Raw genomic sequence first — 116,203 nt, 5'->3', positions numbered from 1 at the left:
TGGATTTCTAATGGGAAGAAGGTTGTTCCAGTTAGTGAGTAGACTAACTGACGAGATACCTGTTTAAGGATTATTGTATCTATGCCACTTGGTAACACTAGAATCTGTCCATTACCCTCTCATTTATGTGCTTTTCTACAATTAAAAAAAAATAAAGCTGTAAAATGTTTAATGCTAGGATATAAGTTATTCTAAAGCCTTTACCAAAACAAAGCAAAATAGAGAGTCCACTGAGTTTTGAGCCTCGATTGTGGTGAAGTTACACTTTCCTGGATGCTCAGGACTGCAACTGCTTTTACAAGCAAAGGCCAATAGCAGGATTTCCCCATGGGTTTAAAAACATGATTGCACTAGTGATAGTGCAAGTCATGTAGCTTAAATGCAGTCAGGAGTGCCTATGAGGATGTGGCAGGCTCTCTAGGACAAAAAGTTTTGAATGCTAGAGAGAAAGAAGTTGGTAAAGAAGTCTTTATACTTCTAGTTGAGGGGGTTTGTTTTGTTTGGTAAGTAAAATGGAAGAATGTCCTATATTGGAAATAATTTTTAAAGCAGACTGAATATGAACCTGTACTAGCTAGGAAGCTGGCCATTTACTAGATGTTTAAGTGTGTTAGAACAGAAAAATGATGTAATGGGAAACTGGGGACAGGGAACTGTGCTGTATTAAGACAAATACAGTCACTTTCCAATCCAAATAGAAACTCTCTGGAGCTTGGCATCTTAAACTACTTAATTATATCATCTATTTGTGTGAGCGTTGGTTCCTTGTGTTCAAGAGCTTTCTGGTCTGTCAGCTAGGAATGTTTCTATCAGCATAAAGAGCTACACAAGGTGCTTGCAAAGTGGGCTAGCTTCTCCCTGACGCTGCTATAAGGTGGTGGTGGTTGTTTTGGGGTTTTCTTTTTTTCCTTTTGTTCCCTTCCCCCCCCCCGCCTTGCATCAGACCTTACTTCGTTCTGACTGAGGGCTACTTGTTGGGGCTGCCACAGCCCATTCTCTTTCCTATGCCTGTTTATCAATCAGATCTATCAGATGTTTCAGCCTCCTAGCCCCTGCTGGATGAAATCCCAGTACCTTGGAAGCTCCGAGTTCCTGTGAAAGATAACCTGTTCTTTTCCGTGAAAAGCTCTGTCCTTGAAAAGACTTGAACTTGATGCTTGATTTTCTCAAGCATGTGTTGAGCTTTTGGCAACTTGTTTGCTGTACTATTTTTCTATCAAGATATCCTCTTACTGGTGATGACATCCGTCATCAGGAGGGGAGAGAGAGAAAAGCTGTTATAGTTAATTCTTACCAAGTTCCATGCAAATGCATCTTAGTTCCTTCTTCAAGAAGTTATGTATTTTATCTTCCATGGGGAACAACAAATCTTCTGTCTTCTCCAAGTCTAAGATCTTCTTTACACTCAGGGCATACTCTTCAGGAAGTAAGTCCTTCAGAAAGCTCCCAGTCTAGTTGAACTGCTATTTCATAGTCATCATCACGTCCATATTGAAGAAAGATAACAGGATCTGTCTAAGGCCTGCTACAAGACTCCTGAGGCAGAAACCCCAAGCTCTAGAGGCAGCTGCAGCATTGCTGTTGTCCAACCCCTGTTGCAGTTATTTAAGGAAACAAGTTCAAACAGTGGCAGGCAGGGGGGAAGGGGAAATTAAGATCTTCCCTTCCTACAGATCTCTGCACGCCTGTGGTGGTTAAAGCAGTCTTCTAAGTAGTAAGGCAAAAGTTACGTTTTGTCCCTTTCCCCCCGTAGAGAGGGGATTAAATTGCTTATAACCTGGGTGACTGTTCTAACCTGTAGAGTGCATATTATGTTTTGAGTGAATAGGTATGCTTTGAGATCCTGGCTGGAACACTGACTTGGTGTATCCTGCTGAGGCTTCAATGAGTAAGAGGCTGTTCTGCCCTGTCAAGATCTAAAATGCTTCTGCAAAAGCACAACAGCAGATGCTTAAGTGGTTTTAGGTCCCTCTCGCTCAAAGTAGCCATTGCACAGCAACTCTGAGGAGTTTTGAATGCATACATAGATCTGAAATGGAATAGGGATTTGGGAACTGGGACTGCAACCCAATTCTAGAGGTACTTAAGCTCTGCAGGAAATTCAGGGTTTGTGGTTTGGTTTTTTTTTTAAATCAACTCTCTATGAAACTTTAAAGTTCTCCTCTTGTACATACCTTGAAACAAGTCTCAATTGTTCAGACAACCTTTACACCTTATTTTTGTCTGAGCCCAAAAATTGAGCATTCTCATGTGTAAGCTTTTGGAAGTTTCAAACAGGGAAGTGTGCTCTGAAAACGCGTATGACATACCTACTGCAATGTGATCCAAATACAGTGCAACAGGCAACTCTGATTTTATTTTAAAACATGGCTCAAGATCTCCAACACTATTTCACAATTAAGTCGCATAGCTGAAGAAATCACCGGGGCTGTGAGAAAAGGTTCAAATGCCTACTCTAGTGAGGGAACAGTCATGATTTTTCTTTGGGTATGAACTACCTTAATAGCTTTCAAAAAGAAAGGCTTCAAAAACAGGGACTGCCTTAATGCCATCCCCAAGAAGTCTAGATCACATCCTCTCCTAGGCCTTCAATTCACTTTTTACAACTCTCCCCAGGCAGAGGATATTAAAACCATACCTTCGGTGTCCTGGATAGGTGCTTTGACCTTTGAACTGTGGATGGAGGACAAATCAGTGGGAGCCATGACTGGTTTTCCCCTCATTTTTACAGAATGGGGTTGGCTTTTTCTCAAGTGAAATGATGTTATAAAGGCTGAACACCAGGTGCCACTCACCTGTACCTGAAGCAGTGTAGGATGTAGAACAAGTCCTGCCCTCAGCTCCTTGCTGTTATCTTTAAAGATGTATACTGTTAAGCAGGTAACTCTGCTAATTAGGACATGATCTAATCCAGGGTCCTAGGTTCCACAACAGGTGCTTTAAAAATTGTATTTTCATTACAGGTATTCCAAATCAATTTTAAACACACAAATAAATTTCAGTAACCCCTCTATGCAATAGATAAAAGCACTTTTTATTTAAGAATTTGTTGCGATGCTTTTTTTGTCCAATTTTAAAAACTAAGTGCTACAAGAGCAATTTCTGGCTGAAGAAATTCTCGGGTTATTGCATCAGTGTAATAGTTGGAATGCTGAACTAAGGGGAAGTATTTTCATTTCATAGCAAAAGCTTTGTGAAGAACTTCCAGCTAAACACCTAAAGAGCTGATACGCAGCACTTCAGCCTTTAGGTCAACTATATAAAGTCCTTGCAGATATGACAGACTTTGCAGGTTTCGTCTGCTGATCACAGCGACGCACTGTTAATGCTAGCTGCTGTGTCTTAGTACTTCTTTGCAAGGCAACTGCTCAAACAAGGGCTTGCTTCTGAGAGTTCAGTACAGACTGCACAAAAAAAAAACCCCAAACAACCCACCCCATCCAAAAGCTGAAGAATGACCATCTCTATGGCAACTAAAGCACTTAGCATGCTCGTGGCCAACATAAATTGGCACAATTTTACAAATGAAGTTGGTATAATCAGGGTGCAAGTAATTTGAGAAAAGTAACTAGAGACAGTACAGAATATTCCAGGTGTAACACTGAAACCATTGTCTGTTACTAATTTTTATTGTGTGGGGGAAGACTGTACAGAGAGCAATATAACACAGCGATGTGGGTGGAGAAAAAAAAAAAAAAGAGACACACAAATGGCTGGCTGCAGTTGCCTGTCTCACCATGGTGCTAGGGTAGTCAGGTGACTAATAAGCTTGTCAGGTTGATTACCCAGAGCTAACACCAAGTGTAGCATTGGGTAGGGAGGGGGAGAATAGGAAGTGACACCTTCACCTCTTGCGTAACTTCACCCTCAGGTTATGTATTGTTCTACAGCTGAGCTAGCAGACTGCTGCCACCAGGCAAAAGTGATGCACTCTCCTTTACAGTTGTCTTGTCTGATTACAAGATAAGATGATCCAATTCACTCACCCAAGCAAACAAAGAGCATGCACTCATCTCTTTTCACCCATTAATTTTTCTGCTAGTTGAAGTTAATACCACTATCTTGTTAGGAGAGCTAGCTGACAGCAGGCTTTCAGATGTGCTAGCATTAAGTATGCAGGTGAGTACAACCTTGGTAAATAGCTTGCTTGCTAAACAACACTGTCTTGAGGATCTTCACTTTTAAGTCAGTGCTTCCACAGAGAGAGTATGCCACCAAGGAATTTTAACCTCTTTGTCATCACTAGCCCTCACTATTATTGCTATTTCATTTAGAAATGCATTAGAAAAGCAACAGCCCTCAAGACTAAGAAAAGAGTTCTAGTTATTTTGCTTTAGTGTAAGCTTTGACCAATTAAAAAACCCCTGCACTTAACTCCAGAAGAAAGCACTGCTGAGAGCACTGTTCAGAGCTCTTCTATACAACTACACATAAGATGTGGTCCCTTCCTGTGAATGAGGCAGCCAGCAGCAGCATTTAATCCAGTTACGCTAAGGGGTAAGCCTGACCTACCACACAATCATAAAGCAGTACATTAGGAACAAAGCAACACAGCTTCCTGTAACAGTGAGACACTTAATCGAGTAGTAGAGTATCTTCCAGGAGACTGTCACCTAATACCATTCTATGCAGGTTTTAGTGTATAAGCTTTTTACAAGATTATTACCTAACTTAAGGTCCTGAAGTTACGTACCACAGATGATAGCTAGTTTTTCAGTGTACTTATTCAATAAATCTCCATGAAGAAGCTTTGAATTCAATAGTTTATTTATAATTGTAAAAGCATAAATGTTACATACATTGAGTAATTGCATATTTTTTAGAATCGTACCTACTCAGAAGATTGGTGTGTGCAAAGACAAGACAGTCATGCTTAGATTTCCCCCCAGTAGTTTGTGGCTTTACTATTTATTCCCCCCTTCAGTTCAGTAAAATTTCCATAGAAATAGAGTGAGGAAATATAGATATGCAATAGCTAGAGTTATTGAAGTGTATGAAGACAGTTTGACAACATCACACAGGCCCTTTAAAACTATTGAAGGTAGAGATCTGCCCAGTATTTAAAAGGGCAAAGGCTGGACTAGGCAAGAGTTACAGCAAACAGGCAACAAGCCTAGTCACAGTTCACTCAAACCATTTGTATTTATAGCTTGTTATGAACAAGAGAATTGGTGTCAACTTTATCACATCATTCTAGAAGATATCAAAGGGGTATGTATACACACACATTTAAAAAAAATACACGTATGTATATACATTTTTTAAATAAGGCAGGTATTTATTTCAGACTCTTAAAACATTTTTCAAGCCCCTTTTCCTATTAATACAGCATGTGTTGCCATTTTATTGCTAAAGAAAGCGTACCATCATTGCAAGCAGAACAGCATCAGCACTGGCTTTAGTTAGCAGTCCAGTTGAGTTAAGGTTCAAGACATACATCATTACTATGGAAGAATTACTGTTACAGAGATACAGAAGACTAGTTGAATTCTATTTAGATCACACCAAATCATTCTCTTCACATAGTCTGTAGTTAACAGTATACACTAAAAAGCAGAACAGCACCATTTTGGAGCAACAGAAAGAGATACCTAAAATACTACTTCCCCATCTTTTACTAAGTTGTTATATTAAAAAAATACACAAGGGAAGGATGAGGACACAACAGACTTAATCTGCTGCTCTAACAATGCTTTCTTCTGTAAGAAAGGATGCAGGCTTTTGAGCTCATCCAAATTTAAAACCTAATATGAATGAATATGCACACCATTATCTTTGCTTAACCAACAAAAGTTACTTGTTCGTATGACTTACAAGGTGCACTCTCGAAGTTTTTTGTCAGCCTGCTTCAGGGAGATCCAGGTGTTTAACATGTTTGATCGCAGTTTGGCCCACACCAAATGGTTGTTTAACCCAAATATCTGGGCAGCAAACTGGGCAGCTCCTTCAGGTGACAGAGTAGTAGGACAGCCAAGACCTGCAGAGAAGAGTGCCACTTGAAGCATATTTTATAGTCAAACAAAACACTGCCTCTTAAGAACAATTTAAGACAACATTTGTTTCAGCCTCCAGGAACCACATGATCTAGTTTTAAAGCTACTAAAGTGTCATGTGTTCCACTACTTCTAACATGACTGCTTCATGGCATTTTAAACCAAAAGCCAGCATACCAAATGACTCTCCTTATAGAGAGGCAACAGAGTTCTGGGCCTCCTAGTTGCCAAGCATCCATTCAAGTCACTAACAAAGTTAAAAATCATACCGGTAGCAATGCACTGAAGTAATAGTTAGAGTTAAGCTCTTACCTACACTGATTGTAGAGAAAGATATTTTTTGATCTTTGATCATAAGGAAAATGCAGCTCTCTAACTGAACAAAATTCAATTATTTACATCCCCAATAATACTAATTCCAATTTCAAACTGGAATGTTTAGCAAGGATAAGCCAAGGTTTCTATTTTTCTAAAGATTATTCCTATGTAATCTTTGCTCTGTCTGTTGGACTTTTTGCCATCAAAAAGTCAAAGACTGCATGCAAGATGTTTCTAAAGACTTTGTTCAGTACTGATCCAGGTACTTTTCCAGTGTTTTGCCCTGTCTGTGTTTGTATGCGTATGTACACTAGAACAACAACAAAAATAGAGCTCGGTCAGAACAAGAGCATGAGTTGAAGATCATCTTACCGCTGGGTAGTCTGAGAGAAGACCACACATCCTGAGTACCCCAGTCAGCTGAGAGTGGAGGACAGTTGACAACTGGGTAAGCAGTGTTACCAGACATTACTGGCCCCAAACCGTTGCTTCTGCCAGCTACTGCAACAAACACTGTTGGGATTCCATCTCCTGGGGGGGGAGGAAGACATTCAGAAATAAGCGATCCACCTTGTTCTCTACCACTTGTTTTGTGGGAACTTTATCAGAGTCCACAATTCCGTTTGCAGTTATTTTGTCAATTCCAATACACAGCACTACAATTTTGTGTCTAACTTCCCCTTTTACAGAAATATATTCTAAATCTTGCAGCCTTAAATCCCAGCTACTGTTTACCACAACTGAAGTTAGCATGTCTTACTCTGCCTCTGAGGGGAAGTCTCAGTATCAGAGGAATAGGTGCTGCTTAGCTTTGTAGAGAACATAGCCATTAAACCTCTGGCATCTTTAAGTGTTCCTCTCCTTAAATCTTACACAGTTCACCTCAAAATAAGTGTTTCTCAACTATGGTTACCACATCTGTAGTTTCACCAAGTAGAAAGTATAGTCCCACAAAAATAAATAGCTCTTCTCTCTCCTCTGCTAGGCTATAAACACTTTTGAAGAGATGTCAAGTTTTCTTGGTAGAGATACGAATTTAAATCAAGTATCTTTTTCTCATGGCATCTAAAATAACAAGCAAGAATATTTTCACAGAACAGGCAGAAAACATGATGGGAGCAACATCTGCCTTGTAAGTAACACATAAGAATATTCAGAGTCAGCTAGAGAAACTACCACTCCTCCTCATTTCAGAGGGGCCAGCATCACCAGCAAGATGCTACAGTAAGTGTATTAACATGATCAAGGCTTGGGCAAAGTAGTTCTGGTACTGGAATAAAAGCAGAGGTTAGACTTTAAGTAATGGAGTTGTGGCTGGGCAGTAGGATGATACATTACTCCGTAATTGCTTAGTGCGGTCTATAACCTGTCATTATGTAATTAGCAACAGCATTGTAACAGCTTGGTGTTCTGTTTAACAAAAAATGGAAAAACCCCACACAAATCCTTAAGTTGCGAAGTCATTCTTGAACATGATACTGTTTCAATCCAAATCAGTAGTTCTTTGGCATTTACCTTCATATTCTGCTTTGATCCTCAGGGTTTCATCTGGCCCTTTGTGAGCAGAGGTCACTCTTAACTCACAAGGAATTCCAAAGGTTGCACATGCCTTTTTTATTTTTTCACAGTGACTAAGGTCAGAAGGAGATCCCATCAACACCACAACTCTACCTTGGCTCTTTGTTTTCAGAAGCAACTAGGGAAAAGAGTGAAGGGGGGCGAGGGAAAGAAAAGCAGTCAACAGGATTGAAGACATGCAGTTATCAAAGTCTAGATAAGTTGTTCATAAAAACAGATACCTCCACTCTTTCTGCAACCCATTCAAAGTTTCTCTTAACCATTTGCAGTGCTTCAGGAGTCACTTCTTTCAGGTCCCGGTAGGACTGAAAAAAGGAAAAAAAAAATACTGAAGTTAACGTGTTTTGGGCACACAAAGCACTCATTTTGCTACCATAACTGATAAGAATACTCCAACTGAAATATTTATGCAGTTTCGAGCAATTCCACAGGAAGGAGAACAGAGATTGGTACAGATATAGGAGAGAGTGTATATGGAAGCAAGGAAGAGGTATTTAATGAGGAACCATCTCAGTAGGTGTAAACAGCCTTCTACATTACAATTCATGGCCATGTGCAACATGAAAGGCTTTTAGCCACGAGGTTATCAAGGTTTTGGAAGCTTCCCAAAGGGTAAGTTTAAGGAAAGACATACAACTTTTTTTTAAATTGGATTTGTAATGACATGATTGCCTGCAGTAGCACTGCACTAAACATCATGCAGAACCTAGGTTGGCACGTACCTTATTTTAGGGAGATGAGCAAAAGCACTGTCAGAGCAATTCACTCAAGCATGCTACTACATAATTCAGGTAAAGTAAACAATACAGCAGTTCTGCTTCCTAATTTAAAAGTAATATCCCTCCTCCCACACACACACACTTTGAAATCTTCCCCTGTGGCTTACAGCTACTTTCTCTCACAGGGTCTCTGTTACTAGTCTTAACGACTGTCACAGAAGCTCCGTGGCAGCAGCATTCCCAAACTGGTTCTTTCACAACTACTTATCTGGTAATTCAGAGATACTTGACAAGTTTAACTGCTACAAGTTTAAATACAGGACAAGTTTTATTTCAGACTTGTTTGCAGCCCTCATGTGGGCACAGTCTGTTAGTAACACTTAGAGACAACTGAATATTGAATTCAAGCTTAACCAAAATAAATAATGAAGAAAAGCATCCTCCCTGCAGATTCCTCTTATGTAGATCACCAGATCTCTACTAGTAGAGGATACCACTCTGAATAAACAGAGAAACTTGGAGGCAGACCTGGGAATCAAAGCTTCTATTCTTCCTACTGATTTGCTGTCCAACTATTTTATTACCTGCACAACAAGTCAGAAATTCTTATTACCCCAGAAGCTCCATGCTTCATTACAATAGCTCCAGTCAATAGTGCTGTTGGGCATTCCTACTGAAGATATACAGGCAGAGGATTTTTTTCTACCATAAACCAGATATCAACTATTTAATGAGAACAGGACTGGACATTAGGTACCCTATGAGTTACTCTGTAACAAGATAAGACTATCTAGAAAAAGCCACTCTGAAAGCAGATGTTTAACTGTAGGGTTTACTTTTTTCATTCTCCTTCCCAACTGACTTAGAAGGTAAAGATCAAAATGCTACCTGTTTGTCCTTCTGCTGGCTTCTGTCTCCTGATGGCCACAGTCTCCATGAATCATTATCAATAACATCAGCAAGAACAATTTCTTTTGTCAGAATATTAACACCAAATTCAATCTAAAAAAAACCAATAAGAATCCTATTTTAGGAACTATACAGTGATATATTTTCTGTCAGGACCATGAGAAATCAGATTCTTATACCTTCAGGTCTACCAGAGTACAGTTTTGGGGCTGCCATGATTTTTCCAGGATCTCAAAAATAGCTTGAGTAGAACGAGCCATAATATCCACTTCAGTCTGGCCAATAGTAAGTCCAGCAAAACAGAATTTTGCTTCAATCAGCTGCTCCTCAGACCACTGCGGATCATTATTAGCATCATCCTGTTAAGAAAACCAAAACGTATACATCATGTAATTTAAGCTTGCTATAAGAGGAAAATAACCATTAGAAGAAAATACTAGGTTTTGTTTGGCTGTTTTTCAAGAAACAAATACAGGCTTCAAACCAGTATTTTATGATTAGCACTAAAGAAAGTGACAGCAACATTGAAAACACTTGCTGTAACACCTGAACATCTTTAAAAGCACTTCAAGTTTGGACAGTGCCACAAGAGTGACAGGGTACACTACAAACAACACTTTAGGTCATAGTTCACAAGACACTTCTTGCGGCACGCATTCCCAAAGAAGTTCAGAATCTTAAGTGACTAGCTAGCTATTCACCCTCACCATGCAAGTACTGTTTATTTTAATTTCTTCATATATATCAACACATCCATTTCAACTGATGTGTTAGGCTTATGCCTAAAAAGGCCTTATACCTTATAAATAAAACATTTTTCTATTTTATGTACAGTTAGACTTGTTATTCTTTGATGGCCCTATAAGCCAGTATTACATTGTATGCACTTTAGACAAAACAGCTGTTGGACAAGAATGCAAGAAAACATTAAGATGGCAAAATTACCAATCCTAAGAGGATTGGTCAGCCATTAGCGCTACTTGCTTTATTTGTCAGCATTTTTAAGGAGATAATACAGAGTTCTAGGTCTGCTTAAGTTTGATTAACATCACAGGAAAGGAAACTTACCTTGTAAAACATCTCAATTTTGGGTGGGTAAAACTTATATCCTTCTTTGACACCAGGATTTCTTTTGAGGAAGGAGCCAGTAGCAATTCTTCTGCACACCCATTCAATTGGGATCATTTCACAGTGAGCTGCTATGAATGCTGTGTCACTCTGTTTCCTGACAAAAGCTGTTTTGATTCCTAAATATAAAGACAGCAGCTTAGTTCCATTACTAGGCACACTCCACAGTTGAAACAGGAGTCCCAAACATCTTTAAGTACAACTGAATCTTGTTCTTCTCTGGACTTAAGGGGCACACTGAATCTCTTCAGGGTATTTTAAGCCCGCTCTGGCCTTGCAAAAGGCAATCAATGCAGTTATCTTCCACAAGTCATTAGTTTTGCCAATTTTATCATACAATACTCACTTGTAGCTCAGAACCTTACGCTCTGGTCAGAAACCCTATTCTTGCAAATAATTTTGTTCACAGAGCTTTAAAAACAAACCATTGTGAGGGACACATTTTTTAAAACAAAAGTTAGCAGCAACCAAGTACCCAACCATGCTCTCTGGTGGAAGATCCATTATACATGGAACAGTAACTGGGGGTTTTCAAAGGAGTTAGGGAGCATAGTAGTCTTTACTACTTTGTTTAATAAAGGACGATGGGGCAGGGAAGAGAATGACTTAGTCCTCCCTTTCATTACAAACTAACGTTTATTTAGGGCATTAGATCTTAGTGATTTGTTAGGCAAAAGACATTAAGACTCAGAAGCACATGCACACATACAAACCTGCTGCAGCAAGTCAACCTTCTTACATAATTCTAAGATGACCCCCTATTAAACAGGGACAGCCCACACGAGCAGATAGGCACTGTAAGTGCAAAATGGCTCTTTTTTCAATTTCACTCTTGAGGAAAGTCCCACCTTTCTCCCCCCAGGGCAAGACAACTGCCAGAAACAAGAAAAAGGAGCTGCATCCAGTCAAACCAAGAAGTAGGTCTATTCCATTCCACTTCCAGAGGCATAAAGGAAGAATTGAAGTCTTAAAATATAGTGTTAACATTGACCCTTCAGATTTTGTTGCATTGCCCTCAAGGGCAGAATGATTTAAGGAATCAACTGCACATTAAGTCACTTCTAAATCCAGGCATTAAGGCCTCTGCGTGGTTTACTGCTACATTTTTCCATCAGTGCAGACACGTGCTTTTGAAGGGCTGACATTAGCTCTATTATAAAAAGGAGAGAAACTTTAACAGAACTTTGTAAATCATCACCTTTCAAAGAGTAGGTTAAGAAGAGTTGCGCAAAGCAAACAAACTACTTTTACAATCAGGCATTCACATTATCTGCAGTTTATGCCAGTCAAATAAGCAAACTGGAGAAGAACCCTGAAAGTTCTTATGTTGGTTTAAAATGCAGCTGCAGTTTACTCTGTATATTTTTCCACAGCACCTAAAGTTACTGAGTACAAGCCATTTAAGAATCTTTGAGAGGTCTACAGCATGGCTTCCTCACATTTAAAGTTCGTATCTATAGGATATTAAGTATTTTGATTGTTATCTTAACTATTGCCATTTAAGAATTAGGCAAAACATCTCATTAATTGTTCCTAAATGAAAAGTGGTAGTTTTAATCAAATGCAAATATACTCAGAAAGACCTTGGAGGCTTCTTTGTACTGTATGTACAATAGGTTTTCCAAGAAAGCCAGTGACTGAGGATTACACTGAATGACTTGATACGTCTTTTTCTCAGCCCATATTTTAAGAACTACTTGCACAGAAATATAGACAGATACAACTCTACAGAAACCATCTTTCTCTTCCCCACATATGAAACATGCTAGGACTTTACTGTCTGAGAAATATTGCTACACCTTATAACAAATAATACAACTTTTAGAGTAACTCAGCTGGTACTTGAGGCAATCTTTGTGTGAATGCTTCAAAGTGCACTGAGCACGCAGCTATAAGCGGTCTTAACCAAGTTTACTGGTGCTTGTATTATAGTACTGTTTGCAGACTCAAGTTAAAAACCCACCAGCACAAATTCCTCTTTGCAACTTGCAAACTTCTCAGTCAAAGACACTTCAAAATGCTTTCTCAAAGCAAAGATACTAGCTCCATTTTTGGAAGTATGGTGCAAAACTTACTTGAGTGATTCAAGTTAGGTACTCCATGAAAGCTCGCTTCTAGCATCAGAAATATTTTGAGTCTTTTGAAGTAAACATTAAGTTCCTGATACATTCAATACAGACCGATACATGTATTTGTAATATAGTCCTCATAAGTGTTTAAGTACAAAGAAACTTTACATTGATATAGCACACACAACTGAGAGGGTAAAAGAAAAAAAAAAAGAAGATACTCTAATTTTATCTTTTAACATTCACACACAAATTTCACACAGCTTAGACATAGTCTGGTAGTGCCACTAGCTAGCAGTGACTTCTATGCACTTAGATGTAGTAAGAAAGGTGAGATGCATCCAGTCCGGTATTACAGGCAAGGGGGCGTGGGGATAGCGAAGAACTGACAAAAGTAGAGGGGAGGATTAGGGGTGTGTCCAAACAAGCAAGAGAAACTACTGCAGTGTTATCTGCAATTAAAGATTGATACTTCAGATAGTCTCATGTTTCAAATGAACAAGTCGCCCACCCAGCTCTGTAGTACCAGAGGGAAAAGTGTAACTAATAGAAAAGACACTCAAAAAAACCCATCAGAGCCTCAAGGCAGGATAAACCAATATATAGAAACAATATTGTTTTGTAACAAAATCTGTAACACGCAGGCATGTATTCTACCCTTTAAATACTTACCAGCTTCTTGAAGCAACTGAAACACACAGCTAGTTGTTGTATTGGAAATGGCAGCCTTCCCTTCCATTCGGTCCTTTCTGGCTGCATTTCCCGCTGTTATTTGGTCTTTTGACTGCATGAGAACACATCCTGGGATATCTGGCAGCTCGTACACTTCTTTCGTTTTACCTTCATTAACTTTTTTACCAAGTTTCAGGTCTAGAGAAGTAAAAAAAAAAAAAAACAACCCATCAGTTTTAGATTGAAAGAAATTTTTTACTTCTGCATGTAAGCCCACCAAGTTCGCGTACTTTATCAGTTGCGTGCAAAGTGAGACCCAGCAGGATCCCACGTTGCAGTCAGTGACCACGAAGAGCACGCTAAGCCCCAAACCTCCAGGTTTCCCTCCGAGCAGTGAGGGCGAAAGCAATCGCTCACAACTTCTGCCTACGCGACTCCGTCGCCACGAGGGATGCGCCAGTTAAACGCGGGCAGCTGCTCGCTGGAAGCAGCGGCGCACTCCTTCGGCTACGCTGGCCTCCACGCTACCGCAGGTTTTCACTCGCCGCGGGCGGTCGGGAGCTGCCGCCTGAGGCGGTGCCGGCAGAAGCCGCGCCGCTATCACCGATTTTTTTTATTATTTTTTTTTTTATTTTTTTTTTTAAGCTTCGGGACAAATCCAAAGCTCAGAAAGCCAAACGGCGCGGGTCGGCAGCGGCAGCCGCCCGGAGCATCCTCCGCCCGGAGCGGGTGATGCTTGAAGCTTCGGCTCGAAGCGTTCACCTGCCCCTCGCCGCCTCTCCTGCGGGACGGGGGGCAGCCGTGCCTCCCCCTCAGGCTGGGGCGCGGCCACACACACACACAAAAAAAAAAAAAAAATTAAAACTTTGCGCGAAAAAAGTTCGCTCCCAAGCACCTACGCCCCGAGCCCGGCTGAGCGGGCACCGGCCGCTCGGGAGCGGCGCCCCCTGACCCACCCCCCATAACCGTTACCGGCTCCCCATGGCGCCCAACGGCCGTGGCGCGCGGGCCGTGTCCCCCCCCCCCCCCCGCGGCTTGCCCTGCCGGGGGGCAGGCAGTTACCTGATGCTGCGGGGGCCATGGCTATGGCGGCGGGAACGGGAGCAGGCACCTAGGGCACAGAAGAGAGGCTCAACACACGCCACCGCGCCCCGCCGCCGGGGTAAGAAGGGGCCGGCGGAAGGGGCGGGCAGGCGGGGCAGCGGGCAGCGGCGCCGCCCGCCAATCGCCGCCCAACGCGGCGGGGACGGCCCGCGCCCCTCTCCGCCCCGCCAAGCACCCCGGGCGAGCCCCGGCCGGCCGCCCCCCCGCCCCTTCCCGTGCAAACACGGCCCCGGCCCACTTGCCGACCAATGCCGGCGCCGCGCCCGGTCCACGACTCCCCGCGCCCCCCACCCCACGGGCAAACAACCCCCGGCCTGTTGCGCCCCGCGGGGGCAGCGGGTCCGGGGTCGCGGGCCTGGATGGAAGCGGGGGAGGGGGCGGGGAGGGGACGGGCGAGGCCGCGGTGTGGGGGCCGGGGGCGCCCCCCCGTATGTAAATGAGGGAGGCCGCGCCGGCAGGCTACCGGCGGCCCCGCGCGGCGCGGCGCTGTTGGCTGCGCGCGGCGCCGGCAGGAGCGCGCGGGAGCCGCCACAGCGGGGCCGGGACCGGGACCGGGGCCGGGGCCGGGGCCGGGGCCGCCCGCCGGGGCCGCGCCGCCCGCCGCCACGTGCCGCCCGCGCCATGGAGCTGGAGGAGCTGGGCATCCGGGAGGAGTGCGGCGTGTTCGGCTGCATCGCCTCCGGCGTGTGGCCCACGGAGCTGGACGTGCCCCATGTGATCACGCTGGGGCTGGTGGGGCTGCAGCACAGGTAAGGGGGCGGGGGGCACGGGGGTCGGGATCGGGCTGCGCGGGGCCACCGTCCGAAACCGGCGTTTCCGTGGCGGGCCGGGCCGCGGCGGCTGCCCCGGCGGCCGGTCGGGGCCCCGCGCCGGCACGTGCAGCCGGGAGGGCCCCGGTTCGCCGCCGCCGGCGGAGGAAGGAGCGAGCTGGGAGGGGAGCGGCGCGGCCGGGAGCCTGCCCGCGCCGGAGCGTCCCGTCCCGTCCCTTCCTCCCGCTCCGCGCCGGCGGGGGAGCCCCGGCAGCATCCCGGTGGCGAAGCGCGAGGACCGCCCCGCCGCCTCCCGCCCTCCCGGGCCGGCCCCGCCGACGGAGCAGCTCTCGGACGCGCTTTAGACCTCGGCTGCATCTCGCTTAAGTCGCATCCGCCCCTGCTGCCGGCCGCCGCCGGGGGGGCCGCGCCGCCGGCCGGGACGTGCGCACGTCCCGCGCTGCCCGGGAGCCTCCGGGCGGCGGGGGTGCGCCCCGCTCGGCGGCCGCTGCGCCCGCCGCCCCGTCCCAGCCGCCCCGCCACGCCGCGGCGGTGTCACACGGGCGCTGACCACCTGCCCGGCCGTCATTGTCGGCGTTACTCGAGGTGCTTGTGTTAAAGTGTAGTTCACACAAATCGAGGCTACCGAAACGGGGTGGTTCTTAAGCATTTTTAGGCTCCTACTAGCCATAGTTGTTTAGATTCATCACCATGATATAATAAAACTTCTTTTCTACCTGACATGCCTATGGCGATGGAAAACAGGCTAGATTCACTGTGATCCATGTGGATGCAGAGCTGCAAAATGAAGTTTGGGTTCTGCTTCCGTTTGGTATTCAAAGCAATAATGTTACGCACTGACATATACTAATCATTTTTTTCAGTGGTGCCAGAAAGGTATATCCTCCTTGTGGGAACACATGCACAGCCAAACACGCGCATGCTAGTTTTGTAGTACATGCTAGGCTTCTGTAGTACAAACACCTATATACTATGCTTAGGTTTCCATTTGCAAAAAGTGGGCTAAATAATCACATTCCTGACAGCCTGGGGAGGCTCTCTCAGTATACATGCACTGAATAGATAAAGTCATACATTCTTTGTATTTTTGAGGTCACAGACATGTAAAGGTTGTTGTGAAATTGTTTTGGACCAACAAGAGAAAATTGTTTATGTTGAGATTTTCTGTTTATTATAGCTGAGTTTCATATACTTTTACTGGTAAAACACTACATCCCTACATGACTGTCATATACTAATAATTTTCTTTGGGTTGCAGGTGTATCATTCATAAACTATATATATTTGCCAGTGTCCATCAAAAACGTTTTTAGTGGGAGCGATAGAGCTGCAGAATCCAAGGAACAAAGCCATGTAATGAATAGTCTCATTTTAGGTTGCGCCATTTTTCTGTGAAGAGGCTGGGAAAAAATCTTACCTCATTTGTGCTTATGCCGTTATACTGGTGGACCTGGCGTTTCTTAGTTGTAAATAAAATGACTGATGTATTTTTATTACTTTGCATCTTATTATCTCAATTTTCATTGCAACCTTATTTCGTGATTTTTCAATACACATTTTTTTCTTCTTTTTTTTCTGATGGGCACTTGACAAGTATATTTGATTTCCATGAGCTCTTTAATATCAAATATCCCCTGTGGAGGACACAACTGTAGACAATAATACTAATGTTGTGATTGAAACTGTAAGCAATTCACAAGTTCTGCAGGAAGATACACACCTAAAGGCATACATGCACTACCTCTGATGCTGATCTAACTCAATAATTGTCAAAATTTTTAAGGGATGCTTTCTTAGAGACATAAATATTATTGCATCTGTAAAGCAATACAGTCTGTTCAATTAGGTATACCTTTGCAAGCACTCAATAAAATTCTACTAAATAGGATGTTAATGTTCCCATTTCCTTCTTTAATGTTTCTCTCTAACCTCTTTGCATTTTTCTTACTGTGAGGTGTAGAAGAGGAGGCATCCCTATCAGGAAGTAAGAGGATCACAACTATTTTTCTTCCTTCTTTTTGGAATGTCTCTTGAAAACCAGAATTAAGATTTAGCATTAACTGTGTCAGTAAACTTCATTAAGCCTGTTCTTTTAAACTTAAAAACTAAGAAGTGTCTCTTAACAGTATTCCTTTAAAAATAAGTAAATATGAAAGAGAAGTATGGTAAACATTAATGGGCAGTCCCAATCAGGCCTAAGTGACTAACAGGAATTTGATTGGCCACTAGAAAATACAGTCCTTAGACTTCACCTTCAAATTAGTAAGGATGTTTAGGTAATCACTACTGGCCTTAGATACTCATAGGCATGCTCTTTTATATGCAAATTAGTCCTGTGCAATAAATCAAATTACAGAATTTGGCCCTTAATTCATCTTGGATTTTAAAAATCAGAGTATTCAAGCATGGCATTGTATCAAACTGCATTTTTGAGATGACTGATCCACAAAGAAGAGGCAGCTGTTGGGAACGTTGTAATTTCTAATCGTTGAAATTTTATCTGTATACATAAAGATCCAGAGTATTTGTTATGTGCCACAAAAACATGCAGCATAAATTCTTTGTGCTTTATGTTCTGATATAGCTGGTTGCAGCAATGTGAAGGACTTTGCTGTTTCTGATAAATGGCCTAAAATGAGGTGATAGTGTGTATTACGGTGTTAAAAAGATACTACGGCACTGGAGAGATTTACTTCAGTGAGGATGTTTGTACCTGAAAACTTGAAACTTCATACGCTGGATCAAGCCACCAAAATATTTAAGCATGTATTCAACGGCATGTGTTTGAGTAGTGCTGATTGTTTCACTGAAACTATTCTGCATGAAAAATTGTTGTGTATTTGTAAGCAAGGTTCTGGAGCGGGCCCACAAGTAGGCATATCATGACAGATACAAGATAGACTTGGAATTTCACTATCTTGACATAAGCAACAACTTTAAAACGTTTTTTTGTTTTTGGGTTTTTTAAATTAAAAAGCAGCTGCTAGATTGTTGAGGCTTAAATTCGCACTCCTTTGTAGCAGAAGTTAGAACATGGCTTTTTATTGGCTTTTACTTTATAATGGTGAACTGTGAATTAAAATGAAAACCAGTACATCCTACTCACAGGCTAATCAAGGCCTTCCACACACTAAGAACATTGTACCAATTTAAAAGTGATTTTAATTTGGTTTTAACACATTTTACAGCTACGTTAGCAGTGAATTCTCATTATGTTTGAAACTTTAAAGCTGCTAAAGCTAATGCTGTTACTCTGGCGTCAACATTAACAAGGCTTAAAAGTGGATGTTCTAAATCATCTTTACAATTTGTAAGCCAGGGAACAAAGTCACTGCAAAATCCACTGACAGCATGCCAAAATAAAGTCAGAGGATATTGGTAAGGAGAGGACTTTCTTGGGGGCGGTGAGGGAGGGAGGAGGAGTACTTTGAGTTACAAATCTATTAAACGTCATTTGAGTCCTTGACCAGGACAAACTTGCAAAGTTAATCTTGGAACAAGTGTGATTTCTGTTAACTTTTTGCAAAATTCCCTGGAAGATATTTTGGCAGTAATACTGTGTACTGAAACCTGAGTGTATCCAGCTTTGTACTGATTTTTAGAAAAGGTCTTTAAAAGGCCTCTTCTGTGCAGGTGGAAGTCCTGTTAAGTCAGGGAATACTCCTTGTCCCAACTCAGCTGGGTCTATGTATGGAATTTGTTATGAGAATCAAAGTAAATGGAGAGTGGAGGCTTGGCCAGCATGCTTTTTTGATACCTTCCCTGTTACTGTCCACTATTAAAACCCACACAAACAGAACCCAGATAATCAGCAGTGTAGGAACCTACATATGAATTTTTACCTACATGAATTTTTACTTCTCTTTCAATCTAGTAAAATTACTGGTTGCTTCCCATTAGCCATCCTTCCAAATATCTATGCTCAATAAAGCATAATGAAAGTGTTTATCTACATTATATACAACCTCTTGGCTACAAGATAGATTTTTTAAAAGGCTATTTAGCAAGCTATTGGTATCCTGTCTTACACCATGAATCTTTCAAACAAAAAGCTTGAAATTGCAATAGTATTTGGATGGGAATTTTCTGAGGAACATCGATATGCTACAGGTAATGATCCTGATAATTTGGTATGTAACATATTTACCTCTTCATTTCATCTCAAGAACCATTATGGGTTCAGCAGATCCCCCATCCCCAGATGCAAGAACTGCAGTGTTAAATGTTTTAATTGTCTAAATGCCAAATTTTGCGATTAACCATATTTTTATGTAAATTCCCTGTGGAATATACTGGGTAAGATGTTTGTCTAGCTAGTGATTGAGTCTGTATGCTGTTTTACTAGAACATTCATGCTGTATGTGCTGGTAAAACATTCCTGAGTACTTTCAGAGACGCTTACTGAATGTGGATATAGTAACCCTTTATCTTTTAGTTCTATCTTGTTTTACGTTTATAGGCCATTCTGTGCTGCTAGGTGCTGACAGCCCAGTTTAATTACATGCCACAAAGCTTACTCCTGCAGGAAGAGAGGAGGAGCGAGATCTTTTTGCTGTGGTGAGCTGTTATATCCGCTCGGCTGTTTTACCTAACTTCCTGCAGGGCTCAGGTTCCTGCATGCTCATTTTCGGAAAGTGAAGATAAGCCAGATTTCCATTCTAACCAAGTTCAAATCTCTTAGATGTAGCTGTCACAAAATGCAGTTCGGTCTCAGCTCTTATCTCTGGATGTAGAGTAACCAACTGGAATGAGATAACGTAAGAAGGAGTGGAAAAAACAGGAGGGAAGTGGTGCCAAAATGTATATACAAAAGGACGTTTCAGAGACAGCCATTATGTTTATTGTGGCCAACAGACTTTCCATTACATTAACCTATCCATAGAGTTGGCGTGAGACTGTTCGTTTTTCTTCACATTGACTGTAGTTAAGTCATCCGTGTAGGCATGATACAGCTCTCCAGTAATATTCACAGGATTGCTCTGTTGGCTTGTCTGCCCATACCTTAAATTTGAGCCTCATGCATGGAGGGAAGGTTGTACACAGCATGGGAGGTTCACGCTGGGTAGTTCAGTTCAAATAAACTGTCCTGGCTGCTCTTTCTGCCGTGTTTTGCACTACTTTCCTTGACTTTAAAAAAAGCAGAGTTGTTTGGAGGGGCTTTTTATTAGGTTAGTTTTAATTTAAATCAGTTAAATCAGTTCTGTCAGTTGGTTAACCACTTGGCCACAGGAGTGCTTGTGCCAACACAAAGGAGACCTTGCTTCAGAAGGAACAAAGGGTGAGAGTCTGGAGGGAGAGTCTTTTAAGCCGACAGTGATGCTGATAGTGCTTGTGGATCCACCAACAATGCAAGCATTTCTGCTCCCTGAAGCTCATTTTCCACCCATTTGGCCCAAATATAGTTTGGTCTACCAGGAAATAATTTAAATGGGGCATTCAGAGGACTTTCCAGGGTAACAGCCCTATCAAAGATGTGTAAAGTGACCCATTCTTCGCAGTGAATGAGTGTGCTTTAGAGAAGAATGGAACTTTTTTATATAGGTCAGAGTGGTGATTGCTCCATTTATCTGCCGCACCTCAAAAATTTCAGTATTGCCATTTGCAAACTGGGGAGGAGACAGATTTGCTCTCACAGTAATCTGAATGCCCCCCTGGTAATAGTGCAGATGTTTGAGGAGGGAGAAGAGCAAAGATCTTTGGTTTTTATAGGATTGCTGCTCTTGCCATCATTACTTGGTGTTGGTTTTGATTTTTAAGCTGGATCATTTTCATGATGTAATTTATATTAAGATTCCCAGGAGCAGTTACATGGAAACAACTTGGTCTGGCCTTTCTGCTAAAAAGGAACCATGTTGTGGATCTATGTCTGAGTAGGCCTCTCCTCCCAAACCCTTTCAGTCCTACGGTAGTGCTCTCACACATGGGTATTTAGCATGTGTCAGATGGTGTCCCAAGTTCCATTTAACTTACCCATAAGTGTGCCTAGACCAAATATTGTGTGACTGTAACAAATGTAAAGCTGTGATCAGAGCAGAGCCACAGCACAAGCTCAAGTGGATATAAAAATACACTGGAAGGATGAGTTGGATTAACTAATGCTATTTTTGAAGGGACTTCTTTTGAGAAATCCTTCACTCTAGTGACATTCTATTTAGCCCATTGTCACTACCCCAGGAGATGCTGTCAAAAGGAGACAGACCATAGCTCTAGACAACCGGAATTCTAAATGTGCAACATTCATGTTATTTTGTCTCTCAGCAAAAAGTGATGTGGAATCATAACTACAACTGCTGTGAAGAAAGGTTGTCTTGATGCCACTTTATCTATCTCAGCATCCTACATACTCAAGTAAATTAATTATCTGTATAAATGGGAGTAGCACATAAATATTAGATGATGCCAAATGCCCCATGCACTTGACATCTCTTACCATCTTTGACCAAAAATAAATGTGAACAGCAGGAAAGGAGGAGATGGCTTTCTGACAAAACAATTACAAAAAGCAAGCTATGCTTTGCAGCCACAAAACAGAATAGAAGTGGAATCCCACACAAAGGAAAGTCCACCTTCTTTGGACATTTGTTTGTCAGGTAAATCCTGCTCTCTGGGAAGTTTGCTGAGGAAAAAAACTTTTACTTGGAAAGCCACTTGTGTTCTTTCTTTTTCTCTCAGTTCTTGCTTCATGTCTACCCTCTAGTGTTGATATGAACAGTTTCCAAGTAGAGACTACAAGTGTGCTCTGCAATTCTCTGCTCTGACCTACTAGGAATTTAGACAGTCCTTTGCCTCAGTGCTTTTGTGCAGTTCTCACCTGAACAACAGTGTGTAAAAACAGATACATATTTCTTGAAAGATCTGCTTATTTTAATGAATAAAATAAGTCTTTATTTTTTATTTTCTGGAATAAGAGAAAGTTTTGGGGGGGACATTGTACTGAATGACAGTAAAGTTTTGGAAAGATTGGGATCCTTCTGCATCACTCAGAATTTTAAGTGTAGTTTGTCCTCTTTCAGTGCTAACTGCCTCCCTCAGGTTACCCTTTCTTTGGTGAGGGCAGTCACACTGCAACAAAAACAACCTTTGGGCTGCTCAAAGTTAGGCCTAGCACAGCTGAGAACTTGCTGGGCTGCTTCAGCTCACACAGAAAACCATTTGCTTTTTTTTCCCCAGCTGGGCGAGTCTTGTGTCAGGTTGAGGTGAACTAGTTTATAGGGGATCCAGCAAGCATCAGATTGCTCAGAGTAGCATGAAGAAAAGGGCATCTTCTTGTTGCAATGAGTTATCAAATCAACTTCAGCCTTGCACTCATGGAACAAAGCAGGTAGAGCACAACATGTAAGTGATCCATATTATTTTCAGTACAGTTATTTTAAAAACTTAATTTAAATCTAAATTGAACTAAACTGTTTAAATGTACTAGAGTGAATGAGGGTTGGATCACACGTTTTCCTGGTTCACATGTGGAAGGAGTAACTTGTGATTTTAGTACTGCTAGGAATGGCGAGGTCTTCAGCTGGCTCAGCATGTTCTAGAAGGATACCTGACTGCTGTGATGGCAGGGACAGATCCCTTGTTCTCCTCTCAAAGACAGCAGTTCTGTATGCAAGTAATATGATGCAAGTTCAAGGATGTATCTTTGAACCAACTCATTGCAAAGAGAGAAGAAAGACTTTTAAACCAATGATGATACCAGTATTACAAGCCAAAGAAGGTTTATACTGAGAAACCAATGTAAAATGTGAAAAGTGGTAGACAAGCATACACTGGAACAACTGTATGTCCATGTCACTGTATAAATGAGTATGATCAAAAAAATATGATTTTCTAGGGATCTTTCTTAGACTTCTCAGAATTGTTTTTAAAATGCTAGTCAAATGGCAGATAAAATCTACCTTGGTGGAAATTATTTACCTTCGTAATGTCTCTCATAAAAGAATTAACAAGAAAATAACCATAGAGCAGGAAACAAAGCACTATATCCAGTAATATTTTTGTGTAAGATTTTGTGAAGAGGGACTTAGGTGGAATTTAGGCCTCTGTGTATAAAAAAAACTGGCGGCTGTTGCTGCTGCAGTAAGGACTTGACTGTTTGACTTCAGTTGTGCCCTCATGTGTGCCCAGAACTGACCTAGCTTTGGCAGGGCTCTGTAGGTCTATGCCCAAACATGACAGAGATCCAGAAATGAGTTGTTCTGCTTGAATACACTGAAAGGAAAACTCTGGAAATGCATGCCTTGCAGGTAGTACAGGCTGTACAGTACTTACAAAAGCACAAAATGAAGTAGTGGCTAGTAGAATTTTGCAGAGTAACGGTTAGTTATGGCATGGCATTTGTCACTTACCATGTCATTGTTCCCTGCACTGTTTCTATGTCTTCTGTACTTCATTTGGTTACTGGACAAGGCAGACCCCTTGCCCAGTACAGAACAGGGACCAGAACCCATGGCTGCCCCTTCTAGGTGGGCATCAACTTTGTGTACTTTCTTTCTGGCTCATTGAATTCTCCAGTTCATTGCTGCACAGCACCATACCTTCAGCGGGCAGATGGGGATGGTCCCCCACCCCAGTATAGGCAGGTGGCAAGGCTAGGAGGAAGGTAAATGCTGATAAAGGAATTAAGTGTTGTGTTTTCCCCACCAGCCTTGCCTAACCAAAAAGAAGTTCTCTTATGGTTTCAACTGTTTGGTTAATTGCAGAGGACTAACTTGCTAGGAAGGTCATAGAGGTGGTAATTGGAAATGATGGGAAGAAATTTTAACTATACATGTTTTCTTTGATCAGTCAAAGTGTTATTTTCTTTCAATTAAGCCTGTTAATTATGACATGTAGGTGAGCCAAGGCATGTAGGCAGAGGTTATATCTTTAACTGACGTCACTGCTAAAAGCTCATAGTTAAGGATTATGATGGGAACTCATACCTTGTTTTAGTTTAAATGACTGAAGGTGAATATATTGAAGGGGAGCAAGCATGTACTCATGTGAGTGACCTACACTCATAAATAAGTATTTAATTTCTTACTATCTGAGAGAATCTCTTTGCATGCTATTTTTGTAGAAAGTTCATTAAACCAACCTGTTGTATGGCTGATGGATCAGCATACAGCTGTGTTCTGTTGAGGTCTTGCATTTCTTCCTGCTTACAAAGTCTTTCTAACAGTAACTTTTTGCCTTCTGTTACTGTGTGCACTCTCTCTGTTAATAGTTTTTGGAAGTGGAGTATGGTGTTTTCAGAAGCACTTTTCTTAAGTGGAACAGGTGACACCTCTGTGGACAAAAGCAAGGTATGTAGTTAGAATGCACAAGTCAATGAACTGCTGACACTGAAGTTTAGCACATGCTAGATTTTCCTAATGCTGTCCTTCTGTTATACTCTTTTGGCAGGCGTTTCCTGGTGTTGTGTAAGGGGTCATTGTATAACGGCAAGTAGGAATGAAGCAGACCTTGTAAAAATCACTCATATTTGAAACTGTCAGCTTTGCCTAGCTACTGCCTTCTGCAAGATGTACTTATCTAATAGGCAGTAAATGAAAGTATATTTAATCACATAGAGTTAGTCCTGTTAGTACAGTTTGTGATGGTGAACTGAGCAGGTTGAATTCAGAAATGTGGTGTTCAGATCTGTTTGTGTTCATCTGTCTGTAGACAAGACATCATTGTAGTATTAAAAATAGGGGCGAGCCTCCTAAAAACTAAGTTTGTCATCCCTCATTGTTGGACTTTTTGATTATTTAGGGCCTGACAATTCTGCCAGGAAGAAAAATAAGCTCCTGACCTTTCCTATATCAGATTGCATGCCGCATATTTCTATCCATCCGTTCATTTTTCTCTCTCAGTGATTCTATACCATATCTTCTCTTTGGAATAGCTGTCTTAACCTCTTTTCTCTTGTACAACATGTTAGACGTTACATGTTATACTTTATATGTCTAAACATGTAACTTCTTTCATTTACTGACACATAGTATAATACGAAGAAACCACAGCCATGACTGTGATATTGTCCCTATTTTCCTCTGAGCAACACAGGTAATTAAGACATCTTCTTTTAAAAATCTTTTTATCTTTTCCTTGCACTTGATTCTTATAAATCAAATAAGTACTTCCTGATGTTTACCTCATTTATACTAGGGATGAGGATAGAAATAAAGAAATTGCAGTTTTCCTTAGGCCCACATTTTTATCAGGACTCTTCTTTTGCAGATTGTTGAGGGTGAGAGAAGAATATTGGTTTTGAGCTTGGTGTTAAGTTCCAGGATTTTTTTTTTTTAACTGTTTGAGTACTGGAAACTAGAATCTGGCATCCAATTCAACAGCAGTGTATAGATGTTTTAAAAAGTCAGGGGCTCTTACCATCATTCCATGTTTTTCTCTTGATACTCAAGGATCCTGTGTTTGCTGTAACATCTCCCACTGAAACTTAGAAGAGAAAAGCAAGGTGACGTAAGTATTTTGCAGAGATTCTCAAAGCACAGTCAGTCACACACCAAAAAGCTTTATACTACAAAAGCAAATGCACTGGGACAAGTGACCTGGAGCAACGAGAATCTTCTAGAAAAGTTAGGTGCTGAGTTGGCACACAGAATCAGGGTGGAGACACATTTATTTGGCAGATGCCTCGAACAGCTTAATAACTAAAGCTTCTTTTCTGAAAGGTTACTGGTTTACTGTCTCCTGCATCAGCATTCACAGCACAGATCACACAGTCCTTTTCCAGCATGCTAAAATGTAAAACAGCCAGGTTGGCTCAAACATTCTTGGTGTTGACAAATTCCATTCACGGAGAGCAGAAATGAGCAGTAATATCTTCAGTTTCTGGATTTGGAAGAAAATGTCTGTCTTAAGAATGTGATCGAGCACAAGAATGAGGCAGGTGAGAAGCAGTGGCATCATCCCATGGTTTTGTGGATGTCATTCCAGCCTCAACTAACGGCACTACCATATGGTGCCCTTGGACACCTCATTGTGGCTCTGAGTCATGACTGAGGACAGCTGGCTTAAGGATGGCTCCAGTGGTTTCTGCTCAAGCTGTCTGTCCATGTGGCCTCTGCTGCAGAAATGGTTCAAGTCCTCAACTAACATTTGTGACGTTAAAAATTACTATCTAATATATTGAGAAAAATCAGAAGTAGTTCTGGTTTACCATAACTCGCTGAGCTCTAAGCTGCAGTGGTTAAGTTGCTTCTACAAGAGCATGTGATCTGCCTGGAGCAGGGGCCAGTGTCCCTGAAAGCTGGAGCAGTTGGCCAGTCATGAGAACCCTTACAGCAGGCACAAGGTTAGCTGTGTGGTTCCTCGATCAGAGGTCTTTTGATACTAAAATAGAAGCAAACTCTATTTAGAAAACTGATTCTGCTTTAGCAAAATTAATATAATAATTACAAGTGCTCAAATAAACATCACTGCCCTGGATTTTTCTCTCTCTTGACTGTGGTGTGAATTGAATTAATGAAGTTTGCTTTTTTGGAGTCCTTGCACTTGGCTTGATTATTACAGATTTCCGCAGTTCTAAATGGTATGAGCTTGCAGCTCTCTATCCATAACACTTTACATGCCTGCTAGATCACCTCTAAAACCTGCCACATTTTCTAGCACCATTTCACTGTATCTCACTTAAGCTTCCAAAAGCACAAAGATTCTCCAGTAACATTGAATGCTTCAGGTGCTTTCACTTTTTGTTAATGTTCTCACTTCTAAACTCCTCCAAGGACCATTTCTGTTCGCTGAGTATTGCCTACGTGACCATGCAGATACAGGTTCTTCAGTTATTTTCCCTCCCCATTCTGGCCACATATTTCACCCCTACAGCATGGGTCAACACGCAACTTTAAGTTTCATTTTAAGCGCTTTATCTCATCACTGAAGTTTTTAGTACCTGATAGGAGACTTGAACTTTCACATCCCCAGCTCGAGGGACCCAGAGGCTGTCTTCTTAAGATACAGTCAACTTCATCGTAAAATCTCATTTTTCTCCTGGGATTACCAAGATGCTCATTTTCCTTCTGCAGTGCGCGGTATTCATATTTTAGGTTCTTGTACTTTGTGCGACATTGTTTCCAGTCTCTGTCTATACCACGTTTCATTAACCTTCTGGCAATTTCCTCAAATATTTCTTTATTTCTTGTGGCCCCTTCAAGCATTTGTTGTATCTTTTCATCTGACCATATGTTTATCAGAGCTCTGACTTCATTATCACTCCAGTGTTTTCCTGCTCCAGTATCATTAACTGTAATAACTTTAAAGTGATTTTGTGCTTCTTCCAAGGGAATGTGATTGTCTGAAAATATAAATGAAACAACAACTGAGTATTGCTGAATATACATACATTAAAGTGTAATTGTAGCTAGTGCTTTGGTAACAAGCTGAAGGATTAATGTTTATAATAATCTCGTTATGAAAATCTTTCAACTTTACAACATTAATACCCATACATGATTACATTTCTCTTAAGTATGCAAAATATGTAGCAAGTGAAATCTCTTGTTTCTCCAAGGCATCTAAAATTCCACATTTTGTCAGTGTAATTTTGTTGCTGTTGTCAAATTAAAGACAGATGTATCCAAGTTTTACGTGCAGGAAAGCAATAGGCCTTAAGCTTTAAAGCAACAAATATCAGCATTGATAAGAAAATGGCTTTCCAGTATAGTTTCAAATTAGAATGGCAATGCAAAATATCATGCAGTGAAAATGCTACTGGGGATCCAATAGAAGAAAAAAATCTTACCTGCATATTCAGAAACAGGCAGATGCTGCTTATCAGATAAGTACAGAATGCAAAGATGAACTCTAGTATTAATACCAGTTTTGCTCATGACAGGGAATAGAGCTATGAAACTAATTTTTAAGCTTAGTGATAAAGCTAGACTGGAGTCAGAAGTAGAAAAGCAGAGCTATGTTTACAGTAGAGATCTGGTTGCTCCAGCTTTGGTACTGAAATTACAATGCGATTTTGTTTCAGAATAAATGCATGGAAATTAATACTCACCTGTCCCAACCGTCCGTTTTGCTACTGGCGTACAAGATCTGTCTTCTGAGGTATCATCATCTTCTTGAGAATCATCATCTATAGAAACACACAGTTTTAAATAACATAGACTTGGACTTAGACAAATAAATTGCTAATGTTATTGTCATCCTCTGCAGGTAACACCTATCTTCAATTAAAAATGTTGTAACCCATTAGTCTAACCCATTAGTTATAACAAGTGTTCTGCCACATGCCTCCCTAAATCAAATTATTTATTGGCATTTCTCGTAAGCCCTATCTTTCTTTCTGCCCCCGCATTCCCCAAAAGGTAGCTGTGGATGCAACACAGATTTAAAATACTTGATTAAACACGTAGGCATACGTGGATGATTTGTATCTCACATATAAGTCGATTTGCATAACATCTTTGTACACATTGATGAGCCCAGGTGTGCCTTCCAGTTTTTTTCCTAGGTGATGTGGGTAGGGCAGGCTTGGTGAGGCTCTCGTGCCGTTTGTAAGGGCACGCGTCTGCGGATTCACTCACGCCTAATGGGGTTTGGACTGCAGCATTTCCCTTCGTGGCATCATGCGTGCTCCCCCACTGCTGTCATGAAATGAGCAGGAACTCGGGCCCTAGAAGACCATTGCTGTGCACGCGATTCGGCTGCGATGAGGAGGAGTGTGAGGCACAGGCACCTGTTGGCAGACCTGCATGCACAGTCATTTTGCATAAGCTGCATTTCATACCTTTGCTCCTTATTCCTACTTGTTCTCCTCTATTCAGGACTCCTTTTTACAACAAAAGAAAAAGTGGTTTAGAGTCCATTTTAGTAAGCTGCTGTGGTGGGTTTCAAAGCTGGGCTTTGAGGCGTGCCTTCCCTGATTCCGGGAGGGAGGGCAGGGAGGGATGTTAGGTTTTGTGGGGAAGGTTGCATACTTTTGCTTTCCTTTAGGAGACAGCCATGTTTGTTTACTTTTGGGTGAAAGGCTTGTCTCTGATACAGAGCTTTTGTGATGGAGATAACATAAGCAGAAGAAAAATTGGAAAACAAACAATTCATTAATGCTTTTGTGGAAATCTTTAGCCTTAGCTTAAATTGCACTTTCTATATGTAGGGATGGCTCTATCCAAAACTATTCGATGTGGCTTAAGTGACAAAACAGGGAAGACAGAAGAACTATTTTTTATTCTACCAGCATTGTGAGTTCTCTTCAAAATTCTATCTCTAACAGGATAGAAACATCATTATATTAGTTTTCTGCATGTCTACATGCCAGGTTTTTTTCCCTCTGCAGAGCTGGGGCTATAATAGCTTTGCACTCTTTTGCAGCATAAAAACTATTCCCTTCAGAAGTAAAATTCAGGAGCCCTCAGAATTCTTGAAATCATCTATGGACATCAAAACCCAGCTCTGCTGACTCTGGGCTCATTTCCTCATGCTTGGACTTCTCTGAGGCTGAAAGTTCACTTTTGTGTGGAATTACTTTTTGGGTAGGGAGGAAGAGAAGGATAAGTTCTCATTGTTTTGGTAGGGGATGTCATTTGGAAATACAACCTTGGGCCAAAATGGAGCAGTAGGTCTACTCTTGGGCTCTTAAAGGATTTTTTTTTTTTAACCTATTACCAAAACCCCCATGGCTTTCATTTATGTGCTCGTTCTCTCAACCATGCTGGCTCTCTAATCTTTTTCTGCCTTTGGCAATGGCACTCGCGTACTGCTGACTTGCTTGATTACTATCCTCAATTGGATATTGCATGACAGGAACAGGGAATTTGTGTGTATAAGGCAGTCAGTTGATTTGCATGACATTTTATTCTCTGTCATTGTGTATGAACTCTTCTCTTTGCATTAGTGTGACCTCGCTATGTCTCTGAACTTTCAGGGACACAGCTTTACTTTATCCTCAATGTAACTTGTGTTTCTGTGTGTCATTGCTGTGATGGCATTGCTCGGATGTTGTCCTCAGTGTCATACTTGTTGCAGTTGTCTTTCATAATCAAGATCAGCCTATGCAAACAGTTGTAAAAGCTGTGTTGGATAGCGTGTCTCAACACCCAAACTCCAGATAACATAATTGCCAAGAAGGAAGCTCTTGCCTAGATCACAGAAATACTGATGCATACAATAGAAATATTCTTATGGTAGAAACTTTCAGTGTAAAAGGTCAAAGAGTTGTTGTTCACAGAATCATTATAATGGAATTTTTTATTCTTTCCATTAACTTCTGGGTACAAACAGCACTACCGTGAAGTATATTTTGATCCAGGATGTCAGGTCAATAGATTTCAATGTCATGATTATTTCCTCTGACGCCTTTTTTTCATGACCTTCCATGGTTCCTATGCTCATTTATTCCAGAAGATTAATATCCCTACTGTATTGTTAAATTTTAACATTTTTAATAAAACAAATCTTCTCCTGAATACTTGTCATTGAATGTATGACTTCTACATATTGCTGAGGCTCTGATTTCAGTTTTACTTGTAAAATAATTCAGAATATTTATGAAAATTGTTTGATAGTGAATAGTCTGAAATTAAATGCACTGTCATTAAGTAGTTTGAAAAGACAGACAAGGTATAAAATGTTCAGTGTTTCTGAGACAGCTATTTAGCTCTCCAGTTTATCCTCTCTAGCAACCGTGTATGAAAAAGAACAGTATTTGTGCCACAATCAAATGCAGACTTATCACATCTAGCATAATAAGGAGTATGCTGTCTGGGAAAATAAGATCTTGTTATTAATTGGGGGAAGGAGAAATAAGTGTTTATACCTTTTTGCACTATGAAATCAAACAAAAAACAGATATTATGATAACCTAGAAGTAGAACGAGTATAATGTGCGGGAATAACACACGAACCTTAGAAATCTGCAGTTCCCAGTAAAGTAGAATGTGCTGTTATAACCATCAAGACACAGTCTTGACCTACCTATGTCAATCGTTTCCTTCTTTATTTGTGTAGCTTCCAGAGCTGCCGGGGAGTTGGCAAAGTCCTCCTCATCTTCAAGGATTTCTGTAAAAAAAAAATTTGCGGAGTTATTATTAACTAAACAGGTCTTGAGTTACCAACTTCAGAATGCCATTAATGATAACTATTGTTAAAGATGTCATCTCTTAATACATTAAAGCTGCCATTTCTCTGCAATAGTGGGCTTAAGAGCAGAGTGTATGCACTTATATATTAAAATAAATCCAGAACACCAGGTAACAGCTGCATAATGTTTATGGATTAAGTGTGCAAACTCTTAAGTTATTTAAACCTGGATCAGAATTTGTAGAATGGTTCACTGATCGTGCTTGTAAGATACGTAGTAACTGGTGAACCTCTATGCAGCAGAACAGGCAAGACGGTGACTTTCATAAGGGGTGCTTCAATACATACTGAAATTATTGAAAGACTCCCAAGCGACTGATGCCAAGAGTCACTGAATTAGCCCCAAAAGGGGCAAGGGTCCTGACATTGCATCAGGGTGCTGTGCCTGGATGATTGATCTGCAAGGCCGCCTGCCCGCGTGATGAAGACAAAGTACTAAATGCCTGTCCTGAGAGCATCCCCCCTGCTGCAGCTTGCGAGGGGTTTACATCACACAGCTGGGCCCCGGCTCCGGGCAGGGTGACAGAGGTGACAGAGGTGTCGCTGGGCTCCCCTGCACGGGGAGGAGATCTCCGCTCCTCTGCCATTGGGCCTCTGGTGTTTAAGGGAGAACTCCACCCCTCCGCCCTGGGAGGGAGGGATGGACAGGCGATGATGCAAGTGGTCTCTCTGATCCCCGTTTCCAGGTGAGGACACTGCTGTACAGAGATTAAATGGTGAAGGCCACACCGCGGATCGATGACAGCAGTTTCTGGCTCCCAGCCTGTTCTCAGTCCATTCAAGAATATTGCCCCTAAACGTTGAGCAATAAAGCATAATCTAGAGCCATTTTATTAAAAATTACCCCCCAAATCAATACGGCCTTGTTTGCATCAGATGTTCTTTACGATGTGACCAGCATCATGTGCCTTTTTTTTTTTTTCCTTAGCGAGCCAAGAATGTGGGTAGGGAGCCTGGCTTTTTTTCTAAGCCACCGTTCAGAGTTTTTGGAGGCAGGGCAGGAGGAGAGCAAGATGGAGCCAAACAGAACAAACCATCGACAGTTTCTGGCATGGATAAAACACAGTGGCTCCGTCCACATTGTTTAGTGAAGCTACAGACAGTTGCCAGCAAATATGCTTAATCTCTACTTTGTGTTTGAAGCATTGTTTACAAGGCCACCAGAGCAATGCTGTCGCAGTCTTTTCTTTTACCCACTCAGACTGATACAAGCTCTGTTCTCTTTTGGCACTCTGTCACTATCACTATTTATCCTGTTTTCTGGCTCATAAGGCAAGATTAGTAATTTGTCTCCTAATCCTCACCCTCATGTGTGTCTTGTATAGTATAAAAGTGGAATGGGAAATGTCAAAGCTAGGGAAAATTTTCAGTGTGTGGCCCATGTCTACTCTCCAACAGCTTGCAAAGTTGCTGCCATCTCTGTTATGCAGATCTGTGAGACTGGATACAGACAACTCGGATGCACAGTTAGGAGTTTGTGTCTGCAGCCCAAATATGCCTTGGACTAAGCCAGTGAATAATCAAGAACTTTTGGTTTTGCACTTCTCTGAAACGCTCTACTTTACACTAGCCTGGGACATATGTGTTAAAACATTATCTTTTGACTTTTTATCTGTACATGTTAAAATTCCAAGCACACAGCAGTAAGTGTTCAAGCCAACATAAGTGCCCGAGTAGGTACTGACTTAAGATCTTTAAACAACAGATTTTTAAAAAGCCCTTGATTGGGAATGTATCTTGGCAGTGTCATGACTTATGCCAAATTTCTTCTGAGAGGGACATGTAGTAAAGTATGCGGGGCACCAAAAATCCTAAAAAATAATGACAAGAAAAGTAATTTGTTTGAAGCAAAATACTTGCTGTAGATATCAGGCTACATCAGGCTACTGGCATTCCTTAGAATCTTGTTTTCATCTCCACTGTTGTTCCCTGGCACTTCAGATTTAATCAAACACCTATACGCAGTCTGTGGTCATACTGCAAAGTCTGACACATGTGGAACGTACATGTACGTGGCGTTTGAATTGACTGACTACTGCCCATGCAAACTGAAGCAATTGGCTCTTCTGAATAGGTTTCTGGAATTAACTGCCCTTAAAAGTGATCCCATGAAATAGAAAACATCAGTCAAAATGACTAAATAAGGGTTTATTTCCAGATTGATTTAATGTGGATATCTTTTACCAGAAAAGAGAAAAATTTACAGTGGCCCCAGCCTTTGCTAGGCTGCTTTTGCTAAAAACTCAATGGGTTTGTGATTGCTATGATGCTCTTGCACCCTCTGCTGGCCAGTCTGTTGAGAAAGCTACTACAGGGCAGCACTGCCAGAGAAATTTCAGTAACTCTTACAGTCTGTAGAGGAATGTGTAAGGATTTATTTGCCTCTGTCTTTTCCTTCTCAGGTGGGCATTTGCTGCTCTTTGCGTAGCAAATACATGTGGGCAGAGGAGAAAAACAATGCCATGAAACATCAATGAACTAGGTATTTTCCTGAAACTGGTGTATTTGTCTTTTGACTAATACCGTCTTAATTTTTTCCTTACTAGAGTATGGCAAACCTGATTGGACTGTTTATAAAGATTGGCAGTGGTGGCAATGTTACTGGGACTAATAACTCAGATTCACATGTAAGATCGTGAGAAGCACATGCACTTCTGAGGCAGCTTGTGCACCTCTGCTCATTTATGCAGCTGCGGTTGCCAGAAGGCAGATGTCTGCCCAGGCTAGCTAGTGTATATCTAGACAAGTGTATGTATAACTCTGACTGCAGAGTACATTGACTCCATGTACTAATTAGGAAGATACCCTGATACAAGGTTAACAATTTCTAAATTCTTATTTATGTCAAATTGGGTTTTTTTACAATTTTTTTTTAAAGGCACATGAGTATATATAAATTATAATTACATGCTTGTTGGGAAACAGTTTTCTACGGAAGTTCTGTTGAATATGGAGTAGTCTTTAAGAAGTCACATCCTAAAGGCTATCGATTGTCAGACCTCTACTGATATCAAAGAACCCATGTAATATATCACCGCCTGATTGCCTTTTTCACTATTTATCAGCACGTAAATTCATGAATACAGAGGTACATGCAATCTCTTTACTTAGCAGTTTCTCACTTTAAATTTATTTAAACTGTCTAGGAAAGGCATGTACCACGATTAGAGAATAAAGGGTCTCCGTGATACTGTAATGTAAAAAGTGTGCATCTCTGCTCTGCTTTACGTAATATACCTAATTATGTTACCATTAATAACATTAAAGTCTAGTTGTTTTACCATCTGTTATAAAATGATTTGAGTCTGTATTGTTCATTTGGGAATGAGGGAAAGAATTCTGGAAACTGAAACTGCATCTCTTCATGATGGAGTGCTGTGGTTTTGCCTTTTTTTCCTCACAGAAGTTTGGATAGTAGTCTTTAGAGTGGATAGGCTGAGCCAGAGACACTTCTGAAACACTTGCTATTTTAATCTTTCCTCACAAAATCAGATTGCAATTACAATTACCCAGAAACAAACAAAATATGCAGTTAAAATACATGTATTTGAGAAGGGAAATGGTAACTATAGATGTCTTAACACCTACACTTATCCTAAAGGAATGTTAAAGTGTCAAAAATGAGTACTCAAAACTTTACTACAAGTATTCAGTTAACTTTATCTTAAATAACTCGTTTGGAAGATTGTAGTCTAAAAAGTTAAAATATTACGTAGCTGCAGGCAGTTGAAAACTATGTCAGATGACAGTTCAGTGGCACTGCTGAATCTATGTATTATTACAGTGTCTTACTACTGTTCATGTATATGTAGTAATTTTACTTGTTGATAGGGAGAAATGGAATTTGATGCATTTTACAAGTAGTCTTAACTGGATCCCACAAAGTACTGTTTATGATTTCTTATATATTTTGTCTCTCTCAAAATGAGGTCCCTATAGGCACTTTTGATGACAACCTATTTTTCTCGAATGAATGCCTGAAGTGCCCATGGTGATCTGGTAAAAGGCCAGTTATATATTTCTTTGTTAGTAAATTTAAATTAATGAATGTAATTGCTCTTCAATGGTAAAACAAAAATGCTACTGTCCAGTATACCTCAAATTACCTCTCATGATCAACCATGTCTTTACTTACTTGTCATAGCTGTTTCTTTCGTTATATGCAGGGCTGCCCGATTCTCTGGAGTAGTATTTACAGTAACATCATCTGTCAGAAGATTTTTAATTTGATATTAAAAACTTTCAAGTTCACGTTAGACCATTTTAAATTCTGTAAGACTACTCCTTAATGCCTAATTTAGACCATATTCTGCCTCATGCTACTGAAAGAGATCACGAGGTCCTCTGTTGTGGAGAGTCAAGTTTGTCAGCCTTCGAGACTTTAATGCGTCTCTAGCTGAATGTTAAACTCCCACTTCCCCTGAAAGTTACACTTTCAGATGTAAACCATAATGTTTCTTTGTAAAGAGCATATGACCTTCATATTCAGTGCTGGTAGTGACACTCTTAAATGAAGTTTTCATCCCGACATGAGCATTTACACAATGATATTAAATACAGATCACATTATGTTGTGAAAAAGAGAATGCTGTATTAGTTCATGCACAGACTGAACAGTTCTAATCCTTGGGAAGACATAGTTTAAGTAAAAGTAAATGCAGTAATACATTGCACTCAACCTGCTTAAACCAATAGTTTCTTAGTTACATCTTGGGTCATGAATCTTTGAAAACATTACTTACTAGACTGTTTTTATCAAATTTAGCAGAGCACTGTAAATGTGCACATATGCCTGTATTGAAAATATGGTTATCACTATGATGTTATCTCCTGCTTATAAGTTTTTTAGGCCTCTGCATTTTCTAATCGTACTTACAATGTGGGCTTATTTTAGAAATCCATATTAATTTACTAAATTTAGGGATTTATATAAAATAGAAGACTTTTCAGTTTACCTGAGTCAGAAACTTTCTTTATATCTGCAACCCGTAGGTCTTCTGACATATTACTAACAGAGTCCTCTTCACCTGTGTCTCCAGGCATTTCTGCGTGAATAATGCTATGTTAATTAGGGCACCGCATTTGTGTACTACATAAGAACAGCTGTGCTGTGTCAAATCAAAAGATCCGTCCAACCTAGGATGCTCTTTATGCCAGCAGGCAGTAGTAGCTGCATTAGCAAAAAGCCTAGAAACGGCAACTGAAGAGTGAATCTTCCCCCAAAATGTTCTCGTAGTTTTCAGCCAGAGGCTGTCTTTGTGTTATATTTTTCTTGACTTCCTCCATTACTTTACTAACTTCTAGTCATATATTTGGCCACTGTAATATCATCCCCTGTGTAGCATTCTTACTGTGTAATAAAGAGTTTTATGTTTAATTCTGTTTGTAAACAACAGGCATATTTCTGGTTGTACATAACCAATAAAAAATGTTTTAACTCCTGGGTAGTGTAGGTTCATCAGTCTACTCTTAATTCTGCATTAATCCATCCATTACCAAGTTATTCGTCAGTAACCACACAAAAATAAAGGCAAGCTCTGCCAGCATTCTTGGTGCTATTCCTTTTGCTATTTTCACAATAGTTGTCCCACTAGTTTGGGAGTCTTGCTCCAAAGGCCAGTAAAACTGGGCTATTGGGGACCATAAGAGAAGGCCAGTTTAAATGTTAATTTTTTAACCAATGTCTGTAACTACAGACTTCTTTTGCTCAATGTCTTCATTTTTCCAGTAACACAGTCTGACCATCTCTCTGATCCATTTTTTTATCTAAGCTGGGAACAGTCTCTTCTGCCATGATTTTGACTGGAATGGTCTCTCTGTATCACTTTATCTTACCCTATGTCTTCATCTTTTTTTCCTCCTTTTGTTTCTCAGTTCTATTAAAAAAAGTTTGGGGCCATCACTCAATCTGAAAGATTACCTTATAATGTAAGACAAAACTACTAGACAAAATAGTAAATTTCCATTCAGTGTTTTTTTCCCCCCAGCAAACTGGTTCATCTAGATGGTTGCTTTTTGGGGGGTTCTTTTAAGGTCTCTCTTGTGCTGGAAAACTAAAAATTTTAAATTATATATGGGTAGCTGAAGTACTTACCTGTGGAGTCCTTTTCTGATTTTGCTTCTGTCCATTCTGGAGGCCTCTCACTTTCATCATTATCTGATTTACTTGCTTGTTCCATGGTGCTGTGCCCCAGAATAGCATCCAGTTCATTAAAAAATTTCATACTTTTACTTGTACTCCCTGAGTCTTGGGCACTTTTTACACTCTTGTATTCATGTTTCAGATTTTTATATTTTGTCCTGCACTGCTTCCAGTCCCTGTCAATTCCAAACTTTTGAAGTCTAGCAGCAACCTGTTCAAATATTCTTTTATTTCTCACTGTCCCCTCCAGTTGTTGCTGGATATTTTTGTCTGACCATATGCGTATCAAAGCTCTGACTTCATTAACAGTCCAGTGTTTTCCTCCTTCATTTGCTACTGTTGGAATAAAAGCCGGTGTTTTGGAAGCCTCTATTGCTGACGTTGGATTACCTGCATCGTGTTGGGTAGGGGAGAGACACAGATACGGGTTACCTGCATTGGGTGGTTGGGGTGGGGAAAGGACAGAGAGAATGAGAATGAAGTATGCTGTTTCCTCATGACTTGTCTCTCCAGAGAAAGATGGAGCAGCTGTGACATTAAAATCAAGCTATCGGTTATTAATTTGTCAGCGTTTTTGTTAATTCTGGCATTTTTGCCTTCTCTTGAAAACCAATATTAAGATAGCACATGTACATTTAATTAATCTAAGAGGAACATTTCCTTCTTCGGTGCCCTAATACACTGAACTTTTACTTCTAACACCTCTGAGAATAACCAATGAGCTGTTTTGTCACTCAGACATTAGAGAGGAGGAGAGTGCTGTTTGGAAGATACAATAATAAACTGGGCCCTGAGTCACTGACGCTAGCATCAAGACTGAACTTTCTGCATTCGTGCCATACTTCCGGTTTTACCCACATGGAGAGATTTAAACTGGGTAAGGATCTGAAGAATCTGATCCTTAACTCTTAACAAAGCACCCCGTTTGTGGGGAGCTGAGGAATGGAGACTTTTGCCTTAAGTCACACAAGAACATTTGTGTGATAATGAAACCAGTTCTCATGGTACAGAACCTCCACCTTTCTCAGTGCAGGTCAATCAAAAATATTTGGGTTTTTTTAGTAAAAATTAAAGTTTGAGTTACCTTACTCTGCAGAAATTTTTTCATTTTCTCCAGTCTTCAACTTTAATATTAGGAGGTAAAGGATGCCATGCAATTACTTAAAACACTGAAATATGATCTTTTGCAGTTTTTTTAATGTTTCCTTTTTTCTAATTATGAATTTGCTTTAAGACTTCATTTTGATTATCAAATTAGTTTGGAAAGTGGTTTCTCATGCATTTTCTAAATCTTTGCAAAAATAGCTTTCTAAAAAAAACACAATTGCAGTGCTTCGTCAAAGAGAGCAAACATGAAAGTACACAGTAACTGACAGGTTTTTGCAATCATACTGAAGTGATAAATGCCTTTGTCAGTGTCTTATCCTAAAAGGGCAAGCCAGGTTACGGGGGTTGCATACTTTATAGTCACTGAGCTTTGTGTGATGGCAGAAATATCTGACCTTTGCTTGTACATACAGCTTCGGTGGAGCATACTTGTGTATAATAACCTGTCTGGGGACAAACTTGTCCTAGATAGAGGCATTCTTTGCTAGTCTCTGCAATTCATTCTAGTTGTGAAAAAGCTGTACTAAGATACCAGTTTTTTCCCTGTTAGTCCTGTGTTAATCAGGACTCTGCAGCAGCCAGCTCATTGCAGCAGCCAGCTCACTGATATGTTGTCGAGGAGGGTAATTATCAGGTGACATATCAATTATGCTTTCTTCGTTTCTTCCTGAGGGAGTGAAAGAAAATGCTTGTTTACAGGTGAATGCAACCGTAGGAATTGCCATGGTTGACAACTGCCAACATCAGATAGGCCTGATGTAGTCTCTGCTCAGTGTTACTGGGAGTATTTCAACTATCTGTACTTCCAGAGTGGTTCATTCTTCACTACCAGAGAGTGCCACGGAGACCAGAGAGAAAAGGCCCAGGGGAAGAAAAGAGGAAGAAGAATGTGGAAGGTGCTCCCTGCACTTCCCAGTCAAAGCCATAGAATATGGGGCAATCTGGGAGGGATAATGTTTCTTTAGTTCCTGTGTAGACCAGTATTTCTCACTAGTAAGTTCATTTGCAACTGAGCTCACTTTCAGTTGTGGATATAAGTTCAAATGAGTTCTAGTGACTCAGTGCATTGCTCATTCATTCTGCTATATGCAGAGTGGAAAACAGTGGCTTTGTTCCTCATTCCCTTTAAAAAACACTGTGATTCAAAATATCTTACCCACAAGCACCACTTTGAAACAAAGTTGTTACGGTCACTGTGAAAATTTTCCCTATGTCTCAAATGTATTTTAGCTCTAATTTGTTTAAAAAAAAATTGTTAAGACAGGATATACATTTTTTTTATCTGAAAGATATGTTTATGCCATATTTGATTTTTTTCTAAGCTTCCTCAAAATGAGAAATCTGCTGAAATGAAACCAAAATATTAAGCAATATAGATACAGAGGACTCAACATTTTTCTTTCAGTGGTGTCTGAAATAGTGCCTGATATCTAAAGACTAAGAGAGGCACTAGGGAAGACATTTTAGTATCAGTACATAACTTGAGAGCCCATGCAATTGAATTTATTTTTCTGGCTTTGTAGAAAGCAGCTTTCTCAGAATTGAAGATTTTTTAGCAGGCCAAATGAATTTGCTTGGCAGTGTGTTGCAAGAGCACTGAGTAACACAGACATATTCCTGTAAAATTTGATTCAGATACTTACTGCAAGAAAAGTTTTGTTTATATATATGTGCATATAATTCCATGTGAGATTCTTGTCTCTTCCTTAATTTCTTGTTATGCCAGGCAAGAGAGGTGTAGTGTGTAACGTAAAAGCCGTAGGTTTAGCTGGGACCTTGTTTTCTCCCTGAATATGGCACCTTGGAGATTCTGTAGTGAAAGTTGTTGTAACTGGACTGGGCTGTATGCTAGGGCATAGAGGGTATGTAAAACGTGGAAAGAGCACGTAGGAAATTCAGGACAGTGCTGCTGTTCATCCAGGCAAGGAATCAGCTCATTGGTTGCCTAATTCTGCCTAAAATGTGTTCAGGTTTCTCCCTTCCCTTTAGCAGCCCCTTGAAGGGGCTTACGCCTAGGATTTTCTCCCTCTTTCTGGCTTGCCAGATTTGTGCCTTTGCTCTGTAATGACTTGCCTGAGCAAAACTACTATAGTAAGATGGTTTCCAGATGAGTTGTTGTATGGCTGGTTGGACTAAAGCATTGCTGACTACCCCTTGCTTGGAGAGAGGATACAGTTGCTTTGAAGACCACTGCAAATCTGGACTGCTCAGTGGGACAGGTCTGACCTCTGCCTATCTCTCCTGGCACAGGCCATCACTCATGCTGCTTTAAGCAGAAATTAACATGAGTTGGAGAAAATCCACAAGTTGACATGGGTATCACACACTACCATTTTGCATACTTTCCACTAGCATTTAACAAAATTAATGTGGTTAATGTGGTTAATATGATTAAGCTATAGCATGGGATGTGTTTTGAATGTGAACAGTGGTCATGCAGGAGTTACGTCATATACAGTGGTGAGTATCTAGTGATGCATGAGACTGCTGAATGCTAAAACTGGAAAGGAGATGGTGCAAAAGTGTGGCTGTTTTAAAGCTGTGTTGATCAGGAACAGAATGACGGCGTATTCAAGCTATCAGAAAGTGCTCTGACAGCCGTGCTGCTTTTTAGTTTTGGATCTCTCTGCGCCATCATACTATACCTAGTTGAACTGGTCTGACATGGGACATAAAAAGTAGTGGATCTCCTGGAGCATCCTCATCATCTTCTAAAGAAACTGATATTTCACCTGAGAAGGAAAGAGTTTTTAGATGAAAAATAGGTATGGACTATGTTAGCTTAAATTAGTTTGTGTGAAAATGTCCATACACAATGAGAAGATTATTAACTTTGTAATCTCCACACTTAATTTGTATTTAAATTAAATTTAAAATTAATTTGGCCTGTCCCATAAGGGGACACGAGTTATAGGAGGTAAACTAAATTATTTTATAACTTGCATATGAAGCCTGTTTGAAATGTATTTTAAAATTCTTGTAGGAACTGATGATTCTAGTAACTTATATGCTTTTCTGACTCAATATTTGGGGTGGATAGCACATTAAAAGTATAGTTTGAAAGTAGATAACGAAAAGTAAAAGACATACAAATATAAGTGGACTTTGCACATGGATTCAGATAACCACAAATCCATTTATGTTACCAAAAAAAAAAAATCCAAGAAGAATATTTAGAGAAGAGTATGAAGAAAACAAGAATGTTCTGCAAAGAGTTTTGGACATCTGTGGAATTCATTAATGGCATAGCGAAAGGGGGAAAGTATTGTGACTAGAGAACAGACATATTTGTAGCTGACAGGATTCAGTCTAGCTTTTCACAGTATAGCGTTCCTACATTTGCTTAAAAAGCAGTATTATAGCAATTGCTATGTAAGTTTGGAAAGCAGCATATGTAAGTCAGGTTCTGAATCAGCTTAATTTTCACAGAGGACAGACTTTTAAGTTGTTCTATGGTAATACGCTGTATTCAACGTACCATGTTGACAGGAGGTTTGAAATGTTGATTCAGTGTACGGGGAGTGAGCTACTGTCAGCTCCAGCCAGGCAGGTCACGCAGATCAAAGCTACCTGTTCAAAGGTACTGCGGTAGTTCGTCACAAGGAACAGTAACGAGGTGCGGTTAGGATGCAACCTGGTATCCCTGACGTAAGTGAAACTGAAAACTGCATTTGGATTAATTTGAAAACATTATCCTAAATCCTCCTGACTTTCAGCAAGGATCAGCATGACTCATAGATGCAGCGGCCTGATCTCCGACTGCTCCCAGCTGTCCGCCTCGCTTCTCTGGCAGGAGCTGCTACCCCCTGCGGCCGGGCTGACGGAGGGAAAGGTGTGCTCATGTCTCCACCTCTAGCACCAGGAGTGGCGTTTTATCTGCTTACGAGCTGCGAAGCAAACTTAGGAGAGGGGAAATAAATTCCCTCTTGGAAGGCCGCCGAGTGTGCCATGGGTACTAGGATGAGCAAGTTTAATTACGTTGTAATATTTAAAAGAAACAATTTATTCTTTTCAGTAAATAAGAACAGTTAACACAAAAAGATGTTAGAATATTTGATGGGGGAAAAAAAGCATCTGATGAGCAAAGAAGCTACTCAATAAGACTATTGCACGCTTATTAAAAAAAAAGTGTATATAAAATACTTGTCAGTGACATGTTTAATGTTAAAGTCCAGACATGGAAAACTATGTATGAGTGGCATTTTCAAGTCAGCATTTCTGAAGGATCTTTTTGCATTTCTAGTAGCTGTCTGAGTTTTATACAGATGATAATATTCTCATTGCTGATGCATTTCTGCTCAGAGTTGATAATTTTTCTGCTTTTGCTGTGGTAAAGTGAAGGGCAAGGGAAGTGGCCGGTGCATTAATATTTAAACAGAGAGAGAAATATAAAAGAGCGTAAGTAACTTAACATGAATTACTAGGTGAGCTTTACTTTTGTAAATCAAGTACTTGATTTATTAATACTTGCTTTAACTTGAAACAATCAAAACTAGTTAACAAAATGGGAACATCATTCATTTGAACTCTAATGAATGATAACCATTTTTCATAATGCACCATCAATCACTACATGGATTTTCTTGGTTGTTGATTACTGGGATAATACACAAACTAAGTTTTAAGAGAAGTGAACATGTTGAGTTGTATCTTTTTTAATGATTATTTAAGCTACGGCTCTGTGTTTGCCTCTGAAACAATGTATTTAGGGAGGACAACATGAACATCCCTGGCTTGCACTGCTGTATGTGCTTATGCAAAAAGTGTCATCTTTCCATGAATGAGCTGGGAATTGGTGTGTGTGTTGCTACCAAGTTTGTCCGGAGACACCTCTCTCTTAGATTTGATTGTGATTTTCAGTATTCATTTCTTCAATTACACTTTCAAAAAAACCCTGATTTTACAAGATATGAAAAAAACCTGAGGGAAACACTGTAGAAATATCATCCAGTCCCATAAAAGCAGTCTCTTTTTTATTTCCTTTCCCTTCCTCCCCCTCCCCAGCAGTCTCCCAGTACTTGAAATAATCAAGCAAATGAAACACAAAGACATGCTTTGTAGCTTTACATTAAGGATGGGTATGAATATTTAGGCTGAGGCTAAGCAGAATGGTAAAAATACAGTAATTTCTTTGGGAGTATGCCCTATCCCTTCTCATGCTTTTTAAACAAAACAAATCAGTATAGCTACTAGGTTCTTAAAATAAAGTAGGATGTGCATGGTGGACAGTATTATTTAGCACAGGTTTTAGTTTGTTCATAGCATTTTGTTCTTGCTACCCACATCACAAGCCTAGACATCCTTGGTTCCTCCAGCTCTGTCAAAATAAGGCTTGTTGGCCTCTTTTTAAAGAGGGGAGGGACGATTTTCCCCTCCTCTCCTGTAACACGCTGTGGTTGAAAGGGAGAAGCCCAGGAGGGGACGTGCAGGGACGCAAACGTACTTTGGTCAGTTTGCCGTAGGGAGGAGGATACCCACATTAAAGCAGTCCCCTTCCTCCGGCAGGCCGTGGGGGAGCAGCCAGGTTCACTGCTGGGGCCGGGGCAGCGGGCTGCCTTCGCCTGTGCGGGGGATCGCCTTTCCTTCTGTGGGAGCAACACAGTCAGGTCTGCCCCCACAAAAGAACTTGTGACATCAGCTGCAGAGCCAGAGATGCCATTTTAGCCTTACAAGTGCCCTTCAAAGTACTGAGCTGGGCAGCCATTGCAACTCTGACTGCAGGCGGAAAAGGCCTGGGCCTCTAGTACGGCGTTACTTGCTTGACTTGTATTCTTAAATGAAGAAAGTTGATGTTGTCGCAGCAGTTCTCTCTGCCCCTTGTTGTGGATGTGTGCATTCTGCATAGCTGCAGGACACATTTCTATCTTAGTGTGTTTTCTTTGTGGCTGAATTATGGTTGTGAAAATCTTTGCATTTAAATTCTTACCATTAGTGTTGCATTACTGCAGTTAGTTGCATTTAATTTTTGTTTATCCATAAAACTTGGTGTTTTTTTTTTTAAGGGAGTAACAGAAATGTTTATGCATTTAAGAGATATATTTAATTATATTACCTTTAAAACCAGACTGTCCTAATGCTTCAAAATGAGGTGTGTCTCACCCAGGGGTAATTTTTTTAATATATATTCTAGTTTGGGATTCACAACTGAAATTAATCTTTTCTGATTTAGACTTGCTAGAGGTCTAAGGCAGAGGAGAGTTAGGATTAACAGTTGGTGCAAACTACATCAAAACACAGAAGGTAATCTAAGGGCAGATCCTCAGAAGAAGGACACTATCTTAGTTTCATGCAGTCCTCAAGTGTAACCGCTTGTATTAGCCTCAGTTCTGCAAGTTTAAAAATAAAAATGGATTGCAATACACAGTGCAGAGAGCACGTTAAAATATTATAAAATTGCCATTTTAATTTAAAGTGACTTTGACAGCTTAGAGGCTTTCTGCTAGTGATGACAAATTAAGGTCAAGCTTTTCATTAAGGTAAACAATGACAAGAAAAATGGCAATTTTTTTTCCTCAGACCTGTGAAACAGCATTGTAGAGGGAGACGTGGAAGGGTACAAGGGCAAGCTAGATGTCCAGCTCTTTTCTGTGCCTTTGGCAATCTCCCCTGCTACTAATGCTGAGTTTTTTGTTTTCTTAAAAAAGATTCACAATCTTAATTAATGTAAATTGCCACATACTGTGGGAACAAATGGCTAAGCTTTGCATTTCTCTTTTTAGCCATGTTATTTTGGTACTTATAACTATTATTGGGGCTTATGCTTCAGTGACATTTAGGATGTGACAAGGAGATTTGAGTGATGTCAAATAGCAGATTGACCCTAATGAAATGTTAAGCACAGCTTAAATGCATATGTAGAGAGGGCTGAATAAAACAAGAGATGCAAATAATTTGGTAAAAACCTCTTCAGAATAAAAGCAGTTGTATTCATTTGGTTTGCCTCAAAATAGTCTGATAAACATGATGATTTTTACCTTCCTCACTACAGGACAATTTTTAAAGAGAAGTTATTAAACATCCCTCTGTTTCTCAAATATTTAGGTTGAATTGCTTACAAAATAATTTAATTTACCTTTAGTCATCATACCTAAATTTTCAGTTACAGAGAAAGAAGAATAAAAATCCTAAATTTCACTTCTATCACAACTAACGATTTTTAAAAAATCATGACAGTTTCAACCTTTGCTTTCATCTTTCTTTAAGTTTACATCTGAATTGGAGCTCTACAAAACCTGCTTCCAAAGTACTGCCAACGAATGTCAAAGGGAAAGAAAACAGCTTTTCTTAATTTAAGGTTTCAACCCTGTGCAGGAGCCTTGACACCGGCAAGTACTCACCGAGGCTGCAATACAAGCCGTTAGCATAATTTTGCTAGAATTACGCTGTATTTACAGACTTCGACACTGGTGGGTGCTAACATTTTATTCCCCTGCGCGAGGAGTGCATCAAGTCAGTTCTAACAGTGCTGTTGGGGCTGCGCAGCCTCCGCTTCGGCTCGAGCAAACTCAGGCTTTGGTTGTGTTCCCTTTGGTTTTTAAGCAAAGAGAGAAAAATAGAAGCAAAAACAGTTTTTTACCTTGCGTGCGCTCTGTTGTGGGGCTTGTGTTCAGCTGCGGCTCAGTCGCAGAACACCTGCCGTTTTCTTCTGCTGCTAATTGTGTGACAGGTTCATATCGCAATATGGCATCCAGATCATGGAAAAACTTCATGGTTTTAGTGACATCCCCCGAGTTGTGGGCATATTTAACCATTCTATATTCATACTTCAGATTTTTATACTTTGCACGGCACTGTTTCCAATCCCTGCAAACTCCTAACTCCTGCAACCTTTTAGCAATGTAGATAAATATTCCTTTATTCCTCAGGGTGCCGTGGAGTTGCTTTCTGATATTTTTTTCTGACCAGACGCTTAACAAGGCTTTAACCTCCTCCTCAGTCCAATGCTTCCCTGCTCCACTCTCCATGTTGAAAGTGACCTGGAAATGATTCACTATTTCTAGCCAAGATTTTGTTTCCTAGGAAACCAGACGGCTGGTTGTCAGCGAGCTCCGCCGAGATGAAAGGATCTAGTTTTACTGGCTCAAGCTGCCTGAGGGGAGTAACTTGAGAAACCGCCAAATAAGCGGGCTCGGTATGAGAGGCCGGCGGATGAAGCAGCTCGGGCGGGAGCGGTGCCGGGGGGCGGTGGGCTCGGCGCGGCGCGGCGCGGCCTTCTGCCGGGCAGCGCCTGGATGGGGCTGCTTTAACCCTTCTTGGCCGAAAGGGCTCCAGGATGAGCACTGTGGTGTAAGGAGAGAGAAAAAAGAGAGTCGCGCTGTCTTGTTCCTTTAAAAAAAAAAACACAACACCACCAAAAAAACGCCCACAAAGCCCATTCTTGCCTGCCCTTTGCTGGGTGGGCGTTGGGGCAGCTCCTGTCTCCCGTGGGGGTTACAGTGGGGAACCGTGCAGGGGTAACAGTGGGGAACCGTGCGGCAGAGCCTTCCAAACAAGTCGCAGATTTGCAATAGTTGATGTGATAGTAACCTGGAGAGGATCATCCTGCTTTGCATTTGCTTGTCCGTGTAGTATTTGGGTTTGCATTGGTGGCCATATGTACACATTTTAAACTCTAATATTCATTGGTTATTAGTGATGTTTTAATAAAAAGCTTGCATACTTAAAAATCTGACTAAATTGGTAAAATTGTGTAATGAAATTGAGCTTCCTTTTCTTTCATTAGTGCTACATGAAAGATGTAATCGAATGACTTGACAGGGGCCTTTGGTTCGGGATGTTTGCTTTCCTCTTTCTCGCTATTGATTTTGTTGATGCTTAAAGGAACAGTGTCAGTATTTAAATAGAAATTGCCTGTAATATTAACATTGGAATTAAAAGCTGCTGAATGCAGTGTATCAACCCTTAAGTTTACTACCAGTCTTTGTGTTTATAGATGGGACATCTTCCTGAGTTAGAATAAATGTGTTTAAGAATGTCCTCATCTCTGGTTTTTCTCTTTAAGATCTGTGTCAATAACAGGGTAAATTCGTTCAGATAGGTGTGAAGTTTGTTTGGTGTGGTTTTCTGTAAGCAAATATCCTTTAAAATTTTGCTTTACATGCAACTGGGGCTAGTGACCAATAAAGGGATTTTAGGAATTGGAGAAAATTTGTAATGAGCATGGTCAGTTGTAGATTAGAATCCATTCTGTAGGGGGTTTTTTGTGCCAAATTTTATCATTGCTTATACTAAATAATTCCAGTGACTTCAGTTGAGTTGAACCAGTCTAATCATCTTAGCATCCTCGTCTAATATTCTAAAAATATTTTAAGTGTTTCCTTTTTTAAGAAAAACATTTTTGCTTTTCGGTCGTTATTATATATGAGAGTGGAATAGGAGCTTACCAGTCCACCAAAGTCCCTATGAGTGTTACAGGCTTGGTGAGTGAGTACATGGCAGCAGTTTTGTTAGAGGTAACACTCTGCCTTATTCCAGGAAGCCTTTTAAAGGAAGATCAAGCAGCCTGCGCTGTTACCCACAAAAAATCCAGTCTGCAAAACATACCTTTTCAATGGATAAGGACTGAATTATAAACCTTGGGCAGCTCTGCAGTATTCTGCCTGCCTCTGGCAGGGCAGCATCAGGGAACCTGCCCGTGCTGCCTGCCCGTGGGCTGGGCGTGTGCCCCAGGGGACCGAGCCTGGAGACAGGGCTGGGGAGGACAGGGAGCAGGCTAGGGAAAACTCTGTCATTTCAGCTGATACAGCTCTTCTGCTCAACAAAGCACAACTGCCAGCCTGAGGCTGATCTGCTGTAAGAGAAGTACTTCCATTTGCAGTGACGCTGTACACCAGACTTGTTTTGCTTGAGTTCAGAAGCTGTGATGCCCGATATTAGTTTTATGTGCTCAAACACTTTTATCAGAGGGTCCATATACCTTTTAGAGGTGTAAATGCTAGCTTGACTGCTTAAGTGCAAGAATGCAAAAGCTTCTGCATAGATGATCAGTGGAAGAGACAACGCATTCCCTTAGGCAAAAACATCAGTTTCTTAACACCCTTCCCCAAACCAAAGCAGAAATAGAGTAGTGCTATAAAGCCTACTACTGGAGCCTAGACTATCACTGCAAAGTGGCTTTTCAGATTAAGCATCTGCTGTTATTTTATGCCCACACTGAAACAGGACTGAGCCAGTGCTTATTAGTGGAAAGAGTCCCACTGAATTCAGTGGGCTTAGGCACAAACCTTATGTGACTGTTTTGAAATAAAGCATAACATGGGCAAGAAACCAGTTTTGATTACAAGCCTGTAAAATAAAACAACAAATAAGCTTACAATAAAATTTCATGTTGTAAAGGACAGATGAAAACACCAATCCATTGTATGTTAAAGCATTTCATTCTAAGCATTTCAGTGCTTTATGTTTATTATGTTTTGACCATAGGGGCCAGGAGAGTGCTGGAATTGTGACAAGTGATGGAGAGTCATCCCAGGCATTCAAAGTGCACAAGGTAAAATGTACATGAATGTTTTGTAGATGCCTAACTGAGATGCATGAAAGTTTTCTTCAGCTAGGAAACGGAGTAATTAGAGAGAAAGTAACATGTTTTGATGGACTGTTTTGGTTTTGTCAGTGATAGTATCTAATTCTGTTATTTGTGCAATTTCTGTCTTAAGTGCATGTTTAAAACAAATATGCCAATGTTATCCTGCTGGGTGTATCCATGCACACAGTGGTAGACACACAGAAGTATCCAGATCAGGCTATTGATGTCACAAAAACTACTTACCAAAGTCACCCCGCACCTAAGGTGTTAACTCTGGACCACCGATGCAACTTGAGATCAAGAGAAAAGAAATACAGTTACAGGCTGTGTATAAGCAAATGGATCTTGTGTTAGTGAGACTCAAGGAAGTGGCAGCTACTTTACCCATAGGTAAAAATAAACAGAATAAAAGATTGAACGGAGGCCTGAGAAGGTCACGCAGTCTTTCTCGAGCTGAGAGAATCCCAGGGGATGTTAAAAGACATAAAATGGCCATAGCCTCGAAAGTATTATGCCAGGAGAATATCTGCATGCTCTGGGGATATTTCTGCTCATTCTGTATTGAATAGTGATAAGGAAAAACACAGTCATCAGTCTATTCCATCCTGGAAGAACAGAGAAATAAGGAAGAGCAGGAAATAAAACTACATCAGCAAAATAACCATGGGGCAATTCTTGATGTGTGTTCTCTGATGGCAATCAGAAAGCAGTTTGTCTTCATGTTCAGAGGTCTCTGAGGAAGATTAATTAAGCTGTTCAAATGAGTCCAAGAGTAAGAACTGCTTTGCTGCAGCAGCGTGTATGCATGACTGCTCAATGCCTCACACAAAATCTTGTCTCATCAAGCATCATGTTTGTCGCCTCTTCAGGCATTTCCACCCTCCTATCTGTTACTTACAGCCTGATTCACACACACACATACACACACTTTTAAATGCAACTTTTCTCAACTTCAGCACCGTGTTATCTGTTCTTCGTTCCTGCTCCTGCTTGGGTTTCAGCTTTCCTTAAGGTTTGCAGGAATTCCAGTTTCCTTTAAAGTGGGCTGCTGTATATATCTCATAGTAAAAAGAGCTGCTCAGAATGAACTTCCAGCAGGTGATATCATAATTTGTACTGTTTCTATGTTACTGAGCTGCAATACTTAGCTGTCATGCTAAGAATTTAATTGACTATCTCATCATATCAGCTTTGATATTTTAAGAGTTGCAGAGCATGTGATGGTTTCTTTTATCCTTGAAATATGTTTCTCAGCTACAGCACTTTAAAAATCTGTAATAACCACAGTGTAATAAAGAGCCTGTGGAGTACAATTTATATGACTTGTTTAATCCTGGAAGTGGTGCTAATGTAACAAACATTTGGGTCTTTTATACTGGTGAAAATGTATTTAGGACTCTGACTTGTAAAGTAGTCCATAAAAATGTCAGCAGCTAAGATGCTACTGTATCCATTTGTCCTCCAAACTCGGGTTTACTCTTCTTCATAGCAGAGACAACAGGATGGAAAAGGTGCCTGCTTCTCACTGCATTGATTTACTACCCAATGCTTCCGTGCAAACTCACCTTTGTCAACAGTTTAAGGCAATACATATATTAGAGTACGAACACCTAATACATATATTAGAGTATATATATACAAATACATATATACGAATACCTAATATATAGAGTAGGAACACCTAAGGCATGGGTATGTGTTCCCTTCTGATTGTTGCCAGCCTTTGACCATGGATTAATAGCCCTTGACAAAGGCTATTAATCCTTTGTTTTAAACTTTTCCAGAAAGACTCATCCAGATTTGTCTGTTGGAGCCTTTCAGCTAGATTTGTATAACAAAACATTACTGTCATAGCTCTATTAGCTCAGGATGTGGAAAAACTTAAATCTCTTATATAGACATAGCGATGCCAGTAGGAGAAAGACTTTGTCTGATTGTTTCACACTTGGATATGCAGAAAAATATATTAAAGTAGCTATTCCTCATGTACTGGCATGTACCAGGCCTTGTATAATACAGACATAAGATTGTCTTCATTGGGAACTTTTTATACTGGTGTAATTCACATTTGCCATCCCACACCAGCGCAATCTAAATCAGAGGAATATTTCAAACTGCAATCAAAAAATTAGGTACTTGTATAACCAAATCTGGTTTAAAACAACATTGCTTGTTTAAGCTATTGCAATGCTTAACGCGGCCACATCCATTAATACTGGACGTGTGAACTGCCAGAACTCCTTTTAGGATAAAGTTGGCCTAAGTAAAATAAGAGTGCATGGTTGCATTTCTGTGCATATATGAGCACATGACATAGACTCTAGACCACCTTTATGTCATCTGTGAGACAACAGATGATAATTGATCTGACATAAAGTTTGCTGAACAATTAAAGCAAACTTATACCAGTTTGACAGTTTGAGGCAGTAACCTTTTAACGTGATAGTAAGTATCCTAAAACCACATGTGCAACCACAGCCTCTTGGTATTCTGTCTCTGTAGCTAGCAGTCACAGCAGCGAATACCCTAAAGCTGAGCTTTCTTTAAGCTCTTTTGGTTGAGCTCTGAAAACAGTTCAACCAATTGCCGTCCTTCCTGTCCCATCCCACTCTCTTGTTGTTGTACCTACAGCACAGGTTATGAACCATTCACAGCTTCAGACCTCTCCCGTGTATCTTTGAAGGTCCTAGAGGAGTGTTATCATGTGTGCTATTGTGTATGTCACAATTACCACGTGTGATAGGGAAACCGAGCATAGAAGGATGTAAATATTTTCCACAGGCAGCGGCAGAAGCAGGAGTTTGTAGGAGGGCCTGGAATCCAGTCTTAATTTCTACTCTCTGTGCAGTTTTTTCAGACTGTTCTGCTGCTAAATTGTCTCCACATAGTACTTGTTGCCAAAAGAAGCTCCTGATGGCTGACTAAAACGTTTTGATGCACTTCTGCTTTAGATAGAAGGCAACTTCTATCTAAAGTTTGTTGGCGATATGAAAAGTTTGTTTTAAGTAAACAATAAAATCTATTGAAAAAAGCTTTGCTTCTTACATTGGCAAGAATGACAGTGGAATCTAATAAACATTATCATGGACCGAGTATAAAAGTAAATCCAATATACTGCTAACTTGTAAAAGGTGTTCTCTACATAGAATTTCCTTCTCGCAGCTTTTTTCTTCTTTGCCTGTCTTCTGGCAGTCTTTTTCCTGGTGTTTTTAAACAACACAACAGTTGGTAGTGTTTTTCAGAAGATGTATTTTTAGTCCGTGAATAGACTGTTCCATGAAAATCCTCAGCACAAAAATGTATATTGCTTTATTTAAAAACAGGAATAATGGGATCTGATCTATCACTGTGACACCTGCTCAGCTTCTTTCTTTTCCATGTCTTTCAGGTTATTTGCCTTTCTGTTAAAGTTGCTTGCATTAATGCTGTACCAAAAACAAACACAAGCAGAAATGAGGAAGTTGCCAGGAGAACAAAATCAAACAGAACTTTTGTTTCTTTTTCTCCCGAAGGGAATGGGTCTTATAAATCACGTCTTCAATGCAGACAGCCTGAAGAAGCTGTACGTTTCAAACCTTGGTATTGGGCACACGAGGTACTCCACCTCGGGAATTTCTGAGCTGCAGAACTGCCAGCCTTTTGTTGTAGAGACTCTTCATGGGAAGATCGCTGTGGCACACAACGGGGAGCTAACAAACGCTGTACGACTCAGGAGGAAGGTTAGTATCTCCTTTGGGAGGCTCTGGCATCGTTTCTTTCTGAGGCAGCAATGAGCAATAAGTTTGCTATGACTTTTCCTTAATACCAAACTGCTTGGAGTAGAGAAAGAGCCCCATAATCAAAATAGATCATTTTGGGGGAAAAAAGTCCTGGGGAGGGGAGGCATTTGTAACTGTCATGGGATAATTCACCAATCCTCTAGACTGATGGTCACATTCCTATTGATCAAGTGAGAAAACTAACTCAGCCATAACAGAAGGTAGCTTGGTTTGAAGCTCTGCTCCTTTGTGGTGGCTGATAGAAGGAGCAAATCATATGCTTGTGCATTGTAATATGAAATGTCTGGTTTGGAATATTGTCTTTATTTGTATTTCTGGCTTGCAAAATTAATCATGAGCACTGTCGGGACATAAACCAACAAATGCCAAATTTTATAGTGTGTTTAGCTAGGAGGGTATGTATTAAAGAACCAAATTAAAATTTAGCAGATGTTTCACTGTGAAATCTCTTCTATGATATGTTCCATCAGAAAGCAAGAGGACATACTCTTGCATTGAAGTGAGGCAAACGTATGGCATGCTCAAAGGAACATAGCTTGTCTTTAATCAGAGCCACAAGTGTATGAAAGGATGGGTGAAAAAAACAGTGGTGAGGAAATGTAGATGGAGAGTGGAGAATCGGAGTTCCATGAGATGTAAAATGATTTCTAAAGATAAAAATTAGGAACTGTAATGCAAACAGCATTGAATGGGTTGTAATACTTGGCTAGATACACTGCAGATTCTCTTCTCCCTTAGAAGCATAAGTATGCCAAGACAGAACAATTTGACTGACCAGATCTAGCAAACTTTAAGTTGTAGCATTTCAGTTTTTTAATCCTACTCTGCTTCCCTTCACACCTCTTTTTTTGTTGTTGTTGCTTTGTGCCCAAACCACCATTCTGCCTTGATATCTCTTTCTGTATCTGCTATAGGTAATTTCATATTTTCCCTTGTATATTTTACCTCTCTTCCCAGAGCAAGCAGAAGCACAAGGCTGATTAAATGGCCCAAACATGAATTTATGCCCTGAATATTGGTGGTATTAATTTTGGTTGCATGTGGAGCAAAGGAATGAGATGCAAAGGGAGAAGTGTGGTACCAAGCATAGATGATTGTACCAGCTCTTTTTACATATTTGGTTCGTTGGAAGAAATTTGACATTATTATGATCTGATCACCTGAAGCACTGATATGTTTTAAAGCATTTGTTCATTGCACAAAGGTGGTGTTAGATTAAAATCTGAGCAGCGTTATGTGGGATTTTTTTTTAATGTTGATAACACTTTTGTTTTGTGTCTTAAAAGCTTATGCGGCATGGTGTAGGACTGTCGACCAGTTCTGACAGTGAGCTGATCACCCAGCTGCTGGCCTTCACACCTCCTCTAGAAAATGACGATACAGCTGACTGGGTAGCAAGGTGAGGAGGATGGGTTTCAGAATCAAGAACAGCAATCTGATCTCAGCATGATGTGCAGCTGTAAATGCACACAGCTGTTTGTGTGACACACAATTATGTTCACCTATGTCTCATTTCAGAATAAAAAATTTAATGAATGAAACTCCAACTTCATATTCATTGCTAATTATGCATAAAGACATAATCTATGCAGTACGTGATCCGTATGGGAATCGCCCACTCTGCATTGGTCGCCTTATTCCAGTAGGGGACATGAATGGAAAAGGTAAACCATACATATATATTCATATACATATATGTATACATATACGTATAGGTACACTTACTGAGGTGTAAGTAGGAATATGTGATGCAGAAGTCAGTTTTGAAAATTCAAAACAAAAAAAATGTTGGTAAGGAAAAAATAATTTGTAGGAAGTCTGCAAACATCTTTTCTGTTCCCAGCAAAAGGGAATCCTAGTCACCTGATGACTGTGTCAGAATTAGGCAGCCCAACTGTAACAGAACATTTGTGAAAATTTAACTAACATCTCATCACCTAAACAGGAAAGCGGGGATGAACAGAATCACAGAAGGGCTGAGGTTGGAAGGGACCTCTGGAGGTCATCTGGTCCAAATCTCCTGCTCAAGCAGGGACACCTAGAGCTGGTTGCTCAGGACTATGTCCAGTCCAGAAACAAGTCTGGTTTCTTCCTTTCTCCTGTAGTAAGGTGGCCGAAAACTGTTGGATTACTGGCAATGTATTTCTAAATTCCAAGCACTCCCAGTCACACGTAGTATGGTAATGGAATACTACACAATCAATTTATGGGAAAAATTCTTTGTGTTCCTGTTTAGCCTGCAAATCAGTATTTTCCATGAAGTGAGATTAAAATCTGTTCATCTGTATAAAAATAAAATAATTCAAAGGCAAAGCAGTAAATGTTTCCATATCTTCACATAATGTGGTAATTTTAACCACAAGAAAGATTATCAAGATTTTTTTAAAGCATACAAACATTCCTACCCTATGTCACACCATTCGCTCTTTCCTGTGCCTGTCTCTGAAAACTCTCCTTATCGGAGTTCAATCCAGCATCCGTTGTAATCAAAAGGATCTATCTATCAACACATTTAGCACAGGAAAAGTAAGGAGTTTCTTGTGTGAACAAAAGTAATTATGTATATCTAAAGTCACTGAACTAGAGTTGGGAAAGTTTGAAATAGTGCGGAGATAACAAAGGTAGTTATCTGAATTGTCTCTCTCCATGAACTGTGAATATGATGCTGTTACTTCCACTTTTGCCTAGAACAGGTTTACGATGTTTACGTTTTGGGTTTTTTTTTTAAATAATATTACAGAAACTTTGGAATGCTATACCTTTTAGTTAGAAATTACCAGTCTTTAATTGTGCAGTTGGAAACCTAAACCATAGCAAGCCAGATACTGCAGTAGAAATGCAATTGTGGGGGGGTAATGGTAACAAGAATTGTGGACTCTAACTGAAATCTTTCATTTCAGGAAAAGATAACAGTGAAACAGAAGGATGGGTAGTCTCTTCTGAATCCTGTAGCTTTTTGTCTATCGGTGCAGAGTAAGTGCCCCGGTTCTCACTTTATCTGAAAGCTCTCCTCAGGCAGCGATTAAACATTAAACCCCAAATTGCCAAATATCATAATCTATAACAATGTGAAAGACATCAAGGATTAGTTTGTTGGGCTGTTTGGAGGGGTTTTTTTGCCAGTCCTGTTTTTTGCCAGTTTATTTTCTTGAACAGATTAATGTAAAAGAAGAATTACTTGTTCAGAAAGTACAGTAAAGATGACTTTACTGTTGTAAAGTAAATGCCTCTTACTTGTTGCATTAAACCTGGTTATCCATATAACTTTTTAATTTTAGCCTCGTTTGCAGCAGAATCATTGTATTACAAAATAATTCTTCAACTACAGAAAGGTTACATTGGTAGCTCACAGGCTGGACTAACCTGAGCTGTAGCATATACTGATGACCCAGCTTCCTTGTTTGAAAAAAATGATGGGCACTTGAAACTATTTTGATGCGTGCAAACACCCATCAGAGCCAAAACGTGAGATGACATTCACGTTACCTCTCTAGCTACAATACTCTGGAAAGAAAGGTGTGATACTTTCTCTGGACAAAAAGAGAACATTAAGAGGCCCTTCGGGAGACCGCAGATTGATCTTTAGAAGTTTGGAGTGGAAGGCAATTGTGAACTAAAACATAATTAAAGTAAGAAAGATTATGAGGAAGCATATTTAATTTCCTAATCAGACATTATAAAAATGTGCATTTGAGGACTAGACTAATAAGTAAAGTTGGATCCTCTTCAAATAAAAAACTGTGAAAAATTGCAGTAAGAACACAACTACCAAATAGAAAGAAATGTAAAGCAAGATCAGGAGGCAACGTGACTGCACTTTAGAGGTCTTTTATTCCATTCTGCAGTGTTTATTGTAGGTGTGGTGTTCTGTGTTCTTTTGCTGTAACTTCTCCCCTGTCTCTGTAGGAACTATTAGCTGTTGGTAACAGGGGCTTTCTTGAGACAATTCTTTCTACATATGGATAAGAATAACCATTTTCTGAAACTTCTTCAAAATCTGTTAAGAGAAGCTTACCATGTAGGACCATCAGCTGAAGCCTGTGGGTTTTTGAAAAAGCCATTTTGTCTAAACTTCTGCTGTAGCCAGTGCTGCTGCCTGCTAATGCTAGTATCTGACCAGCAAATAATCACAGATTTGCTCACCTCTGATTTATATCTCCAGAATATTTCAATATTTTGGGATAGATTTACATCGAAATTGTTAGAATAGCCACCTGAGGACTCACTAAAGGGCCGAGAAAAATGTTTAATAAGGTAGAACAGTGTAACATAATAAACCTAATGCTATTCCATATTTCTTCAGATATGAGAATTGGAACGTACATTTCCAGTCAGCTTTATGTCATTCAGGGGTAGCTGCCTGTCGCCACTAGACAGATATTTCTCTAGATACCGGCTTGTGGGGCAGGATTTTTTTGGCTACCATCTTTATTCTTGATTATGTTTTTCATATTGCATTATAATGTTTATTAGCTTTCATAGAAAAGTCCTCTAGTATTGATCCAGGACTAAATTATTAAAATGTATTTAATCTCAATTAAGCCTGTACTAGACTGAGTACTGTACATCTCACATATAGGAAGAATACCATAATTCTCTTGTACTAAGTATTAATTTACTGCTTTTGGGTATTAATTCAGGCTGTTTTAGTGAGGGTCACTTGTCTTAGCGTGTTGGTCTTAAAACACTCCAGGTCGAATCCTAAGACATAAGCAAATTGTCATGTTAGGATGTTCAAAAGCATTTTTTCCTGGCAGCTGAATCTTGTTTATATTTCAAAACTATCAGCCAGGTTCAGGACATTTCTGAATGCTACATATTTCTCTTTCAAGGTACTATCGTGAGGTCCTTCCTGGAGAGATTGTGAAAATATCCAGATATGATGTCCAGACACTGGATGTTGTACCAAGACCTGAAGGAGATCCGTCAGCATTCTGCATCTTTGAATATGTTTATTTTGCAAGACCAGACAGTATTTTTGAAGGTAAGAAGACGTAACATGCAAAGCTCCTCCCTAAATAGTGGGAGATGTATCCTGGAGAACAATGACTCTGGAAAGGATCTGGGATCATAGTAGGGTACCACCGAATGCGAGCTTGCAGAGCAGGGCTGGGACAGAATGGGTTGGCACACTTCTTGAGGAGATAAAACTCCTCAGGAGGAGCATGTGACATCGCCTTCCTGTTCCTGGCTGTGCATACGGCCTCAGTCAGGCTGCCTGCGTAGCCCTATGGAAGGGATGAAAAGAGCCACAAACATGATTAAGGTAGAGGAAATATCCCTTAAAAGTGAGAGACAAGAAAGGAACGGTATTGGTTCTTGGAAAACTTTCTGAAAATTAGACTTATGAAATAGGATCTGCAAAACAACTTTATTTTGGCATTTTCTTTGCAAGAAAGGGTTATTTCAGGAAGATGCTTTTAATATAACTTGTAAATCTATGCATTATCAAGTACTTGGGGTTGTCAGTCTAATGCTTTTATTATTATTTCAGTAGAAGCCCTCAAAAATTGTCTCAGTGACAAGGTATTAGCCAGTACTCTCATACCTAGCAAACAAGCTCTTCTTTGCTTTCTGTGGACATGCCATCTGTTGATCCAGTACAGTTCCCTGCCCTTATAAAGCCAGTTTCACCCCACATCCCTTTTTTTCATGATCCTCTTACCCTTCAACATCCTCACTTCTTGTATTCCTTAGTACTGCTCCTGTACCCTTTGCTGTGCCTCATCTCATCACAATACCTCCAGTTCCCTCCCATGTTACAAATTTTTTAGGACCTTAAAAGTTTCTGAGGCCTCTTATCCCCTTACTAAATTTGGGGTAAATTTTGCCAACTGATTCAAAGTTAATAAGTGGGCAGAGGCAGACAGCAGGATTGCACAAACTTTGTCTGCTAGAGAAACCAGCCTAAAAATAGAATATATATGTTATGAACAGGCAGGCATAATTTCTACTTCTTTCCTCCTGTAAATAGATTTTGTAACATCCACAGGACCTTTAGTTACCCAATTAGGACAAACTGGATTTTAATTCTCTGTGTAGTGACATGAATGTGAATGTTAGGATATGACATTATGGAAGGAAATAAAAAATGACCTTATGTGAGTGACTGCTTATTAGTTCTGGAGCTTTTCTCAGTGACTTCTATGCCTGCAACTTGGCACAGAAATTTGTACAGTAAACTGAGAGGAAATCTGAATTACGCATACCAGGAAAAACACTTCTTGCTGTTCGTAGGTCAGATGGTGTATTCAGTCAGGAGAAGATGCGGGCAGCAGCTTGCTATTGAAGCACCCGTGGAAGCAGACCTGGTCAGCACTGTTCCAGAGTCTGCAACCCCAGCAGCTCTTGGTTATGCTCAAAAGGTATATGTTAACTTGCCTTTTTTTTCCCCAAGCATATTTACACATACCTCTTTTTGTAATGGAGTATAATGGTATGGCCTGTTAGAGTTTTGTATTGATACTTTGTATCTTGAGTATGCCGGGTACTCCTATTGAGTCATCTGCACTTGTTTTCTCTGTTTTTATTCCACTATATTAAGGTATTTCAAAGTTTTTTGGTTACTGTGAAGTCCTACTAAGTCCTAAGGTTGCTTTAAAAAAACAGTAACTGAGAATAACCAGTTCTTTAGACACTAATTCTGTTTAACTGTCTCCTGTTTACAGTGTGGGCTGCCATATGTTGAAGTACTCTGTAAAAACCGGTATGTAGGAAGAACGTTTATCCAGCCAAATATGAGGTTACGGCAACTTGGTGTTGCAAAGAAGTTTGGCGTTCTGTCTGATAATTTTAAAGGCAAGCGAGTTGTTATCATTGATGATTCAATTGTGAGGGGCAATACCATTTCACCCATAATAAAACTACTGAGAGAATCAGGAGCCAAAGAGGTAAGTTAATTTTCAGTCAGTACAAAACAGATGTAAACTGAAGATTGATGGGGGGGTGAAGCACAGGGGTTTGTCTTCATTTGTACTATACATTGTTTCCTTATTTAAAAGAGCAAATGTGCAAAAAAACAATGGCTAGTGCATGTTTATTGTGAAGATAGGTTGAGAAGTTTCTTTTGTATGACTGTGATTTTTGGGACATTAAGCGGGGAGGAACAGGTCTCCATTTATAAAGCACTATCTGGCAAATAAAGAGAGAATGGAAAACAGATTAGGTAAGATCAGAAAATCAAGAATTGGTGTGGTATTCCTGACACGTGTGACTTGTGATACTGCATTAAGTACAACCACATACTGCAGTAAACAGGCACGTGCCTTAAGTCACTAGCGCACAAAATTTTTCATTGATTAAGATTTTTAGTTGAAACAGAATGTGCAAGTCTGTCACTGGAGAAAAAATGTTCTGTATAATATTTGACTTTGTAAACTGAAACGTGCATCAAGGATTGAACACCACAGAAGAAAAGCAAAATCAGGATGGAACCTTTTAATAACATGAGGAAATACTGTAAAAATAAATTCTAAAACTGTCTTTCTCTCTCCTGCTGTGTTGGCATCTGAAAAAACCTGTATCTTACTTCTAACACTTCCATGACTTCTGTGTAGTGCTGTGTTCTGTTCTTCGTGATTATTTTGCAGAACTGGGACTTTGCTATTGCTGACTTTTACCTTATAGCGGTCTGTTTTGAAACTGTTTTTATTCAGGTGCACATCCGTGTGGCTTCACCTCCCATAAGATTTCCTTGTTACATGGGAATAAACATTCCAACTAAAGAAGAACTCATTGCCAACAGACCTGAATTTCATGATCTTGCAAACTATATAGGTAAATGCTACTTTTTTTTTTTTTTTTTTGAGAGAGAGATTTTACCTGTAGGTGTTTCATTGTCTACATCAAAATAAAGGGCAACACATCAAGGCAACAGTGGCAAAACTGACTAAAAAATCATAAGGTTGACACACTAAATTTCTGCACTGTGAGTACCCTACGGATCAAACCAATTTAGTTACGCACTTTTTTTTAACAGTTAGTGAATTATATTTCTCCAAACAATAGAAGGCATTAGAATAATTGCATAATCATAAGTTACAAATAAGGTGTGACAACACAGCTTTCCAATACTTAGAGCTCCTTCTGGGAAAGTCTTTAGAACAAGGAGCTACTGTATGCAAAATACCAGGAAGGAAATATGTGGTGAAAATCTGTCCTGTAATGAAAAGCTAATGTAGTTTCACTTTCATGAGATATTTGTAAAAATATGTTCGGAATTTGTAGATGCCCACTGATTTTTCTACAAATTTAAATTTATGTAAATAACTGCATTATATATTTGACTTTGAAAGAAATGACATTTGAAACTAATCAGAGAATGTTAAATACATTCTCAAATCTCTAGAATGAGTCATGTTTGCAGCAGAACAAAAGAAGAACCAACAGCTTATGTTGCTTGTGATGTGGTAAATGACGTGCTCTTCATCAGGATATCAGCAACAGAAGTCACGTGAAGGCTTGTGAGTGAGGAGATCTACTATATATGGCCTATTGTGCTGCAAAATATTTTAAAAAATGGTTTAAGAACATAGCTGTGGTTACAGTTAGGAAACCGTAAACTCGGATTTCCTGTGTTAAATACTTACTGTCTAATATTGCAATGAATTCTTTTCCCCAAAATTATTGTGAAGGCATGTTGAAATATTTCAAGTTTGTAGGATCTCATTTTTAAGTATTATTCACAAAATAATGAGTGCAAACGATAGAAAACTAATGATGTGAAAAAGCTACCAAACTTCCGTACTGCTAGAACGTTTGCATGAACTGCATACTGAATTTTTTTTAACACGATGGTCTTCCTCTCCTCCAAGTCCCCGTAAGCGTTTGTAGTCCCAGGTGCTCAATTTGGGAAGCACCAGCCATGCACACATCTGCTTCCAGAGCTGAACTACAGGTAACTCTGGGAAACTATAGGGAGTTTAGGGTGTCTTAATCCACACTCTGGACTTTGTTTCTATTTTTGCAGTATGTGTGACATATTTGTTCCCAACTGAGAACCTTCTGTCTAGATTTCAGTGAGTCTGCTCCCTGCACAAAGAATTTGAGAAGGCTTCTTATGGTCTGATAATTTTTCATATCCATTCTCTTTAGGTAAGGTGATCCACCTGGCATCATAATCCATACAATAATGTGACTGCATTTCCAAAGAGCATTGCATTTGGTACAATATTGCAGCTTTAACTGATGAATTCTTTATTTCCTCTAGGAGCAGACAGTGTTGTCTATCTTTCTGTGGAAGGGCTGGTATCGTCCGTGCAAGAAAGCATCAAAGCAAGACAAGAGAATGAGAACAGCCTTAAAACCCAGAAATCACGCGTTGGAAAGATTGGTCATTGCACAGCGTGTCTCACTGGAGAGTATCCTGTAGAGCTAGAATGGTGAATTTTTAGTGGATGGACATCAGTTCATCTGTTGTTGAATGTACCTTTTTCAAAGATGCCTTCTTGCTAATAGTCTTCGTACATTTAGGTAATACGGAAAGCTTATTTACAGTTACTAAAACACATCTTTACAGTAAAGACTTACAGAAAGTCCGATGTGCTGATGAAAACAATGTAAGCAGATTAAAATACAAAATCATACAGTTTTGATGCACAGTTGTGCCTTCCATTTTCTCATAGAATATTATAAAAACCAAAGTTTTTTTAATTATGTAGCAGTCCCGGAGTTTTTTGTTTCGGTCTTGCCCCGAAAGAGACCCCTGTTAGACTTGATCATAAATCGTGAATCATGTGGTGTAATTTCAAATTATCGAAGTCTTAATGCAAAAGTATGTGAAGTTTGCTTTTCTCCTTAGGAAAAATACCAGATTCTGAAGAATCGAATTGCTTCCTCAGCAGTTCTTGCTTAGGCTTTTTAAGAACAGAAGTACCTAACTTTTGCATATATAGCTAAACAGCCTTTATTAATCAAGCCCTTTGTAGCAGATTCTATGAACATAATGTCTAGCATATGATTTTAAAAAATGAAGACTCAGGGAAATGCTCAGCCAAAAGCTCTCTAGTTTTATAACTTTAAAATTCTTTTCTTGAAGTCCAGCATAATTACATTATTTTCGTGTGCTTTTATCAGTTGCCAGTAGGATGTGCAAGGAGAAAAAGTACTTGGCACTGCCATTTTTTTTCTGGTTTACATCGTGTTTTCTCCAGGATAAGTCCTGACAATTTCTGAAGTCTGAGCTAATGCTCAGTGTGCTTTTCATATGTCAACATCCAAAGTAAACTGAAAAATAAAGTCACTTTTCATTTTTAACAGTAAAAACAATGTATCAACTGAAGATTATGAGTTGTTTTGGGTATAGTCTTATTTTACTACATTACTGCTGTTAGAATAAATGTAATGTTTAAAAAAAAAAAAAGAGTTCTGAAGAACCATTAGCTACTGAATGCGTTGTATTTTTTAATTGGTCACAATTACATGGTTACTTGTATACATGAAGACCACTTGGACAATGAACCACTAGCTGAAAACGGAAAAGCACCTTTTGAAAACTATTGCAAATTTACGCACAATTGTAAAAGTATTTTGTATACCTCAGTTTTTTTCACTGAATACCAGCAACTTAATTTTAGATTTTCTATTTAATATTGTGTATTTTGGCCTTGTAATTGTTTGTGACACTGTAAAAAAAAAAAAAGTTTAAGAGCTTCTTCCTTCCCCATCATGTTCCACATAGTTGAGAATTACAGCACTGGTGATTAAATTCAAATGGGAGCTTTCTTACGTGGGATTTGTAGCAATTGTGCCTGATAGACAATCACAACACAAAAGTCCCAATTCAAGAAAGCATGTAAATATATTTAACGAAGTCAAGACTGTGCCTCCTGCAGTGGAATCAGAACCTACTTGCAGTCAAGCCTATGGGAGAATCTAGATTTTCATGAGCATTGGGCTCTTACTGTGTGTTCTTCACCAAAGCCCAGATAGTGGGGGATGTGTGTGGATCTCTTCTGTCTAATTAGCAAGTTTGTTTGTTTAACAGAAGCGTAACAGTTCATCTAGACAGTAAACTGAGCAAAAAAGAACAGGGTAGAGTCACTCTGACTGCCCCTTCTTCCAGATTAACCAGGGACGAGTGACAGAAAACAGAAAAACTGTCATTAACATTTTTCACCTTTCTTCTTTCCTCCCCTCAAAAAAGCAGTCATTTTTAGAAGAAGGGATAAGTCGAGCTCTTAGGTTATAGATATATGTGAGGAGCCCTTTCTACTCGAGATAAAAACTTTGGTGCACAATTTAACAAGGTTGCAAGCAGAAGTCTATCGATTTAGCTGAAATTGTCTATAGAACAGACTGTAAATGAAACTTGTGCAAATGCTCTTTCAACATGTTTTCAACAAAACTGGTATTTTTGAAGTCTGGTAATAATTGCTTAAATGTGATCTGAGCATTAGGTGGCATAATTCTGATTTCAATAAAAGAGTCCTAATGCCTTTCTTCCTCTCCATGTTATGCAAGTGAAATTACTAGGTCTGCTACTGTAAGCACTGTAGTTTTGAGATACACTACATGCCAAATCTTCAGTACATATTTTTCAAAACCTTAAGTTAAAGGGGAGATACTTTTCAAGTGTCATTTTATTCTCTGACAGCTGGATTTATGCTTCAGGTTACCAGGCCTTTTTTTATCACATACAGTGGGGTGACACATGCAATGAATATGTTGAGGGAGAAAACTCCTCTGGTTTTCGGTGTCGTTATTTGTATTATTTTAATGTTTTACTGTGAAACGGTTTCTGCTGTATTACCAATGCAACTGTGCCAAATTATCACTTACAAAATGTGACAAAACAGTAGAAAGCTAATGTCTAACTTTTCCCATGCATAATATTAAAAATGGTTATGAACGGATCTTCTCGTTCTCTCTCCCTTCACTGCACTCGCCGGCAGTACGCATCGACGGTTTCTTTAATAAAGTCACCTTGAAAGCGCCTCGAAGCTGGAGCAAATCATTTCGTGTCTTATATTAAACTATCCTCTCCCGCACGCAGCCCATACCGCGTTACCGGTGCCCCCTCCCAGCGCCGGCACCCGTTCCCGTCACCCTCACTCCCCGCTGGCACCTCTAAAACCCAGCCGAGGGGGTGGCACGCCCCGTTCGCCCCGCCGGGAGCCCGTCAGGGGCTGCTCCGGAGCCCGCTCCCCACCGCCGCCGCCGCTCGGCCGAGAAGCGAAGCCTTATCACCACCCCCCGCCCGCCGCAACGGCCGCAGCAAGGCCTCACCCACCCCGTCCCCCCGGAAATGACGTTCTTGCCCTGGCCCAGCGGCGATAGCACAGTCAGGAAGGCCCGTACCACCTCCGGGGACACACACACACACGGGGACAGAGATGAGTGTACTGTGAGTGTGGCGGGGGAACCTTGCCTTTCACCCCGGCCGCCTGCGTTTGTATTAGCCTCTTTCTTATGTCTGAAGAAGAGTTGCCGGGGAGCTGAGGAGGGCTGGGACGGCTCAGCCGCACTCGCTGTTCCTCTCACCCTCAGGAAAAAAATGGCGCCGCCCCACGCAGGCCACCGGGTGCAGCTTGTGGATGCCCAAAGAGCGCGACGGCCATCGGCCAATGAGAGCGCCGCGTTACTGCAGAGTCGGGCAGGACTGACACTGCCCCGCCAATCAGAAGCGTTGACCTTCCGTTGCTAGGTGGCGACGGAGAGAAGAAGGGCGCCGGCAGGTGCTGCTCGGCGCTGCCTCAGGTGGGGACCGGCGCGGCCGCGGCCGTTGCCTCGAGCCCCGGCCGTTGGGGCCAGCGGTCAACGGTCGGCGGGCCCGCGCTGATGGCGTCTGTCCCGGAGAGGTCCCGCGGTGCTCGTGGCGCAGCCACCCGGCCCGGGAGCGGCCAGGCCGTGCGTGGAAACGGGGGGCTTTGAGCGTGGCGGGGGTGTGGAGGAGCCGCCTGTCCTCGCTCGGGACCGCTGCGGAGTCTTGACCCTTGCGCGGTGGAGGCGAGAGGGGGCCTTAGCCCGGAGCCTTCCGGTCCGCTGCTCGGTCATCCGGTACGGGTGTGGCGGGAGGGCCCCTAGGGCAGAGGCGTGCCACCCGGACGAGCAGTACCCTAAAAGCCTTGGCAATGGGCGCGTTGGGTTTTCTGCTTGTAAAGGAAGGATTCGAATTTCACAGTTCTATTAAAGAGAAAGTTATTAATTCAGTTGTGCCCAGCTTTAAAAATAAAGGCATAAGTGTGAGGAACAAACTACCTCTGTGCAATGAAATCTTCGTGAATTACTGTATCCCGGGCCTTAGGATTAAGCTTTACACTTTTGCAGTATAAGGTGTGGTGAAGCTGTTTTCTGCCAAGGATTTTTTTTTCCTTCTTGGTAACGTTTTGTGTGCTTATATAATTTGACTAATATATTAGAAGTTAGGAGGTGACAATGCAGTCTGGTTTGTTAATCTTTCAGGGGGATTGAAGATATGCGGCTGAGATGACTCTTCAGGAAATGGTAAATCAGGCAGCTAGCCTGTACTCTGATAGAAAAGCAGTTTGGTTTGATGAATGCAATGACAAACCTCCAACTTTCTACACATATGCGACGGTGGTCAAGCTTGCCATGGAATTAACAGCTTTCCTTCAAAAGCACTGTGGTCAGCAGGGAAAATGTGAAATAGGCCTTTACTGCTATCCAGGAATAAACGTACCATCTTGGATCTTAGGGTAATGGTTTGAATGTTTGCAATCTGTGTTGTTTTTTTAAGGGTCATCTATATTAAAGCAAATTTTCAGTTTGTTTATTTTAATAACAACAAAAATGCAGTACTACCATAGTAATACAGTCAAGAGGCACTGGAGTCTTGCATTCTTTAAGAAAAAAGATGGCAGTATTATCTTTTGAAAAGCCACTGCTAAAGTTTTGAATCTGAAGTTCATTGATCTAAAGTATATGTAGATGTATCCTTTTTTTAAAGTGATTAAGCATATTTATAGAAATATAAAAAATTAATGACTAGTATCTTTCTTGTGCTTGTTTAAAAATGGAGGTGATCTAACAGAATAAACGTATATATACAACAAAAGGAGTATGCAGGTTTTTTAATGTATTCTTGCCTTGTTAGCAAAAAAAAAAGATGCATTGAAAACAAATTTCATGCTTTAAGCTAAATGAGTATACAGTTAAAGTTCCATTACAAATACTGTAGAAAAAAGTAATGAGCAATGCAGCATTAAAGTAACATTGATTATTTAATGGCTAGGAAATGGAAATGTTTGTCGTCTCAACACCCATGTTAATTCAGCAATTTTTAAAATCCTACTTCTACTCATTAATTCTAATGTTTGTATCCTTTATATATGTATCTTTTATTGCATTTATGATGTAATATAGAATCGCAGCATCACAAGCATATTTTCTTCAGCTGATGTATGCAGCAGCAGTTGTGCTTCCTAGGGGGATGATTTGTGTCAGTATTTTCCTGTTGTCACTGCATGTAGAATACACAGTAGCGCAAGAAGATGTATCACAGTTGAGTATAAAGATTTCAGTGAAGTGAGTGAGCGAGCGCTGTAATCATAAGCCTCCCAGAAGCACTGAGGAACTTCCTCACTGATCAGGAAACACTTTTCCCCCAGTCCAGCAGTGGAGCAGGTTGCCCAGAGAAGTTGTGCAGGCACCATCCCTGGAGGTTTTCAAGACCTGACTGCATAAAGTCCTGAACAACCTGGTGTGGTGTCACAGCTGGCCCTGCTTGAGCAGGCGGTTGGACTAGGCATCCTAACGTCCCTTCCAACCTGATTTATCCTATATCCCAATGAACTGAGCAGCAACACAGTTTTCTTTTGCTGTGTGACTGGGAACTACTGGGACGTTCTGATTCTTACAGCTATGGCTGCTGAGTAGTTAACTATGTATGATGCAGGGCAGGCTTTGTTGCTTATTGATACCGCTGGCTATTCGATTACACAGAATGCTGCAGTTTCCAAGTCTTTGTTCTGGATCTCATCATTACTGCAGTGATAAATCACTTGCACAAAGAGGAAGTATAACTAATTGTATGTGGGAACCCAGCCTTAGAAGAAATGTGACAATTTAAGGGAACCGTTCATATTTTAGTTGCCACTTACTCGTCTTGGCTTTTTGTGGCATTAATAAATTCAAGTGCTTGTCTTTATCAAATGGAGCCACTAGAGGGGGGGATGGTAGTGAGCAACTATTGAGGGAGCGCTACAATGTAAAGCACAGCGAATGAGATCAGAATGATACTTAGTGTTCCTCTGCTTGTTTATGAGGGAAGAAATTCCAGTACCTGCTTGGATTTTCTTATGCTGGATTCTTTAGACTAGTGAGAACAGAAAGTGTTTTCAGTGTGCAGACTTTCAGTGATTTTTTAAATATGTTTATACATGTTGTATATGTATAAATGAAAAGCTTATATTTCTGTTCCTAGTCAATAGCAGCAGCTTTTAAAATGTGGTGCTGTTCATGTCAGTGATACCTTTGTCATCATCAACCTGCTTGGCCAGAAATAATGTTGAATGTTTTCATGTGGCTTTAATCTTTTTCCTTGCTGTAAAATATCAAAAGGCAACACTGATTATTCTTCCTACTTTATTTCCAACAAAATCTTTAAAAGTCATGTTATGACTACATTTTCTAGCTCTGGGAACTATAAAAGTTTAAAAGAAACATTAGTGAAATTTAAGAGGATTTTCTTAATTATTTTAAAATAAGTTTAAAACATTTGTGTCTTGTTAGAATCCTTCAAGTTCCAGCTGCCTATTCTCCTATCGATCCAGATGCACCACCAATGTCATCCACTTACTTCATGAAGAAAAGCAATCTTCAGTATATTCTTGTTGAGAATGACAAAATAAATGTAAGTGTTCAGGCTTCTACAGGAAGCATTAAAGGGCAATTTAGAAATGTGTAGCTATTCTGATTGTATTCTGTTTTAATAAGGTTCGATGGGGTTGTTTTGTTTCTTCATGTCAAGAGGTTGTCTTTCTCGTTCAGAAAAGAACATGTTTAAAATTAGAAGTACAAAGTGCTTCTCCTTCTCTTCAAAAAAAATTGCCTACTTTCCTATTACAGTGTTGTCCCAGCAAGCTTGTTGGGCACTGGCATTGGAAGACTTTTCCAGACTTGTTTCTCTATATGTCAAGGTTGAGAGTTGGAAATCTTTACAATAGTTAAAAAAAACTCCTGCATTTAATTCTTTGGTTTCCTTTAGTCCAGCTCCTCCCAAATCTTATACCCTCACTCATTGTAAAGAGAATAGACAAGATTGGACCATCTAGTTGTAATTCAGAGTTCTTTGTCTTCTGCAGAATTCTTTTGTGTATTTTCCCTTTCTTTTCATTATTTGCTCAGAGAATTGTTTATTTTGCATTTATAAAGTCTGTGTTCACTCATACTTAATATATAAAAATGCATGAGCTTAAAACTGTGATGTGTGTCCTGCAAAAGTAGAAGCATGAAAAATCACAGCTTATTTGTATGAAATGCTGTTTCATATTTCATTGCATACATTAGAACAATAACAGTGTGTCCTGAGTTCTGCTGTTTAAATTGTTCATTTTCTCTTACAGAAATTCCGGATGTCCCATGTTGGTTGTTTTCACCACAATTCTTCCACAATAGAACATATTGGTTTAACTCTTTTCCAAATGAGTTCGAGCAACACTGATTTAAATTCACAAATAGATGATGTGAAAAGTAAATATGAACCTTTCAAAGCTATGGGTAATTCACAGCCAGGATGTTCCGTTTGCCCAGATCAGACCGAAGTAAAAACATCAGAAGGAAGATATATGGACGTTGGCCAGAAGTACTCTTTAGCATATGTCTTGCATACATCAGGAACTACAGGGATCCCCAAAATAGTCAGAGTGCCTCATAAATGTATAGTGCCGAATATTCAACATCTTAAGTAAGTGTGGTTTCCACTTTTCCTTTTAAATACTTTTACAAATTTGATGTTTAGGGACTTTTTTTTTTTTTTAATACTTCAGAGGAGTGTAGATTGGGTTTTTGCTAACACTGCTTCACTTCTTCCTCCTTCCCTGCCTTTTCAGATTTATTTGTGTTTGTTTCTTTTGTTTCTAAATAGTATCATATAAAATTTTTTTTCTCTAACTGTTATTTTTAATGTTTAAATGGTGCTTTACCTGAATTTTTGAGGGGTACTTCAAATAATATGGTGTTGCTGTAAGTGTTGTACTCTGGCTTGCAGGTTAAAAGAAATGGATAACAAAATTAATTATTTGTTCACAGTTATATTTACTGTGTTCTGTAGTTTTTAAGTCCTAATTCCTTTTTAGGCTACCTAGGTTTCTTTCTTCTTCATTTAATACTTTCTAAGAAAATTCTATTATGGAAAATACCATCTTTTTTTCATTTTTCTTTTTTTTTTTTTCTTTAATGAGCATCCATGAGTTGAAATATGCCCTTCAACATACTGTATTGGTGTGTAATGTGGTGGATATCTTTGTAAAGGACCTCATTAGTTTAATCAATAGTTACAGTCTTGATGCAGGAGCTCTTGCTCAAATTGTCTGACCTGCATATGTCTATATATTCAGAGCAGCCTTTAAGACCTTAGCTTTGCTAAAGTGCATTTCTTTCATGCTGCTCTTCTAGTTTGGAAATGTTTTTTAACAACATGTATCAGATTTGTAATTCCTAGCTTTCTTATTTTAGATCCATATTTGAGATCACACAGGATGATACGCTATTCCTGGCTTCTCCTCTAACATTTGATCCATCTGTGGTTGAATTGTTCGTTGCTCTGACAAGCGGAGCCTCTATTCTTGTAGTACCAAACACTATTAAAATGATGCCTGTGGAGCTGTCTACTGCTCTATTTCACCATCACCATGTGACAGTGTTGCAGGTAGGCAACACCTAAGATAAGTGTCTTCAGTGTCTTGCTTCTCACCTTTGCTAATGTGTACTACTTCTTCATCAGTCTAGACACTGATGATAACAGAACAGGAGCGTTCTTCCTTGAAGGCGTAGCTCATGCTATCCTTTTTGCTGTAGTGTTAGCTGTTTAGAAAATTACCGTTTGATTGAAGCCTCAAACATTTTGTGACAGAAAACAATGAACTAAAGATAAAACCAACATTCATCTTAAGAAACCATTAATTCTTAAGAATTAGTTAAACTATTCTGTTAATTAAGCAGTTAGTTCCAAAGAATCTGGTAATGGAGTAACTTGTTACAGACATTTTTTAGCACTTTTTAATGGACTTGATCTTAGAGCCTTTCCTCATAAACAACTTTTAGGTTTTAATGGTAGTCTCTATGCTGAAAATACAACGACTAAACCAGTACCATTTATAGGGTGGTAAAATGTTTGTTGTTTTTACAATAATGAGAGCAAGAGAATAATTGATTCCACAGCAACACTTACTGTTTTCAGGCCACCTGTTTATATGAGGCTTTGTGTGCCCCATTTGTCTTGGAATAGATCATCTTCTATATGATCTCAATTTTAATAGTTTTAAAGTTCATTTTTGGAAAATTTACTTGAAGTTATAAGCATTCAGCATGGCTGAATAAGCCTAGCCCTTGCCTTGTAGTGTAATGAGGTATTTCATAAAATTATTAATTGAGTATAGAAACCTAATTCAGGGTGTGGGGGGAAGAGTCGCTAGAAATGGATCTCACTTGTAACCGACTTTGAACAAAATGAGTATGGTCTGGTTAGTCCATTAATTGTGATAAATCAACCCCTAAGCCTTGCTTTGTCATTAATGTTGTAATTCTGAAGTATTTGCACTGCTAGAAATGCTAAGGTTTCCTTTCCTTTTGGTGGAATGCTGGTACTTGAGATTGTAGGGTACAAATTTAAGGTTAGTGAGTAATTAGCTGAAGATTCCACAGCAGAAAAAATCCCTCAAAATCCACAAAATCTAAATTTTGTAAGTTTATTCCCTGCTCATTTTTATTTATGATGATTGCTATAAATCTTGATGTTGTAGATTTTCCTGTCACATACAACTTTCTTGATCAGTTTAGCTCACCTTGTTTTTAGAAAAAAAAAATCCCAGATATTAATCTCTTATTAGCAAGATTTTTTTACATATTTTTTAAGGCTTTTTAAGATGTATTTTTTTAAGCATGTTAAACACTAACAGAGAAAGGTGGAATTTGGTGGAATGAAGATACTTGAAATGTCTTCCTAAGAAAAGGTTGGGTTTGTGATTTTTTTTTTTTTTTTTTTTAAGTCATTGTCTTAATCAGTGAAGGAAGGGCTTCTCAGCTGAATTAATGACAAAAATGTTCTCCTTATAGCTTAACTGATAATGAATAATTTTATGATGTTTCTTAAATTATAGCAAGGCATTACCTTCCCCTCTTGACTTGCTCAAGCAGACTTGAGAAATCTGAAAAGTGATTATGAGGGAGGGGAAGAGTAATTTTTTACCCCCTTTTTTCTTCACTATAATTTACTAAAGTTAAAATGATCAGTTGAAAAGTGATGGTCTTCATCCATTACTGGAAGAAAATAACCTGGTAAGAAATAATTACATTAATTTTCCAATCCTCTTACTAGAAAAAATAGTTAAGAGTAAGAGTGAAGTGCGAGTGTCTGTTAAAATGATTTGCTGTTTTTCCCCTCAGTGAAAGGGCTCTACATCACCAGTAGCTTATAGAAGTAGCTGTATTTAAGGAAGCTGTTTTGTTTGGGTCCTCCCATGTGTCCCGTCCCGCCCCCCCCCCCTTCCTTTCTGCTCATTTTAGAGAGTGAGGTGAAAACTTTCAGAAAAACCGATCTTTGTAAACTGGTATATTTACACAAATTGGGAACAACCCAAAGTCTGGCATCCTAGGAATTTTTAGTGTTATGGAAAGGTCTTTAAATTTTCTATGTGAAGGTTAATCAGATGTATAGGTTATATTTTAGCTGTAACATTCTGGAATGAAGGGGAAAAAAGCCCAAACAGTAACATCAAGAGAATACTGTGTTTGCTGCTTTCTATTTCAAAGTAATTAACAGAAGAACTAATGTGCGCACACTTTAGATAATAGCTGGGACACAACATGGAACCCATAACACATGTACATAAAGTAGAAACTCTGCAGAAGAACGTAGATTGGTGCTGATAGTGCTCATTAAGGGCTTCACACAATAAACAAAATCTTGCAAAGACCAGCACAATCTATATTGGTATCTGATGGTTGATGCCATCTACTATACGGAGATGATTGCTAAGTACATCCACAATATAGCCATGCAGTGGACATGATAAAGCAGGAAGAGGTTTACACATACACTGAAAAAATATAACAGGTTGGTCTTTTTTTTTTTTTTTTTCCCCTTTAATATGTATCATTCAGGCAACACCAACACTTCTCAGAAGGTTTGGAGCTCACATTATTAAATCAACAGTGTTGTCTGCAAATACTTCACTCCGTGTCTTAGCCCTTGGTGGTGAAGCATTTCCCGTACTGAATCTCTTGAAAAGTTGGAAGCACGAAGATAACAAAACAAGTATTTTTAATCTGTATGGTATTACTGAAGTGTCAAGCTGGGCCACTTGCTACAAGATTCCTGAAGAGGTTTTTAGTCCTGATTTTAGGTAGGAAATTTCACTGTTTTCATGGCTTGGCATGTGAATGATGAAAATCACTAGAAATAGAACCTCGGTCTCCTGTTTCCAGGGCTACTGAGTCCTCATGAGTGTTTATGCTGGTAGAAGTGACATTTGGTTTTTATGTTGAAATAGACTAATCCATCCTCTCGTACATCTAATACAGCTCCCTCAAGCAAAAGTTGTTGGTGAGTGACTCTTGAACCACAGAACTGCAGTCTGAAATCCTGTGTACTTGTAGACCTGTTAAGTTTCACATAATGTGTCGTGATGGTCTCTGTTTTAGTCATCTCTGTATCTAGACCTCTTCCTCATTCCAGCCTGTGATTCCACATGCTGAACCTGGACTAGCCTAGTCCAGGGTGTGCTGTCTGACTATGTGGCAATATTGAATTAGTGTTGCACTTCTGCAGGCAAATGTCTCCTACTCGATTTGCTAGTAACTTCAGTTAGCCATACTCTTGCTCATCGTGAGGCTTTTCCAGTGAGATCTTGTATGTTCAAAGAGAAGAAACCTAACACAGTTCTCAGTGAGAGTAAAGAAATGGGGCTCTGTAACTCTTAATCATACCCTCAGAACAAAGATTACTTTCCAATGTAATCAGTAGATATATGTGTGTTTCTTACTGCTACCATGCTTTTGCCTACAGTTTTTAAAACTCCACAAATAATCGATTAAGTGGAGACTAGGTACTGTTTTTTTTCTAATGTTGGATAATATACTATTCAGCAAATGATCCCACTGATATTACTTGACTAGTATGGATGACAGAAGTTTGTCCAAAGTGGCTCACCTGAGGTCTCACAGTAATTTTACTTGGACTTCCAGAAGTGCTTTCTTCTCATCATTTAGCACTCTGCCATTTTCACTCAATTACTGACTTTTTTTTGTTCATTGTATTTTATAAAGAGAGTTGCAGGAGTGTCAAGGTCGTGAAAGGTACTTCCAGTTAGCTCAGTGTTTCATTTGCTCTCTGAAATGTGTAATTATTCCTTGGCATGATAATTATACATGTGACTTGAGTTAGACGTGTCCTATGAAATGGGATGTTTTGGACAAATGATGCGATATATTAACCTGGTACTTAAACCCGTGAAGACTGAAAACGGTGGATGGTCATAAAGTGTTATTAAATTGTCATGCAAAACTCATTTTCATTCTGGTTTCTCTGAGTTCAAACATTATCTTCTCCTCACTGAAACTGTTTTTTCTACTCAAAGTTTCTGTGCTCCAGAGATAATGTGTTGTTCTTCAGTCCTAACTGATGTGCAGTTAGAATGATGGAAGTTTTTATAGTCTCTGACTGTTGTCTCCCACCCTTCACCTCAGAGCCAGTTCCCTCTAAGCCTCATTGCAAAGGCAATTAGCATTCCTTTGCAGTAAGCAGCCCCAGATACAAAAAAAACCAGGACAGAGCATTTTATGTCGTCTTCGTTTCTTAGTATTGGTAGGACAGTTGGAGTACAGTGGGCTTTTCATCATTCAGCTAGCAAAAATAAAACTGGCACAGTTTCTAGAGAATGCTAGAAAATGAAAAAAAATCAGCACAAAGTTAGTGCCTTAGTGGTCTGCATCCCTCAGTTTTTTAGATAAGTTTGGCAAAATTAAATGTCTAATCCCAAGTCTCTTAATAATAATGGCCAAATGAGGTGTTGTTTGTCTTTTATTTTTGCTGTTCTATGGTATATGCAGGAATTTGGGGGTTTTATTTGGCGATGTTGAATTCTACTCTTTTTTTGGTTTTGTCTTTGTATTGGGACTTCCCCATGGTATGGGGCAGACACATTGAATATCTGGGATGCTTTCTCATACCTGTTTGTCAAGTAATTATATTTTGAAGCTGACCAGAGGAAGGAAAAGGAGCAGAAGATTCTCACTTGGCAGAAATACACATTTTACAAAATTTGACTGCTTTTTGGTCAACTTGAGATAAAGAATTCATTGACTGATCAGAGAAAAGGAGAAGTTTCAACAGCCTAAATAACAGGAGTTGAACAAGAACTGTTAGGTTAAAATATGAGACTTTATGATAGAAGTTGAACTGGGACCCATGCCTAACTTCATATATTACCAAAGTTATTTAATGTTACTTTGCTTTTTAAATTTGGTTTACTGAAGAAAATAAATTATTCTCTACTCCCATTCAGAAATAGTATCTGTGTTCAATAAATGAGGTTCTGGAAGTGCTTGAAGAGGCTAGAGAACGAAGGGAAAGGAAGGAGTTGGTCTGCAGCTCAACAGAAGGTCTATAATAGATACATGATGTTGAAATTACGGTTTCTTTTATTTCAGTCTTTTCTGAAAGTCAACTGTACTTGTTGCCGCAACATCAGTAATAAAATAGAATAAAAGCTCCAACTAGGTAGGACAGGGAAAGAATGAATTAGAAAGCAGTTACATGTGTTTAAATTGGTTGACCTGATGAAAGTTTCAACCTGAGGGACTTAAAAACTGGCTGAAACTCTTGGGGTACTCTCAGGGTATTTCAGGGTCCATTCAAGCCTTATTTTCTATCATTCTGTGTTTTTTCTTGTATGATAATGAACCCCATACACACTGATGACGTTTTTAATTTTGAACAAATTGAGATGTTTTTAAAGAAGCAACATTTGTAGAAAGAAGCCCCAAGCATCTACTTTTGCTCTAATACCAACCCTTTAAAAGACTGTATGCTAACTCATTTCTGGAATAGTTGTTTTGTGTTCGGAAGGGAAAGATTTTTACTATTTCTCTCTTTAATATATTTAGAACTGATTTCCCTATACCTTTGGGATCACCGCTCCTTGGAACAAAAGTTGAGGTCAGAGATACCAACGGTTCTGCAGTTCTAGAAGGCGAGGGACAAATATTTATAGGTTATTTTATATTTCTTATTCTTCTAAGATACTTTTCTTAATTGACTGAGTTTTAATAATACACTGATTATTTTACTTGGTGTCTGCCTTTGATATACAGATTAATATAGCATTTTAAGTTCCCATTGGGCTGGGAACCTTCTAATGGTATTTTAGGTTGTTGGAATGACAGGAAATTACCATAATATTACCTGCAGACTGTGCTTTCATTGTATTGACTTTTTTTCTTGCTTGCATTTTGACATTCTCAGTTGAAGTAATTTCTGTGTATTAACTGAATTAACTGCATAGCCCAGTTTGTACATTGCAGAAGTTTAGACATTGATACTAATATTTTTGTACTTCTTATAATGCTTGTTAGAGTTTAGGAGAATTTGATAAAATACTCTTTATAATTTTCATTTACAGTTAGCCATTTAATATATGTGAGCACGATCTTTTCTTGTGTAGGTGGTGAAGAACGAATCTGCTTTCTTGATGATGAAATAACTGTACCCCTGGGCACAATGAGAGAAACAGGGGATTTTGTAAGAGTGCAGAATGCAAAGTTGTTCTTCTTGGGTCGGAAGGACAATCAGATTAAACGTCACGGGAAACGTTTTAATATTGAATGTTTGCAGCAGGTAATATAACATCTAGTGAGTAGGTAGAGTATGCCAGTATAAAAGAGCAGGGATAAAGAACAGATCATTATCATCAGAAATGGGTATTTACTCATCTTCAGATGACTTTTAGGAGTCTTAAAGAAATTGGGAGGGTGTATTATCAAAAATTTAGTCACATAATTTAGGGAGGATTTTGGTTCTGAGTTCTTGGAAATCTGTTTTATTGTGTGGTTTCTTCCAGCAGAATTGAGAACTGTATAAACACCTGAAAAATACTGAGTGTTGCACTGCAATGCTTGTATAGTGATTGTTCTACAAGACTGAATGTCAGACTCATGGATTATATCTCATTCATGGCATTTAGGCAAATAATACATATATCTCTGAGTTCATTATTATGTGAAGAAGTACAAACTTTAGCTACAAGAGAAGGTATTTCATAGGATGTTGTGTAAGAATGTGAGACAAACACAAATTTTAATTGTGTACTTTTTTAAATTGTGGTTTTTACTCCTTTTACTCTCTTGATGAACTGCATTTCAAAGCAAGACTAATATTTTTTAATTACAGGCCGCTGAAGATCTTTGTCAGGTAGAAGCTTGTGCAGTGACCTGGTATCAGCAGGAAAAACTTATCCTGTTTGTTGTACCCAAAGATGATTTAGAAAAGAGAGAAACACTTAAAGAACTCCAGAAATGTCTACCAGCTTATGCAGTCCCTGATGAGCTTGTACTGATTAAAGCTTTGCCTTTAACATCACATGGTAAATGAAACTATTAAGTACCCTTGCCACTTATTTTAATGGTCTCTATTCCTTTTTTTTTATTAATTGACCAAAATCCAGTACCTGATTCATGCTTTTTAAATATGTAGAGTAGATAACTAACTCCTAGTAGGAAATGATGACCACATATTATGTTTTCTTGATAATGTTTCGTTCGAGAGTCAAATCAGTTCAGTAAAATCAATTTGGTATTAACAATGCACATTTCTTTTCTCAGTCATTCCTGTTGCAGTCTGCAACAGAACCTTGACTCCAGCTGGGGAAGGATCAGGCCCTGAAGGTGGGATTATGTGGGAGGCTAGGGTAAATTTTCAAAAACCTTATTGGGTTCTGTTAAGTGTAGTTGATTGACTGAGTAAAAAAAAAAAAAACACAGGTGCAGTTGAGTACGAATAAGGAAGTGTGTACAAGAGTAGAGTGACTATTTGGGCAGAGCAAGTTTTGGAAGTGTAAATGCTAACAGAGCAATGAAAAAAATCATACTTTATTTTCCACAAAGGCAAAGTTGATATATCTGAACTGAACAAGATTTACCAGAACCATCTAAACTCCAGAAGGCGTGACAGTAAGCTGAGTGGCGCAGAGGAATTGTGGGAAAGATTGCAGTATTTATGGAAGGTAGTATTTTGAGCTGCCTTTTTATCTTTGCAAGTGGATCATTATACATGTGTCAGGAATTAAACAGTTTAAGAAGTATGACTAATGCAACCAGAACATTCTAGTGCCTATACATTTAAGCAGTACAGCTCTTTCTGTTCAGTTAATACTTAAATATAGTCGCTCTGCAGTGGCCAAGAGGGAGTCATTTATATTTCTCTATCAGATAAAACTGCAGGCTATGAGGCATAAGCAATTAGCATAGGAAGGACGTAACCTGTCAGTAGCTTTTTGAATACTGCTTCGTATGCTAAAGAAGGTATCCCTAAGGGAAACAAGGAACTGGGACATGGAAACTTTGTACAAAATAGCTACTGTGTTAGTAGAGTTTCTTATTTCTCAAGATAATTATGAATTGAAGAGTCTTTTTTTAAATGGATGGCACAGTTGCATAACTGCCTCTTGGACTATCTGTTTGTATTGTTTCTAAATTTCTGTGCTAAAGACTTGTTTTTCAAGAGATTGAAATGTGATGCCAAACAGTATTACTTTTTTTTTTCCAAAGGTAGACTTCCAAGTTTCACCTGAAAGTGGGATTTGCTGTGGCTAGGACTTGAACAAGTAAATGTAGTGAAATTAGTAACACAGTTTGCCTGTGCTGATACTTACCGTATTGGTGGCTATAGAAATGATAACCCAAAGGGTTGGGATGTGCCCTAGACCCATTATGGACAGGAGAAGGCAGCTTCCAAAACCAGAGGATTTGGACTTCACACCCAGATTTAACAAGCAGGGAGTGCAGTGAGAGGAGACACAGTAATTGCTGTTTGTTGTAGTAACAGTGCCAAATCCAAAATCCTTCATGAATTGAAGGGGTTATAGCTTCAAAAGTACGTAGACAAGTGGGTTACTTAAATAATTCAGAAGTTAAAGATACCAGTTTATGTAAGTTTTATTAATAAAATAAAGCACCTAAACCAATTTTATTAAAAGGCATCAATGTTTTATCTGCGAAGTTGTCATTGATAAATGGTATCGAGATTGAAAACGGCCAATAAAAATACAGCACAATTTGCTTTAATTCCTTAGACTGCAGAATTGGAATTGAGCAAAACATTTTGTAGTACAGAACTAGTATCTCTTGGATACTAGTTTCTCTGTTCCTCCCCAACTCTTGTTCATCACTACCTCTATTAGCACTAACATGTTTCATGTGATTTTTTTTTTGCAGAGTAGTGAGTTTCCTCAGTTGTTGATTTTTAGCGGGACTTCTGGGTATTCAGGTGGATTTTACCCAACTTGAGTTTTTATGTGTGTGACATGGTGTAACATCCATGGACTGTTACCTCTTTCCTTCTTTTCTCTAGTCTGTTCTGGGTCTCCTAGGTGATGCCACCAGAATTTCTAAAGATGCGATATTTCTGTACAGCGGTGGAGACTCCTTAAAGGCTCTACGATTTTATGATGAAATTGAGATGCTAGTAGGGAAAGCTGTGCCTGGACTCCTTGAAGTTATTCTCAGCCGCTCGATTGAAGAGGTTTATAGACATATTCTTAAAATTCTGTTTCCAGATGAAGACCAATTAATGAATTATGACAATGCTGTGAAAAGAAAACTAAGTGGGAACAGTGGAGAGGAATTCCATGGAAAATATATTAAACTGAAATCTGAAAGAGGTCTTGAGGTTGCTTCAGGGTTAATTTCATTTATTGCACTAAGCAGAGGAAATCATTTTTTTCCTATGAATTTCACCAAGTCTTTTATGCAACCCAATAATACAGTACAGGTAGGAGTGGAACTGCTACAGCAACCATCCGTTCCGCATTTAGTGACTCCAAGTATAATGAAAAGCCATGCGCAAGGGTATGAAATGGAGAACAGAATTTTAACAGTTATGAACAAGGCAAATAAAACCGACTGTTGCTCTGTACAGCAAATCCATGCAGAATGTAGTCATGTAACAACGGCAGAGCTGGCATTACGCATAAGATGGAAGTCAAATACAAGAAAATGTGTTGATGCATCACCACTGGTTATAATACCATCTAAAGAAGAAGTATCTGCATCTGTATATGTTGGCTCTCACTCTCATGCAATGCAGGCGATTGATCTAGATTTGGGAGAAATAAAATGGGAGAAGAACCTTGGAGATCGTATTGAATCTTCTGCCTGTGTATCTAAGTGTGGAAATTTCATTGTTGTTGGTACGTCTTTTGTTTTAGCCTTCATTTTAAATTATTTTTTCTGCTAAATACAAGAGGAATGACAGAGAATCTTATTTCTTACCTCTGAATGTCCTCCATCTACACTTATCCATAAAGTTCCATATCTACTTCAGAACTGATTTATTGTGAAATAAAAAGAAGTAATTTAAGTTTCATGATAACCAGTGATGGAACTTATCTAACATATACACTTGTGGTTTATTATATGCCAATTTATTAATAAGGCCTTATTAAGGAATAGTCAATGGGTACGGTTTCTTTTTAGTGGTTGATTAAGGTGTGACCTTGTCCTGGTTTCGTCTGGAACAGAGTTAACTCTCTTCTTAGTAGCTGGTACAGTGCTGTGTTTTGGATTTAGTGTGAGAATACTGTTGATAACACTCTGATGCTTTAGTTGTTGCTAAGTAGCACTTATCTTAAGCCAAGGACTTTTCAGTTTCCCATGCTCTGCCAGCAAGCAGGTGTGCAAGAAGCTGGGAGGGAGCATAGCCGGGGCAGCTGACCTGAACTAGCCAAAGGGGTATTCCATACCATGGAACGTCATGCCCAGTATATAAACAGGGGGGAGTTGGCCTGGAGGTGCGGATCGCTGCTTGGGCATCGGTCAGCAGGTGGTGAGCAATTGCATTGTGCATCACTTGTCTTTTCTTGGGTGTTATTTCTTTTTTTTGTTGTATACTTTTTCATTACAATTATTATTATTCTTAGTAGTGTATTTTTATTTTTCTTTAGTTATTAAACTGTTCTTATCTCAACCCACGAGTTTTACCTTTTTTCCTTTCCTCCTCCCCACACCACTGGGAGGGGGGAGGGGGAAGCAGCTGCGTGGTGCTGAGTTGCTGGCTGGGATTAAACCACGACAGATCTTTAAACTGTTTGTTGTTTTTTTTTTTAAAGTATGAAAAGGCACCACAGTCTTAAAATGCCTTTGAAAATTGATAGAGGTAGAAATTAGTACATGATGCCTCAGATTATTTTTCACAGAGTTTAATTATCTCATTTGAGACTTCTTTTTGGAAATGTAAAGAACGTATTTGGATAGTTTTTTGGTTTTGTCATATCCATTGTCAATGGAGTTGCCATTATTCATCTTAGTGTTACCTTTTTAGCTAATGCATATACATCACTGGTTAGCACAGATGTCTAGGTGGTGAGGTTTTTTATGCAAAGCTAATGTTACCATCTTTTTGGTAGTATTTTGATTGCTATTTACTGTGATAACAAAATTGACTGTTTCATTAAAACTGAAGGAGTTTCTAGAACTACAGTTCAGTTTTCGTTAGAAAACATACAGACTTTATTCTTTCAGCATCTTTGTTTTCAGAAAGGAAAATTAGGGAGAGAGATAATTAAAAAAACATTCTTATTCTCCCTTTTCAGCAACTCTCCATGTCTTCTAATATTATTACTGTAAAATTTGATAGAAAGGCAGTGAAATAAGTATATTCTAAATGTAACCTGGAAAGAACACACAGAACAATCCACTTTGAATGTATGAACTATCAGCAAAGACTTTGAGCTAAAAGAAGAGGAGGAGCTTTGGAAAATGTTTTGAAACTGTATCTCGTGAGTCATCTTATTCCTTTCCAGCAGTGATGCAGCTAGCATAAATCACACCATAAATACAAATAATCATTATTCTTTTTTCCCCTGTTGTGTTTTATTTCACACAGGTTGTTACGATGGCTTAGTGTATGTGCTTCAAAGCAGTGATGGAGAAATACACTGGACTTTTGTCACAGAAGATACTGTGAAAAGCTCTGCAGTTGTAGACCCTTCCAGTGGACTAGTCTACATAGGATCACATGACCAACATGTGTATACTTTGGATATTTATGTAAGAACACTGACTAACTTTTATGTATAGAAGAATAAATATCCAACTTAGACCCTATTTGTAGTACACCAGATGAAGCTCCACTGGTGTTAGTATTCTCAGGAGTCCACAATTACACTTTTGAAATAGTTAGGCCAGCTTGAAGTGGGGTTAGGGTTATGTGGTAGTAAATACTTTTAGTGGTGTTCTCAGCTGCCGTTCTTGTGCTACTAGTCCTGGTTGAAACCAAATCTTAAGTTTCTTAGTTACTAAATTCTGTGAGTGTTTCAGAGTAGCATGCCGAGCTAGAAGTAAAACTATGGCTTAATGGTGGAGAGAGAATCTTACATTCTATAAGAGTAGATGAAAGGAGATGGAAAATAAGAGGGGCAGATACTGTCTCTTCATTAGCTGAATTTCTTTTATTTACTGGAAGAGAAAGAAGCCAATGGCATATGTGTTGCTATAATAGCAGGTAGATTATATCTTCACTTCTTAACTAGTATTTGCTGAGTAAATGCAGTGTTTGGTAAGCTTTGACATTGAAAGGTCTTTGTAAACACGATGAGCTTTAAACTCCAATTGAAAAATTTTGTATTTATCTTTTTTCTTGTGCTTACAGAAAAAGGCATGTATATGGAAGTTACATTGCGAAGGTGGAGCTGTGTTTTCATCTCCTTGTCTAAGTTCTTTTCCACATCATCTTTATGTTGCTACACTAGGAGGACTGTTATTGGCTGTAAACCCAGTATGTACCTTTGCTTACTTGTCTTTGATCCCAATCTCAAATTTAAATGAAACCAAAATGCATTTCTGAAGTTAAGATCGCTTTTCTGATGAAAGGAACTAGATGATCATATGTTACCATAAGATATTTTTCACTTGAGGGCCTTATTATTATACACAAGGTTACCATAATAATTCCTGTATTTCAGAAAGCTATCTGGCGATAAAGAGAACTGAATGAGTTGCTTGAATTTACATGCTGACTGTAGATCAAAGTTGGAATCAGTGTCTTCTCATTCCCATATACTACCTTATCAGTTAAACTAGTGAGTGAGAGCATGTCTGTAGATTACACATCCCCCCCCTCTTTGACAGTAGGATTAGGAAAAAAACCCACAGAACTTACTGAAATCAGAACAGAATAGAGAAAGAAGCCCCTTCATTCCTCTTACTGTTTCCCTCCCCGTAGTCATTTAAAGAGCTCTACCCCTTAATGCTGGACTGCTAGTCTGTTCTCTGCACTGGGGAAATGGCATTCTTGATAGATGTGGAGCAATTTCATGGTTTTCTGAGGCATTGTTGGCTTACAGCTGGTCCTGCCTGATAAAAGGAACAGTCACTTGGAGCAGCTGTTCATGTTTTTTGTACTCACACAACCCAGAGCATCAGTCCTAACCATCTTTATCTCCCACCCACTGCAAGTTCCCTCCGTAATACCCAACCTAGTGTTAGAAAACCAGTGTATGGTTTTGCAGCTCTGGTGGGCTGCGGTTAAGAAAAACAGATTATTTTTTTCCCCATAATCCTGAGTAACAGGTAGTTGAGAAACCTAGCTGTAACTCCAAGTGGTTATTTGTAAAAATAGGAATGTGCAGGCTACGTTAGGAGCTTATTGTGACAATCATAGATTGTGGGTTGCAGCATTTCCTACAGTATTTATAGTTCATGACATAATCAATATGACTTGCTTTCAAGATATCCTCTCCTTCATTGGTCCTCATCACATACTGAGGAGCTGGGAATGGAATAAAATAATGAATCTGTCATTTATTAGAGCTACTACTACTACACTGTTGTTATTTTGCCTAGGGGGAGGGAAGAGAAGGCTGAAACGGGTATTGAGTATACCATGGAAAACACTAAACATTTTGTTGGAATAAGATTTGAAGAGTAGTTTTGCTTCTGGTTTGCAATCTGGATGGGAGAAGCCTACTTTTCTTTGCCTTCCCCCCCCCCCCCCCCAATTCCTAAGGGCTGGGTCAAGCTGTGAAGGAAGGGTCATTCTATGCATCTTCTTACAGTTGTGTTAAGCATCAGGTATTCCATGCTGCCATTTACAGGTGACAGGGAATAAGATTTGGAAAAACTTGCTGGGAAAACCACTCTTCTCCTCTCCTCACTGCAATGAGAAGTACGTTTGTGTTGGGTGTGTGGATGGAAACTTATATTGTTACACTCATTCTGGAGAAAAGGTAAAAGTGGTGGTGTTGGGTTTTTTATGTTCATCACAAACCCCTGAATAAGATGCTTTATTAATACTGTTTCCTGAGGTTTAATGATTAACATATACCTTTTTGTGAACCAAATAGAAGTGTCTATTGTTACAGAGAGGAGACGGTAGAAAAACTGTTTGCCTAGGGTAGTCCCTGCAGTTCATGGCAAAACTGCAAACTCTGAAGTTGCTTGATGCAGTAACAGAATTTCTAGTTCAGAGCTTACACCCAAAGTAAATGGTCAAGAGTAGTGCCAGCAAATGAAATGGTATGGTTTTGGTTTTGGAGTTTTTCAAGCATGTTTAAAGCTGTTTCTTCTGTAAGATGGTGGCTATTTAGAAGTAAAGGTTTCTTAGAATGTTTATGCATTTATCAAAAAATGCCAAATCATAATTCTGGCAAAATATGTGTCAGCCTTCCCATTGAATTAAATGAGAGTATTTTTTTAGTTCCTCAGAGATGAATGTGGTTTGTATCTGGTGTTAAAGCAAATGACACTGTTTCTGTCTGTTTGCCTGAGATGCAGTATACATGGCAATTCCTAAGCCTTTTCTGATTATAAAATGTGTTAGCCCATGCCCTGCTCTCTGTCTGCTTGCAGCAGTGTTGCAGAACTGATACTCTCTTGAGGAGGGATCTGCACATCATTAGCATGAGCAGAGGAAATCTATATTACAAAAGGAATATTTGCCTTTTTGGCAAAGAATGGCATGTTAACAGAATTCTCGAAGTTCATTACCAATTGTGGTACAACAGCCCAAGAATATTCTTTTCCCAAGTTGGCCATGTTTACATGGGCCTCACAGAAGGTAGTAACTCTTGCACATCTATTTTATGAGTATTTTATCACTTACTCTGTGTGTAAAACTTAACTTGTAATTTGGCGAGTATTTACCAGCCCTCACTGAAATCTAGTATGCTCTTGAAATAAAATGGTCTCCTGTCAACAACTAGTCTATTAAAAAATTATAGTTGCTGTCAAACTGGTAATGTGAACAACCTTTGATAATGGGTGGTTATGTTCTTTCTGTAGGTTTGGCAGTTTTCCACTAACGGACCGGTGTTTTCATCTCCATGCATCTCAAGTTTAACTAAGCAAGAAATATTTTTTGGCTCCCATGATTGCTTTATCTACTGTTGTAACATGGAGGGTAATTTACTGTGGAAATTTGAAGCCACTTCAAGTGTATATGGAACACCATTCATTTTCCAAAGCGATGACTTAAAGAACAAAATTCTTTTGGCAGCAGTATCTACAGATGGCAAAGTGTGGATCCTGAATGCCAAGAGTGGAACAGCAGAAGGAGTGGATAAGCTTCCAGGAGAGGTTTTCTCTTCCCCTGTAGTATGGGGAACAAAGCTTGTTGTTGGCTGTAGAAATGATTATGTTTATTGCCTAGATTTGTATATAACAGGAAAAAAAGAACAGCTAAGGTGTTAGGCTGCTTCCTTTTTATTGTTTACATTTGTAAATTAAGAATTCACAGGTGCTGTCTACCTCTCTGCCTATTTTACTGTAGGCAAGAGGTGCTCTCTACAGACTTCTCGGGTAGCATTTTGCACCAGGCAGTGGCCAGATTAGGTAAAGTGATGTTTGTTGACTTGCTGTACTGATTGAAGGAGGATGGCTGCTCAGCACCCAGCCAAAAGTTTTGCTGTCCCTCCCTCATATCCCAGCTCCAATTCATGAAAGAACAGGTTTCAGATGGTTTGGATTTGAATGTTGTGCTTTGACCTGTGTAGTAAGAAAATGAAAGTCAGTGGTTTGGCTTCAGACGCTTGCAGGATTGGGAGAAACTGTGGTAAGGTGCCATACTCTGCAGCTTGGAATAACATGCTTGTCTCCCTGAGGGAGGAATGTATTCCTCTCTCTGAGTCCAGCCTAGGCTGTGCCCTGAGGTTCCTTCCTAGCCTGTGCCTGGCTGTTCCACGCATCAGACTGGTGTTTGTCTAGTCTGACGTGGTTTCTATGCCGTGGCAAGGTAACCCAAGTCCTTTTTTGAATCTAACTTTTAACTTGATTTCTGAAGACATAGCCTGCATTGCATATACCTGGTAGTAGTGACCTGTTCACTATAGTTTGTATAAACTGAATAGTTCATCTTTTGTGAGCCTAGGCCCTCCTTGGCTTCAATTCAGTCAAGCGTATGCTTAAACTCTGTTGAAGTCAGTAGGAGTTACTTCTTGTATTCTAAAGTGGAGAATATACTTACATGTGTATATTTTTTAAATTTCAATGACAGGTACAGTATGAGTTCCCAGATGAAGTGTGTACTGCTCAAATCAACCATTGTCAAATCATTTTTTAAGAGATTTGAATGAATGCTCTCTACAGTGTTTTTACAGAGAACTATTAATAAAGGGTTGTGTAAATTGGTTTTGGTTGTCTTTAACACGTTAAAAGGAATTACCAGTGGTCTTAGTAATGCGAATCAAGTATTTGCAGTGACAGAAGTACACTTAACTGAGAGCATCTTCCCAATTATGAGTCTTCTAAAAGAACTACAGTAGAAACTATTATCTCACTCTCTCTGATGAGCCGTGTACTTTGAATTCTAACATCTTGAATTAAAAAGTAAAGTAGAAGTTGCACTGGCTATGTTGCTTCATCACGTCTGGTTCCTCTATTTTATTGTTAGCAGGAACGCATAGGCAAGACACTTGTACCACTGTAAAAAGTTCTAGTTATAAAGCAAACCTGAATTACACAGTTAGCAAAAGGAGACACAGAATAGATATGTCATTGATTAGATAACTTTGACTGGGTTATAGTTTAATAAGAATTAAAATGACATTAGTATAATAAACAATTGCACTTTAAAACATTTGAAAAATTAAAAAAGTACACAACAAATACCCCACAATTATACATCTTACAGTTTTTATACATTACTATATGAACATAGAGGTTAATCATATATAACCTTGTCAGAAGAAATGGTATTTTGTGTGTATAAGTTACAAAAAATTGAGACAATATACTACATAGTGGTTTGTTCAGTTCTTAAAACATTTTTGCTGTTTTAAGCTCGGTAGTAATGTTTTGGTTTTATTTTTACAGATTTCCAACACTTTATCAGAAATGGTTACAACAAAGCTAAAGCAAAGTAACACTTCACTTCATTGGTATTTAGTGCAAATTTTTGTTAATTTAACATGAAATGTCATTGTTGAACATGTACACTTTAGAAATGTTTCCATCAAGTACTGTACATAATACAGTTTCCATTATTACACTAGATACCTTTATGGTTGAAAAAAACCTCTGCTTTGAAGCTTTAGATTAAGACCATCCTTAATGAAAGCTCTATTCTATGTGCTATAAATGTATTGTATTGGAAAATTGCATCCTTATGTCATGCACAATAGCACCTAATTTTGCTATGCTTTTCAGAGTACCAGTACCTTTAATTCTTTAATCCTGATTTACTTCACCTTCTCTATATTTCTGCCTGGCTCCTTCTCCCAAGAAATAATCATAAAGATGGATTTCAGGCAGTTTAGTTCTTGTAATTACAACTACATACTGCAGGCTTATAAACTCAGAAAAAGTGTACATTTAACTTAAGATGCACTAATTCATGGTGCTAGCAGAGCAAAAATAATTATGGGCCCAATTCTTTCTTCAGATAAGCTTGCAGAGATTTGACTTTGAAGGCGTTAAGTATCTTTTTTTTCCCAAGCATTTGCGAGCAGCAGTGCCCCATCTCTGTATAAAACATTTTAAATACTTTTATTAAGGGTAAAAAGTTACTTTAGAGATTCTGGTTTTAAATATGAAACTGAGCAAAACTGATGGCTTAAGAGACCCAAGAAAACCCATCTTGCTGGTGCACATCTACTCAATCTAACACATCCATTGTGTTTGTGCTATTGTAACCATGATACTGAACCGTTGTTTTCTGTTTGGTGGGAAACAGTGTGTTCAATAATGACTTCTGCTGACAAGCCCTTTTTGATTCTTGGAATGGGAGGATCCGGCAGGTTTCATTCTTGTTTTCTGCATAATTTAAAGTGCTACTCCTCATGCTGCATACAGCAGTTTGGCTAAAATACTTCCATGGAACATATGTGGTATCATTCTATAATGATGCAATTTCTTCTCATGAAAATGTCTCCCTTTATGATGTTGTAGGCTTAAAGGTTCCTTTGAGCCTTATGGGTATAAGAAGGAGACGTTCAAATTTGTTAAAGACTTCCTTGTAAAACAAACTCAGATGTGTTACAGATTTATTTACTAGGGTGACTTTTTAAAATGTAGACCTAGCTATTTCTGTGGGATGTTGAGGATAGTAAAATTTTTATTACGTTATGGACTTTATCCTTTTTTATAAGAGGGAGGGGGTGAACATTTCTATTTTAGTTACAAGAAGTAATAAAGTGTTCAATTGCCACAGCAGATACCTGAGATGGGGTAAGTAAACTTCCTTCTGAAGCGTTCTGCCTGTATTGGCCAAAGTACAGGAAGTTATCTGAACTACCTGAAGTTGCATGTGGAGTAAAATCAGGAAGAATGCAGAGTTAGAACTCCTGAGACTCTGACTGAATTAGCTTTCAGTTCTCAGTTAACTTCAGTTCTGCAAGTCTTACTCCTGTGGGAAGTTACTGAGGCAAATTCTACAGCTACATGAGCACAGGAATAGTTTTACTTATTTTAGTTCCAGTCGATTGATTTAAAGTTGTAATCTGCAATCACTGTCTCTCTGCATCTTAAATATGGCCAAGCACAAACAGTGATGCATTTAAATGACTAGAAGAAACACTGACTTCCTGGCTTCTTTCTGAAAACTCTCTGATTTTTGTTTAAATAATGGGTTTTTTGTTAAGTAGGATGAATTGTTTTCTTCCTAGGAGTGAGGGAATATAGACATAGTGTATTAATCCTATGAAGAAAGAAATTACCTCAGGATTGGGATGGTACCATCTTTCTACTTATCATTTGCAGGTGGAACGATATCTCCTGAAGTTCTTCATTAGGAAAGAAGCTTTCAAGTAGCAGGTAGAACTGACAGTTCCTACAGTTTAACACTTAAAAAAAATCTTAGGAATAAGAGAAGGGAACATGCATCTTGCCTTAATTTTCAACAATGGAGTGTTGAAAAAAATTTCTGAGATCTCCACTTAAGTGTAGAGATCTAAAATTCCAGAACCGAATACCCACAGAATTTAAGGAGCTTCTGAACTGAAGTTCTGGCCCTTATTATGATACTCACTAAAGTTTACATCCAGTATCTGAGCATTCTTAAATTTTTGAGAGTCTGGCTCTGAAATTTTTGCCGTGACCTCATTTAGCTATTTGTCAAAGCAATGGAATATATGACTTTACAGTGAGCTAGAGCAAAATGGTAATCAGTTCAGTTTTCAGTCCTTCAATACATGCATTTTCAGTTTTGTCACGTGTAAAAAGCTGAATAAATAAAAAGAAAGCAATTAATAGTCAGCAATAGAGATGTAATTTTACAGTTTACTTTATGATCTGTGGACAGTCACTCCAGGCTTTTGCTTTCCTCTTGGCTAACGCAAGCCAGGCTGGTTCTGTTGACACAGGGTTAGCATCAGGCGTAGAGAGTCTCTTGGCCACCTCCTTTGCCAGGGGGGCTGACGGAACAGAATCTGAAATTTCCACTGTTTTTGATGGGGGAGGGAGGGGAAGAGAAAAAACATTAGCTGAACCCTGTGCTTTGTTGCAGGATTCTAGAGATTTTGCTTCTTTTCTGTGAAGATGTTCTGATCTAACACTTCATATTTCTTTCCAACCCTTTTAGTTAAATCTTACTTTTTATTGTATTTGCAAAATAATCAAGTTAGGAGGAGCTGAGTTTCCTTTTTCAGAGGTGACTCCAAAGTAACAAGGGACAAAATTTTCAGTCTCTGTGACATCCAGAGAAAACACTTTCAATTTGCCACTCTTCTTCTTTACATAAACTATTTTAATTATATCTGCAATGTAGCAAACAATGGGAAATAAAGCTGGATATTTTTTTCTCTTTGGTAATGCAGCTGCTGAGCAGGTGTAACCCAACTGTACTCAGTAGGATTTAGATTCCCTCTTCAGAATACAATTCTTAAATGAGCACAGAGAGGGAAGCGGTCCTAGAGTTTTTTGCTTCAGTTAACCACTCCCATGACACTATCCTGAAGAAGAAATGAACCAGCTTTCTCCAATAGCTGTTTGTCACATTTTCTTTAAAATTCTATATTTAAGACAAACAGCTGTCTCAGCAAGAAAATGTGTTGAATAAGCAACTGATTTCTAACAAGCAACTTTACAGAGCAGAACTGTAGAAGTATATTGTGGAAGTCAAGTGGGAAGATTGTTTAATTCTGAGACAGGGAATGCCCTTGAAGGCAGCCTGGATAGAAATGAGTCCTATCTGAAACCTATGGAATAACTCTAAAAATCTTAGTTGCAAAATAACTCCTCATTAATCTCACTAATCCCCCCTTACACATTCTTTTTTTAATGAGCCAAAAAGCTTTTTTTGTTAAATGTTCAGATTCAGCCCAAATTACTTTCAGTTGCATTTCATTTTCAGGTTTTGAATGTTTTAAAAAGCTTTAAAATTGCATGGATGGCAAAAATTGTTTATTTTTCTTTTTAGTACATCTTTAATCATGTATTTTTAGCTATAAGTAAATGAACAGTAGCAGCAGCTATTGCTGTAGACAGACACTTTGAAAAGCTAATTATTTTAAAGGTTATGGTAATTTTCGCTATTTTAAAGGTTATACCCTCTTATCGGTTCCTGTTGTACAAGACTCAAGTCCAAGTTTGAAATATACTGACTTCTTCAAGTGTTGGGTGTTTTTTTAATGTCCTTAGAGGAGGACTCAGCAAACTTTTATTTTAAACGTGTTCTAACCTAGTCTTCTGCCCTAAATGCTCTCCTAATTGTGGGATACCCAAATCACTGTCATCATCCATAATAAACAAATACTTGTAAATAGTATATTTGTGCAATTGATAATGGCTACCTGGCTCCAAAAGTAGCCAGTACTCACACGGAAATCCAGTCACTATTTCCTTTAGGGCCAACACAGTTCTACGCTTTCACGTTAGGTAACTCAACATTGGTAATCCCTCCTGAATTTCCTCCTGAAACTCTCATTCCAGTGCAGACAGACAGACCAAGGATAATTGGGTTTTGGCCCTTCTTTGATCTAATTTGGCATCATCTATTGTGCTGGAGTTTGACTTCTGCTAGAATTGACCGTGTACAGCCTAACATCGCACTACTGAATCTTTCCCGGTAGGGCTGCAATAGAGCCCTGTTACAGCTTGACAGGAATGCTGTAAAGCTTCTCCAGCAGCCTACCTCCAAAGCCAGTTTGGACACTGGAAGCAGGCTAACAGGGAGCAAGGAAGTTTTGGGCAATCTGTGTGAGATCTTAGAATGGTTTGGGTTGGAAGGGACCTTTAAAGATCATCTAGTCCAACCCAAGATGTTGCAAGTAAAACAAGTTCCCAGGGATATCTGCACTGCCCTGCAGCTGCAGTGTGGACATACAGCTGCAGAACCAACTGCGTATAGGCATGCGTAGGGGTTGTTCCGCTTGGAACAGTCTCTAACGCAGGAGTAGCACTGTTTTAGTCTTTACTATTACAGATCAGATAAATGAATTACCTCATTGCTTTCAATAGTTGCATTCCATAGTTCTTGGCTTGGAGCGGTACTGAATAGATTCAGCTGATATGTGTATTTACTTTCAAAGAAGCGCACGCTATTTACTGTGCAACTTGTAAAAAGGTTTCTTCAACACCTGTCTGTACTCTTCTCCAAAACCTTTTGCCTACGACTAATGTTGGCTAGAGAAATATTAGGCAAGTCTCTATTTCAGCAATCACCTTATACCACCCCAAATATTATGCCCTTTGGGGAGGTATTTATTTTAATGTGCCTGCCTTCTGAATATGGAATTGTTTCAGCTTAACTGAAGTGACAGATAAAGTAGTAGGTTCTGGTTCCAACCTTCCATACCAAATACTTGACTGGGAGGGAGAAGTCCTAATTTAAAGTGAGAGGCTACCTTCAACTGAATTGATCCATTTTTGCATTTTTGAATGAAACGAGAATACTCCTTCCAAATATTCTAGGGTGTGTATTTCTCCTTGGCAAACTGGGAGGTGTGGGAACACAATATGCTTCATATCCTACACAAATACACTTTGTAGAAGTATCATACCCTCTCTGTGCTAACCCCCAACCTAAAGGCAAAACAGCACTGCAATTGCCATTTACAATAAATCCCTCTAATGTGCATTAGTCAGGTTCCAAAAATACTGTTGGATACGGCTTAGGGAGCCTATGTTTTTTTAACTTGAACTGGGGCAATTCTAAGGAAATGCAGTAGTGCAACCTTAATAACCTGGGCAACCTGGTAAAAACCTGTTAAAAATATGTACTTCCAGCATAATGGCCAGCGCGAGACTGGGACAAGTTGCGTTGTTCCATGCTGAAAGCAAATACATTTGTAATTCTAGGGGTAATAAATGAGGAAAAAAAAAATTTCACTTTCTCAAAAACATGCAATACCATTTCTGAAGTGCGTTATTCCTAGAGTAAATCTGAATCTCTCACTGTACCTGTCACAGAAGTTGGAAGGGTGTTCGACTTTTTTAGCTGCTCCCTTCTTTCTAGTCTTGACACAGCAGTCTCAATTTTCTTCTCCTCTTCTTGAGTTGTAGATTTCTGCAGTGTGCTTGTTTTGCTGCTGCCACTTTTGTTATCTGACTGATTACTTACAGCAGCCTAGAACAGAGAAGGAAAACTGCTAAATGAGAAACAGTCTGTCATGTAATGGCTGCAAGTAAGAGATGTCACACCTGATGCTTTCATTCATCACCTGTCCTTTCCTTAACCTTCCTTTTTGGCAAAGGATCAAAACACTCTGATACTTCGAAAACTAACAGTTATTAGAGACTGGAAAAAAAATGCCACAAAGTTAAATTTGTTATGTTGTCATTTCAGTTAAAATATTGAACAGTTTGAGCCAGCCCTACCTGTTAAATACAGCACTGAAACACAGTGTGCATCTGTGGGCAACTTCACACCCACTGCTGTTTTCTTCCACCAGTTATCTATGTCTGTAATTATGCACGTCCATCAGAAATTTGGGTTTCATAACAAACATCAAAATATACTTAGTTATCCACATCATCTCCCTTTTTACCATCCGTGGTATCTATATATAGCATCACTGTTTGTGTAGCATCACTTTGCACTGTAAGTAGAAGTGTTTTTCTTACTAATAGAAAACCATGGATAGTAAATAGCTATTTAGAGAACAGGAAAGAAGTGATACTTGAATTCAGTGCCTGCTTTAGGCATTTGGATGTTTCACATGGCAGTTCATTTCTTTCATTCATCTGCATTTTATCCAAATAATACACGTTACAATAAAAATAAATTCAAACTTCCTAATATTCACCTATATTCACCTATAAATGAGTATTCCAGCTGTTATTCCCCAAGCATTACGGCTTAACATCTTATTTCTTCAAGCTTTGAAAGAACCATGTTGCATACAATTTTTCTGTTCCACCACCTGTGCAGTGGTCGTGCTTATGATTGCCATTAACTACCACCAGATATTAAGGCATCAGAGTTTACGCTCAAATTGTCACACTATTTTGCACAGTATTTTCTCCTGGAGGTCTCAGTTTTGCAACAGGGAACTCCAAACTTTCAGACTACTTTTTACTCCCTGTCATTTTAGCTTTTACGAAATCTTACAAACCAAACATAAAAACCAATTCCCTTTCACGTAATAAAACTAGCTAACAGTTATAATTATGGTATCAGTATTTCTAATGGGCAGGTTTCTGAAGATTGTTTACATTTTCTTTAGCGAGCTTCTCTGCTTGCTTTGCCTCTCTGGCTTGTCTCCTCTCTTCCCTCGTAGCTTGCTGCTCACGAAATCCCTTTTGCTTTTGCAGCGCTAATGTAATCCAAAGTGGTTGTGAAGTTTCAACTTTTTCCATCAATTTAGAGCCATCTAAAGAGTGCCTGCTCTGGAGGAGTGGCTTTTCTGAAAGAAAACATGAAAAGAATTGGTTAAGTAATGCACATCTCTTGTCTCAAGCAAACCCGTACAACTTCTCTACCTTGTGAAAACTCTGGAGCTAAGCCCATTGAATGCCATGCCATTCGCAGACCTTCGTGGACTGTATGTCAAATCCTGAAACACTTTTTATGCCTCAAGAATAAGACCTAATGCAACACACTCATACAGCTGTCCAAATTTATCCTTTTTTTGTGAAAAAGCCTACCCCAGACACTTAGACTTATAGCCTTATTTACTACAAATACTGGCACTGTGTGAGATATTTAAGTGAAAGTGATACATATGCATTGATTGTTTATAGCTCGGATGAAAGGGATCCAGCCACTACGTACTGCAGTTCCCTGGTTTTTCAGCCGTAATTAAGGGAAGAAAAAGTGTCCAAACTTCGGCCGAAAGAAGGGGGCTGAAATTATGCACTCCTGTAAATGCAGCCCCTCTTAAAAAAAAAAAAAAAATGTGTTTTTTCAAATCGTCATGCGAGCATTTGACTTTCTGTACCCTGCATGAAACTGGGGCTAGCACCCAGTATAGAGCTGTGAGCGGCAGGGAGCAGCACTAGGGTGCCAAGGTGCTCCCACAGAGCTTAGTGAGCGCAGAAACCCTCAACCGGCCCGGGCCCTACTCTCCCAGGCCAGCAGCTGTGCCTCCAACTAGTTTCCATAAATCCTCATTTAAAAATGGAGATGAAAGGCAAAAGTGTAAAAAATTGTAAAAATAAGCAGCAGTTCCTCTGAGATATGGTTTTAGAAGTGTCTTGATGCTTGCAAAATTCAAGAATGGAAAAAACTGGGATTTCCCAATTAAATGCTGAATTTCTGCCTTGCTCTTTTGAGTGTCCTTACACTGAAAGGGTAATTTTTACTCTTGTACAGAATACTATTTCAGGACACAGGGTATTTCAACCTTCCCCTGAAGAGCCACTATGGCTACTGTAATTGTTTCTATTACTGAAGAATGCCTCTGAAATGCAGACTCCTGTCTCCAGCTATACTGGGTCAGACAGAGAATTTGCCCAGCATAGGCACTCTAGGGGGACCTAGATCTTAATATTTTTTAAGCTAGATAATATTCCCCTAAAAAATAGATACAATATATTGTAAATTATAAAAATTACTTCCTCTGCTCTGATGACACCATTACACATGGAACACAGAGTCCATAATCTGGCTAACTAGGTAACATCTCTGTCAAAGAAAACACACACACTTCAGTTACCTCCTTGAAATTAACTTCCTGAAGCAGGTCGCACTGGTCACGCTGAGTTTGTGTGTATCATCTGAATTAAACTGTGGGGATGGGAAGTCCCATTCATTCAGACAACCCAAAGCAAAGCAGTGGTACTCCACAAATAATGTGCCAAGTAAAAATTATGTCTTAAGACCAGATTTCTTACTCTGGACCTCCAGTATCTCATTTTGAAAATGCAGACAATAACTACATGACCTTTGAAAAATACATACCTTTCTTCAGTGGCTCAGGCTTTTTGTCATTTTTTTCTCTCCATGGAATACTTATCGATGGGAAAAATGACTTCTTTTCTCTGATTTCTTCCTCTTCATTTTTGTACTCATTGGATGGTGTGGGGTGCACTGCATTTGCTCTGTCGTCTTTTCTCCAGCCACCATCTGATTCAGCTTTAACCAACCTTTGCCCTAGCATATCAGCTAGGTTTGATCTGTTCATTTTAGAGAGAGGAGACGACGGTGGCGTCTGGCTGGTGGGCTTTGGAGCTAAAGCAGGTTTCTGTGGGACCAGTGACTTGCATGCTGGTTTCTCACGAGGGGGTAAAGCACTCTGGCCGGTGGCTGGTAGGACCACTGGTGTGCCCGCTGGTTGTGAAATCTCCACCACAGTAACTGAAGAGTCTTTTACATTACCAGGGATGTTCACTCTCCCCATGCCAGGGGAGGTACTCTCTTGTGGAGCAAAACCAGCGGATTCTTTCTCACCTTCTGTCGTAACTAGTGGGTCAGGCACACCATCAAAACTATCTCCTGCACTGTATCTCTTCTTTTTCCTTTGCTCTGCCTGTTGATCGTAATGGAAACGTAAAGAGTAGTTTGTCCTTCGTAACTTTATCCCAAAAGGAGAAACATTTTCTTCTCCGTTTGGTGCTGGTTTATCTGCTTTTTTTGTGCTGTTATTCTGCTGATTTTCCAGAGCACCAGGAAGTTCTGCCTGGGGTAATTCTTTACCCGGAGAATGAGGAAAACTTGGAACAAGGAAAGATGGAAGATCTTTTGCAAATTTACAGCCTTCTGTGTTGTCTGTCATTTCACTATGGGTTTCCATTTTCTCCTTAGCCTTTTCAGCTAAGTTATCCTTAAAAGTGGAAGCCACATCCTCCTTCGAAACAGCGGATGAGCCAGTGATTCTTCCCACAGCCACTGGTTCATTGCCTTTTGCCGCACTTATATTCTCAGTGTCTGAATTGGTTTTTGAAGCTTCTGAAAATTTCTGCCATGCTGGTGTTATCGAGAACTTTGCATTTGCAGAGAGGGTTTTCCTCAAGTTGCCATGGGGAGCACCCCGTCCTCGGGGTGTCCAGTCGTCACTGTGTCTGCAGACACTTACTCGGTCTCTCTCGTTATATTTGCTGTTTTCTGCGTTCTTTAGGATTCTGGAGCGGATAGAGGCCCACTCAGCTAGTACGGCCTGGTTGTTCGATGTCTCTTGTGCGTATTTCATTTTACTGCTGCTGGGTTTGGGATCCTGGGTTTTTTTCTGGGCCTTCTCTGGTGAAGGAATATCCACATTTTTTCTCTCTTCTGTTAAGCCAAGTAATGATTTACAAGCCGTGTCCTTTATCTGGTTCAAGTTCACTGCTGTGCCACACAGCTGTGCTCCAGTAACCAAAATAGCTGTATGGGGTACACATACAGATGATGGGAGTGTATGAGAGCCCTTGCTGGCAGTGTGCATCCTGCAGTCTTTGATGGATGGAGAAGAGAGTCCTGCTCCTTTAACGGGCATGACTGGACTCAGATTTACTTTCTGAAATATGATTTGTTTATCTCCAGAAGACACTTGAAATGTGAAGGGTCTGGATGCAGTTTGTCTTTCATCTACCTCCTGCCACCGAAGTTCTTCCCCTATTCGCTTTTGTTCCTGAGCCTCAGCTTCTCTCTTCAGTTTCTGGGCTAGGACTTCTTCTGCTGCTTTATTCCCTTTTTCTGGCTGTTTGAGTTTTTGGGACCTTGATCCTTCTTGGAGCTTCTCCTCTACCAGATGCCTATCAGGCCCTCCAGAACACAGCTGATCCTTGTCCTGTTGCTGTTCCAAGGATTTTTCTTGTTGGTTTTGCTGAAGATTTTGTCCTTCTGTGTCTACCTTTTGCTCTTCCAGCTTGTTCAATTCTTGTTCATTTTGTTCCTTTTGCTGCTTCAGTTCATCTTGTTGCACACCGTCTGCACTCTCCATGTGCATTTGTTTTGTGAGCTTGTGTTTTCTCTGCTCTTCCCTTTTCTTTTTCTTATCTGCTACTTGCTGGGGTTGTTCCTTCTCCATCTTTTCTCCTTTCTCCTTCAAATGCTGCCTTTGTTCCTCCTGTTTCTTCTGTTGTTTGAGGCGCTCAGCTTCTTTCTCCTGCTTCAGTTTTATTTCAGCTTCTTGAAGCTCTTTCTCTTCTAGCTCTCGTCTCTGTTTTTCTTCTTTATTTTGTTCCTTGAGTTCTTTTTGTTCCTCCAGCCAATTTCCTTCTTCTTCCTTTTGACACTGTTTTTCAATCTCATGTTGCCTTAATTCTTCCATCTCTAGCCTCTTCTGCTCCTCCAGCTCTCGTCTCTGTTTCTCCTCCAGCTCCTCGTGCCTCTGCTCTTCCCATTCCTGATGCTTCTGCTCCTCCAGTTCCTGACATCTCTGCTCTTCCCGTTCCCGGTGCTTCTGCTCCTCCAGCTCTTGTCTCTGTTGCTCCTCCTGTTCCTGGCGCTTTTGCTCCTCCAGCTCTCGTCTCTGTTGCTCCTGCCATTCCTGGAGCTTTTGCTCCTCCAGCTCTCGTCTCTGTTGCTCTTCCCATTGCTGGTGCTTCTGCTCCTCCAGCTCTTGTCCCCGTTGCTCCTCTTCTTCCTGACGCTTCTGCTCCTCCAGCTCTTGTCCCTGTTGCTCCTCCAACTCCTTCTGCCTCTGCTTCTCCAGTTCCTGGCACCTCTGCTCCTCCAGCTCTTGCCTCTTTTCAGCCTCCAGCAGTTTGCTCTCCTCTTTATGGCATGTTTGCTCTTCTATTTTCAAAGATGTCTCTCCTTCAAGGAGATACTGCCTCCTCTCTTCTTCACAACGCCTTCTCTCCTGCTCTTTCTGCATCTGCTCAAGTTCTTGGCACCTTTGTTCTTCCATTTCTCTTTGTTCTTCCATTTCTACAATCTGCCTTATCCTTTCGGCCTCAAAGATCCCCCAGTGATCTTCAATTCTTTTCTCCTCTGCCAGCTGAAGCCGCTTCTGCTCATCTCTGTTCTGGATTAGCTTGTCTGCTATGATGTGTCCATTATAACCTGGGTATCTGTCTCCATACAGCTCAGTTTCTAGGTCCTCTGGCTCAAATTCTGTTATTGTTAAACTTTGTGATCCCTAAAATTGGGAGACAAGTTTGGAGTTACTGAATATTGCCTATCGGCTTGTTATTCTTTATAGTGAACAATCAGTTGCAAATGCAAAACAACTTTTTTTTTTTCCCCTTAAAACAATGATTTAGATCCAGAGCCAACACACCCACCCCAATTTATGGATCACGTCATCATAGATCCCATGCCTCTCGCCTATTCGGATGATAGCCTTTAAAAGAAAGAAAACATCCCAACAGTGATAACAGTATAACGCTAAATATTGAATCACCATTTGGTGTACATGAGCTAATCCAGACTGAGACCTGCCATTTCAAATTTACAGAAGCCCAAGGAATAGAGCACAAGTTTCATATGCCTGTTCTACTACTTAGAACTCCATCCTTTAAGCCTGAAATAATTAGCACCTGCTTAAGGGCATTGTTTTGCCAGTTCTTTCATGGCAAATCTAGCTGTTACTTGCAGAGACAGAAGCTGTTGCCTGCAGAAAAGAGCTCTGCAGTGCTAGCCAGGAAAGAACACTGCTCAGGGAAACACAATGTGGTTGCTTTTCACAAATCCTCAGCCAGGATATCTTCCTCATTAGCTGTGCTGAGACTCTAGTTCTATTTTAGGAACCGTGGGACCACGCATGGACAGAGAACCTAGAGCCCCCCAGCAATGCTGCACTGTGCTGTACTGAGGCACGTGCTAACTGCTGACTGGTTCTCCAGTGCTTGCCCCACAGCCCCGGCATGTGGGTGCAATAGCTGCAATAAACTGAATGCAGATCTTCTTCACAGCTTACTCCTTGTCTCTGTAGCAACACGGTCTGAAGATGAGCTGCACCTGAAGGGCACTTCCCAGCACTTTCCTTGAGAAAAACAGCTCAGCTAATGCCCTGTCTAGCTATCATTTACTGAGCCATCATTTGGCTCCAGTTAAACATTCTGTATAAACAAGAGGTTTAAATTTAGTTTCTTCATTGCAAGAGTGATAAATGCAAGTACAATGGTGCAAAAGAAAGGACAGTGGCCTCTCCTGAACCCTGTATTAGTTGAATAGTCTTGTCCCATTTACAAGCACTAGTAAGATGTCAGGATATAAAACAAAATAGCCATGCAATAAGTGTACAAAGCTAAGATTTGATAATTCACTCTGTAGCTGTAGCAAGAGCTGCGTTACTGAAGTCTTATTCCTTCTTGTAAGACAATGATATTATCACTGTCAGAACCCATGCCAGTTTTAGAGAATCTAATCTTTTTCCCAACCAAATTTTGCACTATCTGATTGCCTGTACCAGAGCAGCATTAACAGTGGCAGATATCCTTCAGACCTTTATGACCTAAATTTGTTACTAGAAAAACTAGAATCAGAAAGCTCTCCCAATGTAAAATCCCAGCAGAAGTACTTCAGGTGTGAGTAGTATTTGTCTCAACCGGCTATATTAAAACTTCTTTGCATCTTCTCTCCAGCTAGGGTTTCATCTTTAGGTGTCTATCTTGATTTCAAGACAAAATGAAAGAAGCATGCATTTTGTTTTGCCTTGAAGACATGAGATTTGTTGAAGAAGCTTTCAATAGCTATCTCTTAACAGTGTTAATCACATCTTAAGACAGTCCTCTGTCTATAGCTACTCCTGGTGCACTCAGTTACGGTTATTTTGTACCCAGCTTCAAAAGCAACCCCCCTCCTCTCGCTGTTTGACCACTGATTCAATACCTTTGTTAATCTCTTGTGCTTTCTTGACATCCTCTGCTTTTTTGGCTTCACCGACAGCTTGTGTTTAGCTGCACTGTTGTCTAGACGAGCAACAGCCTGGGGAACTGCATCCAGATTGATTGTTTCAATTGTGCCAGAACAGGAAAATTGTCTTTTTGGCCGAGATGATTTGACTGGAGTGACCTGTTTGTATCAGAAACACAAGAAGCTATTATTAAGGTATTTGCTCCATTTAAATAAATAAATAAATAAATAAATAAATAATATACACCCCACCACCACCACCAAAAAAGAAGAACAACCCTTTGCAGTTTTGAATTCAAAGGAGTTATTAGCAGAAAAGATTTCAAACCCTGTTCTTCCATTATACAAATCATGAACTCTGGACATGAAAGTTACAGCTGTAATATTTCCCTATTTCCAGTACTACACGTTTTTATACTTTTCACTTAAAAGTTACTTAGACCATTCTAACTGAAGTTTTTTCACAGTTTAGCTCCACTCTGAAGTTGTTGGGAATGGGAAGGGCAGAGGCAGAGTTTTAAGCAACATCAAACACTGGGACATTTTAAAGTTTGCTTACTGTGGAAAAAATACCTGCATCTTTAAACAATTTAGATTATACACTTTAGGCAAGAGCAAATCAGATTTACTTAACTAAGCATTATAACAGAACAGCTACAGAGCTGTACTATCTGCATAGGAGATGACTACGGTATTTGGATCTCAGACTGGCACAGTGCCTGCGGAAAACCTTCCCTCCACAGTCATGTGGAGTTGTCCAAGCTAGCACCAAAGAACAGCAAAAAATAAAATAAGACAATACTGGCTTTGGTTGGTGCTTTTTTCTCTTGCCCTTCAAATATTTGGGTTCAGAAAGTGCAAATACAAGCAAAGTGACTTAGTGAGACTCATCTCATGAATAAATACAGTGGAACTGTATGTCTAGACGTGTAAGAGTGAGCCTGTCATCAGTCTCTCCCGTAAGTCACTGAGCTATCATCCTGAGACTTGTATTTGGCACAATTCAAGTGGAAAAAGAAGACAGAAAAAAAAGAAGGGAGAGAACATCTTCTGTAAGGGAAGAAAATCACATACATTGTTTTCAAGACAGCTCTGTAATCTTCAGAGGTTAAACATATGCTAATCAGGGAATCAATTACTTAAAAGCTGATGGAACATTTTGCATACGCTTATTGAATTACACGTAGGCATAACAAAGTAGAAGAAGTACTTATGAAAATTATGGCTCTATGATTAATACATCAAATGCAGGAATGCTGCAAGACTGGCAGAGACTGAGTTTTGCTGTTTCCTGTAATCAACTCTTACAGATTTCTCAATCTTAGTTATTGCTTATTTACTAGCCCCAAAACTGCACAACATTCACAAAATCTTGGGTGATCAATGAAACAATGAAATATGTATTAAAGCAAAAACTGACTGTCAGGCTTACAATAACTAAAATTAGAAAGTAACTCAGTGCAAACCAAGTTTAAAAGTTTTTTTACCTTTTCTTCCACTTCATGTCCTGTTCCAGGCAAATTCATTGTTCTCAACAAATCCGGAGTGTCATTGGACTAGAAAACAAGAAGATTACCACAGCTAGATATTAAAATGTAAAGGATCTAATAAGTATGGTTCAAAGGACTTGTGAAATCATGCATGTTAGGGTAGGATTTTTACCCTGTTTCCTGTCACTGCAGGATTGATGGATAAACAATTCTTGTTCCTAAATGCTATGAGTTTCTCTTTGCTGCTCCTTGAATCACTGCTGTCTATACAGAAGCAGTTGCTGCTACAAGACATTACAAAAGGCAAAACACTCACGCTTCCTTAACAAGATAACCAGGTTCCAAATCAAAAGAAAGAGCACAGCTTTGTAGGATTTCAATCAGCTCTTAATAACTATTTTCTTCTGACCTACACCTAAGGAAAAAATATAGGAACCTGATCAGGCATTACCTCTGCTGCAAGGAGTTTCAACTCCAGGTTCTTGATGACTCCTCTTCTTACCAAGCAAACCGGCCCCGCCAGAGCAACAGAAGCCTATCAGTCACTAGGACTCCTTAGCTACTGTCCCTCTCCAAGCCATCTCACAAGAGGGGACTTTCACGGCGCAGGGGTTGAAGCAGCATTCATCGCACCCAGAAACATTGGTTTTAACCATTATATCACAGTATTACTTCGTAACCTAATGAATGTTGGGATCCCATTACACCAGGTGCACACGATTGTTAATATAAAGCGTAAAAAATCAGCTTTACAAATACAGGTTAAATGAAACCCAGAACTCTTGCCATCGATCCGAGTTACTCAGTTGGGAAAATCAGAAGTCACAAAGCAACACAGGAAACCTGTCTGAAGTAGAGCAGCGCTATGTGGTCCTGGCCACCAACTCCTGACAGAAGCCACCCCGTCCCCCCAGGACCTATGCAGATAAACATGCAGAGGAGTTACAAGGCCAACAGTAGAGACAGGAGCAGAAACCAGGCAAGCTGCTGTGCACCAGAAATCTCTGATAAAGCAGGTAATGAGCAGTGCACAGAAAGAGAAAAGGAACCGAGTGCTCTGGCTGACCCGATGCATGTAGCATTGGTTTGTTTGTGTCTGCAATCTCCTCTGAGTAGGGATGTTTGCTCCTTCAGTATTTGGAAAAAGAATTATGCAAAGGGGCATTCATTTTGTTTTCAAAACGTAATATTTAAAAGAGTAGGTGGTAAAGACTGAATCTCTCCCTCCTTATTACACAAAGATACTCTAGTGGTTTTTTAGTGCTTGAATTATTTTCTCCTTCGAGCTGCAAATCACTAGGTGACATTCGGGTCTCCTGCAGGACCCAGCAAGAAGGCTGTCTGCAGAAAATCTATGTTGGTCTCAAACACAGAGTCTCGCCTAGTACCAGGGTACATAGCCAAAACCTGTCCACAGTCCCACTGCACTGAGGCACGCAGGATGCTCTTGATTCACCTTAACTGATTGCTTCAGAGGGGAGTATTTGTGAAGCTGAAAAAATATACCTTACTTTGGCTTCATTTTTGTCCTTCCAGACCACAGAGGGAGAGGCACGAGTGTGCAGGTCCCTGACAGATCCGGCCACGGCCACGAAGGAAGTGGTCACAGAGGAGCTATGTTGCCCCTTGAAGACTGATGAAGAATTTGGGCCATCTCAGCTATAAATCTCCCTTCTGTGCGTTTGGCTGAATATAAGCATGAGCTGCAGAGGACACTTACTGCCTTTGCCTTTCACACGAGTGGAGGCTCATGCCCTGGTGTCCCTCCAGGATCTTAAGGGCTGCATGTGCATGGTGGGTTGCTGCGTGCCTTCCCCAAGAGTTCCCAGGCACAAAGTCAGCCCCCTCCGGGCAGGGTAGGATGTCCCTCTGTCCCCTGCACCCCCTTCAGCCATTACAGTGACACACAGAACCAGTCTCGCCTTACAGGATTTCCAGAGATGTCAAGAGCACATGCTTCTCACTAGTCCAAGAAGCACGAGCTGAGAGATTTCACCCACATAAAACAGCCCGCTGAGCTCAGCTACACCTCACTGGAGACATCTGCTACACCCCAGTGAACTTTACTGGTTTAGTACTGCTATAATGCCATGAATACGTCCATTTAAAGTGCTTACTTTATTACCACTGTCTGAGATCACTGTGTCTTGCTGAGTCTCAGTCTCCATGGGGCTACTGAGCAACACATCCTCTTCTATACTAGTGTTTGCCTCCCCCATTGTCCTCACAGAAATTGTCATTTGTGGAGGCTGCCCAAATTTTATATTCTTGGCCAACTGTTGCTGAAAAACAAGAGAAGAAAAAACAAACAAAAAAGGTATTTATATTATGAGCAAAACAAGCCAAGTCTAGCACGCGCCCCTTCTCCACCTGAAAGCTGCACAGAAACATTCAGCGCAACTTCTGACTCTGGACAAAAAAAATCAACTTGAGGCTCACATTGCTGCTACACGGTGGGCACCCTCTCATCTTTCTCCCCACAAAGTGACCAAGGTCAGGAATTTACTGCATGATTTCTGATTTTGGATGATCAGCTTGAGTTCTTGTCAGTGTTGCCAACTTTTGCAAACTTACTGTGAATTTTGAAACACTCCTCTTTTTTTAATCTATGTCCTGGGTTTAAGACTTTGTTTATAAAAGCTACTTATTAAGCCTTACTGTTGCAAAGAATAAAATTATGAGCCAAGTGCACAGTGAGAAACTAAAACTGCCCCCAAAGGCAACCTTTTTCTTCTCCAGCCCCCAAACCCTGCATCTCATGCATCTGTAGTTCTTAAAGATACTCTTATTGTAATGTTTAGTCATAAGTTTTAAATGTTAAGGGTTTGGCATAACCCTGCCTTAGAGGAGGCAAATTCTCAAAGGAGGGGAAACCCAGCTTCTTTTAGATGCTTGATCACATAGGAACAATACACAAACTCACGTCTGCTCATGCTCACGTGCACTGCCACATCATCACTTTTGCACAAAGTAGTTTATGCAGGGGACATGCAGTAGATGAATGGAGAAAAGAGCTTTCCCACCATTTATTTTCCTTGTTGAAGTAATCTTCTCTCAAGGGTTACAAGAAAGTACTCTTGAATTATATCAAGCATAAGATGAGTAAAATAAGTAGCATATAATATCTGTCCTCTGGTAGGGATTAGAGAAATTACAGCCCTGGCTACTGCAGAGACACATACCATACAGTCTTTGAAAATGAAGTTTTTGCAAAAGAGTTAGAAGAAATTCTCTAGAAGGAGCAAATGGAGTAAGGAACATTTATTGATAGATTTTCTTCCTGAAATATTTCAGGGAATCATTCTCAGTTAGGAAGGAAGGGACTGTGGAGTTACTTTCCTGCTTTACTGTCTTTCAAGCACAGAAAATCCTCCAAAGCAGATCTCCCATTTCTGTCTTGTATTACTATGAACATCGACAGCTCAGCGGTACTCGATTCAACTGTGCAGCTTCTATTCAGTGGAAATGTAAGGTACATACACGGACCCCTGACATGAGTTTGTCGCTAAGAACTGCAGAAGACTGGAGCAGATGATCGCATGTAAAACAAAGATTTTTTTTTCCTATATTTTTTCAGCTTAGGTGAGCAGTTGGCAAGGGAAGATATGCTTTAGTAGCAGCAGATGGACTTCTAAAAGGATTCAGGTCAGATCAGTCTCGCTTGCCATCATTGCCCAGTGGACTAGACTTTTATATAAAGTTTATCCATATTACCCCAAAACATTACCAGATTTCTGTATTGAACTATTAAGACCAAAAGTGCATGCAGAGACTCCTCATAATCAGGTTATTAAATTAGAATAGGTTTTCTCAGTCTCCTCATCGAGTTATGCGTTATTTATGCCCATTTGGATTTTGGTAGAAAGTAATGAAATTCATCTAGTACGTCATTTTGGCATAGTTGGCAGTTCTGAATGGCAGTTTTATTCCCGCCTAGATTACTGGCAGTGCACCCATAGTCTAAAGGCAAGGGTTTCACCAAGTCCTCCCAGGCTTTCATGTTAGCAGTGCAGCTCTCTGACTTAAAATCTTATATGTTTCCATCGCGTAAATGGCAGCTGGAGAGAGCAAATGGATCTCTATTAGATAGTGCGAATGCTGTAATTCTGCTCTATTCCTGCAGGTTCTCTGATGCTAGTAGAAAATTATTTCAGAACAGCTTCTTAATTTGATAACATTTTTTCTAAGTTGAGGCTGCTCCTTTCTTCTTCCTAAAGTCATATTCCTAGACAAATAGTTCTCCCAGGCAGAAAACTGGAACCATCAGCATTACCTGAGCGACTACCCAAGGATTTGAGCGTCTGTTCCACGGTGAGAACGTGCACGCATGTACATATTGCTTGCACTGTGTTTTGGAGGAAGGAATGGTGTGTTATTCTCTTGATCTTCTGATCAAGTTCTTGATCTAGTGTGTGTGCAATGCACAGTGAGAGTTGTGTGCTGGTGGAGCTATTGTGGAGAATGGTCTGTCCTTGAAAAAGAAAGGCCTTTTTAATTGTCATCAGTGATGCTTGAGGGCTGTGCTGTAAAAATGTGTATTTGTGTATATAAATGTTTAAAATGTTATTTTCCTGATACTTCCAGGAAATAGACTATCCTCAATATTTATGGACTGTACACAGCTTTTTTTTTTTTTAAATTACTTCAAAGTTTTAAAAGTTTATTTGCTCAGACTTGCATAAATTAGTTTGAAGATTGAAGAAGAAACTCTAGTAGCCCTCACATCCCTTCCAGGACAGAAGGCTCTTCTCTGTATTATTTATTTATTGGCCTTTTTTGAACAAATTTAGCTTAAAAAAAGCTCCAATAATAGCTCTCCACTGGCCAATTTCTTTCAGTGCATTCTAATCTCCAAAGCTGATGCTGTATACCAAATGTCAAAATCTCAAATAGCTTATTGTTACCACTGAATACGGAATAAAGAATAATTTTTATTCTTATTGCTTTCAAAGAGCAATGTTAAACCTGCTCCTTGTTCTTTTTCAAAATGTGCTTATACTGTAACTACAATGCAATTATCCTCTTTCAGAAAAATGCACACAGATACATTCTCTACCTGGTCAATCATAAAAACCCTAGAAATGCATCATCCCTGAAAGAAAAGAAAAAACCCACAACTTTTACTTGGAAGAACACACACAGATAGTCTAACCCAGAGATGGAGAGATACATCAATTTAAGCTGCAAGGCCATTGAGAAGAGGCCATATTCCCTGAAAAGGAGCATCTCCTTTAAATTTCTCAAAAGTTTCAGTTAGACGTATATTTCTAAACACAAACCCATAAATCCTCTGTACTTGAGAATTCCCTGCGCTGACAGCATGTGGATGATGGTTGCCTAGGGAGGATTATTTGCAACGCTGGTCATTAGAAGTTGCAGGCATGACATTTTGTTCTTCTACCGTTGCACATTCATGCATTTAAATACCCTTTTGGCAATCTCCATAGATGCATATTGGTCTCAGTTAAATGACCCTGGTCTCGTTTGGTTTGTTCAAGAAGACTCGTAATTTAGCAGCCAGAAATCACCATCCTGCTCTGAAATCTAGCTGTCAACTAGAAGCAGAAGGAAAGAGATGAACATTTCCTGCCTGCACCTTCCACTTCCAGCCTTATCAACTCCAATGGGCTTTCCCAGTCCCGCAGTCTGCAGCCAGTGGACAGGTATTTCCACAGGACTTACAAAGCGTTCTCAGCATCAAAACAGCATGGCTACCACCTATGACAATTATACCATGAAAGAGCGGCTGGAAGGACCACACACACAGGGGAGCTTCAGAATGGGATCATCAAGCTGTGCTCCAGACCAGGTTTACCTCATCCCCGAATTTTTTTCTGTAAGATTCAAGAGGTACATGAGAGTTTGTCTATTCACACCCAACCCAGGTGGCCATCGGTGCGGTGCCATTCAGTGTGAGGTGAGGGGCAGGGCTGCGCATCTAATAAAGGCAAAGAAATACTGGGAATCTAGAAAAAAAAAAAAAATCAGAAGTTTGCACTCATACAATTTTTAAAATCTTCCTCAGTAGCTGGACCATGACACAGGCCCACTTTCATTTAATGCAAAAGAATTTGCTAAAATGTGATACTATTTAACTGACATCTTTATACCAGCTCACCATTAATAACTTGAGAAATAAAACTCCTAAGTTAAATTGCTCTGCATTGGTTGGCACCTGCAGCAAATTAAAAAGCTTAGACTTTCAAAGCACTCTTTGTGTTCACATAGGAAATGCCACAGAACAAACTTTCCATATTAACCGGCAGAGAGCCCAGATTGGGCTGTACATCTCCTCTTTCACTCCAATTTGGCTCCTCTTCTGCTTGCATGCATGTTGGATTCAGCCCCCTGAAACCACATCATTCTTATGGCTCCGTGCCTGGAGTGAATCCAAAGCCGGATCCGCTGAGCTGCTTACTCTGTTCACTTAAAAGTCATTAAAACGGAGTGTACTATTTCAGCTGATTCCATTCAAACAAGTCTTACAAGAAATACCGGTCATATTTTGCCTTCAACTCACGTACCTATTTTTCATGTCTGTTTGCAATGCCCAGATATATAAATGAAATTATGTTTTCTAGTTATATATAATTGTGAAATAATGACTTAATCAATAACACTTGTCCTAAGAAGAGCCATACTGTTGAAATTCCACTTGGTCCTGTACAGTCTCTCACAGCGACCCAAAAATCAAATGCCTTGGGAATATATAAGAACAGGGTGAGCCCGTACTGAGATTTGCCTTGTAAACACTCCAATGATTTGGGGCATCTGAGGATTTTTGGAGTCAGCAGCCAGTTGGGAACTTTTCTTTTATGAATTTGTTTCATTGCTCTTTGAACTTTTATAAATATTGCACAAGTAACAGTGCTGTATGACAATGAGTTCTACAGTCCAACTATGCATAAAGAAATATTTGTTTTAGTTTGAAAGTGTTACTAACTTCAACTGATGCTCATGTGTTCTCATGATGTGGAAGACTGAATAATTGTCCTCTATTCATTTTCTCAATTCCACTCATGACTTCATGGATCTCTATCATATTCTCTCTCTTATCATTTCTTTTCTAGGCTGAAAAGACAGTTTACCTAATTGTTCTTTCTACGGAAGTGAGCCCATTTCTTTATCCAAACAGGAAAATCTGCAGCATATCTAAACAAGCAAAACACCCCACATAAGCAATTTTGTTGGGTTTTTTTTTGGTAAATCAAAGAGAGAGAATAAACTGGAAAGCATCGTCTCAGAAGTTATGTTGGTATAGCTGCAGGCTTTAGAAAGTAAACTACATGTAAAATTAACATGTAAACCTACTGAAAAGGAGGAAAATATGAAGAATTACCACCAGTGTTTTGGATATAAGATGCAGGGAGGGAACTATTCCACTCTCCATTGCTGGAGCAGCATGTGGTTTGGGGCATTACACTTCAAGAAAGATTTTGGGAGAGTCCAAAATAGAAGAACGGTGAAGAAGCAAACTGTATATGGATCTCTAGAGATATGTATTTGCAGCAAATCCAGATGCAAATGAAGATTTCAGTATACAGTGGCAATGGACCACTTACGGATGCTCACGTGTTAAGAGCAAGACTTTCTGGAGAAGCCTAAAGATACTTACAGGATCTGTGGCATTTGTCACCTGAGTCTCTCCTTGCAGAGTACCAAAAGCAAAGCAGATGTGAGTAAGGAAAATGGAAGCTCATTTCCAGGGCTTTATATGATCATAGGAAAAAGGGAATCTTCCCCAGAAATGCTAGAATGGTTAAGAAAAAATGAAAAATTCAGTTTATAAAGTGAAACCCATTGTCAAATATTGAAGAAAACAATTAGGCTGCAGTGGCACTAGAAAATATTGGCAACAAAGAAATTAATTGTAAGAAATACAAAGCTGAGCAATCGTGCAGTGAAAATTCACTCCCGATTCTATAAAATGCAGAGCACCAAGTTAAAAGATAATAGCTTTGAGGTTTAGCAAATGACTTTGTAGCCTTGTTGAGATGTGGGCAATATCAAACAGAAACAACAATGGGAATGGCTGGTAGAATACAGATGTTCAATGCACAGTAGGGGAAGCACTGGTTTGATCATTAGCTAAGATAAGTTAATGACTAAAAGAAATGGGATCCAAAACTGAACAGTCATTAGGTCTGGCAGGAAGAAAATTATTGGGGACGTTCATCATTACAAAGCCAGGGAAATGTGAATTTAAAAAGTGGTCCTTTAGAATTTGACCAGGAAGTCTGGATTTCCAAGACATGTTTTATCATAATTAATATCTGTGTAATAAATGAGTGTTTTACAAATTTACGGAGCTGAGGGTTTGTGTGTTTTAAACGACGTGGCCACATGAAACAGAAAAGATGTAGCCCAGTAGTTCCTAAATGCAATAAACCATATGCCATAGTCGACCTTCAATATTTCTTGCAGCTGACTGCCACGGCCTCATGGATGCCAGACGACCCGAGATACTTTCAGTGAAGGCAAGAGGCAGAGAACAAGCTGTCCTCCTGCCTCCAGAGGCAGCAGCAGTGCCACACCAAAGTATTGTCACAGCAAAAGAGAGAGAATGGCTTAGACACATCAAGATACTAACGCTCAAAACAACTTTCCATTTTACTTGCTACAGTTTTTGTGGATCTGAAAAAAACCTGTCTTCTGTTCATTTGCTGACCATTTCTGGCAAGTACCAGTAGTAGGAAGAAGAGTCACAGCTGCAAAATGTGAGGAAGTGGATCTAACACACTTTGATGCAAGAAAAAAAACCCCACTTGGGGAAGGATGTAAAAACAAGCTTCCAGAGTTTCTTTTAGGTTTGTTCTGATACACTGCTAGACTTAGATTTTAAACATTCCTTGTGTCTCACTCACAGTCCTGTATGAGAAGGAAAGCACGAGATCCCAAGAGACTAAACGAGTTCAGCATTAAGAGTACCAGTGTCTGGTACTCTTTGTGGGTACAGGTTCAGGCTGGCTTTCTACACTGCATCTTAAAAACCAGGTAATGATAAATCTCAGCAGATCCAAAGGACAAGGAAAAGACTGCTTTTACAACAGCAGATGGCTTGAGCCAACACAAAATAACTTCAGGATATACAAAGGCTATTGGAGGTTAACAAGAAGTCAGGCTTTTCTCAGCCTGACTTGTAGCACACATTAAAACCTTTGAACGTGACCAAATCCATTTACAGAAAGACTGATAAGATGAATGCTGCCAATCTGAATATCAATAAAAAGAAGTGAGAGCTATTCCAGAAAGAACTAATTTACCTTGCACACATAATGAGAAAGAGAGAATTCCTACAATAAGAAGCTGAACCAGTGCATACGCTGGCTAGCTGCCCAGACTGCTACAAAGTTTTGCACCATTACACAACATTTTTTGTGGGTTCGTCAACACTCCAAAGTCAGCAGAAATGCAAGGTGAGAAGGGGGAAACACTGTGGTGGTCAGCAGAATGAGATCCAGCACCATCAGTATTAAATGGCTTGCATTTCTATTTTGATTTCAAAACCCTTTTCACCATGCTATCAGTTGGGCTTGTAAGCATGGTGCCTCTTCCAAAAAAGATTTAAATTTTCCAGGAATGTTCACTGTACCACCCCCCAAAAAATCCTGAAAAAGGTTAAAATCTGCAGAGCTTTTGATCTCCGTTTGGAATACAGCGAGTTCAAAGTTAGCACAGGGCACTGAACCCTGGCAACACTTCTTTACTGAGGAGCATCTTGCCAGGCAAATGGAAACTGGAAACGCCGTGCTTCCACCGTGACATACAAGCCTGGGCAAAGCCACAGTAATGCTGGTGGTGTAGCAATGACTTGGGACCGGGAGCTGGCCACAGAATTGGTTTTAAGGAGTGGAACGCTCTTCAGAGGAGATGACTGTCTCCTCTTGTTCCACCACTTGAAGAAATACAGACGATCCCAGTGGGAGTGAGCTTGCAGAAAGGGACTTCAAAGTAGATACAAGCTTCTGGTAACTGGAGACCGAGTAACAGTGTTTTCTGTGACTGCAAAATCACACAGCAAACACAGTCTGCTTTTAGAATACTACAGCAGAAAAAAAAGGACGGGGTATGGAGTGCATAAAACCTTCAGACAGGAATGATAGTCCAAATAACTGGTCAGACCTGGGACTCAACACTAAGGTCAGCCTAAAAATGTACAATGGGATTTTGGCAGGATCTTGTCCTAAAACTCAGGGAACAGTTGCAGAAATCATGGCTAGGGAAATGGGGACAGTTACGTGCTGGGCAGCAGGTTTTGCAGAAACAGGAGGAGGCCCCTGGGCTTTTTATAAGGAGCCTTTCCATGGGGTTATGAAAAAACTCCATGGACATTTAGATGAATACATAACTTCCATGTAAACATGTAAACAGTTAAATGTGTCATTTACAATCTATTATGCATTTCCTTTCTGATTGCATGAGTTGCTCTGGATATCACCATCATCAGTAGAGTGGAAAAAGCTGAATCGGGGATGTTGTTACAGGCTGGCTTGCAGCTATATTAAAATGATAAAAATGAACTACTGTCCTTCAATTTAAAATAAAAAGGTAAGCACACTTTTGACATCAAGCAGCTGAAACAACACTCCCCCTTAAAATACATGCAAGTAACCACACCAAAAAAAGGCTTATGCAAAGTTCATACGAGCAAGAGCGTATCACTGGCTACTTATTTTGTGACTTTCAAGGGTGACTATTTTTGCTTTAATTTTCTTGAGTTACCATTTGCTTAGTGAAGATGGTTGTTAGCAGCTTCAGTATCTGTACTTTTAATCATGTCTCCAAGTTTAGTGAAGGCAATAATTTCCATTGGGAATTTTAAGGTGAGTTTGGAAATGGGAGAAGCCACTCCTACAAAGTGAAAAGTTATTCAGAGAAAAGCTAACTGAAGCCAAGACAACAGATCCAACAGATATGGAGGGCATAGCTCCCTGCAGAAGTCAGCGGGCTTTGTATCCAAAGGGCATTCAAGCATTCCGCAAGACAGGTCCAACTACCTTGCGTCTTTGCCCAGAGTCAGCAGTCATTTAAAATATAATGGTTTCTAGCCTGGAAAGTAGCATGCATTGAATCTGTCTGACCCAGGGAAATGTAAGCTGAAAAACCAGCACAGAGAAACTGGAGCTGTCCTAGTGTGCTTTCTACTTCAAAGTTTATCCACAGTCAGCACAGCCAATGCTGTTCAGGTGCTCTGTCTGCTCACAGCACTGGGTAGGAAGAAGGAACACTTTCACCCTGAAGGTCGGATCTGTCTACTGCGCATGATCTACCACTCACCAGAAAAGACGGACCGTGGGTAGACTTTGGAGGTAAAAGAAATCAATGGTATTTTACTAGTCAGCTACAGGGTAACAGCACTTGCACAGCATAAAAAATTTATCAGCATTTTGACAGGACATGTCAGCATCCTGAGCAACAAACTGAAACGTGCTTCTGAAGGACAGTTCTTTCAAGGTCTAGAAAGGCATAGAGCTGGGAATCTTACAGATGTACAAGCAGTAAAGCAAAAAATTAGTTAGAGCACCAATGGGACAGAGTTCTGGAAAAAAAGAAGGGAAAGCAGGTCATGTAAAGCTCTTTAGAAGCGAATACCCAAATGTGTTGTTTATGTAGTTACTTATGTGCTGTTTGCTTTGGAGAGATAAACATATCCACCTTTCGTGAGAACCATTGAAAGGACAGGGAGAAAAAGAAGGAGAAAAAAGAAAGTAATACATATAAAAGGATAATTACATCAGCTTTGCAAAGAAGTCTCACTCTGCATGTCATTCCCTGCCGCCAACACCACCCTCATTTTTTCACTCAGTACCACATCTGTAGGTCTCAGGCATACAGATCAGGACATGCCAAAACCATGAGTTCAATTGAAATGAGTTCCACAAGATGCAGACATTTCTGCAGATTTGCTTGCAGCATCACTGCCATACCTTTCAAGATCAGAACCTAGATCTTCTGCAGATTATCCAAATTACTTACATGGCTTTTGGCCAGACAACTTACATGGCTGAGAAACTGCCCCAAGGCTATTGAAAAAGCAACCCACCTTTATCCACATTTAACACATTCTGGAGACCATTTTCCACCACATTTTAAATATTTTTCCCACTTACAATTTCTTACCTGAAGGGTTTTGACTTTTCCTAAAACGTTCTCCTGTGACATTGCTTGGATGGCCTGTTCACTCTCTGTTCTCCCATCAGGTATAAAAATACTGTCATGGGAAAAAGCTCGACTGCCCATAGAATAATGGGAGGACCTGGAAAAAACAGGTAAAAAGTAAATAAGCACAGCAACTAATTTATGAGAGTGACCCTTCATATCGTAGCTGCCCTGCTGTATAGATTTTCCCTCCCTCTTGCCTTCTGCATAAAAGCTTTGAACATTCTCAGAAGAGAGGTATCCAAACATGTTCTGTTATCAAAAGTTTAATGGAGGTACATGATTCCTTCACACACAGTTTTCCTCTGTGGAAGAACATAGAGTGGGGTGTTTTTAATAGGCGTGTTGAGAAGTTCAATCAATTTTCCTTAGAAGTCTCAAATCTAAATGTTACTTTTAGGATACAGAGTAGAAGATGATGATGCATACATTACCAGACTGCATATTTAAGAAAGCCTGCATTTGGGCTTAGTCCCAATGCTTGGGACCTGCTGGCATTCTTAGTCAAAGAAAGACAGCCGGTCCCAAGCAAAGGTAGCTCTGTAACACAAAAAGAGATAATACACTCTAGTAACCTACTTCTAAAGAGCGACCTTGTTTAGCTGATTACTTAGCTGTTCCTATCACCACGAGTATGATCACACTGACAATAAAATGTTGTCATCAAACCCCCAAACTGATAAGAAGCTTATTACACCAACCCGCGTGGGTTTGATTAGCAACAAAGAGCGAGAGATGCCTGTGTGTTACTGTTAAACTAGATACCAACACCAAGGAGGAGAGTGCGTCACGAACGACCTAGTTATCTGGCTCTGCTCTAAATCCACGGGCAAAGGAATTAAACAAAAAGTGGTTTAATTTACTGCAAATTTTAAAGGCTCATCAAGAAAACTGAGAATTAAAAAAAAAGGGTTGTGGGTTGTTACTTTGGGGTTTGGGGGGCATTCTGGGGGAAAAATGTTTGAGTTTGAAAGTCATGTTTTGTCTCGCCTAGAATATTTCATGGTGAGTGGAAAGCCAGTAAATACAAACATGATAAAAGCCACAGTAGAAGAAAACTGAGAGGTCTTAAATCTCTCCTTTTAATAACCTATTGGATACTCTATGGAACCCATTTATAGCTTCAGTAAACAAACAATCTGGAGAAAAAAAATAGATACTTTTTATACCAATCTAACCAACACAACCTTATACCTGTGATAAAAACACTATAAACAAATACTTCAGCAAAAGCAAGGAAGATGATACTTCCAGAGAGAGGGGTAAGGAAAACAACAAGAAAAATTAAAGCCTCACATATTTAAGAAAATTAGTATATTATCTTTTTCTCCCTTTTAAAATGTGCTAATTGTTTATAAAGTGCTCAAGATATTTCTGTTCATACTTAGGAAAAAAAATGTTTGGAATGCATTTATTACATTTTCATCTCATTTTTTCCTGGGGTATGAACAGAATCTTTTAAAGTAAAAACAATAATCTTTTCTTAGCAAGGAAGAATGTTATATAGGGTTACATTAACCTTTTATAACTGATTAAATGACAGGGTATTCTTGACTTTTATAACAAAATTTCTTACAGGTAACCTGAAAATAAGAGGAAAAAAGCCCCCCACAACCTCTCCCTCTCTCTAGTTTATATATAAAATACGTTTGCACTCACAAAATAATCAGTCCAAGCTTTTGGGGAGAACACA

General features: G+C 39.8%; 4 protein-coding genes across 8 annotated transcripts; 2 read left to right on the top strand and 2 right to left on the bottom strand.

Annotated features, from left to right (window-relative positions):
* Positions 1-4,749: 4,749 nt before the first annotated feature.
* PAICS (phosphoribosylaminoimidazole carboxylase and phosphoribosylaminoimidazolesuccinocarboxamide synthase) lies at positions 4,750-46,538 on the bottom strand. Its single transcript, XM_050895560.1, has 19 exons — positions 46,151-46,538; positions 41,220-41,306; positions 37,420-37,857; positions 36,281-36,370; positions 31,161-31,244; positions 28,243-28,320; positions 27,133-27,534; positions 25,611-25,676; positions 24,334-24,524; positions 22,281-22,322; positions 14,449-14,497; positions 13,387-13,584; positions 10,586-10,764; positions 9,697-9,876; positions 9,497-9,610; positions 8,111-8,194; positions 7,827-8,007; positions 6,684-6,842; positions 4,750-5,977 (listed from the first exon to the last, which is right to left on the bottom strand). The coding sequence occupies exons 1-19, from the start codon at positions 46,536-46,538 to the stop codon at positions 5,811-5,813; spliced, it is 3,177 nt and encodes a 1,058-aa protein (XP_050751517.1). The 3' UTR covers positions 4,750-5,810.
* A 6,076-nt stretch (positions 46,539-52,614) lies between these two features.
* Positions 52,615-62,262, top strand: PPAT (phosphoribosyl pyrophosphate amidotransferase). The gene is made up of 9 exons (XM_050895559.1): positions 52,615-52,818; positions 54,165-54,277; positions 54,397-54,542; positions 55,779-55,851; positions 57,711-57,862; positions 59,116-59,243; positions 59,547-59,768; positions 60,534-60,654; positions 62,087-62,262. The coding sequence occupies exons 1-9, from the start codon at positions 52,615-52,617 to the stop codon at positions 62,260-62,262; spliced, it is 1,335 nt and encodes a 444-aa protein (XP_050751516.1).
* A 3,211-nt stretch (positions 62,263-65,473) lies between these two features.
* On the top strand, positions 65,474-87,421 carry AASDH (aminoadipate-semialdehyde dehydrogenase). 5 transcript variants are annotated; one of them, XM_050895411.1, is made up of 15 exons: positions 65,474-65,574; positions 66,280-66,533; positions 68,569-68,689; positions 69,402-69,742; positions 70,513-70,705; positions 73,159-73,400; positions 76,162-76,268; positions 76,719-76,891; positions 77,444-77,636; positions 78,157-78,275; positions 79,622-80,459; positions 82,154-82,317; positions 82,919-83,044; positions 84,363-84,494; positions 85,549-87,421. In XM_050895411.1, exons 2-15 carry the CDS (start codon positions 66,304-66,306, stop codon positions 85,954-85,956), a joined length of 3,387 nt encoding a protein of 1,128 aa, XP_050751368.1. In that variant the 5' UTR covers positions 65,474-65,574; positions 66,280-66,303; the 3' UTR covers positions 85,957-87,421. The 5 variants fall into 5 exon arrangements, with proteins under 5 accessions (XP_050751368.1, XP_050751371.1, XP_050751372.1 ...); XM_050895412.1 differs by lacking the exon at positions 65,474-65,574 and adding an exon at positions 65,775-65,874; XM_050895413.1 differs by lacking the exon at positions 65,474-65,574 and having other exon boundaries at positions 66,294-66,321.
* A 2,372-nt stretch (positions 87,422-89,793) lies between these two features.
* On the bottom strand, positions 89,794-114,606 carry CRACD (capping protein inhibiting regulator of actin dynamics). The gene is made up of 8 exons (XM_050896197.1): positions 114,472-114,606; positions 104,469-104,633; positions 102,349-102,417; positions 100,838-101,020; positions 96,041-99,143; positions 94,354-94,544; positions 93,100-93,265; positions 89,794-90,140 (listed from the first exon to the last, which is right to left on the bottom strand). Exons 1-8 carry the CDS (start codon positions 114,589-114,591, stop codon positions 89,980-89,982), a joined length of 4,158 nt encoding a protein of 1,385 aa, XP_050752154.1. The 5' UTR covers positions 114,592-114,606; the 3' UTR covers positions 89,794-89,979.
* Positions 114,607-116,203: the final 1,597 nt, after the last annotated feature.

Source organism: Gymnogyps californianus, chromosome 4, assembly GCF_018139145.2.
Source record: "Gymnogyps californianus isolate 813 chromosome 4, ASM1813914v2, whole genome shotgun sequence".
In the NCBI taxonomy this organism is placed as follows: Eukaryota; Metazoa; Chordata; class Aves; order Accipitriformes; family Cathartidae; genus Gymnogyps; species Gymnogyps californianus.
The sequence above is the reverse complement of the archived record's forward strand: the minus strand, read 5'-3'. Positions and strand labels throughout refer to the sequence as shown.

Excerpts from the sequence above, each read along its gene's own strand:
- AASDH (XM_050895411.1), top strand. The coding sequence starts at position 66,304 with ATGACTCTTCAGGAAATGGTAAATCAGGCAGCTAGCCTGTACTCTGAT. Across the intron at positions 69,743-70,512 it reads CCGAATATTCAACATCTTAA|ATCCATATTTGAGATCACAC; the intron begins GTAAGTGTGGTT and ends TTCTTATTTTAG. Across the intron at positions 80,460-82,153 it reads TGGAAATTTCATTGTTGTTG|GTTGTTACGATGGCTTAGTG; the intron begins GTACGTCTTTTG and ends TATTTCACACAG.
- CRACD (XM_050896197.1), bottom strand. The coding sequence starts at position 114,591 with ATGGGCAGTCGAGCTTTTTCCCATGACAGTATTTTTATACCTGATGGG. Across the intron at positions 101,021-102,348 it reads GACATGAAGTGGAAGAAAAG|GTCACTCCAGTCAAATCATC; the intron begins GTAAAAAAACTT and ends TGATACAAACAG. Across the intron at positions 94,545-96,040 it reads GCCTGAGCCACTGAAGAAAG|AAAAGCCACTCCTCCAGAGC; the intron begins GTATGTATTTTT and ends GTTTTCTTTCAG.
- PAICS (XM_050895560.1), bottom strand. The coding sequence starts at position 46,538 with ATGGAGAGTGGAGCAGGGAAGCATTGGACTGAGGAGGAGGTTAAAGCC. Across the intron at positions 8,008-8,110 it reads GGGTTGCAGAAAGAGTGGAG|TTGCTTCTGAAAACAAAGAG; the intron begins GTATCTGTTTTT and ends TCTTTTCCCTAG. Across the intron at positions 5,978-6,683 it reads TTCTCTCAGACTACCCAGCG|GTCTTGGCTGTCCTACTACT; the intron begins GTAAGATGATCT and ends TCTTCTCTGCAG.
- PPAT (XM_050895559.1), top strand. The coding sequence starts at position 52,615 with ATGGGTCTTATAAATCACGTCTTCAATGCAGACAGCCTGAAGAAGCTG. Across the intron at positions 54,543-55,778 it reads AGGGGACATGAATGGAAAAG|GAAAAGATAACAGTGAAACA; the intron begins GTAAACCATACA and ends CTTTCATTTCAG. Across the intron at positions 60,655-62,086 it reads TGATCTTGCAAACTATATAG|GAGCAGACAGTGTTGTCTAT; the intron begins GTAAATGCTACT and ends TATTTCCTCTAG.